This window comes from Coregonus clupeaformis, unplaced genomic scaffold, assembly GCF_020615455.1.
Source record: "Coregonus clupeaformis isolate EN_2021a unplaced genomic scaffold, ASM2061545v1 scaf0063, whole genome shotgun sequence".
In the NCBI taxonomy this organism is placed as follows: Eukaryota; Metazoa; Chordata; class Actinopteri; order Salmoniformes; family Salmonidae; genus Coregonus; species Coregonus clupeaformis.
The window spans coordinates 456,740-565,581 of NW_025533518.1; the positions used below are offsets into that span (position 1 = coordinate 456,740).

Here is a 108,842-nt window from a genome sequence, read left to right on the forward strand (position 1 = left end):
TGAACTACTGGCGCACAGCTCGGACACCCATGCATATCCCACAAGAAATGCCACCAGAGGTCTCTTCACAGTCCCCAAGTCCAGAACAGACTATGGGAGGCGCACAGTACTACATAGAGCCATGACTACATGGAACTCTATTCCACCTACCTCTGCGGAAGCATAGTTCCTGCTCAGCCCAGTCAAAACTGTTCGCTGCTCTGGCACCCCAATGGTGGAACAAGCTCCTTCACGACGCCAGGACAGCGGAGTCACTCACCATCTTCCGGAGACATTTGAAACCCCACCTCTTTAAGGAATACCTGGGATAGGATAAAGTAATCCTTCTACCCCCCAAAAAATTTGTAAAAATATATATATATATTTTTTTTTATAAATAAAAAGGTAAAAAATATAAATATTAATAAAAATAACAAAAAAATTGGTTAAAAAAATAAATTAAGAAAATTAAAATAAAAATAAAACATTGTAAAGTGGTTATCCCACTGGCTATAAGGTGAATGCACCTATTTGTAAGTCGCTCTGGATAAGAGCGTCTGCTAAATGACGTAAATGTAAATGTAAATGTAAGTAACTGATGCCAGCAGTAAAAGTAGATTTAATGAAAAACAGATAAAAATACACCTTATGGAACAGTGGGGACTGTGAAGAGACACAAGCATAACCACATGCATACAAACACACGATAACATACACACTATACACCCATGTACACATGGACTTTGTGTTATAGATAAGTGGTAGTAGAGGCCTGAGGATACACACTTAATATGTTGTGAAATCTGATATGAATGTATTGTAATGTTTTTCAAATGTATAACTGCCTTAATTTTGCTGGACCCCAGGAAGTGTAGCTGCTGCCAAGGGGGATCCAAAATAAATACAAATACAAATAATTTGTTATAAAGGTGCCTTTTTATGGTGAAAAAATGGATTTTCCAAAACTTGAAACTCACTCGACACATGCTAATAGCTATACTATAAACTATCTAGCTAATTTAGTGTTGTTGTTAACACCTGGTTAGCATAACAGCTAAACTAAACTCGAAATCGATCAGACTTTATTTACCAGTAATGAAATGATCGTAGCAGACCCTGTTCTTGAGTCTTATTTCATTGGTGACACCAATAGCGTTTCATGATTGCGGGGAATCAGTAAACATATGTTTCCCCCGTAGTCTTTCCTGCCTTGTTAGAGCACACAAATAATCCCCAGAAAATGACCGTGGTGAAGAATCAACTAGTTTTATGCGCCGTTATCATAAGAACCAACTAGTTTTAGGCACCGTTATCATAAGAACCAACTAGTTTTAGGCGCCGTTATCATAAGAACCAACTAGTTTTAGGCACCGTTATCATAAGAACCAACTAGTTTTAGGCACCGTTATCATGCAGTTTGGGGAAGCAACTCGTCTGTTGTCGGCGGAAGAATGAATGCGGTGGTCTTTCAACATGGCCGCCAGGAGGCGTTGTATGTCAACTGCAAGCCCTCTATAGTTAATTCTTACATTTTCTATGTTTGAGCTGCTTTTGAAAGCAAAAGTCGAATTGAAAACATTATTGGTATTGTTAAATTCGATTTTCATAATGGCAAGCTAGGACTGATGGTTTGGTTAGCTAAACTAGCAAGTCTGTTTGGTTACCACGGCAACTACTGTAGCCATCTAGCGAACCTGCTAGCTACTTCAGTGGATGTTGAACACATTTCTACCGGCAAATTAACACATTTCTAGTGGCAAATGTGTTAAATTATTGCCATGGTATGTAAGGGCTAATCAACGAGGGGCTATGTGTTCTATGGAAAATAATGAACGACGTGGAAAGTGTGTTCCATGACGCACTAGCGGAGTAACTGACCTTCCACGGAGCTGCTTTATAGAGCCCCGAGTTCATTCTCCTTTTTTTAATGTTAGTATGAAATGGCTTATGTCATTGACAATGTATGGAATACCTTCTCACATTGATGATTCTTTCACCGTGGATAACGAAAAACTGTGGAATTTCTAAACTCTCCTGAGTTTTTACGTAAAAACGTCATCAGATCTACCCGAACGGTTAAACGCCAAACGGAAGCAAACAGAGCAAAACGAGAGTTTCTATTGGACAAATTCAGGTAGGTCCCGCCCTGTTTCGTTCCCGTTTAATCCATGTTTTGCAACAGAATCGGCGTAATGAAGACGCCCCTGTACAGCGAAGTGGATTTTTACAGACATTTCTAAAGGGTGAGTCACAGGTTGTAGCCTTTACGGTTGTATTCAGCTAACGTTAGGCATAAGACACAAGGTTTCCGCGTCTCTTTCGGACCTCTGTCTTGTTGGAGTGTTTACTAGATACTGTTCAGGTGTCCGCTATGGATGACAACAAATGACGCCATTTACAGACAACACCATCTAGCTAGCAACATTCGTTTTATTAAATGTGTCACCATCTCAGACAATAAAACATGTTTTGCACCACATCTAAAAGGTCGAATTACAGCAGCTCAGGAAAGTCATCACGTAAATAAATTCGCTGCATAAAGCAATATGGCCATACTGCTGTCTTTTTATGACTTCGTGCGCCATATTCTCTGCCATTTTGAGCCTAGCAGTTTGAGCTACGTAGTTAACGTTAACTCACTGTAACTAGCTATTTAAAAAATATATACTTGATAGTGTGCGTGTTGGCAACTTAAACCAACGGAGGTAACACTGTGTATACAGTGGGGGGAAAAAAGTATTTAGTCAGCCACCAATTGTGCAAGTTCTCCCACTGTGGGAGATTTATTATTCTCATAAATGATGGGATGACTAACTTAGAAAGAATGCATTCTAGACTGGGCTAATGTGGGTTGTGTCACCTGGCAAGCTGTGATTGATGTGAAGAGCTGTTTTAGGAGTTAAGATAAGATAATAATTTGTGTCTCCAAATACTCGACAATACTGGTTCTTTGTGATCTGTGAACCATCCTTGGACGTAGGAAAGGTGTCTGGGGGAACTGGCTCTTCTCACCATGACAGGTTGTTATGATAAGGACTTATGCCTGGCAACAGGGGCGCGTCAACGGATAGGCTGAGTAAGTCTAAACCACGCTCAAGTCTCTACTCTGATTGGCCAGCAGAGAGGTGGGAAACTCTCTCTCTGTCAGAGTATTTGAGGAAGAATCTGTAACAATGGACTAGTTCTCTGTCTGCCCAGGCGAGGTATTTCAGTGAGCCCGTATACAAACCAGCATACTTATCATACATACATTTTGCATATAATAAATTTAGCGTGGATTGAAGATCTCTTGATTCTTATTCCAATACCAGATTTGAATTACGCAATTTCTAACTCCACTTAAAAAGATGAGAGAGGCCTGTAATTTTCATCATAGGTACACGTCAACTATGACAGACAAATTGAGGAAAAAAAATCCAGAAAATCACATTGTAGGATTTTTAATGAATTTATTTGCAAATTATGGTGGAAAATAAGTATTTGGTCACCTACAAACAAGCAAGATTTCTGGCTCTCACAGACCTGTAACTTCTTCTTTAAGAGGCTCCTCTGTCCTCCACTCGTTACCCTATTAATGGCACCTGTTTGAACTTGTTATCAGTATAAAAGACACCTGTCCACAACCTCAAACAGTCACACTCCAAACTCCACTATGGCCAAGACCAAAGAGCTGTCAAAGGACACCAGAAATAAAATTGTAGACCTGCACCAGGCTGGGAAGACTGAATCTGCAATAGGTAAGCAGCTTGGTTTGAAGAAATCAACTGTGGGAGCAATTATTAGAAATGGAAGACATACAAGACCACTGATAATCTCCCTCGATCTGGGGCTCCACGCAAGATCTCACCCCGTGGGGGTCAAAATGATCACAAGAACGGTGAGCAAAAATCCCAGAACCACACGGGGGACCTAGTGAATGACCTGCAGAGAGCTGGGACCAAAGTAACAAAGCCTACCATCAGTAACACACTACGCCGCCAGGGACTCAAATCCTGCAGTGCCAGACGTGTCCCCCTGCTTAAGCCAGTACATGTCCAGGCCCGTCTAAAGTTTGCTAGAGTGCATGTGGATGATCCAGAAGAGGATTGGGAGAATGTCATATGGTCCGATGAAACCAAAATAGAACTTTTTGGTAAAAACTCAACTCGTCGTGTTTGGAGGACAAAGAATGCTGAGTTGCATCCAAAGAACACCATACCTACTGTGAAGCATGGGGGGTGGAAACATCATGCTTTGGGGCTGTTTTTCTGCAAAGGGACCAGGACGACTGATCCGTGTAAAGGAAATAATGAATGGGGCCATGTATCGTGAGATTTTGAGTGAAAAACCTCCTTCCATCAGCAAGGGCATTGAAGATGAAACGTGGCTGGATCTTTCAGCATGACAATGATCCCAAACACACCGCCCGGGCAACGAAGGAGTGGCTTCGTAAGAAGCATTTCAAGGTCCTGGAGTGGCCTAGCCAGTCTCCAGATCTCAACCCCATAGAAAATCTTTGGAGGGAGTTGAAAGTCCGTGTTGCCCAGAAACTTTTGTTATTGACCAAATACTTATTTTCCACCATAATTTGCAAATAAATTCATTAAAAATCCTACAATGTGATTTTCTGGGTTTTTCCCCACATTTTGTCTGTCATAGTTGACGTGTACCTATGCTGAAAATTACAGGCCTCTCATCTTTTTAAGTGGGAGAACTTGCACAATTGGTGGCTGACTAAATACTTTTTTCCCCCACTGTATAAATGGTAATATAACATCTTCGCTGTGCATGTGTCCTTGTTTAGGACTGATTTAATTTCCTCCAATTCAAAATCAGGAAGTGTTGGAGCCGCCAACCCTGCTGCTGTCGGAGTTAGTTATTACAAGGGAATCAACCAGTAGGTCTACCCCTGCTGCTGTCGGAGTTAGTTATTACAAGGGAATCAACCAGTAGGTCTACCCCTGCTGCTGTCGGAGTTAGTTATTACAAGGGAATCAACCAGTAGGTCTACCCCTGCTGCTGTCGGAGTTAGTTATTACAAGGGAATCAACCAGTAGGTCTACCCCTGCTGCTGTCGGAGTTAGTTATTACAAGGGGAATCAACCAGTAGGTCTACCCCTGCTGCTGTCGGAGTTAGTTATTACAAGGGAATCAACCAGTAGGTCTACCCTGCTGCTGTCGGAGTTAGTTATTACAAGGGAATCAACCAGTAGGTCTACCCCTGCTGCTGTCGGAGTTAGTTATTACAAAGGGAATCAACCAGTAGGTCTACCCCTGCTGCTGTCGGAGTTAGTTATTACAAGGGAATCAACCAGTAGGTCTACCCCTGCTGCTGTCGGAGTTAGTTATTACAAGGGAATCAACCAGTAGGTCTACCCCTGCTGCTGTCGGAGTTAGTTATTACAAGGGAATCAACCAGTAGGTCTACCCTGCTGCTGTCGGAGTTAGTTATTACAAGGGAATCAACCAGTAGGTCTACCCCTGCTGCTGTCGGAGTTAGTTATTACAAGGGAATCAACCAGTAGGTCTACCCCTGCTGCTGTCGGAGTTAGTTATTACAAGGGAATCAACCAGTAGGTCTACCCCTGCTGTCTACCCCTGCCTACAGTCTATTAAAGCGGCAATCTGTTCAGAAAAGAACAAAGCCACATTCCCCGACTGATTTGGTAAACAGCTGAGGGATGGGGCTGTACAAATGTAACCACTGTCAAACTATGGATCCAAGGACTGACCAACACTAACCACTGTCAAACTATGGATCCAAGGACTGACCAACACTAACCACTGTCAAACTATGGATCCAAGGACTGACCAACACTAACCACTGTCAAACTATGGATCCAAGGACTGACCAACACTAACCACTGTCAAACTATGGATCCAAGGACTGACCAACACTAACCACTGTCAAACTATGGATCCAAGGACTGACCAACACTAACCACGGTTCCCTCCACTGTTTTTATGTGAGTAAAATCAGACCTAATATAAAATTATATATAATGACAGCTGTGATGGAAACAGGATGTTTCGGTACAATTGTATAAATGTTCGCTCGACATGGAATCTTTTTGTGTTGGTAAAATGTATTATGTGAGGAATGGCGGTGGAAACTCCTTTTATGCGCAAATATTGATATAATAACCACATCTAAGTACATTTGGAGTTACGCGATGATATGTTGTGTGGTCCTCCCACTAGGACTCAGGAAACCATGCAGTTTATTAGGCTACAGGTGAAATAAATGATGATGAACTTCACAGGGTGGTGAAAGGGCGTGGTGATCTCGATGCTCCTGTCCAATAAATTATCTAGGGCCTTATTCTGGTGACACGATGATCGATGTTTGACTAATACAAATATCAGCGTTCTTAATCCATAATAATCTCATCATGTAGACTGACAAACCTTCCTGCACTGTATCTGCGAGCTGTGGGCTAGAGCACACCTGCCAAGACCAGAGGAGGCACATTTGCTATTTAACGCAACAGTTTGTGACAAAACTATCAGGATTTAAACAAAAGTACATTTTGTGTTCACTATGTCATCACGCTAAGCTTTTAAAAATATTCTCATGAAGAGCTGTCACCAATTGGAAACCTAGCTAATGATATCCATGTTTTGAAGCTATAGTGTTTGTGTACATATAAAACAAGTTTATATTGTGGGTTCTGATTGAAGTATGACAGTTGAACTAAGCTCATGAGGCATCTATAAATTATGAATCAATGAGTGTATATATAATTCATGTAAAAGTTTTTTAAAAATCGATGTAGCAACTGCAGATTGACTCTTTAATGTGGTGTTTCTGTCCTACAGGTGCCATCAGCCTTGATGCAGTGAAGGAGGACGACGTTTTATTCTCCTCATGAACATTCCTCTCAGACACACATCTCTATTTCCTTATACCTGGTTAATCTCTGCTGTCATGGAGACCTAAAAGTCCCCCAGGAGGGATGTTCCACTCAGGGGGAGAGGGCTGACCCGCCATACCCAGGGCTGTGTGTGTGTGTGTGTGTGTGAGAGAGAGAGCGCGTGCGTTTATGTGCATATTCATCATGTTTTACATTCACATCAAGCCCCATATCTCAGCCCCCATACACACAGCCATGCTTTCAGAGTGGAGACGGTGAGACCAGGGGACAGAGATGTGTCAGGGAGACCAGGGTACAGGGAAGAGACAGGGAGACCAGGGGACAGGGAAGAGACAGGGCTTTAGCAGTCTGTGAGACCAGGGGACAGGGAAGAGACAGGGCTTTAGCAGTCTGTGAGACCAGGGGACAGGGAAGAGACAGGGCTTTAGCAGTCTGTGAGACCAGGGGACAGGGAAGAGACAGGGCTTTAGCAGTCTGTGAGACCAGGGTACAGGGAAGAGACAGGGCTTTAGCAGTCTGTGAGACCAGGGGACAGGGAAGATACAGGGCTTTAGCAGTCTGTGAGACCAGGGTACAGGGAAGAGACAGGGCTTTAGCAGTCTGTGAGACCAGGGGACAGGGAAGAGACAGGGCTTTAGCAGTCTGTGAGACCAGGGTACAGGGAAGAGACAGGGCTTTAGCAGTCTGTGAGACCAGGGTACAGGGAAGAGACAGGGCTTTAGCAGTCTGTGAGACCAGGGTACAGGGAAGAGACAGGGCTTTAGCAGTCTGTGAGACCAGGGTACAGGGAAGAGACAGGGCTTTAGCAGTCTGTGAGACCAGGGTACAGGGAAGAGACAGGGCTTTAGCAGTCTGTGAGACCAGGGTACAGGGAAGAGACAGGGCTTTAGCAGTCTGTGAGACCAGTCTACAGGGAAGAGGTGAGTAGTTGTGGAGTGATGTCCATCTGGAGGGGACAGAGTGGTGTGGCGTACTCTGGTGGTATCAGACAGAAGGTCCTCTATAGCACCGTTAGTAGAGCATGGTGCTTGCAACGATATTGGGTTCGATTCCTGGGTCCACCCATATATAAAATGTATGCATGCATAACTGTAAGTCGCTTTGGATAAAAGCGGTTGCTCAATGGCATTTATTATTCTTCTAGCACAGACAGACAGACAGACAGACAGACACCATCCAATCACTTTCTGTTTCTCTTTAGCTTTCTGTTTCAGCAGACCTTCTGTTTCAGCAGAAAACCCTTTCAGTTTAATTTACAGGCTGATGGGACAAATTAGGGGAGAAACAGCCTGTTTCCATCGATCACTTCTTTCAGCTCACTTGTTCCAGCTTCAGTGTGAGAGTGTGTGAGAGTGTGTGAGAGTGTGTGAGAGTGTGTGAGAGTGTGTGAGAGTGTGTGAGAGTGTGTGAGAGTGTGTGGGAGTGTGTGGGAGTGTGTGGGAGTGTGTGGGAGTGTGTGGGAGTGTGTGGGAGTGTGTGAGAGTGTGTGAGAGTGTGTGAGAGTGTGTGAGAGTGTGTGAGAGTGTGTGGGAGTGTGTGAGAGTGTGTGGGAGTGTGTGAGAGAGTGGGAGTGTGTGTTCCCCCTGCCCTGGGTTACTCATCCCTCTGTCCCTGAGGAGAATTATCCTTCCTGTTCTCTAAGCCTATATTTAGAATCTAAAACTCTTGATCTAAAAACTCGATCTAGAGGCTATATCTAGCCTCTATAACCCGTATAGATTCTATAACCCGTATATCTACTATCTAACCCGTATAGACTCTAACCCGTATATCTAGACTCTAACCCGTATAGACTCTCTAACCCGTATATCTAGACTCTAACCCGTATATCTAGACTCTAACCTGTATAGACTCTCTAACCCGTATATCTAGACTCTCTAACCCGTATAGACTCTCTAACCCGTATATCTAGACTCTAACCCGTATATCTAGACTCTAACCCGTATAGACTCTCTAACCCGTATAGACTCTCTAACCCGTATATCTAGACTCTCTAACCCGTATATCTAGACTCTCTAACCCGTATAGACTCTCTAACCCGTATATCTAGACTCTCTAACCCGTATAGACTCTCTAACCCGTATATCTAGACTCTAACCCGTATAGACTCTCTAACCCCTATAGACTCGATAACCTGTATATCTAGCCTCTCTAACCCGTATAGACTCTCTAACCCGTATAGACTCTCTAACCCGTATAGACTCGATAACCTGTATATCTAGCCTCTCTAACCCGTATAGACTCGCTAACCCCTATAGACTCGATAACCTGTATATCTAGCCTCTCTAACCCGTATAGACTCTCTAACCCGTATAGACTCGATAACCTGTATATCTAGCCTCTCTAACCCGTATAGACTCTCTAACCCGTATAGACTCTCTAACCCCTATAGACTCGATAACCTGTATAGACTCTCTAACCCGTATAGACTCTATAACCTGTATATCTAGCCTCTATAACCTATCTGTAAATGGACACCCTGGTTCAGCTCCAGAACAGCCCGTTCCTCATGGGTCTCTGTCGGAACGGAGCACCAGTAGACCTGCAGTACGACAATTCATCAGGTACACACCTTATACACACACCTTATACACACACCTTATACACACACCTTATACACACACCTTATACACACACCTTATACACACACCTTATACACACACCTTATACACACACCTTATACACACACCTTATACACACACCTTATACACACACCTTATACACACACCTTATACACACACCTTATACACACACCTTATACACACACCTTATACACACACCTTATACACACACCTTATACACACACCTTATACACACACACAGATGTTATACACGTCTGATGTCATTACATTTACATTTTACATTTTAGTCATTTAGCAGACGCTCTTATCCAGAGCGACTTACAGTTAGTGAATACATATTTTTTTATACTGGCCCCCCGTGGGAATTGAACCCACAACCCTGGCGTAGCAAACGCCATGCTTTATCAACTGAGCTACATCCCTGCCGGACATTCCCTCCCCTACCCTGGACGACGCTGGGCCAATTGTGCGCCGCCCATGAGTCTCCCGGTCGCGGCCGGCGGCGACAGAGCCTGGATTCGAACCAGGATCTCTAGTGGCACAGTTATCACTGCGATGCAGTGCCTTAGACCACTGCGCCACTCGGGAGTCATCAGAGTGCGCAGCTGAACACGGTATGCTGGAAACACTCTGGTTATGTTTTAGTTAAGATAACAAACAATCTTTGTTAAACATAAATACTGAACGTGTTTTTGCATGGATTCCGCATCGCGGTTAGCTTTTACCAGCTAGGACCTCTATCTCTTGTCCTGGAATCCCGCTTAACTGCCGACTGACAGGTTAAAGTCTGCTTGAAAGAGCCACTAACCTAGCTAAGTTTCTAGCCATCGAGAGACGGGTTAAAGCCTGCTTAACAGAGACGCTAAGCTGCTAGCCATCAAGCTAACGAAGTTGGTACCAGATGAGTTTTGCAATGGAGCCCTCTTTGTCTGGAGAACTAAATGAACGGTTCCAGCACTGTAGGAGCTATATCTACTACGCTTTGTTTCGGGACAAACTGGATCACTCAGAGTACCAATACGACAATTGTTTGCTTACCGAGGATTATAGTCTTGAGGTGGCTTCCTTGATCACGCAGGTCGCCAGCCTACGGAAGAAACTGGGGAAAACGCAGAATGGAATGTTTACATTTTCTATGCCGGTGGCTGGACGGTGTTCGTGCTTGTTGGATACATCTCCACCTTGTCGTTTTTGCGTTATCCGACTGGCCGGTGTTGCCCGGAGCTCCCCCATCCGATAGCAACGTCGAAGGAGCACAGCATGAGGAGAAAGGAAATCAACGATGGTCGCATGTCAGGAGCCGTGGAAGCCGAAGACAGCGACCTCCAGCAAAGCAGTCTACACTCCCAACGAGAGGCCAGGAGAGGATACAAACAACGAATAGTTTCACCGTCCTGGAGCCTGATCTTCCTGCTCCTTCGTGGCTGGGGGTGCCTGTGTCTGCGGCCGCAGTGCCTACTACTACGATTTCGAAGTCGACGTCTGCAACCTTCCGTCCCTGCTCTGGATCGAGCGGGGCTTCTCCATCTGTCGGAGGCCTGCACCAGGCGCTGGGAGCAACGGGCTCAAGTGTTACCCCAAAAAGTGTTAAATCAAATATATTTTATATTTGAGATTCGTCAAAGTAGCCACCCCTTTGCCTTGATGACAGCTTTACACTCTTGGCATTCTCTCAACCAGCTTCATGAGGTAGTCACCTGGAATGCATTTCAATTAACAGGTGTGCCTATTATGTCAAAAACAGCTCAAATAAGCAAAGAGAAACGACAGTCCATCATTATGTGTGCAAAGCTGTCATCAAGGCTAAGGGTGGCTATTTGACGAATCTCAAATATAAAATATATTTAGATTTGTTTAACACTTTTTTGGTTACTACATGATTCCATATGTGTTATTTCATAGTTTTGATGTCTTCACTATTATTCTACAATGTAGAAAATAGTAAAAATAAAGAAACTCTTGAATGAGTAGGTGTTCTAAAACTTTTGACTGGTAGTGTACATATTACCTTGACTAACCGGTACCCCCGCACATTGACTCTGTACCGGTACCCCCTGTATATAGCCCCTCTACTGTTATTTCCCATTGACTCTGTACCGGTACCCCCTGTATATAGCCTCCCTACTGTTATTTCCCATTGACTCTGTACCGGTACCCCCTGTATATAGCCTGTATATAGCCTCTGTACTGGTACCCCCTGTATATAGCCTCCCTACTGTTATTTCCCATTGACTCTGTACCGGTACCCCCTGTATATAGCCTCTCTACTGTTATTTCCCATTGACTCTGTACCGGTACCCCCTGTATATAGCCTCCCTACTGTTATTTCCCATTGACTCTGTACCGGTACCCCCTGTATATAGCCTCCCTACTGTTATTTCCCATTGACTCTGTACCGGTACCCCCTGTATATAGCCTGTATATAGCCTCTGTACTGGTACCCCCTGTATATAGCCTCCCTACTGTTATTTCCCATTGACTCTGTACCGGTACCCCCTGTATATAGCCTCCCTACTGTTATTTCCCATTGACTCTGTACCGGTACCCCCTGTATATAGCCTCCCTACTGTTATTTCCCATTGACTCTGTACCGGTACCCCCCTGTATATAGCCTCCCTACTGTTATTTCCCATTGACTCTGTGACCGGTACCCCCTGTATATAGCCTCCCTACTGTTATTTCCCATTGACTCTGTGACGGTACCCCCTGTATATAGCCTCTCTACTGTTATTTCCCATTGACTCTGTGCACCGGTACCCCCTGTATATAGCCTCCCTACTGTTATTTCCCATTGACTCTGTACCGGTACCCCCTGTATATAGCCTCCCTACTGTTATTTCCCATTGACTCTGTACCGGTACCCCCTGTATATAGCCTCCCTACTGTTATTTCCCATTGACTCTGTACTGGTACCCCCTGTATATAGCCTCCCTACTGTTATTTCCCATTGACTCTGTACCGGTACCCCCTGTATATAGCCTCCCTACTGTTATTTCCCATTGACTCTGTACCGGTACCCCCCTGTATATAGCCTCCCTACTGTTATTTCCCATTGACTCTGTACCGGTACCCCCTGTATATAGCCTCCCTACTGTTATTTCCCATTGACTCTGTACGGTACCCCCCCTGTATATAGCCTCCCTACTGTTATTTCCCATTGACTCTGTACGGTACCCCCTGTATATAGCCTCCCTACTGTTATTTCCCATTGACTCTGTACCGGTACCCCCTGTATATAGCCTCCCTACTGTTATTTCATTTTACTGCTGCTCTTTAATTATTTGCTCTTTTTTATTTTGTACTGTATCGTTGGTTAAGGGCTTGTAAGTAAGCACTTCCCTGTAAGGCCAATAGTGTGCCTGTCATCAAGGCAAAGGGCTACTTGAAGTATATTTTGATTTGTTTAACACTTTTTTTTGGTTACTACATGATCCCATATGTGTTATTTCATAGTTTTGAAATAAAGAAAAGCCCTTGAATGAGTAAGTGTGTCCAAACTTTTGACTGGTACTCTGTGTGTGTGTGTAATATATATATATATTCACACTCACACACACACACACACTACGTCACCAAGTAGTGTACACACTAAAGCATTTTGCTCTGCAAGTATTGTTAGAAAGTGCAATAGAGGTAACGTTGTTGATTATTAATAACCATAGTAATGTTCTGTTTATTATTTTCCCCTCAGAACTGTTCCGTATCTCCACCTTCGCCCGGTTCCCGTCATTGGGGGTAACGGAGCGCAGCCTGGCGAGGGCAGGATGGTTCTATACTGGCGTTGGGGACAGGGTGCAGTGTTTCAGGTGGGTGATGGTTCTATACTGGCGTTGGGGACAGGGTGCAGTGTTTCAGGTGGGTGATGGTTCTATACTGGGGTTGGAGACAGGGTGCAGTGTTTCAGGTGGGTGATGGTTGGAGACAGGGGGCAGTGTTTCAGGTGGGTGATGGTTCTATACTGGGGTTGGAGACAGGGGGCAGTGTTTCAGGTGGGTGATGGTTGGAGACAGGGGGCAGTGTTTCAGGTGGGTGATGGTTCTATACTGGGGTTGGAGACAGGGGGCAGTGTTTCAGGTGGGTGATGGTTCTATACTGGGGTTGGAGACAGGGGGCAGTGTTTCAGGTGGGTGATGGTTCTATACTGGGGTTGGAGACAGGGGCAGTGTTTCAGGTGGGTGCTGGTTCTATACTGGGGTTGGAGACAGGGGGCAGTGTTTCAGGTGGGTGCTGGTTCTATACTGGGGGTTGGAGACAGGGGGCAGTGTTTCAGGTGGGTGATGGTTCTATACTGGGGTTGGAGACAGGGGCAGTGTTTCAGGTGGGTGATGGTTCTATACTGGGGTTGGAGACAGGGGGCAGTGTTTCAGGTGGGTGATGGTTCTATACTGGGGTTGGAGACAGGGGGCAGTGTTTCAGGTGGGTGATGGTTCTATACTGGGGTTGGAGACAGGGTGCAGTGTTTCAGGTGGGTGATGGTTCTATACTGGGGTTGGAGACAGGGGGCAGTGTTTCAGGTGGGTGATGGTTCTATACTGGGGTTGGAGACAGGGAGCAGTGTTTCAGGTGGGTGATGGTTCTATACTGGGGTTGGAGACAGGGGCAGTGTTTCAGGTGGGTGATGGTTCTATACTGGGGTTGGAGACAGGGGGCAGTGTTTCAGGTGGGTGATGGTTCTATACTGGGGTTGGAGACAGGGAGCAGTGTTTCAGGTGGGTGATGGTTCTATACTGGGGTTGGAGACAGGGGGCAGTGTTTCAGGTGGGTGATGGTTGGGGACAGGGTGCAGTGTTTCAGGTGGGTGATGGTTCTATACTGGGGTTGGAGACAGGGGGCAGTGTTTCAGGTGGGTGATGGTTCTATACTGGGGTTGGAGACAGGGGGCAGTGTTTCAGGTGGGTGATGGTTCTATACTGGGGTTGGAGACAGGGGGCAGTGTTTCAGGTGGGTGATGGTTCTATACTGGGGTTGGAGACAGGGGGCAGTGTTTCAGGTGGGTGATGGTTCTATACTGGGGGTTGGAGACAGGGGGCAGTGTTTCAGGTGGGTGATGGTTCTATACTGGGGTTGGAGACAGGGGGCAGTGTTTCAGGTGGGTGATGGTTCTATACTGGGGTTGGAGACAGGGTGCAGTGTTTCAGGTGGGTGATGGTTCTATACTGGGGTTGGAGACAGGGTGCAGTGTTTCAGGTGGGTGATGGTTCTATACTGGGGTTGGAGACAGGGGGCAGTGTTTCAGGTGGGTGATGGTTGGAGACAGGGGGCAGTGTTTCAGGTGGGTGATGGTTCTATACTGGGGTTGGAGACAGGGGGCAGTGTTTCAGGTGGGTGATGGTTCTATACTGGGGTTGGAGACAGGGGGCAGTGTTTCAGGTGGGTGATGGTTGGAGACAGGGTGCAGTGTTTCAGGTGGGTGATGGTTCTATACTGGGGTTGGAGACAGGGGGCAGTGTTTCAGGTGGGTGATGGTTCTATACTGGGGTTGGAGACAGGGAGCAGTGTTTCAGGTGGGTGATGGTTCTATACTGGGGTTGGAGACAGGGGCAGTGTTTCAGGTGGGTGATGGTTCTATACTGGGGTTGGAGACAGGGTGCAGTGTTTCAGGTGGGTGATGGTTCTATACTGGGGTTGGAGACAGGGGGCAGTGTTTCAGGTGGGTGATGGTTCTATACTGGGGTTGGAGACAGGGGGCAGTGTTTCAGGTGGGTGATGGTTCTATACTGGGGTTGGAGACAGGGGGCAGTGTTTCAGGTGGGTGATAGTTCTATACTGGCATTGGGGACAGGGGGCAGTGTTTCAGGTGGGTGATGGTTCTATACTGGGGTTGGAGACAGGGGGCAGTGTTTCAGGTGGGTGATGGTTCTATACTGGGGTTGGAGACAGGGGGCAGTGTTTCAGGTGGGTGATAGTTCTATACTGGCATTGGGGACAGGGGGCAGTGTTTCATGTGGGTGATGGTTCTATACTGGGGTTGGAGACAGGGTGCAGTGTTTCAGGTGGGTGATGGTTCTATACTGGGGTTGGAGACAGGGGGCAGTGTTTCAGGTGGGTGATGGTTCTATACTGGGGTTGGAGACAGGGAGCAGTGTTTCAGGTGGGTGATGGTTGGAGACAGGGGGCAGTGTTTCAGGTGGGTGATGGTTCTATACTGGGGTTGGAGACAGGGGCAGTGTTTCAGGTGGGTGATGGTTCTATACTGGGGTTGGAGACAGGGGGCAGTGTTTCAGGTGGGTGATGGTTCTATACTGGGGTTGGAGACAGGGGGCAGTGTTTCAGGTGGGTGATGGTTCTATACTGGGGTTGGAGACAGGGGGCAGTGTTTCAGGTGGGTGATGGTTCTATACTGGGGTTGGAGACAGGGGGCAGTGTTTCAGGTGGGTGATGGTTCTATACTGGGGTTGGAGACAGGGGGCAGTGTTTCAGGTGGGTGATGGTTCTATACTGGGGTTGGGGACAGGGTGCAGTGTTTCAGGTGGGTGATGGTTCTATACTGGGGTTGGAGACAGGGTGCAGTGTTTCAGGTGGGTGATGGTTCTATACTGGGGTTGGAGACAGGGGGCAGTGTTTCAGGTGGGTGATAGTTCTATACTGGCATTGGGGACAGGGGGCAGTGTTTCAGGTGGGTGATGGTTCTATACTGGGGTTGGAGACAGGGGGCAGTGTTTCAGGTGGGTGATGGTTCTATACTGGGGTTGGAGACAGGGTGCAGTGTTTCAGGTGGGTGATGGTTGGAGACAGGGGGCAGTGTTTCAGGTGGGTGATGGTTCTATACTGGGGTTGGAGTTAGGGGGCAGTGTTTCAGGTGGGTGATGGTTCTATACTGGGGTTGGAGACAGGGGGCAGTGTTTCAGGTGGGTGATGGTTCTATACTGGGGTTGGAGACAGGGGGCAGTGTTTCAGGTGGGTGATGGTTCTATACTGGCGTTGGGGACAGGGTGCAGTGTTTCAGGTGGGTGATGGTTCTATACTGGGGTTGGAGACAGGGGCAGTGTTTCAGGTGGGTGATGGTTGGAGACAGGGGGCAGTGTTTCAGGTGGGTGATGGTTCTATACTGGGGTTGGAGTTAGGGGCAGTGTTTCAGGTGGGTGATGGTTCTATACTGGGGTTGGAGACAGGGGGCAGTGTTTCAGGTGGGTGATGGTTGGAGACAGGGGGCAGTGTTTCAGGTGGGTGATGGTTGGAGACAGGGTGCAGTGTTTCAGGTGGGTGATGGTTCTATACTGGGGTTGGAGACAGGGGGCAGTGTTTCAGGTGGGTGATGGTTCTATACTGGGGTTGGAGACAGGGGACAGTATTTCAGGTGGGTGATGGTTGGAGACAGGGGGCAGTGTTTCAGGTGGGTGATGGTTCTATACTGGGGTTGGAGACAGGGGGCAGTGTTTCAGGTGGGTGATGGTTCTATACTGGGGTTGGAGACAGGGTGCAGTGTTTCAGGTGGGTGATGGTTCTATACTGGGGGTTGGAGACAGGGGGCAGTGTTTCAGGTGGGTGATGGTTCTATACTGGGGTTGGAGACCGGGTGCAGTGTTTCAGGTGGGTGATGGTTCTATACTGGGGTTGGAGACAGGGGGCAGTGTTTCAGGTGGGTGATGGTTGGGGACAGGGGGCAGTGTTTCAGGTGGGTGATGGTTCTATACTGGGGTTGGAGACAGGGGGCAGTGTTTCAGGTGGGTGATGGTTCTATACTGGGGTTGGAGACAGGGTGCAGTGTTTCAGGTGGGTGATGGTTCTATACTGGGGTTGGAGACAGGGGGCAGTGTTTCAGGTGGGTGATGGTTCTATACTGGGGTTGGAGACAGAGGGCAGTGTTTCAGGTGGGTGATGGTTCTATACTGGGGTTGGAGACAGGGGGCAGTGTTTCAGGTGGGTGATGGTTCTATACTGGGGTTGGAGACAGGGTGCAGTGTTTCAGGTGGGTGATGGTTCTATACTGGGGTTGGAGACAGGGTGCAGTGTTTCAGGTGGGTGATGGTTCTATACTGGGGTTGGAGACAGGGGGCAGTGTTTCAGGTGGGTGATGGTTGGAGACAGGGGGCAGTGTTTCAGGTGGGTGATGGTTCTATACTGGGGTTGGAGACAGGGGGCAGTGTTTCAGGTGGGTGATGGTTCTATACTGGGGTTGGAGACAGGGAGCAGTGTTTCAGGTGGGTGATGGTTCTATACTGGGGTTGGAGACCGGGTGCAGTGTTTCAGGTGGGTGATGGTTCTATACTGGGGTTGGAGACAGGGGGCAGTGTTTCAGGTGGGTGATGGTTGGAGACAGGGGGCAGTGTTTCAGGTGGGTGATGGTTCTATACTGGGGTTGGAGACAGGGGGCAGTGTTTCAGGTGGGTGATGGTTCTATACTGGGGTTGGAGACAGGGGCAGTGTTTCAGGTGGGTGATGGTTCTATACTGGGGTTGGAGACAGGGGGCAGTGTTTCAGGTGGGTGCTGGTTCTATACTGGGGTTGGAGACAGGGTGCAGTGTTTCAGGTGGGTGATGGTTCTATACTGGGGTTGGAGACAGGGTGCAGTGTTTCAGGTGGGTGATGGTTCTATACTGGGGTTGGAGACAGGGGGCAGTGTTTCAGGTGGGTGATGGTTCTATACTGGGGTTGGAGACAGGGGGCAGTGTTTCATGTGGGTGATGGTTCTATACTGGGGTTGGAGACAGGGGGCAGTGTTTCAGGTGGGTGATGGTTCTATACTGGGGTTGGAGACAGGGGCAGTGTTTCAGGTGGGTGATGGTTGGAGACAGGGGCAGTGTTTCAGGTGGGTGATGGTTCTATACTGGGGTTGGAGACAGGGGCAGTGTTTCAGGTGGGTGATGGTTCTATACTGGGGTTGGAGACAGGGGGCAGTGTTTCAGGTGGGTGATGGTTGGAGACAGGGGGCAGTGTTTCAGGTGGGTGATGGTTCTATACTGGGGTTGGAGACAGGGGGCAGTGTTTCAGGTGGGTGATGGTTCTATACTGGGGTTGGAGACAGGGTGCAGTGTTTCAGGTGGGTGATGGTTCTATACTGGGGTTGGAGACAGGGGCAGTGTTTCAGGTGGGTGATGGTTCTATACTGGGGTTGGAGACAGGGGGCAGTGTTTCAGGTGGGTGATGGTTCTATACTGGGGTTGGAGACAGGGGCAGTGTTTCAGGTGGGTGATGGTTCTATACTGGGGGTTGGAGACAGGGGGCAGTGTTTCAGGTGGGTGATGGTTCTATACTGGCGTTGGGGACAGGGTGCAGTGTTTCAGGTGGGTGATGGTTCTATACTGGGGTTGGGGACAGGGTGCAGTGTTTCAGGTGGGTGATGGTTCTATACTGGGGTTGGAGACAGGGGGCAGTGTTTCAGGTGGGTGATGGTTGGAGACAGGGGGCAGTGTTTCAGGTGGGTGATGGTTCTATACTGGGGTTGGAGACAGGGGGCAGTGTTTCAGGTGGGTGATGGTTCTATACTGGGGTTGGGGACAGGGTGCAGTGTTTCAGGTGGGTGATGGTTCTATACTGGGGTTGGAGACAGGGGGCAGTGTTTCAGGTGGGTGATGGTTCTATACTGGGGTTGGAGACAGGGGACAGTATTTCAGGTGGGTGATGGTTGGAGACAGGGGGCAGTGTTTCAGGTGGGTGATGGTTCTATACTGGGGTTGGAGACAGGGGGCAGTGTTTCAGGTGGGTGATGGTTCTATACTGGGGTTGGGGACAGGGTGCAGTGTTTCAGGTGGGTGATGGTTCTATACTGGGGTTGGAGACAGGGGGCAGTGTTTCAGGTGGGTGATGGTTCTATACTGGGGTTGGAGACAGGGGACAGTATTTCAGGTGGGTGATGGTTGGAGACAGGGGGCAGTGTTTCAGGTGGGTGATGGTTCTATACTGGGGTTGGAGACAGGGGGCAGTGTTTCAGGTGGGTGATGGTTCTATACTGGGGTTGGAGACAGGGTGCAGTGTTTCAGGTGGGTGATGGTTCTATACTGGGGTTGGAGACAGGGGGCAGTGTTTCAGGTGGGTGATGGTTCTATACTGGGGTTGGAGACCGGGTGCAGTGTTTCAGGTGGGTGATGGTTCTATACTGGGGTTGGAGACAGGGGGCAGTGTTTCAGGTGGGTGATGGTTCTATACTGGGGTTGGAGACAGGGGGCAGTGTTTCAGGTGGGTGATGGTTGGAGACAGGGGGCAGTGTTTCAGGTGGGTGATGGTTCTATACTGGGGTTGGAGACAGGGGGCAGTGTTTCAGGTGGGTGATGGTTCTATACTGGGGTTGGAGACAGGGTGCAGTGTTTCAGGTGGGTGATGGTTCTATACTGGGGTTGGAGACAGGGGGCAGTGTTTCAGGTGGGTGATGGTTCTATACTGGGGTTGGAGACAGGGGCAGTGTTTCAGGTGGGTGATGGTTCTATACTGGGGTTGGAGACAGGGTGCAGTGTTTCAGGTGGGTGATGGTTCTATACTGGGGTTGGAGACAGGGTGCAGTGTTTCAGGTGGGTGATGGTTCTATACTGGGGTTGGAGACAGGGGGCAGTGTTTCAGGTGGGTGATGGTTGGAGACAGGGGGCAGTGTTTCAGGTGGGTGATGGTTCTATACTGGGGTTGGAGACAGGGGGCAGTGTTTCAGGTGGGTGATGGTTCTATACTGGGGTTGGAGACAGGGAGCAGTGTTTCAGGTGGGTGATGGTTCTATACTGGGGTTGGAGACCGGGTGCAGTGTTTCAGGTGGGTGATGGTTCTATACTGGGGTTGGAGACAGGGGGCAGTGTTTCAGGTGGGTGATGGTTGGAGACAGGGGGCAGTGTTTCAGGTGGGTGATGGTTCTATACTGGGGTTGGAGACAGGGGGCAGTGTTTCAGGTGGGTGATGGTTCTATACTGGGGTTGGAGACAGGGGGCAGTGTTTCAGGTGGGTGCTGGTTCTATACTGGGGTTGGAGACAGGGTGCAGTGTTTCAGGTGGATGATGGTTCTATACTGGGGTTGGAGACAGGGTGCAGTGTTTCAGGTGGGTGATGGTTCTATACTGGGGTTGGAGACAGGGGGCAGTGTTTCAGGTGGGTGATGGTTCTATACTGGGGTTGGAGACAGGGGCAGTGTTTCATGTGGGTGATGGTTCTATACTGGGGTTGGAGACAGGGGCAGTGTTTCAGGTGGGTGATGGTTCTATACTGGGGTTGGAGACAGGGGGCAGTGTTTCAGGTGGGTGATGGTTGGAGACAGGGGGCAGTGTTTCAGGTGGGTGATGGTTCTATACTGGGGTTGGAGACAGGGGGCAGTGTTTCAGGTGGGTGATGGTTCTATACTGGGGTTGGAGACAGGGTGCAGTGTTTCAGGTGGGTGATGGTTCTATACTGGGGTTGGAGACAGGGGGCAGTGTTTCAGGTGGTTGATGGTTCTATACTGGGGTTGGAGACAGGGGGCAGTGTTTCAGGTGGGTGATGGTTCTATACTGGGGTTGGAGACAGGGGGCAGTGTTTCAGGTGGGTGATGGTTCTATACTGGGGTTGGAGACAGGGGGCAGTGTTTCAGGTGGGTGATGGTTCTATACTGGCGTTGGGGACAGGGTGCAGTGTTTCAGGTGGGTGATGGTTCTATACTGGGGTTGGAGACAGGGGGCAGTGTTTCAGGTGGGTGATGGTTGGAGACAGGGGGCAGTGTTTCAGGTGGGTGATGGTTCTATACTGGGGTTGGAGACAGGGGGCAGTGTTTCAGGTGGGTGATGGTTCTATACTGGGGTTGGGGACAGGGTGCAGTGTTTCAGGTGGGTGATGGTTCTATACTGGGGTTGGAGACAGGGGGCAGTGTTTCAGGTGGGTGATGGTTCTATACTGGGGTTGGAGACAGGGGACAGTATTTCAGGTGGGTGATGGTTGGAGACAGGGGGCAGTGTTTCAGGTGGGTGATGGTTCTATACTGGGGTTGGAGACAGGGGGCAGTGTTTCAGGTGGGTGATGGTTCTATACTGGGGTTGGAGACAGGGTGCAGTGTTTCAGGTGGGTGATGGTTCTATACTGGGGTTGGAGACAGGGGGCAGTGTTTCAGGTGGGTGATGGTTCTATACTGGGGTTGGAGACCGGGTGCAGTGTTTCAGGTGGGTGATGGTTCTATACTGGGGGTTGGAGACAGGGGGCAGTGTTTCAGGTGGGTGATGGTTCTATACTGGGGTTGGAGACAGGGGGCAGTGTTTCAGGTGGGTGATGGTTGGAGACAGGGGGCAGTGTTTCAGGTGGGTGATGGTTCTATACTGGGGTTGGAGACAGGGGGCAGTGTTTCAGGTGGGTGATGGTTCTATACTGGGGTTGGAGACAGGGTGCAGTGTTTCAGGTGGGTGATGGTTCTATACTGGGGTTGGAGACAGGGGGGCAGTGTTTCAGGTGGGTGATGGTTCTATACTGGGGTTGGAGACAGGGGGCAGTGTTTCAGGTGGGTGATGGTTGGAGACAGGGGGCAGTGTTTCAGGTGGGTGATGGTTCTATACTGGGGTTGGAGACAGGGGGCAGTGTTTCAGGTGGGTGATGGTTCTATACTGGGGTTGGAGACAGGGGGCAGTGTTTCAGGTGGGTGATGGTTCTATACTGGGGTTGGAGACAGAGGGCAGTGTTTCAGGTGGGTGATGGTTCTATACTGGGGTTGGAGACAGGGTGCAGTGTTTCAGGTGGGTGATGGTTCTATACTGGGGTTGGAGACAGGGTGCAGTGTTTCAGGTGGGTGATGGTTCTATACTGGGGGTTGGAGACAGGGGGCAGTGTTTCAGGTGGGTGATGGTTGGAGACAGGGGGCAGTGTTTCAGGTGGGTGATGGTTCTATACTGGGGTTGGAGACAGGGGCAGTGTTTCAGGTGGGTGATGGTTCTATACTGGGGTTGGAGACAGGGAGCAGTGTTTCAGGTGGGTGATGGTTCTATACTGGGGTTGGAGACCGGGTGCAGTGTTTCAGGTGGGTGATGGTTCTATACTGGGGTTGGAGACAGGGGGCAGTGTTTCAGGTGGGTGATGGTTGGAGACAGGGGGCAGTGTTTCAGGTGGGTGATGGTTCTATACTGGGGTTGGAGACAGGGGGCAGTGTTTCAGGTGGGTGATGGTTCTATACTGGGGTTGGAGACAGGGGGCAGTGTTTCAGGTGGGTGCTGGTTCTATACTGGGGTTGGAGACAGGGGGCAGTGTTTCAGGTGGGTGATGGTTCTATACTGGGGTTGGAGACAGGGTGCAGTGTTTCAGGTGGGTGATGGTTCTATACTGGGGTTGGAGACAGGGGCAGTGTTTCAGGTGGGTGATGGTTCTATACTGGGGTTGGAGACAGGGGGCAGTGTTTCATGTGGGTGATGGTTCTATACTGGGGTTGGAGACAGGGGGCAGTGTTTCAGGTGGGTGATGGTTCTATACTGGGGTTGGAGACAGGGGGCAGTGTTTCAGGTGGGTGATGGTTGGAGACAGGGGGCAGTGTTTCAGGTGGGTGATGGTTCTATACTGGGGTTGGAGACAGGGGGCAGTGTTTCAGGTGGGTGATGGTTCTATACTGGGGTTGGAGACAGGGTGCAGTGTTTCAGGTGGGTGATGGTTCTATACTGGGGTTGGAGACAGGGGGCAGTGTTTCAGGTGGGTGATGGTTCTATACTGGGGTTGGAGACAGGGGGCAGTGTTTCAGGTGGGTGATGGTTCTATACTGGGGTTGGAGACAGGGGCAGTGTTTCAGGTGGGTGATGGTTCTATACTGGGGTTGGAGACAGGGAGCAGTGTTTCAGGTGGGTGATGGTTCTATACTGGGGTTGGAGACAGGGGGCAGTGTTTCAGGTGGGTGATGGTTCTATACTGGGGTTGGAGACAGGGGGCAGTGTTTCAGGTGGGTGATGGTTGGAGACAGGGGGCAGTGTTTCAGGTGGGTGATGGTTGGAGACAGGGGGCAGTGTTTCAGGTGGGTGATGGTTCTATACTGGGGTTGGAGACAGGGGGCAGTGTTTCAGGTGGGTGATGGTTCTATACTGGGGTTGGAGACAGGGGGCAGTGTTTCAGGTGGGTGATGGTTCTATACTGGGGTTGGAGACAGGGGGCAGTGTTTCAGGTGGGTGATGGTTCTATACTGGGGTTGGAGACAGGGGGCAGTGTTTCAGGTGGGTGATGGTTCTATACTGGGGTTGGAGACAGGGGGCTGTGTTTCAGGTGGGTGATGGTTCTATACTGGGGTTGGAGACAGGGGGCAGTGTTTCAGGTGGGTGATGGTTCTATACTGGGGTTGGAGACGGGGCTGTGTTTCAGGTGGGTGATGGTTCTATACTGGGGTTGGTGACAGGGGGCAGTGTTTCAGGTGGGTGATGGTTCTATACTGGCGTCCATAAATATAGAACAAACCATAACCCTAACGACTGGGTCACGTCTCTAGCAACCAGAAGATGAGAAAGTATGAATTGTCTTTTTATATAAATAAAATTAACAAAAATGTTTTTGTACCGGTAAATGTCTCCTTTAGTATTGTTTTCTTTAGCAACTGTGGTATAAACGGGATAAGCGGCTCCGTTCTGTACGTTACCTTTTAAAAATGAACTCCGCAAAGGGACAAGGCGGAGTCGTCCATTATTTCCTAGGTAATGTACAGAACGTCGGCGTTTATCTTAATTGATTTGTTCCTGCTCCAGGTGTAACGTGACGGCGGAGGGCTGGCAGACAGGGGACTGTCCTACTGAGAGACACCGACAGCTCTCTCCCTCCTGCTCCTTCATCCAGACTCTCCCCTCCACAGCCAACCTCCTCTCCTCCTCACACTCCGCCTTCTCTCCGCTACGCAGCGCCCCGGTCATACCGGTGAGATAGTACTTCACTTATTCTACCACAGTTGGGGTGATGATGATGGTTGTGGTGAGAGTGATGGTGATTAGATATTTATTTGTCTGATATTTGCAAATATTTGTTTTACGTACAAGAAAATACACTGCGATAGGAAAATAATTCATTGACAGAAAGACATAAAAAATTCATGAACAAACAAAAACTAAAATGGACATCTCATGGACTTTGACCCTCAACACAACCTGTATTTCACATGATCAATATTACGGAATATCCCGGAACATATTGTTATTGCACAACCCTGTAATCTCATGAAACAAAGATGTAGTTGAATTTATTCTGCCACTGTGTCTTCTTATTGTCTCTGCCTTTAGGCCTATATATCACAGGTCATTCCCCAGATATTCTGTTCACTCTCTAGTCTTCTCTTCTCTATGCATGCAGTCATAACAGTAAATGTAAATGTACATTCAGTACGTATATGTATAAGTACTGAAAAGCTTAGTTCTGCTGACTTTTTTTAAAAGGAAAAAACTCAAATAAACCATCTCAAATTTAATTTCCACCCCCAGAAATTAGCTCAATAACGTATTGGTAAAATTATTATAGTATACAGGATGCAATTTAAGGGTGAGTGCTGCAGCCATCTAAAGAAACACAACAGAGACTTTCTTTCTGAAATAAAAAGGTTTATCTTGACACTGGCCTAAAATGGTCTCTTCAAAAGATTGTGACACTCATGCCATACCTTGAATGCTCCAACTAGCATGTTGCTTGTACGAGGTACAGCAGCCTCTGGCGCCTGGAGAGGGGGGTCAGGTTAAAGGTTAAAGGTGTTCATCCTCTCACTAGAGAACGCAGCCTGAGGTCTCAACACACTGAAGGCCCCCAGAATCTCCAGCTGTTGAAACCTCCGGTCTAGGCTGTCCTGGAGGCCAACAAGAATGGATCCATGACCTAATTACAGCAACCTCCGGTCTAGGCTGTCCTGGAGGCCAACAAGATATGGATCCATGACCTAATTACAGCAACCTCCGGTCTAGGCTGTCCTGGAGGCCAACCAGAATGGATCCATGTGTCTTCTCCACATGGTCTCTCCTCCTCCTCGATGTTGAGTGCGCCCAGACCCATGACAGACTAAATATGCACAAACATTTTTAGCCCTTAGCCTAATTAAAGAAAATTTGACTAACCATGTGGCGTAGTGTATATAGCCACGGCTTCAGTCTGTCAATTTTAAGCCACTTTGGGTCCCATCCGGATTGCCGGTGGTGCGCACTTGGCCTTACTCCTCTCTCCTTTTCTCCTTCCATCTCCCTTCCTGTCTCTCTCCTCTGTTCCTCTTTCCTCTCTCTCCTCCACCCCTCTCTCCTCTCCTCCACCCCTCTCTCCTCTGTTCCACCCTCTCTCCTCTCCTCTGTTCCACCCCTCTCTCCTCTCCTCTCCTCCACCCCCTCTCTCCTCTCCTCTCCTCCACCCCTCTCTCCTCTCCTCCACCCCTCTCTCCTCTCCTCTGTTCCACCCCTCTCTCCTCTCCTCTGTTCCACCCCTCTCCTCCACCCCTCTCTCCTCTCCTCTCCTCTCCTCTCCTCTCCTCTCCTCTCCTCTCCTCTCCTCTCCTCTCCTCTCCTCTCCTCTCTCCTCTCCTCTGTTCCACCCCTCTCTCCTCTCCTCTGTTCCACCCCTCTCTCCTCTCCTCTGTTCCACCCCTCTCTCCTCTCCTCTCCTCCACCCCTCTCTCCTCTCCTCTGTTCCACCCCTCTCTCCTCTCCTCTGTTCCACCCCTCTCTCCTCTCCTCTCTCCTCTCCTCTCCTCTCCTCCACCCCCTCTCTCCTCTCCTCCACCCCCTCTCCCCTCTCCTCTCCTCTGTTCCACCCCTCTCTCCTCTCCTCTGTTCCACCCCTCTCTCCTCTCCTCCACCCCCTCTCTCCTCTCCTCTCCTCCACCCCTCTCTCCTCTCCTCTCCTCCACCCCTCTCTCCTCTCCTCTGTTCCACCCCTCTCTCCTCTCCTCTGTTCCACCCCTCTCTCCTCTCCTCTCCTCCAACCGTCTCTCCTCTCCTCTGTTCCACTCTGCTCTCCTCTCTCCTCTGTTCCTCTCTGCTCTCCTCTCTCCTCTGTTCCTCTCTGCTCTCCTCTCCTCTCAAATCAAATTTTATTGGCCACATGCGCCGAATACAACAGGTGTAGACATTAGTGAAATGCTTACTTACAGCCCTTAACCAACAATGCATTTATTTTTTAATAAAAAAGTAAAATAAAACAACAAAAAAGCGTTGAGAAAAAAAGAGCAGAAGTAAAATAAAATAACAGTAGGGAGGCTATACAGTGGGGAGAACAAGTATTTGATACACTGCCGATTTTGCAGGTTTTTCTACTTACAAAGCATGTAGAGGTCTGTAATTTTTATCATAGGTACACTTCAACTGTGAGAGACGGAATCTAAAACAAAAATCCAGAAAATCACATTGTATGATTTTTAAGTAATGAATTTGCATTTTATTGCATGACATAAGTATTTGATCACCTACCAACCAGTAAGAATTCCGGCTCTCACAGACCTGTTAGTTTTTCTTTAAGAAGCCCTCCTGTTCTCCACTCATTACCTGTATTAACTGCACCTGTTTGAACTCGTTACCTGTATAAAAGACACCTGTCCACACACTCAATCAAACAGACTCCAACCTCTCCACAATGGCCAAGACCAGAGAGCTGTGTAAGGACATCAGGGATAAAATTGTAGACCTGCACAAGGCTGGGATGGGCTACAGGACAATAGGCAAGCAGCTTGGTGAGAAGGCAACAACTGTTGGCGCAATTATTAGAAAATGGAAGAAGTTCAAGATGACGGTCAATCACCCTTGGTCTGGGGCTCCATGCAAGATCTCACCTCGTGGGGCATCAATGATCATGAGGAAGGTGAGGATCAGCCCAGAACTACACGGCAGGACCTGGTCAATGACCTGAAGAGAGCTGGGACCACAGTCTCAAAGAAAACCATTAGTAACACACTACGCCGTCATGGATTAAAATCATGCAGCGCACGCAAGGTCCCCCTGCTCAAGCCAGCGCATGTCCAGGCCCGTCTGAAGTTTGCCAATGACCATCTGGATGATCCAGAGGAGGAATGGGAGAAGGCCATGTGGTCTGATGAGACAAAAATAGAGCTTTTTGGTCTAAACTCCACTCGCCGTGTTTGGAGGAAGAAGAAGGATGAGTACAACCCCAAGAACACCATCCCAACCATGAAGCATGGAGGTGGAAACATCATTCTTTGGGGATGCGTTTGTGCAAAGGGGACAGGACGACTGCACCATATTGAGGGGAGGATGGATGGGGCCATGTATCGCGAGATCTTGGCCAACAACCTCCTTCCCTCAGTAATAGCATTGAAGATGGTTCGTGGCTGGGTCTTCCAGCATGACAACGACCCGAAACACACAGCCAGGGCAACTAAGGAGTGGCTCCGTCAGAAGCATCTCAAGGTCCTGGAGTGGCCTAGCCAGTCTCCAGACCTGAACCCAATAGAACATCTTTGGAGGGAGCTGAAAGTCCGTATTGCCCAGCGACAGCCCCGAAACCTGAAGGATCTGGAGAAGGTCTGTATGGAGGAGTGGGCCAAAATCCCTGCTGCAGTGTGTGCAAACCTGGTCAAGATCTACAGGAAACGTATGATCTCTGTAATTGTGAACAAAGGTTTCTGTACCAAATATTAAGTTCTGCTTTTCTGATGTATCAAATACTTATGTCATGCAATAAAATGCAAATTAATTACTTAAAAATCATACAATGTGATTTTCTGGATGTTTGTTTTAGATTCCGTCTCTCACAGTTGAAGTGTACCTATGATAAAAATTACAGACCTCTACATGCTTTGTAAGTAGGAAAACCTGCAAAATCGGCAGTGTATCAAATACTTGTTCTCCCCACTGTATATACAGGGGGGTACCGGTGCAAAGTCAATGTGCGGGGGCACCGGCTAGTTGAGGTAGTTGAGGTAATATGTACAGTGGGGAAAAAAAGTATTTAGTCAGCCACCAATTGTGCAAGTTCTCCCACTTAAAAAGATGAGAGAGGCCTGTAATTTTCATCATAGGTACACGTCAACTATGACAGACAAATTGAGAAGAAAAAAATCCAGAAAATCACATTGTAGGATTTTTAATGAATTTATTTGCAAATGATGGTGGAAAATAAGTATTTGGTCACCTACAAACAAGCAAGATTTCTGGCTCTCACAGACCTGTAACTTCTTCTTTAAGAGGCTCCTCTGTCCTCCACTCGTTACCCTATTAATGGCACCTGTTTGAACTTGTTATCAGTATAAAAGACACCTGTCCACAACCTCAAACAGTCACACTCCAAACTCCACTATGGCCAAGACCAAAGAGCTGTCAAAGGACACCAGAAACAAAATTGTAGACCTGCACCAGGCTGGGAAGACTGAATCTGCAATAGGTAAGCAGCTTGGTTTGAAGAAATCAACTGTGGGAGCAATTATTAGGAAATGGAAGACATACAAGACCACTGATAATCTCCCTCGATCTGGGGCTCCACGCAAGTTCTCACCCCGTGGGGTCAAAATGATCACAAGAATGGTGAGCAAAAATCCCAGAACCACACGGGGGGACCTAGTGAATGACCTGCAGAGAGCTGGGACCAAAGTAACAAAGCCTACCATCAGTAACACACTACGCCGCCAGGGACTCAAATCCTGCAGTGAAAGACGTGTCCCCCTGCTTAAGCCAGTACATGTCCAGGCCCGTCTGAAGTTTGCTAGAGTGCATTTGGATGATCCAGAAGAGGATTGGGAGAATGTCATATGGTCAGATGAAACCAAAATAGAACTTTTAGGTAAAAACTCAACTCGTCGTGATTGGAGGACAAAGAATGCTGAGTTGCACCATACCTACTGAAGCATGGGGGTGGAAACATCATGCTTTGGGGCTGTTTTTCTGCAAAGGGACCAGGACGACGGATCCATGTAAAGGAAAGAATGAATGGGGCCATGTATCGTGAGATTTGGAGTGAAAACCTCCTTCCATCAGCAAGGGCATTGAAGATGAAACGTGGCTGGGACTTTCAGCATGACAATGATCCCAAACACACCGCCCGGGCAACGAAGGAGTGGCTTCGTAAGAAGCATTTCAAGGTCCTGGAGTGGCCTCCAGATCTCAACCCCATAGAAAATCTTTGGAGGGAGTTGAAAGTCCGTGTTGCCCAGCGACAGCCCCAAAACATCACTGCTCTAGAGGAGATCTGCATGGAGGAATGGGCCAAAATACCAGCAACAGTGTGTGAAAACCTTACAGAAAACGTTTGACCTGTGTCATTGCCAACAAAGGGTATATAACAAAGTATTGAGAAACTTTTGTTATTGACCAAATACTTATTTTCCACCATAATTTGCAAATAAATTCATTAAAAATCCTACTATGTGATTTTCTGGAATTTTATTTCTCATTTTGTCTGTCATAGTTGACGTGTACCTATGATGAAAATTACAGGCCTCTCTCATCTTTTTAAGTGGGAGAACTTGCACAATTGGTGGCTGACTAAATACTTTTTTTCCCCCACTGTACATGTGGGTAGAGTTAAAGTGACTATGCATAAATAATTAACAGAGTAGCAGCAGCGTAAAAAGTGCAAATAGTCCGGGTAGCCATGATTAGCTGTTCAGGAGTCTTATGGCTTGGGGGTAGAAGCTGTTGAGAAGTATTTTGGACCTAGACTTGGCACTCCGGTACCGCTTGCCGTGCGGTAGGAGAGAGAACAGTCTATGACTAGGGTGGCTGGAGTCTTTGACAATTTTGAGGGCCTTCCTCTGACACCACCTGGTATAGAGGTCCTGGATGGCAGGAAGCTTGGCCCCAGTGATGTACTGGGCCGTACGCACTACCCTCTGTAGTGCCTTGCGGTCGGAGGCCGAGCAGTTGCCATACCAGGCGGTGATGCAACCAGTCAGGATGCTCTCGATGGTGCAGCTATAGAATTTTTTGAGGATCTGAGGACCCATGCCAAATCTTTTCAGTCTCCTGAGGGGGAATAGGCTTTGTCGTGCCCTCTTCACGACTGTCTTGGTGTGTTTGGACCATGATAGTTCGTTGGTGATGTGGACACCAAGGAACTTGAAGCTCTCAACCTGTTCCACTACAGCCCCGTCGATAAGAATGGGGGCGTGCTCAGTCCTCTTTTTTTTTTTTTTTCTGTAGTCCACAATCATCTCCTTTGTCTTGATCACGTTGAGGGAGAGGTTGTTATCCTGGCACCACAAGGCCAGGTCTCTGACCTCCTCCCTATAGGCTGTCTCGTCGTTGTCTGTGATCAGGCCTACCACTGTTGTGTCGTCGCAAACTTAATGATGGTGTTGGAGTTGTGCCTGGCCATGCAGTCATGGGTGAACAGGGAGTACAGGAGGGGACTGAGCACGCACCCCTGAGGGACCCCCGTGTTGAGGATCAGCGTGGCAGATGTGTTGTTACCTACCCTTACCACCTGGGGGCGGCCCGTCAGGAAGTCCAGGATCCAGTTGCAGAGGGAGGTGTTTAGTCCCAGGGTCCTTAGCTTAGTGATGAGCTTTTAGGGCACTATGGTGTTGAACACTGAGCTGTAGTCAATGAATAGCATTCTCACGTAGGTTTTCCTTTTGTCCAGGTGGGAAAGGGCAGTGTAATAGAGATTGCGTCATCTGTGGATCTGTTGGGGCGGTATGCAAATTGGTGTGGGTCTAGGGTTTCTGGGATAATGGTGTTGATGTGAGCCATGACCATCCTTTCAAAGCACTTCATGGCTACAGACGTCAGTGCTACGGGTCGGTAATCATTTAGGCAGGTTATCTTAGTGTCATTGGGCACAGGGACTATGGTGGTCTGCTTGAAATGATGAGCAGCTGTTCCATAAGGTGTATTTTTATGGGTTTTTTTTATCTGATTTTACTGTTTGCATCAGTTCCCTGATGTGGAATCGAGTTCCATGTAGTACTGAACAAAAATATAAATGCAACATGCAACAATTTCAAAGATTTTACTGAGTTACAGTTCACATAAGGAAATCATTTTTTTTTTTGGAGCATCTGATGACCTAACGTGGTGAGTGATGAACATGAATTTCTCTGGTCCCTACTGTTGCAGTGGCGCTATGCTGTCAAATCCTCCCACATGTACTTTGACCAGCTGTTTTCAGCAACTGGTATTTTTTAATTTGGTTGGCATATTGGCAGGTTTGCTAGCAACTAACTACACTGAACAAAAATATAAACGCAACATGCAATAATTTCAAAGGTTTTACTGAGTTACAGTTCATAAGGAAACCAGTCAATTGAAATATATTCATTAGGCCCTAATCTATGGATTTCACATGACATGGAATACAGATATGCATCTGTTGGTCACAGATAACTTAAAGGTAGGGGCGTGGATCAGAAAACCAGTCAGTATCTGGTGTGACCACCATTTGCCTCATGCAGCGCGACACATCTCCTTCGCATAGAGTTGATCAGGCTGTTGATTGTGGCTTGTGGAATGTTGTCCCACTCCTCTTCAATGCCAGTGTGAAGTTGCTGGATATTGCCGGGAACTGGAACACGCTGTCGTACACGTCGATCCAGAGCATCCCAAACATGCTCAATGGGTGACATGTCTGGTGAGTATGCAGGCCAACTGGGATGTTTTCAGCTTCCAGGAATTGTGTACAGATCCTTGCGACATGGGGCCGTGCATTATCATGCTGAAACATGAGGTGATGGCGGCGGATGAATGGCACGACAAATTGCCATAGATAAAATGCAATCGTGTTCGTTGTCCGTAACTTATGCCTGCCCATACCATAACCCCACCTCCACCATGGGGCACTCTGTTCACAACATTGACATCGGAAAACCGCTCTCCCACACGACGCCATATATGCGGTCTGCCATCTGCCTGGTACAGTTGAAACCTGTGAAGAGCACACTTCTCCAGCGTGCCAGTTGCCATCAAAGGTGAGCATTTGCCCACTGAAGTCGGTTACGACGTCGAACTGCAGTCAGGTCAAGACCCTGGTGGGGACAGTGAGCACGCAGATGAGCTTCCCTAGACGGTTTCTGAAAGTTTGTGCAGACATTTTTTGGTTGTGCAAACCCACAGTTTAATCAGCTGTCTGGGTGGCTGGTCTCAGATGATCCTGCAGATGAAGAAGCCGGATGTGGAGGTCCTGGGCTGGCGTGGTTACACGTGGTCTGGGGAGGTCCTGGGCTGGTGTGGTTACACGTGGTCTGCGGTTGTGAGGCCGGTTGGACATATTGCCACATTTTCTAAAATGATGGAGGCGACTTATGGTAGAGAAACTTAAGCAAGGCACTTAACCCTAATTGCTCCTGTAAGTCGCTCTGGATAAGAGTGTCTGCTAAATGACTAAAATGTAAATGTAAATGAACATTCAATTCTCTTGCAACATCTCTGGTGGACATTCCTGCAGTCAGCATGCCAATTGCACTCTCCCTCAAAACTTGAGACATTTTAGAGTGGTCTTTTATTGTCCCCAGCACAAGGTGCACCTGTGTAATGATCATGCTGTTTAATCAGCTTCTTGATATGCCACACCTGTCAGGTGGTTGGATTATCTTGGCAAAGGAGAAATGCTCACTAACAGGGATGTAAACAAATTTGTGCACAGCATTTTCGACAAATATGCTTTTTGTGCGTATGAAACATTTCTGGGATCTTTTATTTCAGCCAATGAAACTTTAAGTGTCGCAGTGATTTCACTTGCTGTGGTAGCTTACGTTTATAGTGTTGAGTCATCCGCATACATAGACACACTGGCTTTACTCAGAGCCAGTGGCAGGTCATTGGTAAAGATTGAAAAAAATAAGGGGCCTAGACAGCTGCCCTGGGGTATTCCTGATTCTACCTGGATTATGTTGGAGAGGCTTCCATTAAAGAACACCCTCTGTGTTCTGTTAGACAAGTAACTCTTTATCCACAATATAGCAGGGGGTGTAAAGCCATTACACATACGTTTTTCCAGCAGCAGACTCTGATCGATGATGGTGATGATGGTAGTAATGGGCCACATTCCAGAGCTTCGACGTTGCTGACGCCTGACAGATCTTACAACGCCTGGATAGGGATTTTTTAAGTATCAGCTAACCACATGTTATAGCAATCTGTCAGTCGATGACACAGGCGACGACATGGCACGCAAACATTGGTTCTTGTGTCACCTCACCTTAGCTGTGGAATGTGCCCTTGATGGTGTTGATGATGGTGATGATGGTGATGATGGTGATGGTGTTGATGATTGGGATGGTGGTGATTGTGATGATGTTGGTGATGGTGATGGTGGTGATGGTGGTGGTGATGGTGGTGATGGTGATGGTGGTGGTGATGGTGGTGATGATGGTGATGATGGTGATGGTGTTGATGATTGGGATGGTGGTGATTGTGATGATGTTGGTGATGTTGGTGATGGTGGTGATGGTGGTGATGATGGTGATGATGGTGATGATGGTGATGATGGTGATGATGGTGATGGTGGTGATGGTGGTGATGGTGGTGATGGTGGTGATGTGGTGGTGATGGTGGTGATGATGGTGATGATGGTGATGATGGTGATGATGGTGATGATGGTGATGGTGGTGATGGTGGTGATGGTGGTGATGGTGGTGATGGTGGTGATGATGGTGATGATGGTGATGGTGGTGATGGTGGTGATGGTGGTGATGGTGGTGATGATGGTGATGATGGTGATGGTGGTGATGGTGGTGATGGTGGTGATGATGGTGATGTTGGTGATGTTGGTGATGGTGGTGGTGGTGGTGTTGATGATGATGATGATGTCTGATGTCCAATAACGTGTGTTCTCTCCCCCAGGTGTCAGGCCCTGGCCCAGCCCCCCTCCCTGTCTCCGCCCCTAACCCTGCCCCCAACCCGGTGCCGGGGGAGGAGTCTGTTGGATATTTGAATATGGGGTTCTCTGCCCCGCCCCCCTCCAGCCCGCTGAGCTCCAGAGGAGTAGAGGACATGTAAGGACAGACTAGAGGCTCTTATTGGCTGGATGTTTCTACGTTATTATTGGCTGTTAACCCTGACATTTGCGCTGGAACATTTCTGTAGGTCCCACCAGAGACCCCCTACCTGTCACAACCCCAGTATGAGGAGAGAGCAGGACCGTCTGGACTCCTTCCACTCCTGGCCCCTGTCCATCATCACCCCCTCTGAGCTGGCCAAGGCTGGTTTCTACTACCTGGGACAGGGCGACCGCGTGGCCTGCTTCACCTGTGGAGGACAGGTACTGTACAGGTCACTCTTAAATTGCGGTGGCATTTGCAACCATGAAAAAATACTTTAAAATTACAAATAGTTACAAATCTTTTACTCTCTACAAACAAAGGCCCTTGGATCTTCAGACAAAGGCTCATTTTCAGATGAATTGATGTTGTGATTGATTTACTGACTCCTCTCTGTGTGTCTCTAGCTCAGTAACTGGGAACCAGGGGACCGGGCCGTGTCGGAGCACCAGAGGCATTACCCCAACTGTCGCTTCGTCAGAGGAGACCGGGCCGACAACGTGTCCCTGGCCGGGGGGGTGGGGGGAGTCGGGGGGGCCGGGGGGGGGGGGGTTGTAGCAGGTACCTCTCAGCCCACCGGGACAGCAGCCCCGGCCCCCGGCCCCCCAGGCCCCCCCGGCCCCCCGGGCCTCAGTAACGTGTCTAACCCAGCCATGCTGCAGCGTGAGGAGAGGCTGCTGACCTTCGTCCACTGGCCCTTACGGATCCCTGTACGCCCTGATCAGCTGGCCAAGGCAGGATTCTACTACGTCGGTAAGAGAAAGACTTATCATTATTTATTTGTGTTTCATGTATTTAATTATTTATTACATTTTTTATATTAAATATTTATTTTGGATGTATTTATTTAATGCTGCAATATGTATCTTTTTGGGCAACCTGACCAAATTCACATAGAAATGTGAGTTATAGATCTGTAATTTTCATTGAAAGCCAGTCTAAGAAGCGGTAGATCTGTTCTATGTGCGCTATTTCTATACTTCTCGTTCTTAAGTTTAGTTTTAGCGTATTTTACTTTCGATTTTGTCCACCAGCTTCAAACATCTGAAAACACTATTTTTGGTTATTGGAAATATATTTCACAGTGGTTTAGATGGTACAATGACTCTCTACACTCGTAACCAGTCCCTCTACACCTCGTAACCAGTCCCTCTACACCTCGTAACCAGTCTCTCTACACCTCGTAACCAGTCCCTCTACACCTCGTAACCAGTCCCTCTACACCTCGTAACCAGTCCCTCTACACCTCGTAACCAGTCCCTCTACGCCTCGTAACCAGTCTCTCTACACCTCGTAACCAGTCCCTCTACGCCTCGTAACCAGTCCCTCTACGCCTCGTAACCAGTCCCTCTACACCTCGTAACCAGTCCCTCTACACCTCGTAACCAGTCTCTCTACACCTCGTAACCAGTCCCTCTACACCTCGTAACCAGTCTCTTTACACCTCGTAACCAGTCCCTCTACACCTCGTAACCAGTCCCTCTACACCTCATAACCAGTCCCTCTACACCTCGTAACCAGTCCCTCTACACCTCGTAACCAGTCTCTCTACACCTCGTAACCAGTCCCTCTACACCTCGTAACCAGTCCCTCTACACCTCGTAACCAGTCTCTCTACACCTCGTAACCAGTCCCTCTACACCTCGTAACCAGTCCCTCTACACCTCATAACCAGTCCCTCTACACCTCGTAACCAGTCCCTCTACACCTCGTAACCAGTCTCTCTACACCTCGTAACCAGTCCCTCTACACCTCGTAACCAGTACCTCTACACCTCGTAACCAGTCCCTCTACACCTCGTAACCAGTCCCTCTACACCTCGTAACCAGTACCTCTACACCTCGTAACCAGTCCCTCTACACCTCGTAACCAGTCCCTCTACACCTCGTAACCAGTCCCTCTAACCAGTCCCTCTACACCTCATAACCAGTCCCTCTACACTCGTAACCAGTCCCTCTACACCTCGTAACCAGTCCCTCTACACTCGTAACCAGTCCCTCTACACCTCGTAACCAGTCCCTCTACACCTCGTAACCAGTCCCTCTACGCCTCGTAACCAGTCCCTCTACACCTCGTAACCAGTCCCTCTACACCTCGTAACCAGTCCCTCTACACCTCGTAACCAGTCCCTCTACACCTCGTAACCAGTCTCTCTACACCTCGTAACCAGTCCCTCTACACCTCGTAACCAGTCCCTCTACACCTCATAACCAGTCCCTCTACACCTCGTAACCAGTCCCTCTACACCTCGTAACCAGTCCCTCTACACCTCGTAACCAGTCCCTCTACACCTCGTAACCAGTACCTCTACACCTCATAACCAGTCCCTCTACACCTCGTAACCAGTCCCTCTACGCCTCGTAACCAGTCCCTCTACACCTCGTAACCAGTCCCTCTACACCTCGTAACCAGTACCTCTACACCTCGTAACCAGTCCCTCTACACCTCGTAACCAGTCCCTCTACACCTCGTAACCAGTACCTCTACACCTCGTAACCAGTCCCTCTACACCTCGTAACCAGTCCCTCTACACCTCACAACCAGTCCCTCTACACCCTCGTAACCAGTCCCTCTACACCTCGTAACCAGTCCCTCTACACCTCGTAACCAGTCCCTCTACACCTCGTAACCAGTCCCTCTACACCTCATAACCAGTCCCTCTACACCTCGTAACCAGTCCCTCTACACCTCGTAACCAGTCCCTCTACACCTCGTAACCAGTCCCTCTACACCTCATAACCAGTCCCTCTACACCTCGTAACCAGTCCCTCTACACCTCGTAACCAGTCCCTCTACACCTCATAACCAGTCCCTGTTGGGGGGTTTCTTAATGCAGGGGTTTCTCATGAACATCACACTGGGAACACTACACACACACACACACACACACACCCATGTGGCATAGTCATACAGTAAGTACTTTGGGCCTAATTACGATGATGATGATGGTGTGTGTTGCAGGGCGTAATGATGATGATGATGGTGTGTGTTGCAGGGCGTAATGATGATGTGAAGTGTTTCTGCTGTGATGGAGGTCTGAGGTGCTGGGAGTCGGGTGACGACCCCTGGGTGGAGCACGCCAAATGGTTCCCTAGGTAACCACCCATTACATCACTGGCGTATTGGTGCAGTTCCTGCCTGACCTAGATGAAAAGGCACCAATGGTTGTGTGCCACGTCATCGACTGGGCAGTTGGGCATCAGATTGTTACATCATACTGTATGATGTGGTTTTAGCTAATATGTTAAACACTTATCCAGACTTTGTTAGATCTGCCATGTAGTCAGTCAGGAACTCAACGTGTGTGTGTGTTGGTTACTGCAAGTGCCTTCAGAAAGTATTCACACCCATTGACTTTCCACATTTTGTTGTTACAAAGTGGGATTAAAATGGACAAAAAAAAATTCTATTAAATCGACGATCAACACAAAATGCTCTGTCAAAATTCTAACTATTGTAAAAAATAATAATAATAATAATAATAGGAAAATAAAACACTAATACAGTATGTCTTGATTAGATCAGTATTCAACCCCCGGAGTCAATCACCATCTTTTCAAGAGCTCTGTCAGATTCCTGGATAAACAATGAAATAAAACACAAGGCGAATCGACTGGAGTTGGTTACCAAGGAGACGGTGAATGTTCCTGAGTGGCCCAGTTACAGTTTAGACTTAAATCTTTGGCGAGACTTAAAAATGGTTGTTTAGCAATAATCAACAACCTATTTGACAGAGCTTGAAGAATTTTGAAAAGAATAATGGGCAAATGTTGCACAATCCAGGTGTGGAAAGTTCTAGAGACTTACCCAGAAAGACTCACAGCTGTAATCACTACCAAAGGTGATTCTAACATGTATTGACTCAGGGGTCTGAATACTTATGTAAATTAGATATTTTTGTATTTTCAATAAATTGCAAAAATGACTAAAAATATGTTTTCACTTTGTCATTATGGGGTATTGTGTTTAGATGAGTGAGAAACGATTTCATCTCATTTTAATTCAGGCTGTAACACAACTAAATGGGGAATAAGTCAAGGGGTGTGAATACTTTCTGAAGGGACTGTATTAATGTAACTATGGTAACCTCCAGGTGTCAGTATATATGAATGTGACTATGGTAACCTGTCAGTATATATTAATGTGACTATGGTAACCTGTCAGTATATATTAATGTGACTATGGTAACCTGTCAGTATATATTAATGTGACTATGGTAACCTCCAGGTGTCAGTATATATTAATGTGACTATGGTAACCTCCAGGTGTCAGTATATATTAATGTGACTATGGTAACCTGTCAGTATATATTAATGTGACTATGGTAACCTGTCAGTATATATTATTGTGACTATGGTAACCTCCAGGTGTGTGTATATATTAATGTGACTATGGTAACCTGTCAGTATATATTAATGTGACTATGGTAACCTGTCAGTATATATTAATGTGACTATGGTAACCTCCAGGTGTCAGTATATATTAATGTGACTATGGTAACCTGTCAGTATATATTAATGTGACTATGGTAACCTGTCAGTATATATTAATGTGACTATGGTAACCTCCAGGTGTCAGTATATATGAATGTGACTATGGTAACCTGTCAGTATATATTAATGTGACTATGGTAACCTGTCAGTATATATTAATGTGACTATGGTAACCTGTCAGTATATATTAATGTGACTATGGTAACCTGTCAGTATATATTAATGTGACTATGGTAACCTGTCAGTATATATTAATGTGACTATGGTAACCTGTCAGTATATATTATTGTGACTATGGTAACCTGTCAGTATATATTAATGTGACTATGGTAACCTGTCAGTATATATTAATGTAACTATGGTAACCTGTCAGTATATATTAATGTGACTATGGTAACCTCCAGGTGTCAGTATATATTAATGTGACTATGGTAACCTCCAGGTGTCAGTATATATTAATGTGACTATGGTAACCTGTCAGTATATATTAATGTGACTATGGTAACCTGTCAGTATATATTAATGTGACTATGGTAACCTCCAGGTGTCAGTATATATTAATGTGACTATGGTAACCTGTCAGTATATATTAATGTGACTATGGTAACCTGTCAGTATATATTAATGTGACTATGGTAACCTCCAGGTGTCAGTATATATTAATGTGACTATGGTAACCTGTCAGTATATATGAATGTGACTATGGTAACCTGTCAGTATATATTAATGTGACTATGGTAACCTGTCAGTATATATTAATGTGACTATGGTAACCTGTCAGTATATATTAATGTGACTATGGTAACCTGTCAGTATATATTAATGTGACTATGGTAACCTCCAGGTGTCAATATATATTAATGTGACTATGGTAACCTCCAGGTGTCAATATATATTAATGTGACTATGGTAACCTCCAGGTGTCAATATATATTAATGTGACTATGGTAACCTCCAGGTGTCAATATATATTAATGTGACTATGGTAACCTCCAGGTGTGTGTATATATTAATGTGACTATGGTAACCTGTCAGTATATATTAATGTGACTATGGTAACCTGTCAGCATATATTAATGTGACTATGGTAACCTCCAGGTGTCAGTATATATTAATGTGACTATGGTAACCTGTCAGTATATATTAATGTGACTATGGTAACCTGTCAGTATATATTAATGTGACTATGGTAACCTGTCAGTATATATTAATGTGACTATGGTAACCTGTCAGTATATATTAATGTGACTATGGTAACCTGTCAGTATATATTAATGTGACTATGGTAACCTGTCAGTATATATTAATGTGACTATGGTAGCCTCCAGGTGTCAGTATATATTAATGTGACTATGGTAACCTCCAGGTGTCAGTATATATTAATGTGACTATGGTAACCTGTCAGTATATATTAATGTGACTATGGTAACCTGTCAGTATATATTAATGTGACTATGGTAACCTGTCAGTATATATTAATGTGACTATGGTAACCTGTCAGTATATATTAATGTGACTATGGTAACCTGTCAGTATATATTAATGTGACTATGGTAACCTGTCAGTATATATTAATGTGACTATGGTAACCTGTCAGTATATATTAATGTGACTATGGTAACCTCCAGGTGTCAGTATATATTAATGTGACTATGGTAACCTGTCAGTATATATTAATGTGACTATGGTAACCTGTCAGTATATATTAATGTGACTATGGTAACCTGTCAGTATATATTAATGTGACTATGGTAGCCTCCAGGTGTGTGTATATATTAATGTGACTATGGTAACCTCCAGGTGTCAGTATATATTAATGTGACTATGGTAACCTGTCAGTATATATTAATGTGACTATGGTAACCTGTCAGTATATATTAATGTGACTATGGTAACCTGTCAGTATATATTAATGTGACTATGGTAACCTGTCAGTATATATTAATGTGACTATGGTAACCTGTCAGTATATATTAATGTGACTATGGTAACCTGTCAGTATATATTAATGTGACTATGGTAACCTGTCAGTATATATTAATGTGACTATGGTAACCTCCAGGTGTCAGTATATATTAATGTGACTATGGTAACCTGTCAGTATATATTAATGTGACTATGGTAACCTGTCAGTATATATTAATGTGACTATGGTAACTTCCAGGTGTCAGTATATATTAATGTGACTATGGTAACCTGTCAGTATATATTAATGTGACTATGGTAACCTGTCAGTATATATTAATGTGACTATGGTAACCTCCAGGTGTCAGTATATATTAATGTGACTATGGTAACCTGTCAGTATATATTAATGTGACTATGGTAACCTGTCAGTATATATTAATGTGACTATGGTAACCTGTCAGTATATATTAATGTGACTATGGTAACCTCCAGGTGTCAGTATATATTAATGTGACTATGGTAACCTGTCAGTATATATTAATGTGACTATGGTAACCTGTCAGTATATATTAATGTGACTATGGTAACCTGTCAGTATATATGAATGTGACTATGGTAACCTGTCAGTATATATTAATGTGACTATGGTAACCTGTCAGTATATATTAATGTGACTATGGTAACCTCCAGGTGTCAATATATATTAATGTGACTATGGTAACCTCCAGGTGTCAATATATATTAATGTGACTATGGTAACCTCCAGGTGTCAATATATATTAATGTGACTATGGTAACCTCCAGGTGTCAATATATATTAATGTGACTATGGTAACCTGTCAGTATATATTAATGTGACTATGGTAACCTGTCAGCATATATTAATGTGACTATGGTAACCTCCAGGTGTCAGTATATATTAATGTGACTATGGTAACCTGTCAGTATATATTAATGTGACTATGGTAACCTGTCAGTATATATTAATGTGACTATGGTAACCTCCAGGTGTCAGTATATATTAATGTGACTATGGTAACCTGTCAGTATATATTAATGTGACTATGGTAACCTGTCAGTATATATTAATGTGACTATGGTAACCTGTCAGTATATATTAATGTGACTATGGTAACCTCCAGGTGTCAGTATATATTAATGTGACTATGGTAACCTGTCAGTATATATTAATGTGACTATGGTAACCTGTCAGTATATATTAATGTGACTATGGTAACCTCCAGGTGTCAGTATATATTAATGTGACTATGGTAACCTGTCAGTATATATTAATGTGACTATGGTAACCTGTCAGTATATATTAATGTGACTATGGTAACCTCCAGGTGTCAGTATATATTAATGTGACTATGGTAACCTGTCAGTATATATTAATGTGACTATGGTAACCTGTCAGTATATATTAATGTGACTATGGTAACCTCCAGGTGTGTGTATATATTAATGTGACTATGGTAACCTCCAGGTGTCAGTATATATTAATGTGACTATGGTAACCTCCAGGTGTCAGTATATATTAATGTGACTATGGTAACCTCCAGGTGTCAGTATATATTAATGTGACTATGGTAACCTGTCAGTATATATTAATGTGACTATGGTAACCTCCAGGTGTCAGTATATATTAATGTGACTATGGTAACCTGTCAGTATATATTAATGTGACTATGGTAACCTGTCAGTATATATTAATGTGACTATGGTAACCTGTCAGTATATATTAATGTGACTATGGTAACCTGTCAGTATATATTAATGTGACTATGGTAACCTGTCAGTATATATTAATGTGACTATGGTAACCTCCAGGTGTGTGTATATATTAATGTGTCTATGGTAACCTCCAGGTGTCAGTATATACAGTGGGGAAAAAAAGTATTTAGTCAGCCACCAATTGTGCAAGTTCTCCCACTTAAAAAGATGAGAGATGCCTGTAATTTTCATCATAGGTACACGTCAACTATGACAGACAAATTGAGAAAATAAAATCCAGAAAATCACATTGTAGGATTTTTAATGAATTTATTTGCAAATTATGGTGGAAAATAAGTATTTGGTCACCTACAAACAAGCAAGATTTCTGGCTCTCACAGACCTGTAACTTCTTCTTTAAGAGGCTCCTCTGTCCTCCCCTCGTTACCTGTATTAATGGCACCTGTTTGAACTTGTTATCAGTATAAAAGACACCTGTCCACAACCTCAAACAGTCACACTCCAAACTCCACTATGGCCAAGACCAAAGAGCTGTCAAAGGACACCAGAAACAAAAGTGTAGACCTGCACCAGGCTGGGAAGACTGAATCTGCAATAGGTAAGCAGCTTGGTTTGATGAAATCAACTGTGGGAGCAATTATTAGGAAATGGAAGACATACAACACCACTGATAATCTCCCTCGATCTGGGGCTCCATGCAAGATCTCACCCCGTGGGGTCAAAATGATCACAAGAACGGTGAGCAAAAATCCCAGAACCACACGGGGGGACCTAGTGAATGACCTGCAGAGAGCTGGGACCAAAGTAACAAAGCCTACCATCAGTTACACACTACGCCGCCAGGGACTCAAATCCTGCTGTGTCCCCCTGCTTAAGCCAGTACATGTCCAGACCCGTCTGAAGTTTGCTAGAGTGCATTTGGATGATCCAGAAGAGGATTGGGAGAATGTCATATGGTCAGATGAAACCAAAATATAACTTTTTGGTAAAAACTCAACTCGTCGTGTTTGGAGGACAAAGAATGCTGAGTTGCATCCCAAGAACACCATACCTACTGTGAAGCATGGGGGGTGGAAACATCATGCTTTGGGGCTGTTTTTCTGCAAAGGGACCAGGACGACTGATCCGTGTAAAGGAAAGAATGAATGGGGCCATGTATCGTGAGATTTTGAGTGAAAACCTCCTTCCATCAGCAAGGGCATTGAAGATGAAACGTGGCTGGGTCTTTCAGCATGACAATGATCCCAAACATACCGCCCGGGCAACGAAGGAGTGGCTTCGTAAGAAGCATTTCAAGGTCCTGGAGTGGCCTAGCCAGTCTCCAGATCTCAACCCCATAGAACATCTTTGGAGGGAGTTGAAAATCCGTGTTGCCCAGCGACAGCCCCAAAACATCACTGCTCTAGAGGAGATCTGCATGGAGGAATGGGCCAAAATACCAGCAACAGTGTGTGAAAACCTTGTGAAGACTTACAGAAAATGTTTGACCTGTGTCATTGCCAACAAAGGGTATATAACAAAGTATTGAGAAACTTTTGTTATTGACCAAATACTTATTTTCCACCATAATTTGCAAATAAATTCATTACAAATCCTACAATGTGATTTTCTGGAATTTCTTTTCTCATTTTGTCTGTCATAGTTGACGTGTACCTATGATGAAAATTACAGGCCTCTCTCATCTTTTTAAGTGGGAGAACTTGCACAATTGGTGGCTGACTAAATACTTTTTTTCCCCACTGTATTAATGTGACTATGGTAACCTGTCAGTATATATTAATGTGACTATGGTAACCTGTCAGTATATATTAATGTGACTATGGTAACCTGTCAGTATATATTAATGTGACTATGGTAACCTCCAGGTGTCAGTATATATTAATGTGACTATGGTAACCTCCAGGTGTCAGTATATATTAATGTGACTATGGTAACCTGTCAGTATATATTAATGTGACTATGGTAACCTGTCAGTATATATTAATGTGACTATGGTAACCTGTCAGTATATATTAATGTGACTATGGTAACCTCCAGGTGTCAGTATATATTAATGTGACTATGGTAACCTCCAGGTGTCAGTATATATTAATGTGACTATGGTAACCTGTCAGTATATATTAATGTGACTATGGTAACCTCCAGGTGTGTGTATATATTAATGTGACTATGGTAATCTGTCAGTATATATTAATGTGACTATGGTAACCTGTCAGTATATATTAATGTGACTATGGTAACCTGTCAGTATATATTAATGTGACTATGGTAACCTGTCAGTATATATTAATGTGACTATGGTAACCTGTCAGTATATATTAATGTGACTATGGTAACCTCCAGGTGTGTGTATATATTAATGTAACTATGGTAACCTGTCAGTATATATTAATGTGACTATGGTAACCTGTCAGTATATATTAATGTGACTATGGTAACCTGTCAGTATATATTAATGTGACTATGGTAACCTGTCAGTATATATTAATGTGACTATGGTAACCTGTCAGTATATATTAATGTGACTATGGTAACCTGTCAGCATATATTAATGTGACTATGGTAACCTGTCAGTATATATTAATGTGACTATGGTAACCTGTCAGTATATATTAATGTGACTATGGTAACCTGTCAGTATATATTAATGTGACTATGGTAACCTGTCAGTATATATTAATGTGACTATGGTAACCTGTCAGTATATATTAATGTAACTATGGTAACCTCCAGGTGTGTGTATATATTAATGTGACTATGGTAACCTCCAGGTGTCAGTATATATTAATGTGACTATGGTAACCTGTCAGTATATATTAATGTGACTATGGTAACCTGTCAGTATATATTAATGTGACTATGGTAACCTGTCAGTATATATTAATGTGACTATGGTAACCTCCAGGTGTGTGTATATATTAATGTGACTATGGTAACCTCCAGGTGTCAGTATATATTAATGTGACTATGGTAACCTCCAGGTGTCAGTATATATTAATGTGACTATGGTAACCTCCAGGTGTCAATATATATTAATGTGTCTATGGTAACCTGTCAGTATATATTAATGTGACTATGGTAACCTCCAGGTGTCAGTATATATTAATGTGTCTATGGTAACCTGTCAGTATATATTAATGTGACTATGGTAACCTCCAGGTGTCAGTATATATTAATGTGACTATGGTAACCTCCAGGTGTCAGTATATATTAATGTGACTATGGTAACCTCCAGGTGTCAGTATATATTAATGTGTCTATGGTAACCTCCAGGTGTCAGTATATATTAATGTGACTATGGTAACCTCCAGGTGTCAGTATATATTAATGTGACTATGGTAACCTGTCAGTATATATTAATGTGACTATGGTAACCTCCAGGTGTCAATATATATTTAATGTGTCTATGGTAACCTGTCAGTATATATTAATGTGACTATGGTAACCTCCAGGTGTCAGTATATATTAATGTGACTCTGGTAACCTGTCAGTATATATTAATGTGACTATGGTAACCTCCAGGTGTGTGTATATATTAATGTGACTATGGTAACCTCCAGGTGTCAGTATATATTAATGTGTCTATGGTAACCTGTCAGTATATATTAATGTGACTATGGTAACCTCCAGGTGTCAGTATATATTAATGTGACTATGGTAACCTCCAGGTGTCAGTATATATTAATGTGTCTATGGTAACCTGTCAGTATATATTAATGTGACTATGGTAACCTCCAGGTGTCAGTATATATTAATGTGACTATGGTAACCTCCAGGTGTCAGTATATATTAATGTGTCTATGGTAACCTGTCAGTATATATTAATGTGACTATGGTAACCTCCAGGTGTCAGTATATATTAATGTAACTATGGTAACCTCCAGGTGTGTGTATATATTAATGTGACTATGGTAACCTGTCAGTATATATTAATGTGACTATGGTAACCTGTCAGTATATATTAATGTGACTATGGTAACCTCCAGGTGTCAGTATATATTAATGTGACTATGGTAACCTCCAGGTGTCAGTATATATTAATGTGTCTATGGTAACCTGTCAGTATATATTAATGTGACTATGGTAAACTCCAGGTGTCAGTATATATTAATGTAACTATGGTAACCTCCAGGTGTGTGTATATATTAATGTGACTATGGTAACCTGTCAGTATATATTAATGTGACTATGGTAACCTGTCAGTATATATTAATGTGACTATGGTAACCTCCAGGTGTGTGTATATATTAATGTGACTATGGTAACCTCCAGGTGTGTATATATTAATGTGACTATGGTAACCTCCAGGTGTGTATATATTAATGTAACTATGGTAACCTCCAGGTGTGTGTATATATTAATGTGACTATGGTAACCTCCAGGTGTCAGTATATATTAATGTAACTATGGTAACCTCCAGGTGTGTGTATATATTAATGTAACTATGGTAACCTGTCAGTATATATTAATGTGACTATGGTAACCTCCAGGTGTGTGTATATATTAATGTGACTATGGTAACCTGTCAGTATATATTAATGTGACTATGGTAACCTGTCAGTATATATTAATGTGACTATGGTAACCTCCAGGTGTGTGTATATATTAATGTGACTATGGTAACCTGTCAGTATATATTAATGTGACTATGGTAACCTCCAGGTGTCAGTATATATTAATGTGACTATGGTAACCTGTCAGTATATATTAATGTGACTATGGTAACCTGTCAGTATATATTAATGTGACTATGGTAACCTGTCAGTATATATTAATGTGACTATGGTAACCTGTCAGTATATATTAATGTGACTATGGTAACCTTTCAGTATATATTAATGTGACTATGGTAACCTCCAGGTGTCAGTATATATTAATGTGACTATGGTAACCTCCAGGTGTCAGTATATATTAATGTGACTATGGTAACCTGTCAGTATATATTAATGTGACTATGGTAACCTGTCAGTATATATTAATGTGACTATGGTAACCTCCAGGTGTCAGTATATATTAATGTGACTATGGTAACCTCCAGGTGTGTGTATATATTAATGTGACTATGGTAACCTGTCAGTATATATTAATGTGACTATGGTAACCTGTCAGTATATATTAATGTGACTATGGTAACCTGTCAGTATATATTAATGTGACTATGGTAACCTGTCAGTATATATTAATGTGACTATGGTAACCTGTCAGTATATATTAATGTGACTATGGTAACCTGTCAGTATATATTAATGTGACTATGGTAACCTGTCAGTATATATTAATGTGACTATGGTAACCTGTCAGTATATATTAATGTGACTATGGTAACCTGTCAGTATATATTAATGTGACTATGGTAACCTGTCAGTATATATTAATGTGACTATGGTAACCTGTCAGTATATATTAATGTGACTATGGTAACCTGTCAGTATATATTAATGTGACTATGGTAACCTCCAGGTGTCAGTATATATTAATGTGACTATGGTAACCTCCAGGTGTCAGTATATATTAATGTGACTATGGTAACCTGTCAGTATATATTAATGTGACTATGGTAACCTGTCAGTATATATTAATGTGACTATGGTAACCTGTCAGTATATATTAATGTGACTATGGTAACCTGTCAGTATATATTAATGTGACTATGGTAACCTGTCAGTATATATTAATGTGACTATGGTAACCTGTCAGTATATATTAATGTGACTATGGTAACCTGTCAGTATATATTAATGTGACTATGGTAACCTGTCAGTATATATTAATGTGACTATGGTAACCTGTCAGTATATATTAATGTGACTATGGTAACCTGTCAGTATATATTAATGTGACTATGGTAACCTCCAGGTGTCAGTATATATTAATGTGACTATGGTAACCTCCAGGTGTCAGTATATATTAATGTGACTATGGTAACCTCCAGGTGTCAGTATATATTAATGTGACTATGGTAACCTCCAGGTGTCAGTATATATTAATGTGACTATGGTAACCTGTCAGTATATATTAATGTGACTATGGTAACCTGTCAGTATATATTAATGTGACTATGGTAACCTGTCAGTATATATTAATGTGACTATGGTAACCTCCAGGTGTCAGTATATATTAATGTGACTATGGTAACCTGTCAGTATATATTAATGTGACTATGGTAACCTGTCAGTATATATTAATGTGACTATGGTAACCTCAGGTGTCAGTATATATTAATGTGACTATGGTAACCTGTCAGTATATATTAATGTGACTATGGTAACCTGTCAGTATATATTAATGTGACTATGGTAACCTCCAGGTGTCAGTATATATTAATGTGACTATGGTAACCTCCAGGTGTCAGTATATATTAATGTGACTATGGTAACCTGTCAGTATATATTAATGTGACTATGGTAACCTGTCAGTATATATTAATGTGACTATGGTAACCTGTCAGTATATATTAATGTGACTATGGTAACCTGTCAGTATATATTAATGTGACTATGGTAACCTGTCAGTATATATTAATGTGACTATGGTAACCTCCAGGTGTCAGTATATATTAATGTGACTATGGTAACCTCCAGGTGTCAGTATATATTAATGTGACTATGGTAACCTCCAGGTGTCAGTATATATTAATGTGACTATGGTAACCTGTCAGTATATATTAATGTGACTATGGTAACCTCCAGGTGTCAGTATATATTAATGTGACTATGGTAACCTGTCAGTATATATTAATGTGACTATGGTAACCTCCAGGTGTCAGTATATATTAATTTGACTATGGTAACCTCCAGGTGTCAGTATATATTAATGTGACTATGGTAACCTGTCAGTATATATTAATGTGACTATGGTAACCTGTCAGTATATATTAATGTAACTATGGTAACCTCCAGGTGTCAGTATATATTAATGTGACTATGGTAACCTGTCAGTATATATTAATGTGACTATGGTAACCTGTCAGTATATATTAATGTGACTATGGTAACCTCCAGGTGTCAGTATATATTAATGTGACTATGGTAACCTCCAGGTGTCAGTATATATTAATGTGACTATGGTAACCTGTCAGTATATATTAATGTGACTATGGTAACCTGTCAGTATATATTAATGTGACTATGGTAACCTGTCAGTATATATTAATTTGACTATGGTAACCTGTCAGTATATATTAATGTGACTATGGTAACCTGTCAGTATATATTAATGTGACTATGGTAACCTGTCAGTATATATTAATGTGACTATGGTAACCTGTCAGTATATATTAATGTGACTATGGTAACCTCCAGGTGTCAGTATATATTAATGTGACTATGGTAACCTGTCAGTATATATTAATGTGACTATGGTAACCTCCAGGTGTCAGTATATATTAATGTGACTATGGTAACCTGTCAGTATATATTAATGTGACTATGGTAACCTCCAGGTGTGTGTATATATTAATGTGACTATGGTAACCTGTCAGTATATATTAATGTGACTATGGTAACCTATCAGTATATATTAATGTGACTATGGTAACCTGTCAGTATATATTAATGTGACTATGGTAACCTGTCAGTATATATTAATGTGACTATGGTAACCTCCAGGTGTCAGTATATATTAATGTGACTATGGTAACCTGTCAGTATATATTAATGTGACTATGGTAACCTGTCAGTATATATTAATGTGACTATGGTAACCTCCAGGTGTCAGTATATATTAATGTGACTATGGTAACCTGTCAGTATATATTAATGTGACTATGGTAACCTGTCAGTATATATTAATGTGACTATGGTAACCTGTCAGTATATATTAATGTGACTATGGTAACCTCCAGGTGTCAGTATATATTAATGTGACTATGGTAACCTGTCAGTATATATTAATGTGACTATGGTAACCTGTCAGTATATATTAATGTGACTATGGTAACCTGTCAGTATATATTAATGTGACTATGGTAACCTGTCAGTATATATTAATGTGACTATGGTAACCTGTCAGTATATATTAATGTGACTATGGTAACCTCCAGGTGTGTGTATATATTAATGTAACTATGGTAACCTGTCAGTATATATTAATGTGACTATGGTAACCTCCAGGTGTGTGTATATATTAATGTGACTATGGTAACCTGTCAGTATATATTAATGTGACTATGGTAACCTGTCAGTATATATTAATGTGACTATGGTAACCTCCAGGTGTGTGTATATATTAATGTGACTATGGTAACCTCCAGGTGTCAGTATATATTAATGTGACTATGGTAACCTGTCAGTATATATTAATGTGACTATGGTAACCTGTCAGTATATATTAATGTGACTATGGTAACCTGTCAGTATATATTAATGTGACTATGGTAACCTCCAGGTGTGTGTATATATTAATGTGACTATGGTAACCTGTCCGTATATATTAATGTGACTATGGTAACCTGTCAGTATATATTAATGTGACTATGGTAACCTGTCAGTATATATTAATGTGACTATGGTAACCTCCAGGTGTGTGTATATATTAATGTGACTATGGTAACCTCCAGGTGTCAGTATATATTAATGTGACTATGGTAACCTGTCAGTATATATTAATGTGACTATGGTAACCTCCAGGTGTCAGTATATATTAATGTAACTATGGTAACCTCCAGGTGTGTGAATATATTAATGTGACTATGGTAACCTCCAGGTGTGTGTATATATTAATGTAACTATGGTAACCTCCAGGTGTGTGTATATATTAATGTGACTATGGTAACCTCCAGGTGTCAGTATATAGTAATGTAACTATGGTAACCTCCAGGTGTGTGTATATATTAATGTGACTATGGTAACCTCCAGGTGTGTGTATATTAATGTAACTATGGTAACCTCCAGGTGTGTGTGTATATTAATGTAACTATGGTAACCTCCAGGTGTGTGTATATATTAATGTGACTATGGTAACCTCCAGGTGTCAGTATATATTAATGTAACTATGGTAACCTCCAGGTGTGTGTGTATATTAATGTAACTATGGTAACCTCCAGGTGTGTGTGTATATTAATGTAACTATGGTAACCTCCAGGTGTGTGTGTATATTAATGTAACTATGGTAACCTCCAGGTGTGTGTGTATATTAATGTAACTATGGTAACCTCCAGGTGTGTGTACCTGCTCCAGGAGAAAGGTCAGGAGTTTGTCCATCAGATCCAGGCTCGCTTCCCTCGGCTCTTTGAACAGGTAACACCTGCTTATACACCTTATTCACGCCATTGTTTTATTTACCAACAATCACAACGGGGTAGGCCTGTTGAAGCCAAAACCAGAACTCTTCGTAAAGTGTGACCTGTAGAAACGTCCTAAAGTGTAACTGCTAAACCTACGCACTATAACCAACGTATTTTATTTGGGATACCCTGAAGAGCTAGGGCATTGAGGAGTTATCTGCCCTGATTTTAAAAGACCTAACCGTTTATTAGCCGTCTGGCAGAACATCGTGGTCACCGAGCTCCAAACTGCCTCTAGAAGCAACATCAGCACAGGAACTGTTCGTCGGGAGCTTCCTGCGTTGTATTGATAAAATGGAGGACTCGTTGCGCTATCAACTCTGCAGGAGTTGTGTATATACTCCGCCCTGTCCCGGGATGAAGTCAAACACCCTGACCTTCAGTGCCACAATTTCCTGCTCGCGGAGGGCTACAGAGAAGAGGTCGCTACGCTGGGCATACTAACAGCTGATAACAGGCTACTGGGAAAGCCAAGACCTGAGATGTCCTCATTTTCCTCCACTCCGAGGGCCGTGCATCACGCTGGGCTGATGGGAGTCTCGCCTTCGGGCAGGCTATCTTCGGTGGACGCTGCTCGGAAGTGGTCGCTCACCGACGCAGAATGGAGTCGGCGGGACCTTTTGTTGCTGAATCGCGGGACGATCCTCTCCTGGACCTGGCTGGCCGGACAGGGAGATACGTTGCAGTTCGTCGAGGGCGGCATCCTCCACTTTGTGAGCCCTCTGCGGTGACGGGATTCATGAATGGGCTGCCGACGTCGAATAGCTTCGCTGCTCTGGAGGCTGATGTCCCGGTGCCATCTTCTCATGGAGCGTCTGAGGTTCCTTCCAATCTGGCCAACGTTGTGATGGCATCGCCGGGGTCTACGGTGGGCTCTGCTTCACCGGGGTCTACGGTGGGCTCTGCTTCACCGGGGTCTACGGTGGGCTCTACTTCACCGGGGGGGGTTAGAGGAGCCCCTAGTGGGGCCAGGGTTGGGCTGAGGGCTCCGGCTCGAAATGGACAACAGCCATCAACCATTATTATGGGAAGCTCCATGGTTAGATTGGTGGAAGTCCGAAATACCCGTACACTTTGTTTTCCTGGAGTTATCAGAAGTCATGGCCACCATCAAGAAACAGATTCCTGCTCTGAAAACAAATGTTGCGTATTGTGTCTAATGATATTATGAGTGTGAAATCTGTAAAGCTGAGAGACAATTTCTTGCAGCTCTTGGAGAATGATCAGAAATTAGCAGAACATATAATTGTCTCGGCCCCAATTCCATCATCTCGCCGTTGTGGGACTGAGTGTTTTAGCCGTCTTTGGTCTCTTCACCAGTGGTTAATGCGTCTGACCAAGGACTTGGGCGTGTCCTGTAATTGCTGCAAAAGGCGGCTCTACAAAGTATTGACTTTGGGGGGATGAATAGTTATGCACGCTCAAGTTCTCAGTTTTTTTTGTCTTCTTTTTTGTTTGTTTCACACAAAAAAAAAAAAATTTGCATCTTCAAAGTGGTAGGAATGTTGTGTAAATCAAATGATACAAACCCCCCAAAATCCATTTTAATTCCAGGTTGTAAGGCAAAAAATAGGAAAAATGCCAAGGGGGGTGAATACCTTCGCAAGCCACTGTAACTGCAGTGAACTCTGCAGATTGGTCCACAAATTAGTGGCAAAAAAAACAAAACACAGATTTTCCCAAATCTGTGGAGACTGAAGGGATCTCTAGTGTTATCCATTCCTGAGAACGGGTTGGGTAACTTATGATTCTTAACTTAATTAATGGTTACATATGAAGGGAGTTTCTGTCAGATTGCTTTGATAATAAATAAAAGAGAATGCAGCTCTCTTCTTACAGACAGAGAGGTCCGTCCCACATCGTTATACAGACTACAATGATGAGTCCTAAAATTGTCAAAACAGAGGTTGCCGCATGCATGTTAACAATATCACCAAAATCCAAGTGTTGTTTTCGCCTATTTTCAATACTGAGGATTTATTTCAATATAAAAAACAATCTTTGAGTTTAGCTTCTTAGTCAGATTTTCAATATGCGTTACGAAGGACAACTTGTCATCAATCCAGACACCCAGGTCCTTACAGTTGAAGTCGGAAGTTTACATACACCTTAGCCAAATACATTTATACTCACTTTTTCACAATTCCTCACATTTAATTATAGTAAAAATTCCCTGTTTTAGGTCAACTAGGATCACCACTTTTATTTTAAGAATGTGAAATGTCAGAATAATAGTAGAGAGTGATTTATTTCAGCTTTTATTTCTTTCATCACATTCCCAGTGGGTCAGAAGTTTACATACACTCAATTAGTATTTGGTAGCATTGCCTTTAAATTGTTTAACTTGGGTCAAACGTTTCGGGTAGCCTTCCACAAGCTTCCCACAATAAGTTGGGTGAATTTTGGCCCATTCCTCCTGACAGAGCTGGTGTAACTGAGTCAGGTTTGTAGGCCTCCTTGCTCGCACACACTTTTTTTAGTTCTGCCCACACATTTTCTATAGGATTGAGGTCAGGGCTTTGTGATGGCCACTCCAATACCTTGACTTTGTTGTCCTTAAGCCATTTTGCCACAACTTTGGAAGTATGCTTGGGTCATTGTCCATTTGGAAGACTCATTTGCGACCAAGCTTTAACTTCCTGACTGATGACTTGAGATGTTGCTTCAATATATCCACATAATGTTCCTTCCTCATGATGCCATCAATTTTGTGAAGTGCACCAGTCCCTCCTGCAGCAAAGCACCCCCACAGCATGATGCTGCCACCCCTGTTCTTCACGGTTGGGATGGTGTTCTTTGGCTTGCAAGCACCCCCCTTTTTCCTCCAAACATACCGATGGTCATTATGGCCAAACAGTTCTATTTTTGTTTCATTAGACCAGAGGACATTTTTCCAAAAAGTACGATCTTTGTCCCCATGTTCAGTTGCAAACCGTAGTCTGGCTTTTTTATGGTGGTTTTGGAGCAGTGGCTTCTTCCTTGCCGAGCGGCCTTTCAGGTTATGTTGATATAGGACTCCTTTTACTGTGGATATAGATACTTTTGTACCTGTTTCCTCCAGCATCTTCATAAGGTCCTTTGCTGTTGTTCTGGGATTGATTTGCACTTTTTGCACCAAAGTACGTTAATCTCTAGGAGACAGAACGCGTCTCCTTCCTGAGCGGTATGACGGCTACGTGGTCCCACTGTGTTTATACTTACGTACTATTGTTTGTACAGATGAACGTGGTACCTTCAGACGTTTGGAAATTGCTCCCAAGGATGAACCAGACTTGTGGAGGTCTACCATTTTTTTTCTGAGATCTCGGCTGATTTCTTTTGATTTTCCCATGATGTCAAGCAGAGGCACTGCGTTTGAAGGTAGGCCTTGAAATGCATCCACAGGTACACCTCCAATTGACTCAAATTATGTCAATTAGCCTATCAGAAGCTTCTAAAGCAATGACATCATTTTCTGGAATTTTCCGAGCTGTTTAAAGGCACAGTCAACTTAGTGTATGTAAACTTCTGCCCCACTGGAATTGTGATACAGTAAAATAATCTGTCTGTAAACAATTGTTGGAAAAGTTACTTGTCATGCACAAAGTAGATGTCCTTACCGACTTGCCAAAACTATAGTTTATTAACAAGAAATTTGTGGAGTGGTTGAAAAACTAGTTTTAATGACTCCAACCTAAGTGTATGTAAACTTCTGACTTCAACTGTATATACATACAGTACCAGTCAAACGTTTGGACACACCTACTCATTCAAAGGTTTTTCTTTATTTTTCTACATTATAGAATAATAGTGAAGACATCAAAACTATGAAATAACACATATGGAATCATGTAGGAACCAAAAAAGTGTTAAACAAATCAAACTATATTTTAGATTTTAGATTCTTCAAATAGCCACCCTTTGCCTTGATGACAGCTTTGCACACTCTTGGCATTCTCTCAACCAGCTTCACCTGGAATGCTTTTCCAACAGTCTTGGAGTTCCCACATATGCTGAGCACTTGTTGGCTGCTTTTCTTTCACTCTGCAGTCCAACTCATCCCAAACCATCTCAAATGGGTTGAGGTCAGGTGATTTGTTGAGGCCAGGTCATCTGATGCAGCACTCCATCACTCTCCTTCTTGGTCAAATAGCCCTTACACATCCTGGAGGTGTGTTAGGTCATTGTCCTGTTGGAAAACAAATGATAGTCCCACTAAGCGCAAACCAGATGGGATGGCGTATCGCTGCAGAATGCTGTGGTGGCCATGCTGGTTAAGTGTGCCTTGAATTCTAAATAAATCACTGAAATGTGGATTCATCAGACCAAAGGACAGATTTCCACCGGTCTAATGTCATGTTTCTTGGCCCAAGCAAGTCTCTTCTTCTTATTGGTGTCCTTTAGTAGTGGTTTCTTTGCAGCAATTCGACCATGAAAGCCTGATTCATGCAGTCTCCTCTGAACAGTTGATGTTGAGATGTGTCTGTTACTTGAAACTCTTTGAAGCATTTATTTGGGCTGCAATTTCTGAGGCTGGTAACTAATGAACTTATCCTCTGCAGCAGAGGTAACTCTGGGTCTTCCATTCCTGTGGCGGTCCTCATGAGAGCCAGTTTCATCATTGCGCTTGAGGGTTTTTGCGACTGCACTTGAAGAAACTTTCAAAGTTCTTGACATTTTCCGAATTGACTGACCTTCATGTCTTAAAGTAATGATGGACTGTCGTTTCTCTTTGCTTATTTGAGCTGTTCTTGCCATAATTTGGACTTGGTCTTTTACCAAATAGGGCTCTCTTCTGTATACCACCCCTACCTTGTCACAACAAAACTGATTGGCTCAAACGCATTAAGAAGGAAAGAGATTCCACAGATGTGTTGTTACCTACCCTTACCACCTGGGGGCGGCCCGTCAGGAAGTCCAGGATACAGTTGCAGAGGGAGGTGTTCAGTCCCAGGATCCTGAGCTTGGATGGCACTAGGGTGTTGAACTTTGAGCTGTAGTCAATGAACAGCATTCTCAAGTAGGTGTTCCTCTTGTCCAGGTGGGAAAGGGCAGTGTGCAGTGCAATAGAGATTGCGTCCTCTGTGGATTTGTTGGGGCGGTATGCGAATTGGAGTGGGTCTAGGGTTTCTGGGATAATGGTGTTAATGTGAGCCATGACCAGCCTTTCAAAGCACTTCATGGCTACAGATATGTTATCTTAGTGTCCTTGGGCACAGGGACTATGGTGGTCTCCATGAAACATGTAGCTATTACAGACTGGGTCAGGGAGAGGTTGAAAATGTCACTGAAGACACTGGCATGCTCTGAGTAACGCGTCCTGGTAATCCATCTGGCCCTGAGGCCTTGTGAATGGTAACCTGTTTTAAGGTCTTAATCACATCAGCTATGGAGAGCGTGATCACACAGTCGTCCGGAACAGCTGGTCCATGTGCGTTTGCAGTCAAGCTATTAAATGTTTTGACATTTTTACTATGCGTACAGTGAGGGGAAAAAGTATTTGATCCCCTGGTGATTTTGTACGTTTGCCCACTGACAAAGACATGATCAGTCTAATTTGAATGATATGTTTATTTGAACAGTGAGAGACAGAATAACAACAAAAAAATCCAGAAAAACGCATGTCAAAAATGTTATAAATTGATTTGCATTTTAATGAGGGAAATAAGTATTTGACCCCCTCTCAATCAGAAAGATTTCTAGCTAACGAGCTGAGATTAGGAGCACACTCTTAAAGGGAGTGCTCCTATTCTCCGTTTGTTACCTGTATAAAAGACACCTGTCCACAGAAGCAATCAATCAATCAGATTCCAAACTCTCCACCATGGCCAAGACCAAAGAGCTCTCCACGGATGTCAGGGACAAGATTGTAGACCTACACAAGGCTGGAATGGGCTACAAGACCATCGCCAAGCAGCTTGGTGAGGAGGTGAGAACAGTTGGTGCGATTATTCGCAAATGGAAGAAACACAAAATAACTGTCAATCTCCCTCGGCCTGGGGCTCCATGCAAGATCTCACCTCATGGAGTTGCAATGATCATGAGAACGGTGAGGAATCAGCCCAGAACTACACGGGAGGATCTTGTCAATGATCTCAAGGCAGCTGGGACCATAGTCACCAAGAAAACAATTGGTAACACACTACGCCGTGAAGGACTGAAATCCTGCAGCGCCCGCAAGGTCCCCCTGCTCAAGAAAGCACATATACAGGCCCATCTGAAGTTTTCCAATGAACATCTGAATGATTCAGAGGAGAACTGGGTGAAAGTGTTGTGGTCAGATGAGACCAAAATGGAGCTGTTTGGAGGAGGAGGAATGCTGCCTATGACCCCAAGAACACCATCCCCACCGTCAAACATGGAGGTGGAAACATTATGCTTTGGGGGTGTTTTTCTGCTAAGGGGACAGGACAACTTCACTGCATCAAAGGGACGATGGGCGGAGCCATGTACCGTCAAATCTTGGGTGAGAACCTCCTTCCCTCAGCCAGGGCATTGAAAATGGGTCGTGGATGGGTATTCCAGCATGACAATGACCCAAAACACACGGCCAAGGCAACAAAGGAGTGGCTCAAGAAGAAGCACATTAAGGTCCTGGAGTGGCCTAGCCAGTCTCCAGACCTTAATCCCATAGAAAATCTGTGGAGGGAGCTGAAGGTTCGAGTTGCCAAACGTCAGCCTCGAAACCTTAATGACTTGGAGAAGATCTGCAAAGAGGAGTGGAACAAAATCCCTCCTGAGATGTGTGCAAACCTGGTGGCCAACTACAAGAAACGTCTGACCTCTGTGATTGCCAGTGGAAGTGGAGTGGAACAAAATCCCTCCTGAGATGTGTGCAAACCTGGTGGCCAACTACAAGAAACGTCTGACCTGTGTGTTTTTTTTTCTGGATATTTTTGTTGTTATTCTGTCTCTCACTGTTCAAATAAACCTACCATTAAAATTAGACTGATCATGTCTTTGTCAGTGGGCAAACGTACAAAATCAGCAGGGGATCAAATACTTTTTTCCCTCACTGTACGTCAGACATTTTTGGGTGATATTCGATTAGTGAAATGTTGTCAAATGCCCATCCCTAGAATCTACCTGTATTATCTGACTGATCTGATCAGGAAGTTAACTCTCTCCTGGCCACTCCCCCTACAGCTCCTAACCAATGGGGACAGCAGCTCCAGAGAGTTTGTGGACCCGCCAGGTGAGTGACTCCTGACTTCAACAGACAACTGAGACAGACCTCCACTTTAAACCCTGACAGAATGATGATATCACGTCCCTCTTCTCTCTTTCTCCTTCTCCTTCTCGCTCCCCCCCCACCCCAGGTGAGGAGCGGTCGGAGGATGCCGTGATGATGAACACTGCAGTGGTCGTGTCGTCTCTAGAGATGGGGTTTGAGCGTGGCCTGGTGAAGCAGACGGTCCAGAGTAAGATCCTGACCAGCGGCGAGAACTACAAGACCGTCCAGGAGCTAGTCTCAGACCTGCTGAGTGCAGAGGATCAGAAGAGAGAGGAGGAGAGAGAGATGCTGGCCGAGGAGATGGCTTCAGGTACGGCTGATATGAGGGAGGGAGAGGAGGAGAGAGAGATGCTGGCCGAGGAGATGGCTTCAGGTACGGCTGATATGAGGGAGGGAGAGGAGGAGAGAGATGCTGGCCGAGGAGATGGCTTCAGGTACGGCTGATATGAGGGAGGGAGAGGAGGAGAGAGAGATGCTGGCCGAGGAGATGGCTTCAGGTACGGCTGATATGAGGGAGGGAGAGGAGGAGAGAGATGCTGGCCGAGGAGATGGCTTCAGGTACGGCTGATATGAGGGAGGGAGAGGAGGAGAGAGATGCTGGCCGAGGGAGATGGCTTCAGGTACGGCTGATATGAGGGAGGGAGAGGAGGAGAGAGATGCTGGCCGAGGAGATGGCTTCAGGTACGGCTGATATGAGGGAGGGAGAGGAGGAGAGAGAGATGCTGGCCGAGGAGATGGCTTCAGGTACGGCTGATATGAGGGAGGGAGAGGAGGAGAGAGAGATGCTGGCCGAGGAGATGGCTTCAGGTACGGCTGATATGAGGGAGGGAGAGGAGGATAGAGAGATGCTGGCCGAGGAGATGGCTTCTGGTACGGCTGATATGAGGGAGGGAGAGGAGGAGAGAGATGCTGGCCGAGGAGATGGCTTCAGGTACGGCTGATATGAGGGAGGGAGAGGAGGATAGAGAGATGCTGGCCGAGGAGATGGCTTCAGGTACGGCTGATATGAGGGGAGGGAGAGGAGGATAGAGAGATGCTGGCCGAGGAGATGGCTTCTGGTACGGCTGATATGAGGGAGGGAGAGGAGGAGAGAGATGCTGGCCGAGGAGATGGCTTCAGGTACGGCTGATATGAGGGAGGGAGAGGAGGAGAGAGAGATGCTGGCCGAGGAGATGGCTTCAGGTACGGCTGATATGAGGGAGGGAGAGGAGGAGAGAGAGATGCTGGCCGAGGAGATGGCTTCTGGTACGACAAACATTCTGAAACACGTCTCTGGGGGTGCTAGTCTGTTTAAACTACTGTGACATGCTGAATGTACCGAGCTGTCTGTTTGAACTACTGGCAAACAGCTCGGACACCCATGCATACCCCACAAGGGGTCTCGTCACAGTCCCCAAGTCCAGAACAGACTATGGGAGGTGCACAGTACTACATAGAGCCATGACTACATGGAACTCTATTCCACATCAAGTAACTGATGCAAGCAGTAGAATCAGATTTTAAAAACTAGATATAAATACACCTTGTGGAACAGCGGGGACTGTGAAGAGACACACACACTTACAGTGCATACGGAAAGTATTCAGACCCCTTGACTTTTTCCACATTGTGATGTTACAGCCTTATTCTAAAAAAAAAATCTCAATCTACGCACAATACCCCATAATGACAAAGCAAAAACTGGTTTTTAGAAATTTTAGCAAATGTATTACAAATAAAAAAACTGAAATATCACATTTACATAAGTATTCAGACCCTTTACTCAGTACTTTGTTGAAGTATCTTTGGCAGCGATTACAGCATTGAGTCTTCTTGGGTATGATGCTACAAGCTTGGCACACCTGTATTTGGGGAGTTTCTCCCATTCTTCTCTGCAGATCCTCTCAAGCTCTGTCAGGTTAAATGGGGAGCGTCGCTGGACAGCTATTTTCAGGTCTCTCCAGAGATGTTCGATCGGGTTCAAGTCCGGGCTCTGGCTGGGCCACTCAAGGACATTCAGAGACTTGTCCCGAAGCCACTCCTGCATTGTCTTGGCTGTGTGCTTAGGGTCGTTGTCCTGTTGGAAGGTGAACCTGCACCCCAGTCTGAGGTCCTGAGCGCTCTGGAGCAGGTTTTCATCAAGGATCTCAAATCAAATCAAATCAAATTGTATTGGTCACATGCGCCGAATACAACAGGTGCAGACATTACAGTGAAATGCTTACTTACAGCCCTTAACCAACAGTGCATTTATTTTAAACAAAAAAAGTAAGAATAAAACAACAACAAAAAAAGTGTTGAGAAAAAAAGAGCAGAAGTAAAATAAAGTGACAGTAGGGAGGCTATATATACAGTAAAATAAAGTGACAGTAGGGAGGCTATATATACAGTGGGGAAAAAAAGTATTTAGTCAGCCACCAATTGTGCAAGTTCTCCCACTTAAAAAGATGAGAGAGGCCTGTAATTTTCATCATAGGTACACGTCAACCATGACAGACAAAATTAGAAAAAAAATTCCAGAAAATCACATTGTAGGATTTTTAATGAATTTATTTGCAAATTATGGTGGAAAATAAGTATTTGGTCAATAACAAAAGTTTCTCAATACTTTGTTATATACTCTTTGTTGGCAATGACACAGGTCAAACGTTTTCTGTAAGTCTTCACAAGGTTTCACACACTGTTGCTGTTATTTTGGCCCATTCCTCCATGCAGATCTCCTCTAGAGCAGTGATGTTTTGGGGCTGTCGCTGGGCAACACAGACTTTCAACTCCCTCCAAAGATTTTCTATGGGGTTGAGATCTGGAGACTGGCTAGGCCACTCCAGGACCTTGAAATGCTTCTTACGAAGCCACTCCTTCGTTGCCCGGGCGGTGTGTTTGGGATCATTGTCATGCTGAAAGACCCAGCCACGTTTCATCTTCAATGCCCTTGCTGATGGAAGGAGGTTTTCACTCAAAATCTCACGATACATGGCCCCATTCATTCTTTCCTTTACACCAGGGTTCTTCAATCCTGGTCCTGGAGGGCCGAAACACCTCTGTTTTTCATCCTCTCCTTCTAATCAGGGGCTAATTCAGACCTGGGAAAACCAGGTGAGTGCAATTAACTACCAGGTAGAAATAAAAAACAGAAGTGTTTCGGCCCTCCAGGACCAGGATTGAAGAACCCTGCTTTCACGGATCAGTCGTCCTGGTCCCTTTGCAGAAAAACAGCCCCAAAGCATGATGTTTCCACCCCCATGCTTCACAGTAGGTATGGTGTTCTTTGGATGCAACTCAGCATTCTTTGTCCTCCAAACACGACGAGTTTAGTTTTTACCAAAAAAGTTCTATTTTGGTTTCATCTGACCATATGACATTCTCCCCAATCCTCTTCTGGATCATCCAAATGCACTCTAGCAAACTTCAGACGGGCCTGGACATGTACTGGCTTAAGCAGGGGGACACGTCTTTCACTGCAGGATTTGAGTCCCTGGCGGTATAGTGTGTTACTGATGGTAGGCTTTGTTACTTTGGTCCCAGCTCTCTGCAGGTCATTCACTAGGTCCCCCCGTGTGGTTCTGGGATTTTTGCTCACCGTTCTTGTGATCATTTTGACCCCACGGGGGTGAGATCTTGCGTGGAGCCCCAGATCGAGGAGATTATCAGTGGTCTTGTATGTCTTCCATTTCCTAATAATTGCTCCCACAGTTGATTTCTTCAAACCAAGCTGCTTACCTATTGCAGATTCAGTCTTCCCAGCCTGGTGCAGGTCTACACTTTTGTTTCTGGTGTCCTTTGACAGCTCTTTGGTCTTGGCCATAGTGGAGTTTGGAGTGTGACTGTTTGAGGTTGTGGACAGGTGTTTTTTATACTGATAACAAGTTCAAACAGGTGCCATTAATACAGGTAACGAGTGGAGGACAGAGGAGCCTCTTAAAGAAGAAGTTACAGGTCTGTGAGAGCCAGAAATCTTGCTTGTTTGTAGGTGACCAAATACTTATTTTCCACCATAATTTGCAAATAAATTCATAACAAATCATACAATGTGATTTTCTGGATATTTTTTTCTCAGTTTGTCTGTCATAGTTGACGTGTACCTATGATGAAAATTACAGGCCTCTCTCATCTTTTTAAGTGGGAGAACTTGCACAATTGGTGGCTGACTAAATACTTTTTTTCCCCACTGTACAGGGGGGTACCGTTGCAGAGTCAATGTGCGGGGGCACCGGCTAGTTGAGGTAATATGTACATGTGGGTAGAGTTAAAGTGACTATGCATAAATACTTAACAGAGATCAGCAGCGTAAAAAGGATGGGGTGGGGGGGCAGTGCAAATAGTCCGGGTAGCCATGATTAGCTGTTCAGGAGTCTTATGGCTTGGGGGTAGAAGCTGTTGAGAAGTCTTTTGGACCTAGACTTGGCACTCCGGTACCGCTTGCCGTGCGGTAGCAGAGAGAACAGTCTATGACTAGGGTGGCTGGAGTCTTTGACAATTTTGAGGGCCTTCCTCTGACATCGCCTGGTTTAGAGGTCCTGGATGGCAGGAAGCTTGGCCCCAGTGATGTACTGGGCCGTACGCACTACCCTCTGTAGTGCCTTGCGGTCGGAGGTCGAGCAGTTGCCATACCAGGCGGTGATGCAACCAGTCAGGATGCTCTCGATGGTGCAGCTGTAGAATTTTTTGAGGATCTGAGGACCCATGCCAAATCTTTTTAGTCTCCTGAGGGGGAATAGGCTTTGTCGTGCCCTCTTCATGACTGTCTTGGTGTGTTTGGACCATGATAGTTCGTTGGTGATGTGGACACCAAGGAACTTGAAGCTCTCAACCTGTTCCACTACAGCCCCGTCGATGAGAATGGGGGCGTGCTCAGTCCTCTTTTTTTTCCTGTAGTCCACAATCATCTCCTTTGTCTTGGTCACATTGAGGGAGAGGTTGTTATCCTGGCACCACACGGCCAGATCTCTGACCTCCTCCCTATAGGCTGTCTCATCGTTGTCGGTGATCAGGCCTACCACTGTTGTGTCGTCGGCAAACTTAATGATGGTGTTGGAGTCGTGCCTGGCCATGCAGTCATGGGTGAACAGAGAGTACAGGAGGGGACTGAGCACGCACCCTGAGGGGCCCCGTGTTGAGGATCAGTGTGGCAGATGTGTTGTTACCTACCCTTACCACCTGGGGGCGGCCCGTCAGGAAGTCCAGGATCCAGTTGCAGAGGGAGGTGTTTAGTCCCAGGATCCTTAGCTTAGTGATGAGCTGTACTTTGCTCCGTTAATCTTTCCCTCAAGCCTGACTAGTCTCCCAGTCCCTGCCGCTGAAAAACATCCCCACAGGATGATGCTGCCACCACCATGCTTCACTGTAGGGATGGTGCCAGGTTTCCTCCAGATGTGACACTTGGCATTCAGGCCAAAGAGTTCAATCTTGGTTTCATCAGACCAGAGAATCTTGTTTCTCATGGTCTGAGAGTCCTATAGGTGCATTTTGGCAAACTCGAAGCGGGCTGTCATGTGCCTTTTACTGAGGAGTGGCTTCCGTCTGGCCACTCTACCATAAAGGCCTGATTGGTGGAGTGCTGCAGAGATGGTTGTCCTTCTGGAAGGTTCTCCCATCTCCACAGAGGAACTCTGGAGCTCTGTCAGAGTGACCATCGGGTTCTTGGTCACCTCCCTGACCAAGGCCCTTCTCCCCTGATTGCTCAGTTTGGCTGGTGGCCAGCTCTAGGAAGAGTCTTGGTGGTTCCAAACTTCTTCCATTAAAGAATGATGGAGGCCACTGTGTTCTTGGGGACCTTCAATGCTGCAGAAATATTTTGGTACCCTTCCCCAGATCTGTGCCTCGACACAATCCTGTCTCGGAGCTCTACAGACAATTCCTTCGACCTCATGGCTTGGTTTTTGCTCTGACATGCACTGTCAACTGTGGGACCTTATATAGACAGGTGTGTGCCTTTCCAAATCATGTCCAATCAATTTAATTTACCACAGGTAGACTCCAATCAAGTTGTAGAAACATCTCAAGGATGATCAATGGAAACAGGATGCACCTGAGCTCAATTTAGAGTCTCATAGCAAAGGGTCTGAATATTTACGTAAATAAGGTATTTTTGTTTTTTATTTGTATTACATTTGCAAAAATGTCTCAACCTGTTTTCGCGTCGTCATTATGGGGTATTGGGTGAGGATTGAGGATATTTTATTGATTTAATCAATTTTAGAATAAGGCTGAAACGTAACAATGTGGAAAAGTCAAGGGGTCTGAATACTTTCCGAATGCACTGTATGTATGGTGATATTATAGATATTGTATTGTAGATATGTAGTGGTGTAATAATGTTATGAACCATATTTTTTTTGCCCCAAAAATTTTGGACCCCAGGGAGAGTAGCTGCTACTATGCAATTGAGATTCTCCCCAAGTGAACCTAACCCCCTCCCCCTCCCTCCCTCCCTACGTCCCTCCCTCCCTCCCTCCCCCTCTCTCCCCCTCTCTCTCCCTCCCCCTCCCTCCCCCTCCCTCCCTCCCCCTCTCTACGTCCCTCCCTCCCTCCCCCCTCTCCCTCCCCCTCCCTCCCTCCCCCCTCTCTACGTCCCTCCCTCCCTCCCCCTCTCCCTCCCTCCCCCTCTCTCTCCCTCCCTCCCTCCCCCTCTCTCTCCCTCCCTCCCTCCCCTCTCCCTCCCCTCTCTCTCCCTCCCTCCCTCCCCCTCTCTCCCCCTCCTCCAGATGGTCATTCATTCTTAAAGAGACACCAGGCAGCGTTGGTTCAGCGTCTGAAGAGTGTTGAGTCTGTCCTGGAGCACCTCCGAGAGCAGAACGTCATCAGTACGTCTGCTTATATACTGTACTACTACATGTTATATACTAATACTACATGTTATATACTACTACTGCATGTTATATACTAATACTACATGTTATATACTCCTACTGTACTACTACTACATGTTATATACTCCTACTGTACTACTACTGCATGTTATATACTCCGACTGTACTACTAATACTACATGGTATATACTCCTACTGTACTACTACTACATGTTATATACTCCTACTGTACTACTACTACATGTTATATACTCCTACTGTACTACTACTACTACATGTTATATACTTCTACTGTACTACTACTACTGCATGTTATATACTCCTACTGTACTACTACTACATGTTATATACTCCTACTGTACTACTACTACATGTTATATACTCCTACTACATGTTATATACTACTACTACATGTTATATACTCCTACTGTACTACTACTACATGTTATATACTCCTACTGTACTACTACTACATGTTATATACTCCTACTGTACTACTACTACATGTTATATACTCCTACTGTACTACTACTACTACATGTTATATACTCCTACTGTACTACTACTACTGCATGTTATATACTCCTACTGTACTACTACTACATGTTATATACTCCTACTGTACTACTACTACATGTTATATACTCCTACTGTACTACTACTACATGTTATATACTCCTACTGTACTACTACTACATGTTATATACTCCTACTGTACTACTACTACATGTTATATACTCCTACTGTACTACTACTACATGTTATATACTCCTACTGTACTACTGCATGTTATATACTACTACTACATGTTATATACTCCTACTGTACTACTACTACTGCATGTTATATACTACTACTGTACTACTACATGTTATATACTCCTACTGTACTACTACTACTGCATGTTATATACTACTACTGTACTACTACATGTTATATACTCCTACTGTACTACTACATGTTATATACTCCTACTGTACTACTACTACATGTTATATACTCCTACTGTACTACTACTGCATGTTATATACTCCTACTGTACTACTACTGCATGTTATATACTCCTGCTGTACTACTACTACATGTTATATACTCCTACTGTACTACTACTACATGTTATATACTCCTACTGTACTACTACTACATGTTATATACTCCTACTGTACTACTACTACTACATGTTATATACTCCTACTGTACTACTACTACTACATGTTATATACTCCTACTGTGCTACTACTACTGCATGTTATATACTACTACTGTACTACTACATGTTATATACTCCTACTGTACTACTACATGTTATATACTCCTACTGTACTACTACTACTACATGTTATATACTCCTACTGTACTACTACTGCATGTTATATACTCCTACTGTACTACTACTACATGTTATATACTCCTACTGTACTACTACTGCATGTTATATACTCCTACTGTACTACTACTACATGTTATATACTCCTACTGTACTACTACTACTACATGTTATATACTCCTACTGTACTACTACTGCATGTTATATACTCCTACTGTACTACTACTACATGTTATATACTCCTACTGTACTACTACTACATGTTATATACTCCTACTGTACTACTACTACATGTTATATACTCCTACTGTACTACTACTGCATGTTATATACTCATACTGTACTACTACTACATGTTATATACTCCTACTGTACTACTACTGCATGTTATATACTCCTACTGTACTACTACTGCATGTTATATACTCCTACTGTACTACTACTACATGTTATATACTACTACTGTACTACTACATGTTATATACTCCTACTGTACTACTACATGTTATATACTCCTACTGTACTACTACTACATGTTATATACTCCTACTGTACTACTACTACTGCATGTTATATACTCCTACTGTACTACTACTACTGCATGTTATATACTCCTACTGTACTACTACTACATGTTATATACTCCTACTGTACTACTACTACTGCATGTTATATACTCCTACTGTACTACTACTGCATGTTATATACTCCTACTGTACTACTACTACATGTTATATACTCCTACTGTACTACTACTACATGTTATATACTACTACTACATGTTATATACTCCTACTGTACTACTACTACATGTTATTTACTCCTGCTGTACTACTACTACTGCATGTTATATACTCCTACTGTACTACTACTACTAAATGTTATATACTCCTACTGTACTACTACTACATGTTATATACTCCTACTGTTCTACTACTACATGTTATATACTCCTACTGTACTACTCCTACATGTTATATACTCCTACTGTACTACTACTGCATGTTATATACTCCTACTGTACTACTACTACTACATGTTATATACTCCTACTGTACTACTACTACATGTTATATACTCCTAATGTACTACTACTACTGCATGTTATATACTCCTACTGTACTACTACTGCATGTTATATACTCCTACTGTACTACTACTGCATGTTATATACTCCTGCTGTACTACTACTACATGTTATATACTCCTACTGTACTACTACTACATGCTATATACTCCTACTGTACTACTACTACATGTTATATACTCCTACTGTTCTACTACTACATGTTATATACTCCTACTGTACTACTCCTACATGTTATATACTCCTACTGTACTACTACTACATGTTATATACTCCTACTGTTCTACTACTACATGTTATATACTCCTACTGTTCTACTACTACATGGTATATACTCCTACTGTACTACTACTACATGTTATATACTCCTACTGTACTACTACTACATGTTATATACTCCTACTGTACTACTACTGCATGTTATATACTCCTACTGTACTACTACATGTTATATTCTCCTACTGTACTACTACTGCATGTTATATACTCCTACTGTACTACTACTACTACTACTACTACATGTTATATACTACTACTGTACTACTACTACATGTTATATACTCCTACTGTACTACTACTACATGTTATATACTCCTACTGTACTACTACATGTTATATACTACTACTGTACTACTACTACTACATGTTATATACTCCTACTGTACTACTACTACTGCATGTTATATACTCCTACTGTACTACTACTGCATGTTATATACTCCTACTGTACTACTACTACCGCATGTTATATACTCCTACTGTACTACTACTACATGTTATATACTCCTACTGTACTACTACTACATGTTATATACTCCTACTGTACTACTACTACTGCATGTTATATACTCCTACTGTACTACTACTGCATGTTATATACTCCTACTGTACTACTACTGCATGTTATATACTCCTACTGTACTACTACTACATGGTATATACTACTACTGTACTACTACATGTTATATACTACTACTGTACTACTACTACATGTTATATACTCCTACTGTACTACTCCTACATGTTATATACTCCTACTGTACTACTACTGCATGTTATATACTCCTACTGTACTACTACATGTTATATACTCCTACTGTTCTACTACTACATGTTATATACTCCTACTGTACTACTCCTACATGTTATATACTCCTACTGTTCTACTACTACATGTTATATACTCCTACTGTACTACTCCTACATGTTATATACTCCTACTGTACTACTACTACATGTTATATACTCCTACTCTACTACTACATGTTATATACTCCTACTGTACTACTACTACATGTTATATACTCCTACTGTACTACTACTACTACATGTTATATACTCCTACTGTACTACTACTACTACATGTTATATACTCCTACTGTACTACTACTGCATGTTATATACTCCTACTGTACTACTACTACTACATGTTATATACTCCTACTGTACTACTACTGCATGTTATATACTCCTACTGTTCTACTACTACATGTTATATACTCCTACTGTACTACTACTACTACATGTTATATACTCCTACTGTACTACTACTGCATGTTATATACTCCTACTGTACTACTACTACTACATGTTATATACTCCTACTGTACTACTACTACTACATGTTATATACTCCTACTGTACTACTACTGCATGTTATATACTCCTACTGTACTACTACTGCATGTTATATACTCCTACTGTACTACTACTACTACATGTTATATACTCCTACTGTACTACTACTGCATGTTATATACTCCTACTGTACTACTACTACTGCATGTTATATACTCCTACTGTACTACTACTACTACATGTTATATACTCCTACTGTACTACTACTGCATGTTATATACTCCTACTGTACTACTACTACATGTTATATACTCCTACTGTACTACTACTACATGGTATATACTCCTGCTGTACTACTACATGTTATATACTCCTACTGTACTACTACTGCATGTTATATACTCCTACTGTACTACTACTGCATGTTATATACTCCTACTGTACTACTACTACTACATGTTATATACTCCTACTGTACTACTACTACTACATGTTATATACTCCTACTGTACTACTACTGCATGTTATATACTCCTACTGTACTACTACTACATGTTATATACTCCTACTGTACTACTACATGTTATATACTCCTACTGTACTACTCCTACATGTTATATACTCCTACTGTACTACTACTACATGTTATATACTCCTACTGTACTACTACTACATGTTATATACTCCTACTGTACTACTACTACATGTTATATACTCCTACTGTACTACTACTACATGTTATATACTCCTACTGTACTACTACTACATGTTATATACTCCTACTGTACTACTACATGTTATATACTCCTACTGTACTACTACATGTTATATACTCCTACTGTACTACTACTACATGTTATATACTCCTACTGTACTACTACTGCATGTTATATACTCCTACTGTACTACTACTGCATGTTATATACTCCTACTGTACTACTACTACTACATGTTATATACTCCTACTGTACTACTACTACTACATGTTATATACTCCTACTGTACTACTACTGCATGTTATATACTCCTACTGTACTACTACTACATGTTATATACTCCTACTGTACTACTACTACTACATGTTATATACTCCTACTGTACTACTACTACTACATGTTATATACTCCTATTGTACTACTACTGCATGTTATATACTCCTACTGTACTACTACTGCATGTTATATACTCCTACTGTACTACTACTACATGTTATATACTCCTACTGTACTACTACTACATGTTATATACTCCTACTGTACTACTACTGCATGTTATATACTGCTACTGTACTACTACTACATGTTATATACTCCTACTGTACTACTACTGCATGTTATATACTCCTACTGTACTACTACTACTGCATGTTATATACTTCTACTGTACTACTACTACATGTTATATACTCCTACTGTACTACTACTACATGTTATATACTCCTACTGTACTACTACTACTACATGTTATATACTCCTACTGTACTACTACTACATGTTATATACTCCTACTGTACTACTACTACTACATGTTATATACTCCTACTGTACTACTACTGCATGTTATATACTCCTACTGTACTACTACTACTACATGTTATATACTCCTACTGTACTACTACTACATGTTATATACTCCTACTGTACTACTACTACTACATGTTATATACTCCTACTGTACTACTACTACATGTTATATACTCCTACTGTACTACTACTGCATGTTATATACTCCTACTGTACTACTACATGTTATATACTCCTACTGTACTACTACTGCATGTTATATACTACTACTACATGTTATATACTCCTACTGTACTACTACTGCATGTTATATACTCCTACTGTACTACTACTACTGCATGTTATATACTCCTACTGTACTACTACTGCATGTTATATACTCCTAATGTACTACTACTACATGTTATATACTCCTACTGTACTACTACTACATGTTATATACTCCTACTGTACTACTACTACATGTTATATACTCCTACTACATGTTATATACTCCTACTGTACTACTACTACATGTTATATACTCCTACTGTACTACTACTGCATGTTATATACTCCTACTGTACTACTACTACATGTTATATACTCCTACTGTACTACTACTACATGCTATATACTCCTGCTGTACTACTACTACGTGTTATTTGCTCCTACTGTACTACTACTACATGTTATATACTACTACTGTACTACTACTACATGTTATATACTCCTACTGTACTACTACTGCATGTTATATACTCCTACTGTACTCATACTACATGTTATATACTCCTACTGTACTCCTACTACATGTTATATACTCCTACTGTACTCCTACTACATGTTATATACTCCTACTGTACTACTACTACATTTTATATACTCCTACTGTACTACTACTACATGTTATATACTACTAGCTACTACTAATTTACTACTACATGTTATATACTCCTACTGTACTACTACATGTTATATACTACTACTACATGTTATATACTCCTACTGTACTACTACTACATGTTATATACTACTAGCTACTACTAATTTACTACTACATGTTATATACTCCTACTGTACTACTACTACATGTTATATACTCCTACTGTACTACTACTACATGTTATATACTCCTACTGTACTACTACTACTACATGTTATATACTCCTACTGTACTACTACTGCATGTTATATACTCCTACTGTACTACTACTACTACATGTTATATACTCCTACTGTACTACTACTGCATGTTATATACTCCTACTGTTGTACTACTACATGTTATATACTCCTACTGTACTACTACTACTACATGTTATATACTCCTACTGTACTACTACTGCATGTTATATACTCCTACTGTACTACTACTACTACATGTTATATACTCCTACTGTACTACTACTACTACATGTTATATACTCCTACTGTACTACTACTGCATGTTATATACTCCTACTGTACTACTACTGCATGTTATATACTCCTACTGTACTACTACTACTACATGTTATATACTCCTACTGTACTACTACTGCATGTTATATACTCCTACTGTACTACTACTACTGCATGTTATATACTCCTACTGTACTACTACTACTACATGTTATATACTCCTACTGTACTACTACTGCATGTTATATACTCCTACTGTACTACTACTACATGTTATATACTCCTACTGTACTACTACTACATGGTATATACTCCTGCTGTACTACTACATGTTATATACTCCTACTGTACTACTACTGCATGTTATATACTCCTACTGTACTACTACTGCATGTTATATACTCCTACTGTACTACTACTACTACATGTTATATACTCCTACTGTACTACTACTACTACATGTTATATACTCCTACTGTACTACTACTGCATGTTATATACTCCTACTGTACTACTACTACATGTTATATACTCCTACTGTACTACTCCTACATGTTATATACTCCTACTGTACTACTCCTACATGTTATATACTCCTACTGTACTACTACTACATGTTATATACTCCTACTGTACTACTACTACATGTTATATACTCCTACTGTACTACTACTACATGTTATATACTCCTACTGTACTACTACTACATGTTATATACTCCTACTGTACTACTACTACATGTTATATACTCCTACTGTACTACTACATGTTATATACTCCTACTGTACTACTACATGTTATATACTTCTACTGTACTACTACTACTACATGTTATATACTCCTACTGTACTACTACTACATGTTATATACTCCTACTGTACTACTACTGCATGTTATATACTCCTACTGTACTACTACTGCATGTTATATACTCCTACTGTACTACTACTACTACATGTTATATACTCCTACTGTACTACTACTACTACTACATGTTATATACTCCTACTGTACTACTACTGCATGTTATATACTCCTACTGTACTACTACTACATGTTATATACTCCTACTGTACTACTACTACTACATGTTATATACTCCTACTGTACTACTACTACTACATGTTATATACTCCTATTGTACTACTACTGCATGTTATATACTCCTACTGTACTACTACTGCATGTTATATACTCCTACTGTACTACTACTACATGTTATATACTCCTACTGTACTACTACTACATGTTATATACTCCTACTGTACTACTACTGCATGTTATATACTCCTACTGTACTACTACTACATGTTATATACTCCTACTGTACTACTACTGCATGTTATATACTCCTACTGTACTACTACTACTGCATGTTATATACTCCTACTGTACTACTACTACATGTTATATACTCCTACTGTACTACTACTACATGTTATATACTCCTACTGTACTACTACTACTACATGTTATATACTCCTACTGTACTACTACTACATGTTATATACTCCTACTGTACTACTACTACTACATGTTATATACTCCTACTGTACTACTACTGCATGTTATATACTCCTACTGTACTACTACTACTACATGTTATATACTCCTACTGTACTACTACTACATGTTATATACTCCTACTGTACTACTACTACTACATGTTATATACTCCTACTGTACTACTACTACATGTTATATACTCCTACTGTACTACTACTGCATGTTATATACTCCTACTGTACTACTACATGTTATATACTCCTACTGTACTACTACTGCATGTTATATACTACTACTACATGTTATATACTCCTACTGTACTACTACTGCATGTTATATACTCCTACTGTACTACTACTACTGCATGTTATATACTCCTACTGTACTACTACTGCATGTTATATACTCCTACTGTACTACTACTACATGTTATATACTCCTACTGTACTACTACTACATGTTATATACTCCTACTGTACTACTACTACATGTTATATACTCCTACTACATGTTATATATTCCTACTGTACTACTACTACATGTTATATACTCCTACTGTACTACTACTGCATGTTATATACTCCTACTGTACTACTACTACATGTTATATACTCCTACTGTACTACTACTACATGCTATATACTCCTTCTGTACTACTACTACGTGTTATTTGCTCCTACTGTACTACTACTACATGTTATATACTACTACTGTACTACTACTACATGTTATATACTCCTACTGTACTACTACTGCATGTTATATACTCCTACTGTACTCATACTACATGTTATATACTCCTACTGTACTCCTACTACATGTTATATACTCCTACTGTACTCCTACTACATGTTATATACTCCTACTGTACTACTACTACATGTTATATACTCCTACTGTACTACTACTACATGTTATATACTACTAGCTACTACTAATTTACTACTACATGTTATATACTCCTACTGTACTACTACATGTTATATACTACTACTACATGTTATATACTCCTACTGTACTACTACTACATGTTATATACTACTAGCTACTACTAATTTACTACTACATGTTATATACTCCTACTGTACTACTACTACATGTTATATACTCCTACTGTACTACTACTACTACATGTTATATACTCCTACTGTACTACTACTGCATGTTATATACTCCTACTGTACTACTACTACATGTTATATACTCCTACTGTACTACTACTACTACATGTTATATACTCCTACTGTACTACTACTACATGTTATATACTCCTACTCTACTACTACATGTTATATACTCCTACTGTACTACTGCATGTTATATACTACTAGCTACTACTAATTTACTACTGCATGTTATATACTACTAGCTAGTATATTAAAGTACTATATTTATGAAGAGTCGATCCTGGACCAAATCAGAGCAAAACATCAGTACATTTGTTTATATCTACAGTACTACTTATATGCTACTGCAGTACATTTAAATACTACTAGCTTCTACTATAGTGAAATATTTATGTTCTGAAGAGTGACATTGACCCCTGTGTCTTCAGGTGGAGAGGAGTACAGTGGTCTCCAGGGCCAGTCCTCTCAGCAGCAGACAGCCAGACTGATAGACTTGGTCTTGACTAAAGGGAACGCAGCAGCTGAGGTCTTCAGGAACTGGATCCAGAAGAACGATGTCTACCTGCTCCGAGACCTCATGGGTAAAACATCACCTCTGACCCCTAACCCTAGCCTGCTCCGAGACCTCATGGGTAAAACATCACGTCTGACCCCTAACCCTAATCTGCTCAGAGACCTCTGGGTAAAACATCACCTCTGACCCCTAACCCTAATCTGCTCCGAGACCTCATGGGTAAAACATCACGTCTGACCCCTAACCCTAATCTGCTCAGAGACCTCTGGGTAAAACATCACCTCTGACCCCTAACCCTAATCTGCTCCGAGACCTCATGGGTAAAACATCACGTCTGACCCCTAACCCTAATCTGCTCAGAGACCTCTGGGTAAAACATCACCTCTGACCCCTAACCCTAATCTGCTCAGAGACCTCTGGGTAAAACATCACCTCTGACCCCTAACGTCTGACCCCTAACCCTAACCTGCTCAAAGACCTCATGGGTAAAACATCACCTCTGACCCCTAACGTCTGACATCCAATTGGAGAACACACTCTTTTATAGTTCCAAGTTTGACAAACAATTGTTTGAGCCTTCCTTTGAGGACTTGCACTGGGCCTCCGTTGAGGTTCCATGTGGCAAGCAGTACTGATAAATGTCCACTAGAAGACAGCAGAGACCTGCTCTTGGGTCTACCCTGTCTAACCAGCAGTTTTAGTGACCTTATTCCACCAATATGTCGATACCACTCCGCAACCGATTTGAGGTCTTGACCAGTAATATCCTATTGGGTGAGTAATGGTGGTCCACCCCTACCAGAACAGAGGAGACCGGCTGCTCCTAGAACTACTGTTCCACTAGAGAAACACAGGCCAAACACAGGCCAAACACAGGCCAAACACAGCCCAAACACAGGCCAAACACAGCCCAAACACAGGCCAAACACAGCCCAAACACAGCCCAAACACAGGCCAAACACAGGCCAAACACAGGCCAAACACAGCCCAAACACAGCCCAAACACAGGCCAAACACAGGCCAAACACAGGCCAAACACAGGCCAAACACAGGCCAAACACAGGCCAAACACAGGCCAAACACAGCCCAAACACAGGCCAAACACAGGCCAAACACAGGCCAAACACAGGCCAAACACAGGCCAAACACAGCCCAAACACAGCCCAAACACAGCCCAAACACAGCCCAAACACAGCCCAAACACAGCCCAAACACAGGCCAAACACAGCCCAATAGCAGGACATTGTCCTGTTTATTCCAGTTTAACGTTATGATGCAGTGATAGCCATTGGAGGAGTTGCAGGGCTTTGATGTGGAGGTTTTTAACAGAGCTGTGAGCTGGAGTCCCCTGTGGAGTAAAGCTAGATGTAAACGTTAGTTTACTGCTTCTTCTGCAGAAACCCGTAATGCTACAGGGAGAAGGCTCAGCTCCAACCATTCAGACCTCTGAGACCCTGTCCTCTGAATCCTTCCCACCATTGGCTGGCCCTTCTCAACTCCTATGCTAAGGGTTCAGCAAACCGGAAGAGAGTACATTTTACATTTTAGTCATTTTAGCAAACGCTCTTATCCAGAGCGACTTAGTTAGTGAGTGCATACATTTTCTTCAGTCTAGTCCCCTGTGGGAAACAAACCCACAACCCTGGCGTTGCAAGCGCCATGCTCTACCAACTGAGCTACAGGGGACTACGAGTACTATTGCAGTAGATCAGGAACAGTTCCCCAGAAACAGTGTAGTGATGCCGACGGTGCCATACAGTGGTGTGGTGCTGCCATGTAGTAACTCCATCTGTTCTGCTTCTCCTCCAGACACAGAACAGCAGGGGCTCCAGGGTGGGGCGGAGCAGGCTCAGTGTGCTATTGTCAAGGTACAGCCAATAGGTGGACAGAAAGTGATGATGGGTGGTACTCCTAAATGCCAGCGTTGTCGGAGTGATTCCCAATCTGAGTCCCCTACTAACATTTTAAAGACATGTCCTCCACATGGGTCTGTTCCTGCTCCACACCTGGAACCCATCAGACACCCTAGGTCAGAGAGGAAGATTCAGGACTAGAACCAATAAGACACCCTAGGTCAGAGAGGAAGATTCAGGACTAGAACCAATAAGACACCCTAGGTCAGAGAGGGAGATTCAGGACTAGAACCAATAAGACACCCTAGGTCAGAGGAAGATTCAGGACTAGAACCAATAAGACACCCTAGGTCAGAGAGGGAGATTCAGGACTAGAACCAATAAGACACCCTAGGTCAGAGAGGGAGATTCAGGACTAGAACCAATAAGACACCCTAGGTCAGAGAGGGAGATTCAGGACTAGAACCAATAAGACACCCTAGGTCAGAGAGGAAGATTCAGGACTGGAACCAATAAGACACCCTAGGTCAGAGAGGAAGATTCAGGACTGGAACCAATAAGACACCCTAGGTCAGAGAGGAAGATTCAGGACTGGAACCAATAAGACACCCTAGGTCAGAGAGGAAGATTCAGGACTAGAACCAATAAGACACCCTAGGTCAGAGAGGAAGATTCAGGACTAGAACCAATAAGACACCCTAGGTCAGAGAGGAAGATTCAGGACTAGAACCAATAAGACACCCTAGGTCAGAGAGGAAGATTCAGGACTAGAACCAATAAGACACCCTAGGTCAGAGAGGAAGATTCAGGACTGGAACCAATAAGACACCCTAGGTCAGAGGAAGATTCAGGACTAGAACCAATAAGACACCCTAGGTCAGAGAGGAAGATTCAGGACTAGAACCAATAAGACACCCTAGGTCAGAGAGGAAGATTCAGGACTAGAACCAATAAGACACCCTAGGTCAGAGAGGAAGATTCAGGACTGGAACCAATAAGACACCCTAGGTCAGAGAGGAAGATTCAGGACTAGAACCAATAAGACACCCTAGGTCAGAGAGGAAGATTCAGGACTGGAACCAATAAGACACCCTAGGTCAGAGAGGAAGATTCAGGACTAGAACCAATAAGACACCCTAGGTCAGAGAGGAAGATCCAGGACTAGAACCAATAAGACACCCTAGGTCAGAGAGGAAGATTCAGGACTAGAACCAATAAGACACCCTAGGTCAGAGAGGAAGATCCAGGACTAGAACCAATAAGACACCCTAGGTCAGAGAGGAAGATCCAGGACTAGAACCAATAAGACACCCTAGGTCAGAGAGGAAGATTCAGGACTAGAACCAATAAGACACCCTAGGTCAGAGAGGAAGATCCAGGACTAGAACCAATAAGACACCCTAGGTCAGAGAGGAAGATTCAGGACTAGAACCAATAAGACACCCTAGGTCAGAGAGGAAGATTCAGGACTAGAACCAATAAGACACCCTAGGTCAGAGAGGAAGATTCAGGACTAGAACCAATAAGACACCCTAGGTCAGAGAGGAAGATTCAGGACTAGAACCAATAAGACACCCTAGGTCAGAGAGGGAGATTCAGGACTAGAACCAATAAGACACCCTAGGTCAGAGAGGAAGATTCAGGACTAGAACCAATAAGACACCCTAGGTCAGAGAGGAAGATTCAGGACTAGAACCAATAAGACACCCTAGGTCAGAGAGGAAGATTCAGGACTAGAACCAATAAGACACCCTAGGTCAGAGAGGGAGATTCAGGACTAGAACCAATAAGACACCCTAGGTCAGAGAGGAAGATTCAGGACTGGAACCAATAAGACACCCTAGGTCAGAGAGGAAGATTCAGGACTGGAACCAATAAGATACCCTAGGTCAGAGAGGAAGATTCAGGACTAGAACCAATAAGACACCCTAGGTCAGAGAGGAACATTCAGGACTGGAACCAATAAGACACCCTAGGTCAGAGAGGAAGATTCAGGACTAGAACCAATAAGACACCCTAGGTCAGAGAGGAAGATTCAGGACTAGAACCAATAAGACACCCTAGGTCAGAGAGGAAGATCCAGGACTAGAACCAATAAGACACCCTAGGTCAGAGAGGAAGATTCAGGACTATAACCAATAAGACACCCTAGGTCAGAGAGGAAGATCCAGGACTAGAACCAATAAGACACCCTAGGTCAGAGAGGAAGATTCAGGACTAGAACCAATAAGACACCCTAGGTCAGAGAGGAAGATCCAGGACTAGAACCAATAAGACACCCTAGGTCAGAGAGGAAGATTCAGGACTAGAACCAATAAGACACCCTAGGTCAGAGAGGAAGATTCAGGACTAGAACCAATAAGACACCCTAGGTCAGAGAGGGAGATTCAGGACTAGAACCAATAAGACACCCTAGGTCAGAGAGGAAGATTCAGGACTGGAACCAATAAGACACCCTAGGTCAGAGAGGAAGATTCAGGACTGGAACCAATAAGATACCCTAGGTCAGAGAGGAAGATTCAGGACTAGAACCAATAAGACACCCTAGGTCAGAGAGGAACATTCAGGACTGGAACCAATAAGACACCCTAGGTCAGAGAGGAAGATTCAGGACTAGAACCAATAAGACACCCTAGGTCAGAGAGGAAGATTCAGGACTAGAACCAATAAGACACCCTAGGTCAGAGAGGGAGATTCAGGACTAGAACCAATAAGACACCCTAGGTCAGAGAGGAAGATTCAGGACTAGAACCAATAAGACACCCTAGGTCAGAGAGGAAGATTCAGGACTGGAACCAATAAGACACCCTAGGTCAGAGAGGAAGATTCAGGACTAGAACCAATAAGACCCTAGGTCAGAGAGGAAGATTCAGGACTAGAACCAATAAGACACCCTAGGTCAGAGAGGAAGATTCAGGACTAGAACCAATAAGACACCCTAGGTCAGAGAGGAAGATTCAGGAGTGGGAAATACAGATCGATAAACCAACAGTGATTGCGGGGGATTCTAATCTAGCACGTATTCCAGATTTGTCAGATTCTCATGTACAGGTGGATAGCCTCCCTGGGGTCGCCTTTTATCATATTAACAGTGTTTTCCAGAAGCTCCATCCAAACCCAATGACAGAAGGTAGTGTTGTCTGTAGACCTCAACAATTGTTTGGGGAAGCAAGCCGCCGACTACATCTTGGAAGCAGTTACAGAAACTGTTGAGGGCTAGTAAGGAGGCCTTCCCCAATGCAGCCGTCTACGTACCACTCGTACATTACTCCGATAGACCAGCTAAGGATCAGCAGTCTGGTACAGAAGCTGAATAAGACCATAGGGGAGAGATGGGGTTGTTTAAATACCTTAGTAAACTCAGGTTTCACACAGACCCCTGGGATCCAGTTCACTGGAGTAGGAATACTGCCTCAGACCCCTGGGATCCAGTTCACTGGAGTAGGGATACTGCCTCAGACCCCTGGGATCCGGTTCACTGGAGTAGGGATACTGCCTCAGACCCCTGGGATCCGGTTCACTGGAGTAGGGATACTGCCTCAGACCCCAGGGATCCGGTTCACTGGAGTAGGGATACTGCCTCAGACCCCTGGGATCCGGTTCACTGGAGTAGGGATACTGCCTCAGACCCCAGGGATCCGGTTCACTGGAGTAGGGATACTGCCTCAGACCCCAGGGATCCGGTTCACTGGAGTAGGGATACTGCCTCAGACCCCAGGGATCCGGTTCACTGGAGTAGGGATACTGCCTCAGACCCCTGGGATCCGGTTCACTGGAGTAGGGATACTGCCTCAGACCCCAGGGATCCGGTTCACTGGAGTAGGGATACTGCCTCAGACCCCAGGGATCCGGTTCACTGGAGTAGGGATACTGCCTCAGACCCCTGGGATCCGGTTCACTGGAGTAGGGATACTGCCTCAGACCCCTGGGATCCGGTTCACTGGAGTAGGGATACTGCCTCAGACCCCAGGGATCCGGTTCACTGGAGTAGGGATACTGCCTCAGACCCCCTGGGATCCGGTTCACTGGAGTAGGGATACTGCCTCAGACCCCTGGGATCCGGTTCACTGGAGTAGGGATACTGCCTCAGACCCCTGGGATCCGGTTCACTGGAGTAGGGATACTGCCTCAGACCCCTGGGATCCGGTTCACTGGAGTAGGGATACTGCCTCAGACCCCTGGGATCCGGTTCACTGGAGTAGGGATACTGCCTCAGACCCCTGGGATCCGGTTCACTGGAGTAGGGATACTGCCTCAGACCCCTGGGATCCGGTTCACTGGAGTAGGGATACTGCCTCAGACCCCTGGGATCCGGTTCACTGGAGTAGGGATACTGCCTCAGACCTTTTTAAATACTGTCTAGAACAGTTTAACATGTAATGGGGGAGGAGTGTTCTCTTACAACTCCCCAACATTCTAACATTAAAAACCTCTCTTCCTCCTTCAGGCTCAACCAAGCTGAGAGTGAGGTTCTAGAAAGAGGACTGACTTTCATACCAACTCCTAAACAGGTGGACCGCAGGGAGCTCCGGGGGGGGGATCTACAAGTTTATCATAGAAGATTTAAATTATTAGACCATTTTGATTATGAAATAGATTTTCCCCGTACACCATTTCCAAACCCCTCACATTGGGAACCTCAGTTGGAGTCAGTGTCAGAACCTATACAGACCCTTATACGTAGGGATGTGGCTTCCTATACAGACCCTTATACGTAGGGATGTGGCTTCCTATACAGACCCTTATACGTAGGGATGTGGCTTCCTATACAGACCCTTATACGTAGGGATGTGGCTTCCTTTACAGACCCTTATACGGAGGGATGTGGCTTCCTATACAGACCCTTATACGTAGGGATGTGGCTTCCTTTACAGACCCTTATACGGAGGGATGTGGCTTCCTATACAGACCCTTATACGGAGGGATGTGGCTTCCTATACAGACCCTTATACGGAGGGATGTGGCTTCCTATACAGACCCTTATACGGAGGGATGTGGCTTCCTATACAGACCCTTATACGGAGGGATGTGGCTTCCTGATACAGACCCTTATACGGAGGGATGTGGCTTCCTATACAGACCCTTATACGGAGGGATGTGGCTTCCTATACAGACCCTTATACGGAGGGATGTGGCTTCCTATACAGACCCTTATACGGAGGGATGTGGCTTCCTATACAGACCCCTTATACGGAGGGATGTGGCTTCCTATACAGACCCTTATACGGAGGGATGTGGCTTCCTATACAGACCCTTATACGGAGGGATGTGGCTTCCTATACAGACCCTTATACGGAGGGATGTGGCTTCCCATACAGACCCTTATATGTAGGGATGTGGATTCCTTTTCACAATTCAGACCCAGACCTGTAAATAAGTTTTAACCTTACAAAGCAACAGAATCAAGCTCTAAAAACATTGAGCAGCAATCAGAATATAGTGCTTAAAGCAGCAGATAAGGGGTCTCAGATTGTTATAATGGATAAAGGTCAATATCTTCTGGAAGCTAATAGACCATTAGATCAAGTCAAACACTACGTCCCGTTGCTCCACTCAACACAACTGGAAACACAAAGATGAATCCAGGAGATAGTGAGTCAACTGTAGGAGGATACGTATATTACGGATAAACAGATGGTCTATCTTTTTGGGCCAGATTCTCCAAGACCTAGGCAGTTTTACTTACTGCCTAAAATCCATAAATCTCCTGAGACGTGGACGGTTCCCTCCAGAGTTCCCTGCGGGATACCCATAGCAAGTGATTGTGGCTCAGAATCTTATTGTATTGCTGAATACAGTGATCCCTCGCCACTTCGCGGTTCACTTATCGCGGATTCGCTATTTCGCGGATTTTCATAATGCATTTTTTTTTTTGGTGCATTGTGCTCTGCATTCTGATTCGCTAAAAACTCACTCCCGCTTCTTGTATCAAAACATGCTACGAATTGTGCTATCATTTTGTCGTCTCGTGCAGTTATGTGTACGTACATAAAACAGCTTGGCAAATTTACATTAAGTTGGCCAAATTATCTTGTAATTTCGAACATCTCCTAAACCCATAATGTCGGCGAAACGGCCTGGACCGACAAAAGCACCTGCGGATGGGCCCAAACGGCGGAAGATGCTACCTATCTCAGATAAAGTTAAACTTCTGGACATGCTAAGGGAAGGTAAAAGCTATGCAGCCGTTGCTCGCCATTACGGAATCAATGAATCTTCCGTTCGTTACATAAAGAAGGAGGAAAAAAACATAAGGACGACAGCAGCAGTCAATTTTAATACGAATGCAAAAAGGGTTGTAACTGTCCGCAACAAGACCATGGTACGGATGGAGACGGCATTAGCTCTGTGGACTAATGACTGCAGGAAAAAAAACATAACCCTGGATACAAACGTTATCTGCACAAAAGCGAGAATGCTGTATGAAAACTTTGCTGTCAGTGACGGGGAAGAGGGAGAGGATGCCGGGCCCTCAGCAAGTGCTGCTGACACAGTGGGAGAGGATGCCAGGCCCCCAGCAAGTGCTGCTGACAAAGTGCCAAGCGCATTTAATGCAAGCAAGGGCTGGTTTGAAAAGTTTAAGAAACGCTTTGGACTTAAAAATGTTTGTCTGCACGGTGAGATGGCGTCTGCGGATACCGCTGAGGCAGAAGCCTTCGTGAACAATAAATTCAAGGCGATCATTGAGGAGGGGGGATATAAGCCCGAACAAGTTTTTAACATGGATGAGACTGCCTTATTTTGGAAACGAATGCCCTCCCGCACCTTCATCATGCAGGAAGAAGCCAAAGCCCCAGGATTTAAAGTTCACAAAGACCGTTTGACCCTGGCTATGTGCGGAAATGCCGCAGGTTTCATGATTAAACCGGGGCTGATTTACAGGTCTAAAAATCCCAGGGCGCTGAAAAACAAAAATAAGGATGATTTGCCTGTTTACTGGATGTACAATGCAAAGGCTTGGATGACAAAAGCGCTCAATCTGGATTGGTTCAAAAACTGTTTCATCCCGGAGGTCAAGTGTTATTTGAGAGGAAAGGGACTGGACTTTAAAGTGCTTCTGCTCCTTGACAACGCCGGAGGTCACGGTAATGATTTGGCATATGATGGTGTGCAAATCGCAATTTCTGCCGCCAAACACTACATCCCTGATTCAGCCCATGGACCAAGGAGTCATCCGTGCTTTCAAGGCTCTCTATACGCGCAACACCCTGCAACATCTTGTTGGCGGCTATGGACTCGGATCAAGATTTCTCACTGAAGGACTACTGGCGTGGATACACCATCGCATCGTGTCTCCAAAACATTCAGAGGGCCATTCAGGAAATGAAAACGGAAACTCTGAAGGCCTGCTGGAAAAAACTATGGCCAGAGGCAGTGCAAAACGCAACCGGAGGCTCGCTTAGCGAGGTCCACCACTCTGCCGTAGAAACAGCTGTGAATCTGGCTAAACAGATTGGAGGAGACGGCTTTAATGACATGAGTCCGGATGACATAAACGCCCTGATTGATGGAGACGCACAGCCGCTGACCGATGCAGAGCTGGCAGAAATGACAAAGCCACAAAGCGACGATGAAAGAGAAGAGGGAGAAGAGGACACGAGAGATGAGGAGGAAGGACTAACGCTTGCGTCGCTTAGCAACCATGGTGCGAATGGCCACTGAACTTAAGCGAGTAGCTGAGGAATGGGACCCTTTGATGAGCCGTTCGTTACAGTTCTCCAACGTAATCGATGGTGGCATGTCGGTGTACAAGGATCTTTTTGCAAAGAAGAAAAAAGAGCGACAACAGCTGCCTATCACTATGTTCTTCTCCCGAACAAACACACCTGCACCGCGGGCTTCAGAAGAAGAGAACACTGCAGAGCGCAGTCAGGATGCAGCGGCCCAGTCTGAAGAGCAGTGAAACGGCCTACACGTGAGTCACTGTATTTGTATACATGTAATAGTTGCTAATTGTAAAAAAAAAAAAGTTTTCTATTTCGCGGATTTCACTTATCGCGGGTCATTTTCGGAACGTAACCCCCGCGATAAACGAGGGATTACTGTATATCGATTTTATATCAATCCTCTGTCTCAGAAGCACTCCCAGCTATGTTAAGGATACTCAGGAATTTGTCAACAGGGTTTAAAGATACCAAGAAAAGCTTTTTTTATTTTCCATTTATATTAATTCTCTGTACACAAACCTTGATACCGAATTAGGTCTACAGGAAGTTGCAAATGCCTTTTCAGAGATATCCTGACCCCAGTTGATCTGGATTTGTTGGAGTTGAGCCTCACCAGAAACGACTGAGTTCAATGGGAAATACTATATCCAGATATATGGCCCAGCCATGGGAAAGAAATTTGCCCCAAGTTTAGCAAATTTCTACATGAGTTTTTGGGAAGAAACTGTTTTCCCTAAATGTAAGACCTTACCATTGCTGTACCTGAGGTATCTGGATGATATGTTTTGGACTGTGGGGGGCTCCACCTCTGATGATATGTTTGGACTGTGGGGGGCTCCACCTCTGATGATATGTTTGGACTGTGGGGGGCTCCACCTCTGATGATATGTTTGGACTGTGGGGGCTCCACCTCTGATGATATGTTTGGACTGTGGGGGGCTCCACCTCTGATGATATGTTTGGACTGTGGGGGCTCCACCTCTGATGATATGTTTGGACTGTGGGGGCTCCACCTCTGATGATATGTTTGGACTGTGGGGGGCTCCACCTCTGATGATATGTTTGGACTGTGGGGGCCTCCACCTCTGATGATATGTTTGGACTGTGGGGGGCTCCACCTCTGATGATATGTTTGGACTGTGGGGGGCTCCACCTCTGATATGTTTGGACTGTGGTGGGCTCCACCTCTGATGATATGTTTGGACTGTGGGGGGCTCCACCTCTGATGATATGTTTGGACTGTGGGGGGCTCCACCTCTGATGATATGTTTGGACTGTGGGGGGCTCCACCTCTGATATGTTTGGACTGTGGGGGGCTCCACCTCTGATGATATGTTTGGACTGTGGGGGGCTCCACCTCTGATATGTTTGGACTGTGGGGGGCTCCACCTCTGATATGTTTGGACTGTGGGGGGCTCCACCTCTGATATGTTTGGACTGTGGGGGGCTCCACCTCTGATGATATGTTTGGACTGTGGGGGGCTCCACCTCTGATGATATGTTTTGGACTGTGGGGGGCTCCACCTCTGATGATATGTTTGGACTGTGGGGGGCTCCACCTCTGATTGGACTGTGGGGGGCTCCACCTCTGATTGGACTGTGGGGGGCTCCACCTCTGATATGTTTGGACTGTGGGGGGCTCCACCTCTGATATGTTTGGACTGTGGGGGGCTCCACCTCTGATGATATGTTTGGACTGTGGGGGGCTCCACCTCTGATGATATGTTTTGGACTGTGGGGGGCTCCACCTCTGATGATATGTTTGGACTGTGGGGGGCTCCACCTCTGATGATATGTTTGGACTGTGGGGGGCTCCACCTCTGATATGTTTGGACTGTGGGGGGCTCCACCTCTGAATTGAGGGAGTTCTTAAACATTTTGAACTCACATCACATCATATTTTTCGTTGAAAAGGAGGGAGAAACCAAACAATTGGCAACTAAAGTTTTCTTTAAGGAAACGGATAGACATGCCCTCCTTCACAAATGTAGTTTCCATCCAAAACACACACATAGGGGGTTGATCAAATCACAATTTATACATTTCTACATAATCTGTAGTTTCCCTGGGGATATAGAGGAGGAATCTGTAGTTTCCCTGGGGATATAGAGGAGGAATCTGTAGTTTCCCTGGGGATATAGAGGAGGAATCTGTAGTTTCCCTGGGGATATAGAGGAGGAATCTGTAGTTTCCCTGGGGGATATAGAGGAGGAATCTGTAGTTTCCCTGGGGATATAGAGGAGGAATCTGTAGTTTCCTGGGGATATAGAGGAGGAATCTGTAGTTTCCCTGGGGATATAGAGGAGGAATGGTTTCCTGGGGATATAGAGGAGGAATCTGTAGTTTCCTGGGGATATAGTGGAGGAATCTGTAGTTTCCCTGGGGATATAGAGGAGGAATCTGTAGTTTCCCTGGGGATATAGAGGAGGAATCTGTAGTTTCCCTGGGGATATAGAGGAGGAATCTGTAGTTTCCCTGGGGATATAGAGGAGGAATCTGTAGTTTCCCTGGGGATATAGAGGAGGAATTGTAGTTTCTGGGGGATATAGAGGAGGAATCTGTAGTGGGAGGGGAGGAATCTGTAGTTTCCCTGGGGATATAGAGGAGGAATCTGTAGTTTCCCTGGGGATATAGAGGAGGAATCTGTAGTTTCCCTACTCCAGGCGGTTCCTGAGAGAGGTTAAGGCTGAGGTCAATCAAACTTAATGATGGTGTTGGAGTCATGCTTGGCCATTCAGTCATGGGTCAACAGGGAGTACAGGACGGGACTGAGCACACACCCCTGAGGGGCCCCCGTGTTGAGGATCAGCATGGCAGATGTGTTGTTACCTACCCTTACCACCTGGGGGCGGCCCGTCAGGAAGTCCAGGATACAGTTGCAGAGGGAGGTGTTTAGTCCCAGGGTCCTTAACTTAGTGATGAGCTTTGAGGGCACTATGGAGTTGAATGCTGAGCTGTAGTCAATGAATAGCATTCTCACGTAGGTGTTCCTTTTTTCTTGGTGGGAAAGGGCAGTGTGGAGTGCAATTGAGATTGCATCATCTGTGGATCTGTTGGGGCGGTATGCAAATTGGAATGGGTCTAGGGTTTCTGGGATAATGGTGTTTGTTTATGTGAGCCATGACCAGCCTTTCAAAGCACATCATGGCTACTGACGTGAGTGTTACGGGGCGGTAGTCATTTCTTTTTGTGAGTTCATTCTTAGCATTTTGAAGGGATGGTGATATGTATGGTGACCTGTGCCTGTGCTAGCTTGACATCTACGGATGTTGAGTCCCCTAACCTAGCCTGCTCAGAGACCTCTGGGTAAAACATCACCTCTGACCCCTAACCTAACCTGCTCAGAGACCTCTGGGTAAAACATCACCTCTGACCCCTAACCTAACCTGCTCAGAGACCTCTGGGTAAAACATCACCTCTGACCCCTAACCTAGCCTGCTCAGAGACCTCTGGGTAAAACATCACCTCTGACCCCTAACCTAGCCTGCTCAGAGACCTCTGGGTAAAACATCACCTCTGACCCCTAACCTAACCTGCTCAAAGACCCCTTGGGTAAAATATCACCTCTGACCCCTAGCCTGCTCAGAGACCTCTGGGTAAAACTTAACCTCATAGGTAAGGTCGTGTTCCCGTGCTCAGACATTGCGTGACACATCATCAACTGTGCCGTCTGGCGCTCCCTAGTCCCCTGTCTCCTAGCTTCCTAACCCCTCACTCCCTAGTCCCCTAACCAGTAGTCCCATGGACCCCTCACTCCCTAACTCCTAGCTCCCTAACCCCTCACTCCCTAGCTCCCTAACTCCTAGCTCCCTAACCCCTCACTCCCTAGCTCCCTAACTCCTAGCTCCCTAACCCCTCACTCCCTAGCTCCTAACTCCTAGCTCCTAGCTCCTATCTCCTAGCTCCTAACCCCTCACTCCCTAGCTCCCAACCCTAGCTCCTAACTCCTGGCTCCCTAGCTCCTAGCTCCTAAACCCCTCACTCCCTAGCCCCCAACTCCTGGCTCCTAACCCCTCTCTCCCTAGCTCCTAACTCCTAGCTCCTAACCCCTCACTCTAGCCCCCAACTCCTAGCTCCTAACCTCTCTCCCTAGCTCCCCAACTCCTAGCTCCCTACCCCTCTCTCCCTAGCTCCCTAACTCCCTAACCCCTCTCTCCCTAGCTCCCCAACTCCTAGCTCCCTAACCCCTCACTCCCTAGCTCCCTAACTCCTAGCTCCCTAACTCCTAGCTCCCTAGCTCCCTAACTCCTAGCTCCCCAAACCCCTCACTCCCTAGCTCCCCAACCCTGGCTCCTAACTCCTAGCTCCCTAACCCTCTCTCCTAGCCCCTAACTCCTAGCTCCCTAACCCCTCACCAGCTCCTAACTCCTAGCTCCCTAACCCTCACTCCCTAGCTCCCTAACTCCTAGCTCCCTAACCCCTCACTCCCTAGCTCCCTAACTCCTAGCTCCCTAACCCCTCACTCCCTAGCTCCCTAACTCCTAGCTCCCTAACCCCTCACTCCCTAGCTCCCTAACTCCTAGCTCCCTAACCCCTCACTCCCTAGCTCCCCAACTCCTAGCTCCCTAACCAGTAGTCCAGTCCTCCAGGTTTGGTAGGGGTGGAGGGATGTGTGTTGTATTGTTCTGACCATGTCACTGTGAGAATGGTTGGTGGGTAGGTCAGGGGTCAGGGGTCAGGGTTCAGGGTTCAGGAACACAACTGATCTAGGAAGGCAATCAAATGGATGTAATAAAGGCCTTATCAGCACTTATCACAAAGTGCTTTACAAGCCTTCTCCATGACATCATCAGACTGACATCCTATAGAAAGATATGTCTTCTGTCTAGTCTAGTTGGTGCCAGTTCAGTCTAGCTCAGTTTCATTTCATTTCAAACTTCTGTTTAATGCTTGTTCTCAATGCACCTTTCAGCCCAGGCAAATGAAGCCGCATCACCGAGTCAAGATCTCTCAGGTATACACACACTTTCACATACACACACTGCTTTCAGCTGTGGCTGAGACCGGCCGGTCTTGGCACTGGGGTGGTGGGGGCAGTCTCCTCATCCAATATGGGGGAGACCATTTCTGTTTTATGTCTCTCCATACTTCTCTATTTTCCTCCCTCCGCTCCTTCCCCCACCCTCCCTCCCTCTCCCTCCCTCCCTCCCTCCCTCCGCTCCTTCCCCCCTCCCTCCCTCCCTCCCTCCGCTCCTTCCCCCCTCCCTCCCTCCCTCCCTCCGCTCCTTCCCCCCACCCTCCCTGCCTCCTCTCCCCCACCCACCCCCTCCCTCCGCTCCTTCCCCCACCCTCCCTGCCTCCTCTCCCCCACCCACCCTCCCTGCCTCCCTCCCCCCACCCTCCCTGCCTCCTCTCCCCCTCCCTGCCTCCTCTCCTTCCCCCACCCTCCCTGCCTCCTCTCCCCCCCCCTGCCTCCTCTCCCCCTCCCTGCCTCCTCTCCCCCCTCCCTGCCTCCCTGCCTCCTCTCCCCCCTCCCTGCCTCCTCTCCCCCCTCCCTGCCTCCTCTCCAGACCTGCCGATGGAGGAGCAGCTGCGCCGTCTGCAGGAGGAGAGGACATGTAAAGTGTGTATGGACAAGGAGGTGAACATTGTGTTCATCCCGTGTGGTCACCTGGTGGTCTGTAAGGAGTGTGCTCCATCCCTGAGGAAATGTCCCATCTGCAGAGGACTGGTCAAGGGCACCGTCCGAACATTCCTCTCCTAGAAGATCTCCAGGAACCATGGCCCCTCCCAACACTGTCAAACTTCTCCAACCTTGTCTCCTTTCTACTCCTAGAGAGCAGCTACCAACTCTATTACAGGCGTGTCAATCTATTTCCTGTCGGCTGGTTTTTATCTCCTGTCAATTAGTGTCCAATGAAGACCTAGACAACCAGGCGAGGATAGTTCCTAGCTAATCAATGAAGACCTAGACAACCAGGCGAGGGGAGTTCCTAGCTAATCAATGAAGACCTAGACAACCAGGCGAGGGGAGTTCCTAGCTAATCAATGAAGACCTAGACAACCAGGCGAGGGGAGTTCCTAGCTAATCAATGACCTTTATTGATCAATCATGTACAAGTGAGTAGTGAAAACCTGCAGACACTCAACCCTCGAGGACTGGAGTTTGACACGTGCTCTATCCCATAAACAACGTCTCTACAATCTCTCCTGTTAAACGTACCTGCTTAACCAGCAACACATCTGTTCCTGTATAGATATACACATTACACAACTCTGTAGCAATGCATGGAGTTATATAATGGCCTAACTATAATTGTCCATCTATGTAATCAGTCCATTGACAGGAAGAGACCTGAGGTTGGACAGATGTAACCAGTAAAGCTCTGCATCCTGAATGACACCATATTGCCTATGTAGGGAAGTGGTCAAAAGTAGTGCACTATATAGAAAACAATGGGCCATTTGGGACGCAATGCATATGTAACGGCCAGTCAAGGCGCTCGCATGTAAAGGGTGTGATGATTATTCTGATATTTGAATGTCTCAAATAAAAGGTGTGATGATTGTTCTGATATTGAATGTCTCAAATTTCTAACGTTTTTCTTATGGAAAGAAACTTTTTAAGTAAAATGTATCATTCATTCCAAACTTAACTTACACAGGACAACACTCTCTACTTCATAACAGGAATGTTGGATAATCTCTGGTATAAGCAGTACCAGTACTCTACAGTAAATGAGTATAACCTATCTCTGGTATAAGCAGCACCAGTACTCTACAGTAAATTAGTATAACCTATCTCTGGTATAAGCAGTACCAGTCCTCTACAGTAAATTAGTATAACCTATCTCTGGTATAAGCAGTACCAGTCCTCTACAGTAAATTAGTATAACCTATCTCTGGTATAAGCAGTACCAGTCCTCTACAGTAAATTAGTATAACCTATCTCTGGTATAAGCAGTACCAGTCCTCTACAGTAAATTAGTATAACCTATCTCTGGTATAAGCAGTACCAGTCCTCTACAGTAAATTAGTATAACCTATCTCTGGTATAAGCAGTACCAGTCCTCTACAGTAAATTAGTATAACCTATCTCTGGTATAAGCAGTACCAGTCCTCTACAGTAAATTAGTATAACCTATCTCTGGTATAAGCAGTACCAGTCCTCTACAGTAAATTAGTATAACCTATCTCTGGTATAAGCAGTATCAGTCCTCTACAGTATATTAGTATAACCTATCTCTGGTATAAGCAGTACCAGTCCTCTACAGTAAATTAGTATAACCTATCTCTGGTATAAGCAGTACCAGTCCTCTACAGTAAATTAGTATAACCTATCTCTGGTATAAGCAGTACCAGTCCTCTACAGTAAATTAGTATAACCTATCTCTGGTATAAGCAGTACCAGTCCTCTACAGTAAATTAGTATAACCTATCTCTGGTATAAGCAGTACCAGTCCTCTACAGTAAATTAGTATAACCTATCTCTGGTATAACGCAGACACATCAGTAGTTTTAGGCCTGGATTCAATCCCATCGCTCTTTGTCAGCTGTGTGCCGTTTTTAAAAGTCATTTCAGATTGAGCCAACATAATAATATAATAATAACATATGTAGTGTTTACCGTGAATGTGGTCTCCAAGAATGTGGGAACATTACCTTTAAGGTGCATAGTCGACAAAGTGTGATCGGATTGAATCCCAGCCTTAGTTTACAGCAAACTAATCTTCTTAAGGACCCATCAGATCAGATACATGGTGGAGCCCTGCAGCGTTTGTTTCCTAAACTTGTCTGTTTTTGCTTTATCTATAGTAGTTTAACAGTGTTTTATGTTGCATCGGATTACCCATCAGGCTACAGTAGAGCCACATGAAGACACGGTGGATTATTCTCCTACTTGGATTATTTTTGCTGGTACCTGAAACGACATGCAAACCTTCAAGAAAGCCGGCGGAGTCACGAATCCGCTACAACGGAGACTATCTTTTACTATGTAACAGCTCACATTCAGAATGGACCAAAGGGGACATGCAACAACAGGATGTGGACACCTGCTCGTCAAACATCTCATTCCAAAATCATGGGCATTAATATGGAGTTGGCACCCTTGTGGGGCCCCTGTGTTGAGGATCAGCGTAGTGGAGGTGTTGTTTCCTACCTTCACCACCTGGGGGCGGCCCGTCAGGAAGTCCAGGACCCAGTTTCATAGGGCGGGATTCAGACCCAGGGCCCCGAGTTTAATGATGAGCTTGGAGGGTATTATGCTGTTGAAGGCTGAGCTATAGTCAATGAACAGCATTCTTACATAGGTATTCCTCTTGTCCAGATGGGATAGGGCAGTGTGATGGCGATTGCATCGTCTGTGGATCTATTGGGGCGGTAAGCAAATTGCAGTGGGTCTAGGGTGACAGGTAAGGTGGAGGTGATATGATCCTTAACTAGTCTCTCAAAGCACTTCATGATGACAGAGGTGAGTGCTACGGGGCGATAGTCATTTAGTTCAGTTACCTTTGCTTTCTTGGGGACAGGAACAATGGTGGACAACTTGAAGCAAGTGGGGACAGCAGACTGGGATAGGGAAAGATTGAATATGTCCGTAAACACTCCAGCCAGCTGGTCTGAGCATGCTCTGAGGACGCGGCTAGGGATGCCGTCTGGGCCGGCAGCCTTGCGAGGGTTACTCACGTCGGCCACGGAGAACGTAGTTCTATAAATATAAATAATGAAGTGTGTTACTATTCTCCATGGTTGGTCCTCTGGCCTGTTCTCTGAAGGTGGAAGGAGCCACAGTTATACACCTGATCCTGCTGACTGCACAACACAATCCATCAATCAGATTGATACACCAGTGTGTAGCTGTGGGTTATAGGGTGTCTAATTGTTCTAAATGTTTTCAATATGGGCGACTCTTAAAAGAGCCTGTTTTGTTTTTGTACAGACATCACCCTCACCTGAACAGCACCTTTACCTGAACAGCACCCTCACCTGAACAGCACCCTCACCTGAACAGCACCCTTACCTGAACAGCACCTTTACCTGAACAGCACCCTCACCTGAACAGCACCTTTACCTGAACAACACCCTCACCTGAACATCACCCTCACCTTAACAGCACCCTCACCTGAACAGCACCCTCACCTAAAAATCACCCTCACTTGAACAGCACCATCACCTAAAAAGCACCCTTACCTGAACAGCACCCTCACCTGAACAGCACCTTTACCTGAACAACACCCTCACCTGAACATCACCCTCACCTGAACAGCACCCTCACCTAAAAAGCACCCTCACCTGAACAGCACCCTCACCTGAACAGCACCTTTACCTGAACAACACCCTCACCTGAACATCACCCTCACCTTAACAGCACCCTCACCTGAACAGCACCCTCACCTAAAAAGCACCCTCACCTGAACAGCACCCTCACCTAAAAAGCACCCTTACCTGAACAGCACCCTCACCTGAACAGCACCTTTACCTGAGAAGTAGAAATCAAAGGGAGAGAAACTGGGAATGTAATAACTGCAGTTGTAGTTGCAGTGTATCAAATACTAGTTCTCCCCACTATATGTAAATGGAAGAATATTCTTATTACCATGTGGATGGATCTTAAAGAGCATTTGGTTGTACATAGTGTAGTCTAAGGTGTTGCCAGGGAACAGCACCCTCTTCGAAGGAGTAGGAGGTGAAGTTCTCCCGCACACGGATTGCCTCCCGTGCTGCGTTGTTGGCCCCTATCCTTGGAACATCCTGCAGAGCAGCAGACCTTCATGCAGTAACGGCCCCTTCATCATTGATGCAGTAACGGCCCCTTCATCATTGATGCAGTAACGGCCCCTTTATCATTGATGCAGTAACGGCCCCTTCATCATTGATGCAGTAACGGCCCCTTTATCATTGATGCAATGCGGCCCCTTTATCATTGATGCAATACGGCCCCTTCATCATTGATGCAGTAGGCCCCTTCATCATTGATGCAGTAGCGACCCCTTCATCATTGATGCAGTAACGGCCCCTTTATCATTGATGCAATGTGGCCCCTTTATCATTGATGCAGTAACGGCCCCTTTATCATTGATGCTAACGGCCCCTTCATCATTGATGCAGTAACGGCCCCTTTATCATTGATGCAGTAACGGCCCCTTTATCATTGATGCAGTAACGGCCCCTTCATCATTGATGCAGTAACGGCCCCTTCATCATTGATGCAGTAACGGCCCCTTTATCATTGATGCAGTAACGGCCCCTTCATCATTGATGCAGTAACGGTCCCTTCATCATTGATGCAGTAACGGCCCCTTCATCATTGATGCAGTAACGGCCCCTTCATCATTGATGCGTAACGGCCCTTCATCATTGATGCAGTAGCGAGCGCCTTCATCATTGATGCAATGTAACGGCCCCTTCATCATTGATGCAGTAACGGACCCTTTATCATTGATGCAATGCTGGCCCCTTTATCATTGATGCAGTACGGCCCCTTTATCATTGATGCAGTACCGGCCCCTTTATCATTGATGCAGTAACGGCCCCTTTATCATTGATGCAGTAACGGCCCCTTCATCATTGATGCAGTAACGGCCCCTTTATCATTGATGCAGTAACGGACCCTTCATCATTGATGCAGTAACGGACCCTTTATGGACTTTTGTTGACTCTTATTAGACCAGAACAGCTCCCCTCCTTTGTAAAGGACACCAGCCTGAGAATACTTTGTTAGTTACTTTTGATGTTGAGTCGTTATACACGAATATTCCACACGAGAGCGATATTGAAGACATGGAACATTTTCTTCTGCAACGTGACTCTAATAAACTGCCTTCCAGTGCATGCATTATAACACTGGCTGAAATAGTACTTACACACAACTACTTGATGTTTCTAAATGGTTTCTTTATTCAGACTGCTATGGCTCCTACAGCCCTCTAACCAATTGTACTATTATGTGTTTTTCCGCGTTATTTGTAATTTATTCTGTACATAATGTTTCTGCCATCGTCTCTTATGACCGAAAAGAGCTTCTGGATATCAGGACAGCGATTACTCACCTCGTACTGGATGAAGATTTTTTCTTTAACGAGTCGGACGCAAAGGATTTTCTTCAGACACCCGACAAGGCCCAAATCCCCGTCATTTGCAGGAGAAAGAGACAGAGATATCGGGGATGTAGGTCGGGGTGCCTTGTAAGGATCCGACGGCGAGTGGGTAATCTGCCTCTACCATCAGTCCTATTAGCCAACGTACAATCATTGGATAACAAAATAGACGAGCTACGATCACGAATATCCAACGGGACATTAAAAACGGTAATATCTTATGTTTCACCGAGTCGTGGCTGAACGACGACATGGATGACATACAGCTGGCGGGATATAGGCTACATCAGCAGGATAGAACAGCTGGTGGGATATAGGCTACATCAGCAGGATAGAACAGCTGGTGGGATATAGGCTACATCAGCAGGATAGAACAGCTGGTGGGATATACGCTACATCAGCAGGATAGAACAGCTGGTGGGATATAGGCTACATCAGCAGGATAGAACAGCTGGTGGGATATAGGCTATATCAGCAGGATAGAACAGCTGGTGGGATATAGGCTATATCAGCAGGATAGAACAGCTGGTGGGATATAGGCTACATCAGCAGGATAGAACAGCTGGTGGGATATAGGCTACATCAGCAGGATAGAACAGCTGGTAGGATATAGGCTACATCAGCGGATAGAACAGCTGGTGGGATATAGGCTACATCAGCAGGATAGAACAGCTGGTGGGATATAGGCTACATCAGCAGGATAGAACAGCTGGTGGGATATAGGCTACATCAGCAGGATAGAACAGCTGGTGGGATATAGGCTACATCAGCAGGATAGAACAGCTGGTGGGATATAGGCTACATCAGCAGGATAGAACAGCTGGTGGGATATAGGCTACATCAGCAGGATAGAACAGCTGGTAGGATATAGGCTACATCAGCAGGATAGAACAGCTGGTGGGATATACGCTACATCAGCAGGATAGAACAGCTGGTGGGATATAGGCTACATCAGCAGGATAGAACACTGGTGGGATATAGGCTACATCAGCAGGATAGAACAGCTGGTGGGATATAGGCTACATCAGCAGGATAGAACAGCTGGTGGGATATAGGCTACATCAGCAGGATAGAACAGCTGGTAGGATATAGGCTACATCAGCAGGATAGAACAGCTGGTGGGATATACGCTACATCAGCAGGATAGAACAGCTGGTGGGATATAGGCTACATCAGCAGGATAGAACAGCTGGTGGGATATAGGCTACATCAGCAGGATAGAACAGCTGGTGGGATATAGGCTACATCAGCAGGATAGAACAGCTGGTGGGATATACGCTACATCAGCAGGTAGAACAGCTGGTGGGATATAGACTACATCAGCAGGATAGAACAGCTGGTGGGATATAGGCTACATCAGCAGGATAGAACAGCTGGTGGGATATAGGCTACATCAGCAGGATAGAACAGCTGGTGGGATATAAGCTACATCAGCGGATAGAACAGCTGGTGGGATATAGGCTACATCAGCAGGATAGAACAGCTGGTGGGATATAGGCTACATCAGCAGGATAGAACAGCTGGTGGGATATAGGCTACATCAGCAGGATAGAACAGCTGGTGGGATATACGCTACATCAGCAGGATAGAACAGCTGGTGGGATATAGGCTACATCAGCAGGATAGAACAGCTGGTGGGATATAGGCTACATCAGCAGGATAGAACAGCTGGTGGGATATAGGCTACATCAGCAGGATAGAACAGCTGGTGGGATATACGCTACATCAGCAGGATAGAACAGCTGGTGGGATAGAGGCTACATCAGCAGGATAGAACAGCTGGTGGGATATAGGCTACATCAGCAGGATAGAACAGCTGGTGGGATATAGGCTACATCAGCAGGATAGAACAGCTGGTGGGATATAGGCTACATCAGCAGGATAGAACAGCTGGTGGGATATAGGCTACATCAGCAGGATAGAACAGCTGGTGGGATATAGGCTACATCAGCAGGATAGAACAGCTGGTGGGATATAGGCTACATCAGCAGGATAGAACAGCTGGTGGGATATACGCTACATCAGCAGGATAGAACGGCTGGTGGGATATACGCTACATCAGCAGGATAGAACGGCTGGTGGGATATAGGCTACATCAGCAGGATAGAACAGCTGGTGGGATATAGGCTACATCAGCAGGATAGAACAGCTGGTGGGATATACGCTACATCAGCAGGATAGAACAGCTGGTGGGATATAGGCTACATCAGCAGGATAGAACAGCTGGTGGGATATAGGCTACATCAGCAGGATAGAACAGCTGGTGGGATATAGGCTACATCAGCAGGATAGAACAGCTGGTGGGATATAAGCTACATCAGCAGGATAGAACAGCTGGTGGGATATAGGCTACATCAGCAGGATAGAACAGCTGGTGGGATATAGGCTACATCAGCAGGATAGAACAGCTGGTGGGATATACGCTACATCAGCAGGATAGAACAGCTGGTGGGATATAGGCTACATCAGCAGGATAGAACAGCTGGTGGGATATAGGCTACATCAGCAGGATAGAACAGCTGGTGGGATATAGGCTACATCAGCAGGATAGAACAGCTGGTGGGATATAGCGCTACATCAGCAGGATAGAACAGCTGGTGGGATATACGCACATCAGCAGGATAGAACAGCTGGTGGGATATAGGCTACATCAGCAGGATAGAACAGCTGGTGGGATATAGGCTACATCAGCAGGATAGAACAGCTGGTGGGATATACGCTACATCAGCAGGATAGAACAGCTGGTGGGATATAGGCTACATCAGCAGGATAGAACAGCTGGTGGGATATACGCTACATCAGCAGGATAGAACAGCTGGTGGGATATAGGCTACATCAGCAGGATAGAACAGCTGGTGGGAATATACGCTACATCAGCAGGATAGAACAGCTGGTGGGATATAAGCTACATCAGCAGGATAGAACAGCTGGTGGGATATACGCTACATCAGCAGGATAGAACAGCTGGTGGGATATACACTACATCAGCAGGATAGAACAGCTGGTGGGATATAGGCTACATCAGCAGGATAGAACAGCTGGTGGGATATAGGCTACACTCAGCAGGATAGAACAGCTGGTGGGATATAGGCTACATCAGCAGGATAGAACAGCTGGTGGGATATAGGCTACATCAGCAGGATAGAACAGCTGGTGGGATATAGGCTACATCAGCAGGATAGAACAGCTGGTGGGATATAGGCTACATCAGCAGGATAGAACAGCTGGTGGGATATAGGCTACATCAGCAGGATAGAACAGCTGGTGGGATATAGGCTACATCAGCAGGATAGAACAGCTGGTGGGATATAAGCTACATCAGCAGGATAGAACAGCTGGTGGGATATAGGCTACATCAGCAGGATAGAACAGCTGGTGGGATATGAGGCTACATCAGCAGGATAGAACAGCTGGTGGGATATAGGCTACATCAGCAGGATAGAACAGCTGGTGGGATATAGGCTACATCAGCAGGATAGAACAGCTGGTGGGAATAGGCTACATCAGCAGGATAGAACAGCTGGTGGGATATAGGCTACATCAGCAGGATAGAACAGCTGGTGGGATATGGCTACATCACCAGGATAGAACAGCTGGTGGGATATAGGCTACATCAGCAGGATAGAACAGCTGGTGGGATATAGGCTACATCAGCAGGATAGAACAGCTGGTGGGATATGAGGCTACATCAGCAGGATAGAACAGCTGGTGGGATATAGGCTACATCAGCAGGATAGAACAGCTGGTGGGATATAGGCTACATCAGCAGGATAGAACAGCTGGTGGGATATAGGCTACATCAGCAGGATAGAACAGCTGGTGGGATATAGGCTACATCAGCAGGATAGAACAGCTGGTGGGATATAGGCTACATCAGCAGGATAGAACAGCTGGTGGGATATAGGCTACATCAGCAGGATAGAACAGCTGGTGGGATATAGGCTACATCAGCAGGATAGAGACAGCTGGTGGGATATAGGCTACATCAGCAGGATAGAACAGCTGGTGGGATATAGGCTACATCAGCAGGATAGAACAGCTGGTGGGATATAGGCTACATCAGCAGGATAGAACAGCTGGTGGGATATAGGCTACATCAGCAGGATAGAACAGCTGGTGGGATATAGGCTACATCAGCAGGATAGAACAGCTGGTGGGATATAGGCTACATCAGCAGGATAGAACAGCTGGTGGGATATAGGCTACATCGGCAGGATAGAACAGCTGGTGGGATATAGGCTACATCAGCAGGATAGAACAGCTGGTGGGATATAGGCTACATCAGCAGGATAGAACAGCTGGTGGGATATAGGCTACATCAGCAGGATAGAACAGCTGGTGGGATATAGGCTACATCAGCAGGATAGAACAGCTGGTGGGATATAGGCTACATCAGCAGGATAGAACAGCTGGTGGGATATAGGCTACATCAGCAGGATAGAACAGCTGGTGGGATATACGCTACATCGGCAGGATAGAACAGCTGGTGGGATATAGGCTACATCAGCAGGATAGAACAGCTGGTGGGATATAGGCTACATCAGCAGGATAGAACAGCTGGTGGGATATACGCTACATCAGCAGGATAGAACAGCTGGTGGGATAGGCTACATCAGCAGGATAGAACAGCTGGTGGGATATAGGCTACATCAGCAGGTTAGAACAGCTGGTGGGATATAGGCTACATCAGCAGGATAGAACAGCTGGTGGGATATAGGCTACATCAGCAGGATAGAACAGCTGGTGGGATATACGCTACATCAGCAGGATAGAACAGCTGGTGGGATATACGCTACATCAGCAGGATAGAACAGCTGGTGGGATATAGGCTACATCAGCAGGATAGAACAGCTGGTGGGATATAGGCTACATCAGCAGGATAGAACAGCTGGTGGGATATAGGCTACATCAGCAGGATAGAACAGCTGGTGGGATATACGCTACATCAGCAGGATAGAACAGCTGGTGGGATATACGCTACATCAGCAGGATAGAACAGCTGGTGGGATATAGGCTACATCAGCAGGATAGAACAGCTGGTGGGATATAGGCTACATCAGCAGGATAGAACAGCTGGTGGGATATAGGCTACATCAGCAGGATAGAACAGCTGGTGGGATATACGCTACATCAGCAGGATAGAACAGCTGGTGGGATATAGGCTACATCAGCAGGATAGAACAGCTGGTGGGATATAGGCTACATCAGCAGGATAGAACAGCTGGTGGGATATAGGCTACATCAGCAGGATAGAACAGCTGGTGGGATATAGGCTACATCAGCAGGATAGAACAGCTGGTGGGATATAGGCTACATCAGCAGGATAGAACAGCTGGTGGGATATAGGCTACATCGGCAGGATAGAACAGCTGGTGGGATATACGCTACATCAGCAGGATAGAACAGCTGGTGGGATATACGCTACATCAGCAGGATAGAACAGCTGGTGGGATATAGGCTACATCGGCAGGATAGAACAGCTGGTGGGATATAGGCTACATCAGCAGGATAGAACAGCTGGTGGGATATAGGCTACATCAGCAGGATAGAACAGCTGGTGGGATATAGGCTACATCAGCAGGATAGAACAGCTGGTGGGATATACGCTACATCAGCAGGATAGAACAGCTGGTGGGATATAGGCTACATCAGCAGGATAGAACAGCTGGTGGGATATAGGCTACATCAGCAGGATAGAACAGCTGGTGGGATATAGGCTACATCAGCAGGATAGAACAGCTGGTGGGATATAGGCTACATCAGCAGGATAGAACAGCTGGTGGGATATAGGCTACATCAGCAGGATAGAACAGCTGGTGGGATATAGGCTACATCAGCAGGATAGAACAGCTGGTGGGATATAGGCTACATCAGCAGGATAGAACAGCTGGTGGGATATACGCTACATCAGCAGGATAGAACAGCTGGTGGGATATAGGCTACATCAGCAGGATAGAACAGCTGGTGGGATATAGGCTACATCAGCAGGATAGAACAGCTGGTGGGATATAGGCTACATCAGCAGGATAGAACAGCTGGTGGGATATAGGCTACATCAGCAGGATAGAACAGCTGGTGGGATATAGGCTACATCAGCAGGATAGAACAGCTGGTGGGATATAGGCTACATCAGCAGGATAGAACAGCTGGTGGGATATAGGCTACATCAGCAGGATAGAACAGCTGGTGGGATATCACGCCACATCAGCAGGATAGAACGGCTGGTGGGATATACGCTACATCAGCAGGATAGAACGGCTGGTGGGATATAGGCTACATCAGCAGGATAGAACAGCTGGTGGGATATAGGCTACATCAGCAGGATAGAACAGCTGGTGGGATATACGCTACATCAGCAGGATAGAACAGCTGGTGGGATATAGGCTACATCAGCAGGATAGAACAGCTGGTGGGATATAGGCTACATCAGCAGGATAGAACAGCTGGTGGGATATAGGCTACATCAGCAGGATAGAACAGCTGGTGGGATATAGGCTACATCAGCAGGATAGAACAGCTGGTGGGATATAGGCTACATCAGCAGGATAGAACAGCTGGTGGGATATACGCTACATCAGCAGGATAGAACAGCTGGTGGGATATAGGCTACATCAGCAGGATAGAACAGCTGGTGGGATATAGGCTACATCAGCAGGATAGAACAGCTGGTGGGATATACGCTACATCAGCAGGATAGAACAGCTGGTGGGATATACGCTACATCAGCAGGATAGAACAGCTGGTGGGATATACGCTACATCAGCAGGATAGAACAGCTGGTGGGATATAGGCTACATCAGCAGGATAGAACAGCTGGTGGGATATAGGCTACATCAGCAGGATAGAACAGCTGGTGGGATATACGCTACATCAGCAGGATAGAACAGCTGGTGGGATATAGGCTACATCAGCAGGATAGAACAGCTGGTGGGATATACGCTACATCAGCAGGATAGAACAGCTGGTGGGATATAGGCTACATCAGCAGGATAGAACAGCTGGTGGAATATACGCTACATCAGCAGGATAGAACAGCTGGTGGGATATAGGCTACATCAGCAGGATAGAACAGCTGGTGGGATATAGGCTACATCAGCAGGATAGAACAGCTGGTGGGATATACGCTACATCAGCAGGATAGAACAGCTGGTGGGATATACGCTACATCAGCAGGATAGAACAGCTGGTGGGATATAGGCTACATCAGCAGGATAGAACAGCTGGTGGGATATAGGCTACATCAGCAGGATAGAACAGCTGGTGGGATATAGGCTACATCAGCAGGATAGAACAGCTGGTGGGATATAGGCTACATCAGCAGGATAGAACAGCTGGTGGGATATAGGCTACATCAGCAGGATAGAACAGCTGGTGGGATATAGGCTACATCAGCAGGATAGAACAGCTGGTGGGATATAGGCTACATCAGCAGGATAGAACAGCTGGTGGGATATAGGCTACATCAGCAGGATAGAACAGCTGGTGGGATATAGGCTACATCAGCAGGATAGAACAGCTGGTGGGATATAGGCTACATCAGCAGGATAGAACAGCTGGTGGGATATAGGCTACATCAGCAGGATAGAAACAGCTGGTGGGATATACGCCACATCAGCAGGATAGAACAGCTGGTGGGATATAGGCTACATCAGCAGGATAGAACAGCTGGTGGGATATAGGCTACATCAGCAGGATAGAACAGCTGGTGGGATATAGGCTACATCAGCAGGATAGAACAGCTGGTGGGATATAGGCTACATCAGCAGGATAGAACAGCTGGTGGGATATACGCTACATCAGCAGGATAGAACAGCTGGTGGGATATAGGCTACATCAGCAGGATAGAACAGCTGGTGGGATATAGGCTACATCAGCAGGATAGAACAGCTGGTGGGATATAGGCTACATCAGCAGGATAGAACAGCTGGTGGGATATAGGCTACATCAGCAGGATAGAACAGCTGGTGGGATATAGGCTACATCAGCAGGATAGAACAGCTGGTGGGATATAGGCTACATCAGCAGGATAGAACAGCTGGTGGGATATAGGCTACATCAGCAGGATAGAACAGCTGGTGGGATATAGGCTACATCAGCAGGATAGAACAGCTGGTGGGATATAGGCTACATCAGCAGGATAGAACAGCTGGTGGGATATAGGCTACATCAGCAGGATAGAACAGCTGGTGGGATATAGGCTACATCAGCAGGATAGAACAGCTGGTGGGATATACGCTACATCGGCAGGATAGAACAGCTGGTGGGATATAGGCTACATCGGCAGGATAGAACAGCTGGTGGGATATACGCTACATCGGCAGGATAGAACAGCTGGTGGGATATAGGCTACATCAGCAGGATAGAACAGCTGGTGGGATATAGGCTACATCAGCAGGATAGAACAGCTGGTGGGATATAGGCTACATCAGCAGGATAGAACAGCTGGTGGGATATAGGCTACATCAGCAGGATAGAACAGCTGGTGGGATATAGGCTACATCAGCAGGATAGAACAGCTGGTGGGATATAGGCTACATCAGCAGGATAGAACAGCTGGTGGGATATAGGCTACATCAGCAGGATAGAACAGCTGGTGGGATATAGGCTACATCAGCAGGATAGAACAGCTGGTGGGATATAGGCTACATCAGCAGGATAGAACAGCTGGTGGGATATACGCTACATCAGCAGGATAGAACAGCTGGTGGGATATAGGCTACATCAGCAGGATAGAACAGCTGGTGGGATATAGGCTACATCAGCAGGTTAGAACAGCTGGTGGGATATAGGCTACATCAGCAGGATAGAACAGCTGGTGGGATATAGGCTACATCAGCAGGATAGAACAGCTGGTGGGATATACGCTACATCAGCAGGATAGAACAGCTGGTGGGATATACGCTACATCAGCAGGATAGAACAGCTGGTGGGATATAGGCTACATCAGCAGGATAGAACAGCTGGTGGGATATAGGCTACATCAGCAGGATAGAACAGCTGGTGGGATATAGGCTACATCAGCAGGATAGAACAGCTGGTGGGATATACGCTACATCAGCAGGATAGAACAGCTGGTGGGATATACGCTACATCAGCAGGATAGAACAGCTGGTGGGATATAGGCTACATCAGCAGGATAGAACAGCTGGTGGGATATAGGCTACATCAGCAGGATAGAACAGCTGGTGGGATATAGGCTACATCAGCAGGATAGAACAGCTGGTGGGATATACGCTACATCAGCAGGATAGAACAGCTGGTGGGATATAGGCTACATCAGCAGGATAGAACAGCTGGTGGGATATAGGCTACATCAGCAGGATAGAACAGCTGGTGGGATATAGGCTACATCAGCAGGATAGAACAGCTGGTGGGATATAGGCTACATCAGCAGGATAGAACAGCTGGTGGGATATAGGCTACATCAGCAGGATAGAACAGCTGGTGGGATATAGGCTACATCGGCAGGATAGAACAGCTGGTGGGATATACGCTACATCAGCAGGATAGAACAGCTGGTGGGATATACGCTACATCAGCAGGATAGAACAGCTGGTGGGATATAGGCTACATCGGCAGGATAGAACAGCTGGTGGGATATAGGCTACATCAGCAGGATAGAACAGCTGGTGGGATATAGGCTACATCGGCAGGATAGAACGGCTGACTCCGGTAAGACAAGGGGTGGCGGTCTGTGTACAGTCGTGGTCAAACGTTTTGAGAATGACACAAGTATTGGTCTTCACAAAGTTTGCTGCTTCAGTGTTATGAGATATTTTTGCCAGATGTTACTAAGGTATACTGAAGTATAATTACAAGCATTCCATAAGTGTCAAAGGCTTTTATTGACAATTACATTAAGTTTATGCAAAGAGTCAATATTTGCAGTGTTGACCCTTCTTTTTCAAGACCTCTGCAATCCGCCCTGGCATGCTGTCAATTAACTTCTGGGCCACATCCTGACTGATGGCAGCCCATTCTTGCATAATCAATGCTTGGAGTTTGTCCGAATTTGTGGGTTTTTGTTTGTCCACCCGCCTCTTGAGGATCGACCACAAGTTCTCAATGGGATTAAGGTCTGGGGAGTTTCCTGGCCATGGACCCAAAATGTCAATGTTTTGTTCCCCGAGCCACTTAGTTATCACTTTTGCCTTATGGCAAGGTGCTCCATCATGCTGGAAAAGGCATTGGTCGTCACCAAACTGTTCTTGGATGGTTGGGAGAAGTTGCTCTCTGAGGATGTGATGGTACCATTCTTTATTCATGGCTGTGTTCTTAGGCAAAATTGTGAGTGAGCCCACTCCCTTGGCTGAGAAGCAACCCCACACATGAATGGTCTCAGGATGCTTTACTATTGGCATGACACAGGACTGATGGTAGCGCTCCAGATGCCCCAAACAATCGGAAAGGGGATTCATCAGAGAAAATGACTTTACCCCAGTCCTCAGCAGTCCAATCCCTGTACCTTTTGCAGAATATCAGTCTGTCCCTGATGTTTTTCCTGGAGAGAAGTGGCTTCCTCGCTGCCCTTCTTGACACCAGGCCATCCTCCAAAAGTATTTGCCTCACTGTGCGTGCAGATGCACTCACACCTGCCTGCTGCCATTCCTGAGCAAGCTCTGCACTGGTGGTTCCCCGATCCCACAGCTGAATCAACTTTAGGAAACGGTCCTGGCACTTGCTGGACTTTCTTGGGCGCCCTGACGCCTTTTTCACAGCAATTGAACCTCTCTCCTTGAAGTTCTTGATTATCCGATAAATGGTTGATTTAGGTGCAATCTTACTAGCAGCAATATCCTTGCCTGTGAAGCCCTTTTTGTGCAAAGCAATGATGACGGCACGTGTTTCCTTGCAGGTAACCATGGTTAACAGAGGAAGAACAATGATTTCAAGCACCACCCTCCTTTTAAAGCCTCCAGTCTGCTATTCTAACTCAATCAGCATGACAGATTGAACTCCAGCCTTGTCCTCGTCAACACTCTCACCTGTGCCTCGAAGCGAGCATAGAAGTGATTTAGCTCGTCTGGTAGGCTTGTGTCACTGGGCAGCTCACGGCTGTGCTTCCCTTTGTAGTCTGTAATAGTTTTCAAGCCCTGCCACATCCGACGAGCGTCAGAGCCGGTGTAGTACGATTCAATCTTAGTCCTGTATTGACTCTTTGCCTGTTTGATGGCCCGTCGGAGGGCATAGCGGGATTTCTTAAAAGCGTCCGGGTTAGAGTCCCGCTCTTTGAAGGCGGCAGCTCTACCCTTTAGCTCAGTGCGGATGTTGCCTGTAATCCATGGCTTCTGGTTGGGGTATGTACGTATGGTCACTGTGGGGACGATGTCATCGATGCACTTATTGATGAAGCCAGTGACTGATGTGGTGTACTCCTCAATGCCCTCGGAAGAATCCCGGAACATATTCCAGTCTGTGCTAGCGAAACAGTCCTGTAGCTTAGCATCTGCTTCTTCTGACAACTTTTTTATTGACCGAGTCACTGGTGCTTCCTGCTTTAGTTTTTGCTTATAAGCAGGAATCAGGAGGATATAATTATGGTCAGATTTGCCAAAAAGAGGGCGAGGGAGAGCTTTGCACGCTTCTCTGTTTGTGGAGTAAATGTGGTCTAGAGTTTTTTTTCTCTGGTTGCACATTTAACATGCTGGTAGAAATTAGGTAGAACGGATTAAAGTTTCCCTGCATTAAAGTCCCCGGCCACTAGGAGCGTGCCTCTGGATGAGCGTTTTCCTGTTTACTTATGGCCTTATACAGCTAATTGAGTGCAATCTTAATGCCAGCATCGGTTTGTGGTGGTAAATAGACAGCTATGAAAAATATAGATGAAAACTCTCTTGGTAAATAGTGTGGTCTACAGCTTATCATGAGATACTCTACCTCAGGCGAGCAAAACCTCAATACTTCCTTAGTATTAGATTTAATGCACCAGCTGTTGTTTACAAATACACAGACCGCCACCCCTTGTCTTACCTGAGTCAGCCGTTCTATCCTGCCGATGTAGCCTATATCCTGCCAGCTGTATGTTGTCCATGTCGTCGTTCAGCCACGACTCGGTGAAACATAAGATATTACAGTTGTAGACAAACAACCGTTGGTAAGATAACCGTAATCTTAGGTCGTCTAATTTATTTACAAATGATTGAACATTGGCTAATAGGGTTGATGGAAGATGCAGCCGTTGGATCCTTACAAGGCACCCCGACCTACGTCCACGATATCTCTTTCTCTTTCTCATGCGAATGACAGGGATTTGGGCCTTGTTGGGTGTCTGTAGGATATCCTTCGCGTCGGACTCGTTGAAGAAAAAATCTTCATCCAATACGAGGTGAGTAATCGCTGTCCTGATATCCAGAAGCTCTTTTTGGTCATAAGAGACGGTGGCAGAAACATTATGTACAGAATAAATTACAAATAACGCCAAAAAACACACATAATAGTACAATTGGTTAGAGGGCTGTAAAACGGCCGCCATCTTCTTCGGCGCCATAAGTGTTAACTGAGCTGCACTTCATATGTATCAGTATCATAGTTATCTGTTGTCCACTGAGGTACAGCTTCTCTTGCATCAGTTGTCAGAGCACCTTACCGATCACTGCACCTGTACACAGCTCTTCTGAAATTAG

The 108,842-nt window shown here is 45.0% G+C and overlaps 1 protein-coding gene across 3 annotated transcripts; it reads left to right on the top strand.

Moving 5' to 3' along the window:
- Positions 1-9,097: 9,097 nt before the first annotated feature.
- On the top strand, positions 9,098-91,695 carry LOC121559716 (inhibitor of apoptosis protein-like). Of its 3 annotated transcripts, none has more exons than XM_041872825.2 (14): positions 9,098-9,397; positions 13,107-13,221; positions 23,998-24,163; positions 34,000-34,151; positions 34,243-34,417; positions 34,604-34,949; positions 37,192-37,291; positions 51,489-51,567; positions 58,740-58,788; positions 58,913-59,137; positions 65,511-65,609; positions 75,575-75,778; positions 90,093-90,134; positions 90,691-91,695. In XM_041872825.2, the coding sequence occupies exons 1-14, from the start codon at positions 9,304-9,306 to the stop codon at positions 90,882-90,884; spliced, it is 2,040 nt and encodes a 679-aa protein (XP_041728759.2). In that variant the 5' UTR covers positions 9,098-9,303; the 3' UTR covers positions 90,885-91,695. The 3 variants fall into 3 exon arrangements, with proteins under 3 accessions (XP_041728759.2, XP_045068842.1, XP_045068843.1); XM_045212907.1 differs by having other exon boundaries at positions 75,575-75,727; XM_045212908.1 differs by lacking the exon at positions 90,093-90,134 and having other exon boundaries at positions 75,575-75,727.
- Positions 91,696-108,842: the final 17,147 nt, after the last annotated feature.

What these genes read in the sequence shown, in the direction of transcription:
- LOC121559716 (XM_041872825.2), top strand. Translation starts at nt 9,304, where the DNA reads ATGGACACCCTGGTTCAGCTCCAGAACAGCCCGTTCCTCATGGGTCTC. An exon ending in GCAGTACGACAATTCATCAG is followed by an intron (nt 9,398 to 13,106) that starts GTACACACCTTA and finishes TTTTCCCCTCAG; the next exon opens with AACTGTTCCGTATCTCCACC. An exon ending in CCTGCTCCGAGACCTCATGG is followed by an intron (nt 75,779 to 90,092) that starts GTAAAACATCAC and finishes TGCACCTTTCAG; the next exon opens with CCCAGGCAAATGAAGCCGCA.